A 121,896-nucleotide genomic window follows, 5' to 3' on the forward strand; every position below is an offset into this window, starting at 1 on the left:
CTATGGGAGATAAAAGGATATAGGCAAGATATATTTCCTGCCTTCAAGGAACTTACCATCTTTTAGGGGAGTTAAAATAATCACACAAATATTAATAAAATAAAACTGAAAGTTGTAAGTGCTGTTATGGACTGAATTGTGTCCACCCCAAAATCCAAATGTTGAAGTCTGAACCCCCGGCACCTCAGAATGTAACCTTACTTGGAGATAGGGCATTTTAAAGAGGTAAAGGTTCAATGAGTTCATACGGGTGGCCCCTAAACCACATAACCATATCTGGAGATGGGCTTCAAAGAATGATTAAGTTAGAATGAGGCCATTTCACATATATACAATGGAATATTACTCAACCATAAAAAGAAATGAAATTGAGTTATTTGTAGTGAGGTGGATGTACCTAGAGTGTGTCATACAGAGTGAAGTAAGTCAGAAAGAGAAAAACAAATACCATATGCTAACACATATATATGGGATTTTAAAAAGCGGTACTGATGAACCTAGTGGCAGGGCAGGAATAAAGACACAGATGTAGAAGAGAACAGACTTGAGGGCAAGGGAGATAAGGGGAAGCTGGGATGAAGTGAGAGAGTAGCACTGACATATATACACTACCAAATGTAAAATAGATGGCTAGTGGGAAGCTGCTGCATAGCACAGGGAGATCAGCTCAGTGCTTTGTGACGATCTAGAGGGGTGGGATAGGGAGGGTGGGAGAGAGACGCAAGAGGGAGGGGATATGGGGATATATGTATACATATAGCTGATTCACTTTGTTGTACAGCAGAAACTAACACAGTATTGTAAAGCATTTATACTCCAATAAAGATGTGAAAAAAAAATGAGGCCATTAGGGTAGAGCTCTAATCCAATAGGACTACTGTCCTTGTAAGAAAAGGAAGAGACACCAGGGAAGCTAAGGAGAGAGGCCTCAGGAGAAACCAAACCTGCCTACACCTTGATCTTGGACTTTTAGCTTCCAGAACTGTGAGAAAATTAATTTCTGTGTTTAAGCTACTTAATTTGTGTCTCTCTCTCCCCTTCTTATAAGGACATCAGTCACACTGGATTACTAGCCCACCCTGTTCCCGTATAACCTCATTATAACTTAACTAATTATATCTACAACAAAGCTATTTCCAAATAACATTACATTCTGGAGGTCAGGACTTCAACGTATCTTTTGAGGGGAGGGGGGAGATACAATTCAATCCATAACAATTGGCTGGTTCAATCTTAGTCAAAAAGACTCTTTCTAAAACTTTTTCTGGAATTAATGGAAAAGATAAACCCCACAAGGCTTGGGGCTTCCCTGATGGCGCAGTGGTTGAGAATCCGCCTGCCAATGCAGGGGACAAGTGTTCGATCCCTGGTCCGGGAAGATCCCACATGCCACGGAGCAACTAAGCCCGTGCGCCACAACTACTGAGCCTGCGTTATAGAGCCCATGAGCCACAACTACTGAGCCTGCGTGACACAGCTACTGAAGCCCACGCGCCTAGAACCCGTGCTCCACAACAAAAGAAGCCACTGCAATGAGAAACCCGTGCACCACAACGAAGAGTAGCCCCTGCTCACTGCAACTAAAGAAAGCCCACGTGCAGCAACAAAGACCCAATGCAGCCAAAAATAAATAATTTTTTTTATTAAAAAAAATAAACCCCACAAGGCTTGATGTAAAGATTATGTTAACACAGAGTGGTCAGGGCCTCACCAGCCCACCAGTGGAAAGAGACTGGCAGAAAGCAGAGCCTGAAGAGGGAGAGATAGAACAAGTCCTGATGGCTTTCTCTGAGCCCCTGGATCCACCCAAACCTGATGCTGGTTTTCCTCAACAGAAAAAAAAAAAAAAAAAGAAGAACGGAGCAGGCTGGAGCTGCTGCCACCGCCATGACCCGTGGTAACCCGCACGAGCTCACCTGCCAGAAGAACATGAAAAAGCAGAGCGACTTGGTTAAGGGAAAGCGCTGAGCTGACGGGCTTTCTGCTGCCGCCCGCAAGCAGAGGGACTCAGAGATCATGTAGCAGAAACAGAAAAAGGCAAATGAGAAGGAGGAACCCAAGTAGCTTCGTGGCTTCGTGTCCAACCCTCTTGCCCTTCACCTGTGTGCCTGGAGCCAGTCCCACCACGCTCGCGTTTTCTCCTGTAGTGCTCACAGGTCCCAGCACCAATGGCATTCCCTTTGCCCTCAGTCCACAGCGAGTCCCTTTTGTGCTTCCTTCCCCTCAGGTAGCCTCTCTCCCCCTGGACCACTCCTGGGGGTGAGGGGTTACCCCTTCCCAGTGTTTTTTTATTCCTGTGGGACTCACCCCAAAGTATTAAAAGTAGCTTTATAATTCAAAAAAAAAAAAGAACCTTTTTTTTTTTTTTTTGGTGAAAAAAAGAACCATCCAAAATTTATTCTCCAACAGACAGCATCAGCAGGTAAAAACTACAGCGGTTTCTCCATAGATCATACATTCACAAGGAATTATTACCTTTACAAGTGAGAAAGCCTCTGGTGTATTCTCTGTAACAATATCCACTTCACAGTGTAAACGGGTACTATTATTGTGTTCACTTACAATTCCAGAAGGAAAGGCACAACTTGGCAAAACAAATTTTTTTTGGATCCTAAAGTCAGGTACAATTACCGAAAGACAGACTTGAGAACAGTCGCAATCCACTTCTCCACACAGAAGGGCAGACTTCACCCAGAAATGTGGGTCTTTCTTTCTCCTTCCTTGTTAAATCCTCAAAAGTAACGTTTCATCATCTGCTTAGTATCACATATACAAAAGAGGGATTAAGAAAAAAAGAATCACAACAACATCTTGAACTTCCAGCTGCTCCCATCAATACATCAACTCTTAGGTTTACAACTGGGCCTAGGAACACTTCAGTGGTCATCAAATAAGAAAATAGAGACTATAGCTACAAAAATAACACGTGAGTGAGGTAGATAATTAAAGCTTTCACATCCAGTACTTGCCTGTTCCAACTTGGTAGCCTTCATGCAATACTCAGAAGAAAAAAAAATATTCATAATTACTTGGCATAAGTCACAATCAAGGAACTTCTGGTACAAATTAGTATAAGATGTTATTAGTTATTAGACTTAACTGAAGTAGGGGTTAAGTCTGTAGAAGTGAAAAAGAAACATCATTCCAGGTAGGAATGCTTGGCATATAGTGAAGTGCTCAATCATGATTTTTTAATGAATCGTTAAGGAAATTGAATGATAGAAGATCATGTATGTTTGGGGAGAACCAAGAGACCAATTTGACTACAGGGATCTCACTGAGACTCTGTACACTTTATTTTTTCTAATTTTATTGAAGTATAGTTGATTTACAATGTTGTGTTAATTTCTGCTGTACAGCAAAGTGCCTCAGTTATACATATATATATTCTTTTTCATATTCTTTTCCATTACGGTTTATCATAGGATATGAATATAGTTCCCCATGCTATACAGTAGGACCTTGTTGTTTATCCATTCTATACATAATAGCTTACATCTGCTAACCCCAAACTCCCAATCCATCCCTCCCCCAGACCCCCTCCCCTCTGGCAACCACACCTCTGTCTGTTCTCTATATCTGAGTCCATTTTGTAGATATGTTCATCTGTACACTTAAAATGGGGAAGTTGTATGTTATGTGAATTGTATCTTAATAAAGCTGTTTAAAAAACTGTCAAAAAAACAGTTATTCAGGTTATTACATTCTCTCTGTTCATTAATCCAATATAATTGGATAACTTAAAACCAACCGTCCCAACTAATAAAGAAAATAGAATCAATAAGATTTGACAAGTACACGACAGCAGGAAAAGGAAAGACAAAGCTACCTCCAAATCCAAGTTATTGGGGGGAAGTAGGGACGAGAATGGACAAAGGGAAGTCTATAAGAAGAGTAAGTTTGGGAGGGAAAGTAATGAGGTTGGTTTTGGATTTCTTGAGCTTAAGATTCTAGGATGACATGAATGGAGCTATATTCTATAGGACATAGGAAACATAAGATCAGGATCCATGGGAGAAAGATTTACCTCCCATAAGTGTGATTTGTGCTAACACAGAGGGGTGTGTCAGAGTTCAGTGCAGGAAACCGAAGTCACTCTACGTGTCAAGCAGAAGGAGATTTAATACAGGGAATTAATTACTCAAAAAGAAAAAAAAAGAGCACTGAAAGGCTAGAAAGGGTAGAAGTCAGGGGGTCTCCAAGGGACTGGGGAGATCAATGACATGCTACCATAGCTGCAATCCCACCTGCTGCCACCCCTGCCCCTAAAGCCCCTGGAGGCTGGTGGCTAGGCAATGGGATGCTGAGTGAGTCACCACAGCGGCCTCTTAACACATTTCCACCACCTTGACTCTCAATGGCCATGGCTGCAGAGAGATCTCACACAAGGGAAATGAATTGGGGGAACTTACCTTGCATCTGGAATCCTAGCTGCAAGAAAGATGAGTTACCTTTCCAATCTCTCCAGGTAGAAGGAAGAGGAAATGGCAATTGAGAATGCCAAGGCATGACTTCTACTACAAGGGATATATGAATTCGATGACAAACTAGGTAAAAGAGCAACTAATTGTCAGTGAGATCACTGTACAGCTTTCAACAAGTGCTTTCACACACTGAGTTTGTTTCCCCATATCTAAAATGAGGCAACTGAACTAACCAATTTGTAAGGTCCTCTTCAGCCTGGCTCTTTTAGATAGATGTCTGTGAAAGCCACTCAAATCCTGACCTAGAGTTAAACAATTTTCTTCCTGGGAGTATTAACTTCCCAGCCAACAGACCAGCCCTACACATTTGAACATAATCATTAAACACCTGGCAAGAAGCGCCACCCCACAGTTTAATAACTCACATTCCAATCCAATTACTGTGCGTTTCATAAGCAAGTACTTATTAGAATACAGTTGTTTCTCTGAGCAAGCAGCATTTTTAGAAGGGAAATTACAATGATTATCTTCCAGATATAGGCATGAATAATATAATTATTCCTCCTCTCTCCTCACTGTTAACGTTTCCCTTCCAGGCTGTCTTAGATGGGAGGCTTCTAGCCAGTGGCTCAGTGCAGTCACCTTTCCCACTCTGGACCCTTTTGCCCCTTCAACTTAGGGTCCTCCCTATCTCTTTATCAAAACACATCTGTCCTGGGTCCTAGAGGAGCTTAGGGATTTGACAAGGGTCCTACTTATTCCCTCTTCTTCTCTGACTTATGACTGCATGTGAAGTTGGAGGGAATTTGGTGGGGAGACAAGCAGCACACTGACAGTGAGGCAACTGTATGGTTTGGAGCATCTGTGACCTCTTTCTGGGTCTCTGAATCCCCACCTGTATATTAAGAGGATTGAATTAGACCAGGAATTCTTAACCTGGGATACATGGGCAAGCTTTGGGGGATTTAAGGATAAGCCTAAATTATATGAAGTTAGGTCATGTGTGTAAGGAACATTCATGTCCCCCGTTTCTATTTGGGGGAATAATGTGGTCATATCAGCACCACAGCAGAGCAAGTGATCTAGCTAAAGCAATCAGTGCTCTCTATTTCCTGGCAAAGGTACTGGTTTGGAGATGAGCATGTGCCTAAAACTTACAACCAGATCAAATCTTGTGACTTTTATTGGAAATGCTAAAACAGAGACATTCTTTCCTGCTAGACATATACTATTAAGAATGAAGTGCCAGGAGCTTCTACCAGCCATCTTGGAACCCACAGGGGAGCCAGCCTTGGGATAAAGCTGACATTGTAGGAGGCAGAGCAGAGAGACAGAAGAAATGAGTCTTGGCGAAATTGTTGAAGTGCTGGATCAAGGTTCACCTGATACCCCTAAAGTTTTTAATTACATAAACCAGTAAATTTCCTCCACTGTTTAAGCTGCTCTGAATAGGGCTTCTTCTGTAACTTGAAATTAAAAGCAACTTAAATGATAGTATTATGTTTATCTGTGAAATGCTCTAAGGAGAGAAGCCAGAGTTTTCAGGAGATCTTCAAAGGAATCTGTGACCCCCAAAAATATTTTAAATCCTTAAACTACGAAAATCTTTAAGGTCTCTTTGCAGCATTAGCATTCTGAAATCTTATGACTCTATGAAATTCTAAATTGTTGGTTTGACTGATAATGTGTAACCCGCACCATTCTAAAAATAGCTTTTTAAAAAATAAAGTTGATTTTTTCCATTACAAAAGAAAAAGATGCTTATTACAGAAACTTGTAAACTATAGGGAAAAAAACTGAACAGAAAGACAACCACTGTTAATATTTCTGAAGTTTCCACGCAATATTTTTATTTTTCTATGCATAATCTTAGGGAGATTTTCATACAGCTGAGTTCACACTATATGTGCAATTTTGTATCACACTTTTTTCACTTGACATTATCATATCATTCCCACATCATTATAAACCCTTTGTAAACAGCCTTTTTTAACGACTTCTTAACATTCTGATGAATGAATATTCTATAATTTACTTTATCATTCCCCAAATGTTGGGCAAAATGAGGTTGTGTCCAGGTTTTGTTTTTGGTTGTTTATTTTCTTGGGTTTTTTGTTCTGTTTTGTTTTGGCTATTCTATTTCCTTTTATAACAGAAGCCTCCTTGCTGAACGTAAAGGAAGGAGGCACTGGTCCTGGAGTGCCTATCACGATGTCAGACCTTGTGGGGAAAGAGGTGGAGCGCCATCTGGACACGGGGCAGCCTCCGCCTTGACATGGAGACAACTCCATCAATCCAATGTTAAGCCACCTCTGTCCCTCTCGTACTTCTTCCATTTGGATGGGGCGCCACAGGCAGCATTCCTGGCCTCTCTCCACCTTGAGATGGAGTGTCTGCCCTGATCGGTGAGCTTGGGAAGGAGCCCTTTTCACTGAGGACCAGCACAGCCCTCTGTGCCTTCCTGCTTGTTTTTAGCAGGTCAGGCCCCAGTTTGGGCAGCTCTGCAGTGATCCAGCTTTGTAACAGGGTGAGCAGTCTCATTCTGTTGTCCAGCAATAAAAATTCCCTTTAATCTCCAAAATCTGTCTGATTGGGATAAAGGTGCTATTTTGGTCACCTATCTCCTTAGGTTTTGTCTAATTTTTCCATTGGTTCAAGCAAAGAAGAAGGATGCTATTTATCCAACTCCTTCAAAACTACAACTAAGACAACAATATCCTCCACTGTTGCTGAATTTCTTCTGTCCTCATCCCGCAAGCAGGCTGTTGGGATTTGGGATTCTGTTTAGAGGACTTAGCTGAAGGTAAAACTTCTTGCTACCTGTGGATCTTGGCAGTCAGTACTATGCTCAGACAGATACCACAGATAATAGAATGTACTATTATTTATAACAGCCACTCCTGTTTCTTGAGTGGTAATCATGCACCCTGCATTGTGTTAGATGCTTTACACACTTAGTTCAGGCTAACAAAAACCCTATGAGGCAGGTAGTCACCTCCATTTTACAAGTGAGGAAGCCACAGCTCAGAGAGGTCCCATAACACCCAGATTCACACCGGCAGCAGTGGCCAGGCTAGGATCCACACTTAGATTAAAGCCCATGCTGAAAGCCCATGCTCTTAACCTCTTGGCAGCCCAATGGGTTCCTCTGAGGAGGGGTCAGGACAGGGGCAGGCAAAGGAGGAAGGACCCCCATACTCCCTCAACACTCAGGCCAGGGAACTGCACCAGGCTCAGAGCCCCAGCAGAGCCGTTATCTTTCCCGAGGCCACCTCCACAGGGTCGGTGTGGTTTAAAGGGAACTGCGGGGGTGTGTGTGGGGGTGCTATTTATTTTGGGCTTCTGTTTTATGCGGTAAAATTCACATAACATAAAACTCACCATTTTAACTTGTACAATTCAGTGGCATTTAGTACATCCACAATGTGTGCAATCACCACCTCTATCTAGTTCCAGAACATTTTTATCACCCCGGAAGCATACCTTATTACGCAGTCATTCCCCATCCCCTCCTCCCTCAGCGTCTGGCAAGCACTCATCTGCTTTCTGTCTCTATGGGTTTACCTTTTCTGAATATTTCATAAGAATGCAATTACCTGTAGATTTCTCATGGGTGATAATAGCTCACAACTCATTCATTCTGTAGATAGGGAAGCAGTCCTCAAAGCACAGGGTAGAAAGAATTCTGCTCTCGCTGCCTACCCTGACTTCCTACTTTGCCACTGGGCTGAGCACCCACCCCCTCTCCCTACCTCCCTTATACATTCACTCTAAAAAAAAAAAACTTTCCCAACCAATGAGCCGATGACTAGGAAATCTAATGACTCAACCCTTCTTCTCCTGGCTCAAGAAGGTCAAGGCCAAAATGACAGAGTTTTAATCACAGTTTCAATTTCATTACTTGTGATTGGTCCGTTCATATTTTCTATTTCTTCCTGGTTCAGTCTTGGAAGGTTATACCTTTCTACGAATTTGTCCATTTCTTCCAGGTTGTCCATTTTATTGGCACAGAGTTGTGTGTACTAGTCTCTTAGGACGCTTTGTATTTCTGCGGTATCTGTTGTAACTTCTTTTTCATTTCTAATTTTATTGATTTGAGTCCTCTCCCTCTTTCTCTTGATGGAGAAACAGTATGGAGGTTCCTTAAAAAACTAAAAGTAGGGGCTTCCCTGGTGGCACAGTGGTTGAGGGTCCACCTGCCGATGCAGGGGACACAGGTTCGTGCCCTGGTCTGGGAGGATCCCACATGCCACGGAGCGGCTGGGCCCGTGAGCCATGGCTGCTGAGCCTGCGCATCCGGAGCCTGTGCTCCACAACGGGAGGGGCCGCGATTGTGCGAGGCCCACGTACCGCAAAAAGAAAGAAAAAAAAAAAACTAAAAGTAGAATTACCATATGACCCAGCAATCCCACTACTGGGCATATACCCAAAGAAAACCATAATTCAAAAAGACACATGCACCCCAATGTTCATTGCAGCACTATTTACAATAGCCAGGTCATGGAAGCAACATAAATGCCCATCGACAGACGAATGGATAAACAAGATGTGGTACATATATACAATGGAATATTACTCAGCCATAAAAAGGAACGAAATTGGGTCATTTGTAGAGACGTGGATGGATCTAGAGACTGTCATACAGAGTGAAGTAAGTCAGAAAGAGAAAAAAAATATCATATATTAATGCATATATGTGGAACTTAGAAAAATGGTACAGATGAACAGTTTGCAGGGCAGAAAATAGAGACACAGATGTAGAGAACAAATGTATGGACACCAAGGGGGGAAAGTGGAGGTGGGGCAGTGGTGGTGGTGGTGGTAGGATGAATTGGGAGACTGGGATTGACATGTATACACTGACGTGCATAAAATGGATGACTAATAAGAACCTGCTGTATAAAAAAATAAATTAAATAAAATTCAAAAGTTAAAAAAAAAAAGAAAAAAGACCAAAATGGCACTGATTATGTCAGAAGTTCAGGAGTCCAAATAGCCTGGGCTCCTACAGGAGTCCTCAGTCAATGAGCACACAATTCCACTGTCATGTCCACCTCCACCCATGTTAGCCTTCACCCTTGGCATGGGAGCTCTGAACACTGTATACATTCTTAGAATGTGTTATCTCTTCTTTCAAGACGCATTCAAGTCTTCCTGCAGTAGCTATGGCAGTGAGCAGTGAGCCTGGTTCATCATTCCTGTCTGTGAATGGAGGAGGTTGGAGAAGGCAGAGGAGAACTTCAGAGTTACTCAAAGTGAGACTGCCAGAGTACCGAGTAGGAGAGGCAGAGAAGGACTGACTGATGGGAAGGCAGGACCAATGAGGCCAACAGGGATGGAGGGATTCTGTGCTGGAAAAGGACTTCTACATCTTTCAGGACCACCCTGTGGAAGTATGAATTGAGACAGAGACCACCTGGCTGTCTCTGGGAAATTATACAGGCACACAGCATTTCCCTGGAATTTCTCTCCTGGTCCGCACCTGACATGAAGAAGAAGGTATTCACCAAGGACTTATAAATTCCAACAAGTTCCTAGGTCGGTTCCAAATTCTCTGCATCTCAGCCCAACAAGAGAACTACCTATATTCACATGACAGAGAAGGGGAAGGAGGGAGATGTAACAGGAGAACTGGGACAGATGAGACACAGCAGCCCTTGTCCTTGGTCCTACTGTGTCCCCCCCTGCCTTTTCTGAGTGGCATTCTGTGAACCTGAATGTCCAGTCAGGATCATGAAGGCTTCTCGCTCTCATTATCGTAGAACTCATGTCACGCCCACCACCATCACCCACCCCCAACACACACACACACATACACCCCTCCAGTATCACTAAGTCAGTAGGCAAACACCCAGGATCTCTTTGGGAAGTTACCATTCAATGGATTGAAAATACAGAAATGAGTGTTCTGTAGCTAACAATCCTAACCCTAGAGGCTTAACTGGAAGCACAGAACACTCCCCGCTCCACTGACACCCTGTTTCCTAGGGCTGCCACAACAAATTACCACAAACTGGGAGGCTTAAAATGACACAAGCTTATTGTCTCATAGTTCTAGAGGCTAGAAGTCCAAAATCAAGGTATTGACAGGGCCATGCTCCCTCCAAAATCTCTAGGGAAGAATCCTTCTTGGCCTCTTCTGGTTTCTGGTGGTTATTAGTAACCCTTGCCGTTCCTTGGTTTGTGGCAGCATCGCTGCAATCTCTGCCTCTGTCTTCACATGGTGTTCTCCCTGTGTGCCTGTGTACACATTTCCCTCTTCTTATAAAGACACTAGTCATTGGATGAGGGCCCACCATAATCCAGCATGAGCTCATCTTAACTTGCAAAGACCCTATTTCCAAATAAGGTCACATTCACAGGTTCAGGGAGTTAATACTTGAAGACATCTTTTGGGGTAACATAATTCAACCCCCCACACCCTCTAATAAGGACCAAACCAGAGGCCTGTGGCATGTTAACAACAGCAAGAGTTCCTATTATCAGTTCCTTGGACCTCAAAAATATATCATCATCGACACTAAAAAACAGAAGTATTTATTTAGCACTTACCAAGTGCCAAGCGTTGTGCTATTTTACGTGGATTTTCTTGTTAATCCTCAAATTGATTCTGTGAAGTAGGAACTATTATTAGTCCCATCTAAAAAGTGAAGAAATTGGAGCTTTAGAAAATTAAGTAACTTACCCAAGGAATATAGTGATCAATCCAGGATTTGAACCCAACTCTCTCTGACCCCAAAGCCCACCAAATTTCTTCCATGCTTTATTTTTCACGCCAAGCTGTGCGATTTGGGGCAAGTAAGTACCCCTCTCTGGGGCTTCAGTAGCCCTATCTGTAAAAAAGATCAGTTCCCCTAGTTTTCTAAGGGCTCTTCCCGCTGTAAGTCCAGAGCTCTTTGAGTCTTTTCACCCAGGGTGAACAACCACTCTGGCCAGCTGCTCCACGTTTAAAATCCACTGCAGAAAGGTCTGCTCCCGGACCCCCTCCCCTCCACTCCCTTCCCTTCCCCTCCCCAGCAGTCAGACATCTTGCAGAGTGTGTTTATGCATGATTCAAATAAACAGGACTGCAAATAACTTTTCCAAACTCCAATACCGGGTTCTGACAGCCTCATCAGAAGCAGGAATCATTTCTATCTGCACATACACTTCAGAGAGAGCCTAACTGACCCACAGGGAAAGACCAGCTCCACCAGCAACACATATCTTTACAGCACTTGGGGAAAAAAACAACAACTTGGATTTCTAATTTGTTTCTCATCAGCTGTGTGCTTCTGGAGCTAAGCAAGAACCATCAAGTACGCAAAGTCTTTCACTTGACTTAAATGAAAGTTCAGGTTCCAATTCCACATTTCCTGACCCCCTCCTCCTGGCATTTTTCCTGTGCTTTTCATTCCACTTTCCAACTAGGCCACATATGTGGGGCTCTAAATATCACCACAGGAGAGAAGCAAGCAAGGGAAGGGGATGGGGAATAACTACAAGATTAGGGGCAGTAAAGGAGCTGGTGGAAACATAAAGAACATCACTAAGAGGAGCTGGACCCAAAATGATCACAAAATCATAAGATGAATCACATTTATTGGATGCTACTGGTTTCAGGCATATTTTCTCTTGTAAAGCTCTCAGCAATTGAGAGGCTGTTGTGTATGGTCCCACTTTACAGATGAAAAAACCAAGGCTCAGCTAGTAAATAAGATTCAGGACCATGTGTGGCTGATTCCAAAGCCTCTTTCTTCTACAATCCTGGAGCCCCCAGGGACCACAAAGAATAAAACAGTCCCTGTTTTGCAGTTTACGCTCTATTGGTGTCACAGCTGCCAACTTCCAAGAGTATATTCTCTACTTTTTCTCATGTAGGAAGAGACAAGATTTTGTTTTAATGAAGCGATTAACAGATAAGATTACCTCAGATCCAGAGTCTCAGACAGAATCAACGCTTGTCAAGAAAGTGGTCATCTTCATTCTCTGTTCTCCTCCCTCTGCCTCCTGCGGCAATGTCAAAATCAAGGACTAAAGGATTGCTGAAACCTCTCGAAGCGACAAGATTTTATTCCCCTAAGCTACACTCCCCATCCCCTCCCAGCAAAGTCACACGTTGTGCAAACCTACGCTCATGTCCTGGCTCCGAGCCTCCCTCATCTGTACGGTGAGGGTGACAATGCTGTATACATCCTGAATCCCACAGCTTCTCACTCCACCAATCCCTAAGGCCCTATCCAACCCCAATCTCCTGCAATAGCCACCTAATTTATCTCTTGCCTTTCACCCTTGCTCCCTATAGCCATGCTGTCTACCCAGCAGACACAGTGATCTTTTTAAAATGTAAATTAAGTCACGTAACTGTCTTGATCCAAACCCTCCAGTGGCATCTCATCATGCCTAGAATTTTTTTTTTTTTTTTTTTTTTTTTTTTTTTTTTTTTTTTTTTTTTTTGCGGTACACGGGCCTCTCACCGTTGTGGCCTCTCCCGTTGCGGAGCACAGGCTCCTGACGCGCAGGCTCAGTGGCCATGGGCCCAGGCTCACGGGCCCAGCCGCTCCATGGCACGTGGGATCCTCCCGGACCGGGGCACGAACCCGCGTCCCCTGCATCGGCAGGCGGACTCTCAACCACTGCGCCACCAGGGAAGCCCCATGCCTAGAATTTAAAAAACGCATTGTCGTGGGGGAATTCCCTGGCGGTCCTGTGGTTAGGGCTCCGCGCTTCCACCGCAGGAGAGCAGAGAATGAAGATGACCACTCTTTACAAGCATTGATTCTGTCTGAGACTCCGGATCTGAGGTAGTCTTATTCGTTAATCGCTTCATTAGAACAAAGTCTTGTCTCCTCCTCCATGAGAAAAAGTAGAGAATATATGGTTCCGTGGTTAGGGCTCCGTGCTTCCACTGCAGCAGGTACAGGTGACCAGGGAACTAGGATCCTGCATGCCACGTGTCTCAGCCAAATAAAATAAAAAAATAAGATAAAATAAAATAATAAAATAAAACAAAATACTCTATGTCGTGGTCTCCAAAGCCCACTCCTGCCTGCTTCCCTTACACTCTCCACCTTGATCCCTCCACGCCAGCCACGTGGGCGCCTTCTATGGATAGTTCCTGAAACTGCCAAGTCATAGCTGTCTGCACTAGCTGCTCCTTCCGGCCGGCATTCTCTTCCCCAGAGTTTCACACACTTCCTTCCTCACTTCATCTGGGTGTCTACTCAAATGTCCCTTCTCCAGAGAAGCTTTCCCTCACCTCCCCAATTGCAGCTTCCCTAGCAAACTCTAAAAACTTCTTTGTCTCATTTTTTTCACAACATTTATCACTACTTAAAATTTTACATGAGTATAAATTGTTATGATTGGTCACTTCCACTAAAATATAAGCTCCATGACAAAAGAAGTCTTGTCTATGTCATTTATCCAATACTTGTCAAACAGTAGGTGCTTAATAAATATTAGTATAATGAATGAATGAGACCACATAAGTTTTGGCAAAGACTGCTAGCTGTCTCCAATATCCATTCTGCCCCCTTCCTTTAAGTAATAAAAACCCCAAGCTGTAGTTCAACATATTACCACCCACCTAAAGACTGTGTTTCCCAGACTCCCTTGCAGCTAAATGTGTCTATGTCACTAAGTTCTAGCCAATTAGGGTTGCCAGATAAAATACAGGATGTCCAGTTATATTTGAATGTCAGATTAACAACCAGTAATTTTTTACTAAAGCATGTCCCAAATTAAAATTCCAATAATTGTTTTAGTATAAGTATGCCCCATTAGGACAAAAAAAAGTATTGGTTGTTTATCTGACATTCAAATTTAACTGGGTGTCCTATATTTTTGTTTCCTAAATCTGGCAACTCTATGGCCAACAGAATATAAGAGAAAATAATGTCCACAACTCCGAGGTCACACCCTTAAAACTAGGGGACGTGTCCTCACTTTCTTTTCCCCTCCTTGTTGGCTGAAACACAATCGTAGAGGAGGTGTGAGTCATCTTTGACCCTGTAGACCAGGAGTCCAGGCCCCAGGCTGATAGGATAGAACAGTGCTGCTCTGCTCTCCAGATCCACCTGCTAGCTCAGGCTTGTACATGAGAGAAAAACTACCTTCTGCTTCATTAAAGCCTCTGTTATTTTGTTCTCCATTAAAGCTGCTAAATCAATATCAGAACAAATGCAAAATTATGAATGAATTATGGTAATTCGTGTGCCTGCTGGATCATCAGAAAGCCTCAATAAATGTTTATTTCCTATTCTTCTCACTAACAGCGTTGTCCCCTCTTTACCAAATTTCACAGCCCTGTTTTGAAGGAATTTGGCATCTTCATGCTTTATCAGCAGCTCTTGCAAGCGCAGACTGTTTCAAAGCGGGGCTGCAGGAATTCAGCAGCCAGCAGAGGCTGTGCACCCTCTTGGCCTCTGAGGAGAGGGGCTCAAGGTGAAGCTTATTCATAGGTTAAAATTAGGTAAAATTAGGACCAATAAGATTTTCAGTTCTCCCAGCACTGATTGCCAGCTGCCTGGAGAAGCTCCGGAGTTCCCTGACACACAGCTCTGAGTCCTGGAAATACTCTCATCTATGGAAACCCAGGGAAAAGAGAAGCAGCTGAGAGTTCTTCTGCACGGGTGTCACCATCAGCTCAGCCACAGTCACAGATGCCCAGACCAGGGAGGAACCTCCGGGTCTCCGTGGCAAGTTCTCTCCTCCACGCCCATCCACTGCTCCCCACACCCATCCACTGCTCCCCACACCTTCAGATGGCTGGTCTCTGCTCCAATGTCACCTCTTTAGAGATACCTCCCCTGGCCACTCCATCTAAAGAAGCCCCTGTCACCCTTCATTCCTGCCTTGAACTTTACAGCATCTATCTCTTCCTATTGATATTATATATCTACTGGGTTATCGTCTGCCTTCCCCACAAATTCCCTGAGGGCAGGGAATTTGTCTCTCTTATCCACTGCTTTACACCCAGCACCTCAGACAGTGCCCAGGTGATGAGGAGGTACTGGATAAATATTTTTGAATAAACAAACAAATAGAAGATAGATATGGATACAGATATAGATGTAGATATAGATCTAGATATAAATATAGACATATTGGGGTCACCAACAAGCCAAGCAGATTTTACCAATGGCTTCCAGCATAGGGTGACAAGTGACAAAACCTCCATGTGCATGATAATACTGATGTTTTGTTAAAGAAAACTCAGCTTTTAGTGTAAGCTTTGACTCCCTATTGACATAGCAACCTCTGCTGGGTAGAGGTAATGTTTGCACAGAATGTTAGAGCCAAAGGCATCTGAAGTTCAAGTCCCCGATGGAGAAACAGAGCCCAGAGAGATGATGGCGTCACACTAACAATAGCAAGTAATATCTGCAAAGCACTTTTTAGTTTTGGAAGCATCTTTACTTCCTTATTTCTCACTTGATCCTCACAACAATTCTACTGGGCAAGTGGTGGTAATATTAATAGCATTATATTATTTACAATTGCCAAAGTATGGAAGCAACCTAAGTGTCCATCAACAGATGAATCAATAAAGAAAATGTGGTATATAGATACAATGGAATATTGCTCAGCCATAAAAAAGAATTTAAATTTTGCCATTTGCAGCAACATGGTTGGACTTGGAGGGCATTATGCTAACTAAGTGAAATACATGAGACAAATATTGCATGATATCACTTTGATGTGGAATCTAAAAAAATACAACAAACAAGTGAATAAAGCAAAAAAGAAGCAGACTCACAGATATAGAAAACAAACTAGTGGTTACCAGTGGGAGAGGGAAGGGGGGAGGGGCCATTTAGGGGTGGGGGAAGAAAAAGGGTTATTATGGGACTACATGAAATCGTGTGTTTGAAACTTGAAAACTGTAATGCAGTATAGAATTTAAAGAATCTTTCATTCAGTAAAAAATAATACAATGCAATAAAATTAAATTAAAATGTTGGTAGCATTATAATTATATTGAAATACAATAATTAACCTCCTGAACTGTGCACTTAAAAATGGCTAAGATGGTAAATTGTGTGTTATGTGTATTTCATCACTACCAGAAATTAAAATTATATATGGGTATATATATAAAACTATTAGCCACAACTCTATTTTGTACATAAGGCCAATAAAGCTCAGGGAGGCTGTGATTTGTAAAAGTCACACAGTAAGGGATGTGTGGGGAAGCCAGCCTCACATCAGGACTTGCTCTGGACCTTTTCTACAGGGAGAAGGAAACTTCACTCCACAAACATGCCAAGAACCAACCTCAAGCTAGAAGATCAGTGCCCTGAGTTTTCTAAGGAAGCTTCTAATACACTTAATCCAGCACAGCTGTTCATGCAACTCTGCTGGAGAGGCCTGCCTCTTGTGTGATACTGTGCCGAGGGGTAGCTGATCTAACAGACAACAGCTCAGTACAGACTTACGTGTCATTTACTCTCATTTCATGACAATTAATTTGCTTGGGGACCAAGGGTGTTCAGTGGTTACATTAAGATGCAAAGACAAAGTAAACATTCATGCATCCTTTATGTCCTCATTTCAAGACAGATAAGTCCCATCAGTGTCTGCAGAAGATATTCTCATTGACATTGTTTATCTGTTCCACTTGACTCCAAATTACACTTGAGAAACAAGAACTATCATACCACAGTGTTTTTATACAGCAGTGGTGACTATAGGGGGCCAGATATTAAAGAGAAAACATCTAGCCTGAGATTCTACTGCAGCATAAACTCAGTGAGATATGACACAAAGAATCAGGCCCAAACATGCAGGAGAGCAAGAAAGCCTTCCTGGAAAAACCCATCTGTACTTGAGTCCCTGCTTAATATGCAGCACTGTGCATGCTGGGTTTCATTTCATGTGCCAACTTTGCTCCAACATCTAAATCACTGTGTTACGAAAGAGTGTGAAGCCTAATCAGAAGTTACAGTCATAGCATGGAGCACAGTACATCATAAGTACCTGTGTTCTGATCCTCCTCCAGCTCTCCCACCTCACTTAGATCATGCATCTCTCTTTCGTACTGGCTGTCTGGTCTTGATTCAATATCAGGCTTCTCAAGATAGGGTGGCAAAATGGTTAACTTTGGAACCAAAGAGAGCTACATTGGAATCTCAGCTCCATACTTAGCACTTACATGACCTTGGGAAGTTACCTAACCTCACTGATCTTGTTTTCTCATCTCACAAAAGGGGAATAATATTACCTACCCCATAAGATTGTTGTGTGAATTAAACGAGATATTTGGTGCAAAGCACTGGGTACAGTGCCTGGTGGCAGCAAGGGTTCAATAACTGGGCTATTCATGATGCCCTATTATGCCTTGCACTGTTAACCCCAGAGCACATTTTCAATAAGCATTTATTAGCGGTTATCTCAGGGTCATGAGAATGAATGATCTCTTGGTTGGTTTTTACTGTACTTCATTCAACACGAATTATGCTTTATTGAGCACATATTATGTGCTAGACCCTGCTGCACGTGGTTTGTGTCTCAACTCATCTAATCCTCACACAGTCCAATCATTCTGTGGGCGGGGGGAGCAGGAACACGCACCCGGGCAATCTGGCTCCGGCACCTGCCCTCTTAACCACTGCTACCTCTGCCCAGGAGCAGCTGCTACTTGTTTTGTAACCAGAAAAGCAAAATATTTTAAAAACAATTTAAGACAGTAAATACACACTTGTTGAATGACTGTCAGCTCTCATCTGAATTTGCAAGAAACTGATGACTGAGAGATTGACACTTCTTTTTAATTCAGTCGAAAATTACTGAGAGCAGAGTGTCAGGTACAAAGCAAGATGCTGTGGGAAATATAATAGAAGAAATGATGCCTTCCCTTCAGGGCCTTTAGATGTGGGCCTTTAGATGTGGAAGGTGAAATATTATTGCTAGTAGCTGACTTTCATTTACTGTGTGCCGTGTGCCCAGTCACTGTGCTAAACACTTTGTCTACATTATCTCATTCAATCCTCATGACAAATCGATGAAATAGGTATGATTAACGCCCGCATTGTGCAAATGAGGAAACCAAAGCTTTTAAATCTTAATAACTTGCTGGGGGTTCCAGGAAGAAAAACCTGCACAGGTTAAGTGCCACGTGGCTGCCACAGGCAATGATTCACATCCATCTTTCTCTTCCCCACTGTCTTAAAAAGCAGGCCACCTGGTGGGTGCTTGAAACATTCCTGGCAAAGTGAATACCCACTTTTCAATACACTCTCATTGCTAAACATCCGTGCATTTACCAGACATTAAAGTTTACATGCACATGATTACAGAGTTAGTGAGTTCTAAAGAATTCCACCTTCAGAGTTTATGGGCCTCTTCTTACATCCTCCCCACCAGCATCTCCTCTTCCACCTTCAGCATTTGGAGATGGGCCTGAAAAGGAAAAAACATTGCCATCTCCCTGCTCTCACCTGTTAATTCTCAATTTCAAGATGTTCTATTACACCTGATTTATGGTCTGACACAGCTCATTCTAGCCCACGACCTTGAGCTTGTCAAATGCATGGGGGAAAATTTACTAACGACTGTGTTCATCTTAATGCACTGTAGGGAATTTTTTAAGTGAAAAAGCCTCAAGAAGCAGGGACATTTCAAACAGCCAATTATGAATAACAATCGTTTGATGGCTGAGCACTGTAGATCTTCCAGCTCATTCGGTTTTCATCTAATTAAATCTTTCATTTCCACGCAGCGTGCAGTACAAACTTGTGTCTCCTTTTGTTGGCAGGAGATAATCAATAGGAGACATGTGGATGCATTTCAGCATTTATTAGCAGCTCAATCGGAAGTTGTTTTATTTTAATAACATCCTTGCCTTCGTTCTGTTCAGGATAAATCGACAGCTTTGATGAATAACAGACAGAAAACTGGTTTATATTATCCCATTAAGAGTAAAGAAATCAGAGAATGAAAGGGAGCTGAGAAATTGAAAAACACTTTAAAGCTGTATTTTCCTTGTTATCAAGAAAAGGGAGAAACAAAAATGCCTTCCATTCACTGTAAAGTATCATCAAACCTATTTGACTTCAGTTAGATATCCCTTCCAAGACCAAAACAATAAAATCCCTCATTCTGAAGCTTTCTACCACTTTTATTTGCTGATCATAGTTAGTAATTCTTGGTTAATTTCCACTGGAGCTGCAATATGGATCAGAAAGGGGAGAACCAGGTACAAAATGTCATTCATTCACCAGAAATGAACCCAAATGCCCAAAAGCTCACATCCTGAAATAGCAGGTGCAGTGGCAGGGGTCGGATGCCTTAGAACAAATACACAAGGTTCACCATAGTGAGGCATTTACAAGAGCCTGCTGCACTCCTTAGTCAGTGGAATTTAAACTGATCTGTGGGCCAGAAGATCTCTCTTTGAAATCTCGCTTGGTATAGCCAACCATTTACTTGACAGTGCCATGTAAATATCTCTCAGGCATTTCAAATATAACATCTAAAAATCTGAATGTTTTGCCACAATACCCATTAGGATGGAGGTTATCCAAAAAATTAATAAATAACAAGTGTTGGCAAGGAAGTGGAGAAACTGGAACCCTTGTGTACTTTGAGTGTGAATGTGAAATGGTGGAGCCACCGTGGAAAACAGTTTGGTGGTTCCTCAAGAAACTTACAATAGAACTACCATACAATCCAGCAATTCCACTTCCAGGTATAAACCCAAAAGAAGTGAAAGCAGGGGCTTGAACAGATATTTGTACACCCATGTTCATAACAGCATTAAATAACAAGCAATAAGAGCTGAAAGGTGGAAGCAACCCAAATGCCCATCAATAAGCAGATGAATAAATAAAATGTGGCATATACATACAATGGAATATTATTCAGCCTTAAAAGGGAAGTTCTGACATAGCCTGCAGCACGGATGAACCTGGAAGACATTGTCCGAGTGGAATAAGCCAGTAACCAAAGGACAAATACTATACGATTATATGAGGTACCTAGAGCAGTCAAATTCATGGTGACAGAAAGTAGAATGATGGTTGCCAATACTCGGATTTTTCTTATTGTGGTAAGACATATATTACCACAATAAGAAAAATCTGAGTATTACAACGCCCAGATATAGTTACCCTCTGATATTTTCCACCTGAGCATACAGTGCATCCATTCACTCAGGGGCTCCAGCCAGAGAGCCGGGAGCCAGTCCTGGTACCTCCACACTCAAGCCCCGAGCCCTCCAGGCATTTCTCCACTAGCAGCCAGACTGGGCTTTTACAGACCTAAACCGGGTCCTACTACCCTTCAGCTTCAAGCTTCCCCTTGCACTCAGAATCCAATGTGGACTCCTCACTCTGAAGCCAGGTGACCTTGCCAAATTCTTGTGCCACATCCTCCCTCACTCTGTACTTCTGTGCTTCTCCTCACACTCTGTACTTCCATTAGTTCCTCAAACTAACCAGGTTCCATCCTCATGCAGGGCCTTTGCCTGGAACATTCTCCCCTCATCCTTTGCAGGCCAAACACTCCTTAGACTTTAGGCCTTAGCATAAATGGAACTTCCTCAAGGGTGCTTCACAGTTGCCACATTGCAAAAAGAATGCCTCTTCTCTCCTGTCAAGTGCTCTCTTAGCCCCCTGGCACTTTCTGCATGCCTCTATTTGTATATCCCTCACTACCCACGAGACGGTCAGATGCCTGAGGTCAGCGCCCAAGTCTGCCTTGATCCACAGTCCCAGCACTTATTGCAATGTCTGGCACATAGTAGGTATGCACTTGTTGATGAGTGAATAAACAAAGGAATGCATGTTCTTTTAAATCACCCAAACAACGGGAAGCAGAAACCCTGCCTTTAACCCAAACAGCCCCCACCTTTTACTTTCTTAGACACCCAGACAGGCCTTTGTACAGTAACGTGAAACACGTCCCACCTCCACTATCCCACATACCTGCTCATAACCATTGGGACGTTCACACCCAACGGCACCCTTACAAAGGGGCCTTGCTTTTCCTGAGATGGGGCTGAGAGTGACACCTGTCGAAGACAAGGTAATTGCTTGAGTTGTTTCCTGCAGTGATACAAATCCACTGACAAGTGCCATACAGCTGTTCCCATACTCAGTTTTCAATGGCACACTGCCTGCTGTATTAGTGGGCAAATTCCTTGAAACAACATGAGATCAGCAATATTGATGGAATATAAAATTAGGTATGTAGCTGCCAAGCACCCCAGAAAGATCCCGATTCCTTACCTCAGCAGTAATGATGAAGCTGGAGGCTCCCCGGCCATTCTTCCTCCCTTTGGCAAGCATCTTCCCCTAGGTAATGCTCCAACAAACAGTAACTTGGGTTACAGTGATGATTATTATTATTATGGACTCTATTTTATTCTCATTTAATTAGTAATTATTTTAAATTACATGGCTGAAGAGCTGCTACAATGGGTGTTTCTGGCAGTCAGGGGTTAATTCTCCAAAAATGCAGAAATATGGGCTATTTTCAGTTCAGCCGTTAGACGCTGTAGTGATGAACGCCTCTCACTGCCATGTGGTGTAGTCTAAACCTAGTGTCTTTTCACAACAATAGTTTCACTTCTATTACCATTAGAGGGAAATATGTAAAAACAGTTTTCTCTCTAAACAGAGCTCCCATGCCAGCAGGCCGTAGAGTATCCTAGAGAAGGAAAGCAAACAATCCTGCAGCAGAGATCAGTGCCAGTTGTTTTCTGCGCCCCCCTCAGGGATGCTCAAGTTTACAGCTGATATTTAATTGGCCATAAAATGCACATGTCTTCTTTTGGACTCACGAATCCGGTAACAAACCAGGGGTGAAATCCCAAACCCATGGGGCTCGCTGGTGGTGGATGCATGTGAAGCTACCTGGTAACACCCTGTTTTTGCATTTTTGACATTTAGGGGTGGCTTTATTTCTACAGATGAATATGCTCTCCTCAAATCACTGAATCCAGGGAAATAATAAGATGAGCCTGGAACATCTTTTTGTGTCATAAAGTAAGAAAGTCCTCAAACGATGAAGAAATGTCAAAAGGACACAGGAAGCAACTTGCAATGGCTCCCACTGGCCAAATCTGGGACATCTTGAGCATGAAAAGAAATACTGATAGCAACAGATTAGTATACAGTGAATAAAGTAAGTACTCATGAAGCTATACTGATAGAAATAAATGAATAAATAAATTAGAAAAGAAAGCTATTCTTTATAGTAAACAACTAATAAATGCAAAAGAAATAATGGTTATTAGAAAATCACCATTTACTAACCATCATAGTAACGTTTAATTCAATCAAGAAACATTAAAGGATGCTAAACTCTAGTGGGTGAGAGATTGATGAGGAAAGAGATACTTACATAGTCTCAAAGTATCTCCTCACAAGATACTTATTAATTACAAAGAGACTTTACAATAATTTTACAGTAGAGACACCTGGCAGACAGCAGCACAATAAGTGAATCAAAGTTAAAAATACCAATAACCAGGGACTCCTCTGGTGGTCCAGTGGTTAAGAATCTGCCTTCCAATGTGGGGGATGCAGGTTTGATCCCTGGTCGGGGAACTAAGATCCCACATGCCGGGGGGCAATTAAGCCCGTGCGCTGCAACTATTGAGCCCGTGTGCCACAACTAGACAGCCCAAGCACTCTGGAGCCTGTGCACCACAACTAGAGAGAAGCCCACGCACTGCAACAAAGGAGCCTGCATGCTGCAACGAAAGATCCCATGTGCTGCAACTAAGACCCAACGCAGCCAAAAATAAATAATTTTTTTAAAAAAGAGAGTAACTTAACAAAAAAAATGCCAATAACCAAATAGACATCATGTGCCACCCTGTGGGGTGTGATTAAAAGAAAAAAAAAGCATCTGTGACATTCCAGTCAAAACACATAACCTGAGTCTAACCATGAAGAAACTGGTCAAGACCAAACTGAAGGAGATTCTAAAAAATGACTGGTCTACAATCTTCAACCATGTCCGCGTCACAAAACATAGGACTACCATATGATCCAGCAATTCCATATAAATATATAAATATGTATAAATACTCAAGAGACGTGAAAGCAGGAACTTGAACAGATATTTGCACACTCGTGTTCACAGCACCAATATTCACAGTAGCCAAAAGGTAGAAGCAACACAAGCCTCCACTGAAGGGTGAATGAATAAACAAAATACGATATATTCATACAATGGAATATTGTTCAGCCTGGAAAAGGAAAGAAATTCTGAAACATGCTATAGCATGGATGAACCTTGAAGACATTACGCTACATTAAATAAGTCAGTCACAAAAGGACAAATAATGTATGATTCCCCATATATGAGGTGCTTATTAGAGTGGGAAGATTCACAGAGACAGAAAGTAGCATAGTGGTTGCCAGGGGCTGGGAGGAGGGAGAAATGGGGAGTTCGTGTTTACCGGATACAGAGTTTCAGTTGGAGAAGATAAAAAGTTCTGGAGATGGATGGTGGTGTTGGTTGCACAACAATGTAAGTGCACCTAATGCCATAAAAATGTACACTTAAAATAGTTAAAATGGTAAGTTTTGTGTTGCATATATTATACGTCAATTAAAAAAAGTATTCAAGCTTTCGAGTCAAACCTGGGTTCAAGGGCTGGGAGGAGGAGATGGGTAAGTTTATGGCTCTGACAGTAATGATAGTTTCACAGGTGTATACTTATCTCCAAACACTTCAAGTTATATACATTAAATACCTATAGCTTTTTGTATGTCAATCATACCTCAATAAAGTGGCGAAGAAAAAAAAAAACCTGGGTTCAAATTCTGACTGTGCTACTAACTCACTGGGTGACCCTTAGGAAAGTTATTTAATTTCTTTGAACCTCAGGCTTCTCATTTAGAAAATGGAGACGATATTCAAGCCTACAAGATAGGATTGTTATGAGGCAGAAGATAATACATTTAGCACAATGCCTGGCACACAGTAGGCAGTGGATAATATTAGCAAGATGATAAATGTCCCCACACATGAGATAACATGCCACATGTTTTTAGAGGACGAAGCTACTTTGGTGTGGTTGGAGTATGTGGTGCTGAGCGAAGGTACTAGAATGAAAAGCAGATCCTTGGGCTTCCCTGGTGGCTCAGTGGTTGAGAGTCCGCCTGCCGATGCAGGGGACACGGGTTTGTGCCCCGGTCCGGGAAGATCCCACATGCCGCAGAGCGGCTGGGCCCGTGAGCCATGGCTGCTGAGCCTGTGCGTCCGGAGCCTGTGCTCCGCAACGGGAGAGGCCACAACAGTGAGAGGCCTGCGTAACGCAAAAAAAAAAAAAAAAAAGAAAAGCAGATCCTTTATGCCAAGATGAAGAGTTTACACTTTGTCCTGAAGCCTGTGAGGAATCACTGGAGGGTTGTAAGCAGTGGAGGGAAATATTAGAGAAGAAGAGAGAGAGGGCAAAGACATCTGTATATTTCACTCCGTCATGGGCTTTCTCCTCTCAATCAACACAGATAATTAACACCACTGGTTTCAGGGAAAACAAACCATTAACGGAAATGCCACATTTAACACTCTCACTTTGCAGCAAACACCTTATCAGAACAGGGAACTCTGATATAAAGAAGTAACTAGCCACGTAATAAAGTTAGGCTTAAGCACAAACTCCAAAAAGACCGCTCTGCCTTTATCTCCTGCTTGAATCACTGGGTGGAGGGTAGAGGAGCTTCCCATGCTTCTATGACTTAACCAAGGCTTCCCACTGCCTTCTCCATCTGTCCCTTAACCCGTGCCAAGCTTCCTTTGGCCCCTTAACATCTGTGATGAGCAGGGCTGGGTCAGAAGCATTTTGCTCGGGTTCAACCTGCACATCAAGAATGGCCTGTGTCACATAAGCTCATCTCGTTTCAATGTTCTAATGTGGTCACATTTTCACAACTGTCACTGAATGTCATTTTAAATAGCCGCTCTCTACTGATTTTTCTCTCCATCTATAATGCTTAAGCATTTAGGTGAAACTCAAGGTAATGAAAGTAGCCAAAAGCACACATTTCTCCTGGCTAAGCTGCATTTTTCACCTGGTTCTGCTCAGTACTCTAAATGACATTTTTGATTTTACTGGGTTTTTTCCTAATTACCTAAGTAATATACATTCTACCTAGAAAATGTCAAAAATATAGAAAAGCAAAAAGGAAAAATAAAAATTACCTATAATCTTATCAACCAGATATAATACGCTTAAAAATATTGGTATACATCCTTCTAGGTTTGTTTTTTTTCCCTAGTTTTCTATGCATATTACTACTTGCTCTTTTTAAAATTGGACTCATGTTGTACACACTGAAAAACTTATGTTTTAAATAATAACTAGTAATTAGTTTTAACACTTCACATTTTATGTCATTGATAGCATAGTGAACCTATCCCTATGTCATTCAAAAATGTGCTTTAATGACTCCATAGCACACCATCACATTGTGTGTATCAGAGCCATAATCTCTGCTGTCCAAGTTGTTGCCTGCACAAGCTGGTAGGCCTGGTGTGGGGTGGGGTCCCCGTGGAATAAGAGGAGCCTTTTTTCTAAGTCACACAATGGTGCGCATTTTAGCTAGAAAACGCCCAGGTACACAAAGGGAACATAACCTAGCCAGTTCCCCATCATTGGAATGTTTTAGGTCATTTCCAGTTATCTTCATTATGAATATCTTTGTACATATCTTGTTAAATCAAAGAATAGACAATTTTTGAGGCTCTTGTTAAGGTTGCTGGACTGCTTTCCTACCAAGTGTTTCAGAGTGTTCTTTTCTCTACAACTTTCCAATTCTGGACGTTTCCCTTCTTTTTAATCCTGGACAATTATATATGTGACAGGTACACACTTTTAATGTGTAACTACTTGATTACTAGGGAGAATGAATATTTTTAAATGTTTATTAGTAATATGTATTTCTTCCCTTAAAAATGCTCTATCCATATTTCTTGCCTGTTTTTCTACTGCAGTATTGGTCTCATCGATTGTAGGGCTCTTTGCATTTCAAGAATGTTAACCCTGTAATAAATACATTTATTTATTTTTGGCTGCGTTGGGTCTTCGTTGCTGCGGGCAGGCTTTCTCTAGTTGCGGTGAGTGAGGGCTACTCTTCGTCGTGGTGCGCGGGCTTCTCATTACGGTGGCTTCTCACAGGTTCTAGGCATGCGGGCTTCAGTAGTTGTGGCACATGGGCTCAGTAGTTGTGGCTTGCGGGCTCTAGAGCACAGGCTCAGTAGTTGTGGTGCACAGGCTTAGTTGCTCTGCAGTATGTGGGGGATCTTCCCAGACCAGGGATCAAACCCACGTCCCCTGCATTGGCAGGCGGATTAACCACTGCGCCACCAGGGAAGTGCCCTGCCATATATTTTTAAAACATTTTCCCCAACTGTATGTTGTCTTTCAATTTTTGCTTTGATGTTTTAAAATTTGTACATTAAAAAAAATTTTTATCTACCATTTTTTTTATTAGTTTCTGCTTTATAACAAAGTGAATCAGTCATACATATACATCTGTTCCCACATCCCTTCCCTCTTGCGTCTCCCTCCCTCCCACCCTCCCTATCCCACCCCTCCAGGCGGTCACAAAGCACCGAGCTGATCTCCCTGTGCTATGTGGCCACTTCCCACTATCTATCTACCTTACGTTTGGTACTGTATATATGTCCATGCCTCTCCTTCGTTTTGTCACAGCTTACCCTTCCCCCTCCCCATATCCTCAAGTCCATTCTCAGTAGGTCTGTGTCTTTATTCCTGTTTTACCCCTAGGTTCTTCATGACATTTTTTTTAAATTCCATATATATGTGTTAGCATACGGTATTTGTCTTTCTCTTTCTGACTTACTTCACTCTGTATGACAGACTCTAGGTCTATCCACCTCATTACAAATAGCTCAGTTTCGTTTCTTTTTATGGCTGAGTAATATTCCATTGTATATATGTGCCACATCTTCTTTATCCATTCATCCGATGATGGACACTTAGGTTGTTTCCAGCTCCAGGCTATTGTGAATAGAGCTGCAATGAACATTTTGGTACATGTCTCTTTTTGAATTATGGTTTTCTCAGGGTATATGCCTAGCAGTGGGATTGCTGGGTCATATGGTAGTTCTATTTTTAGTTTTTTAAGGAACCTCCATACTGTTCTCCATAGTGGCTGTACCAATTCACATTCCCACCAGCAGTGCAAGAGTGTTCCCTTTTCTCCACACCCTCTCCAGCTTTTATTGTTTCTAGATTTCTTGATGATGGCCATTCTGACTGGTGTGAGATGATATCTCATTGTAGTTTTGATTTGCATTTCTCTAATGATTAATGATGTTGAGCATTCTTTCATGTGTTTGTTGGCAGTCTGTATATCTTCTTTGGAGAAATGCCTATTTAAGTCTTCTGCCCATTTTTGGATTGGGTTGTTTGTTTTTTTGCTATTGAGCTGCATGAGCTGCTTATAAATTTTGGAGATTAATCCTTTGTCAGTTGCTTCATTTGCAAATATTTTCTCCCATTCTGAGGGTTGTCTTTTGGTCTTGTTTATGGTTTCCTTTGCTGTGCAAAAGCTTTGAAGTTTCATTAGGTCCCATTTGTTTATCTTTGTTTTTATTTCCATTTCTCTAGGAGGTGAGTCCAAAAGGATCTTGCTGTGATTTATGTCATAGAGTGTTCTGCCTATGTTTTCCTCTAAGAGTTTGATACTTTCTGGCCTTACATTTAGGTCTTTAATCCATTTTGAGCTTATTTTTGTGTATGGTGTTAGGGAATGATCTAATCTCATACTTTTACATGTTCCTGTCCAGTTTTCCCAGCACCACTTATTGAAGAGGCTGTCCTTTCTCCACTGTACATTCCTGCCTCCTTTATCAAAGATAAGTTGACCATATGTGCGTGGGTTTATCTCTGGGCTTTCTATCCTGTTCCATTGATCTATCTTTCTGTTTTTGTGCCAGTACCATATTGTCTTGATTACTGTAGCTTTGTAGTATAGTCTGAAGTCAGGGAGCCTGATTCCTCCAGCTCTGTTTTTCTTTCTCAAGATTGCTTTGGCTATTCGGGGTCTTTTGTTTTTCCAAACAAATTTTGAAATTTTTTGTTCTAGTTCTGTGAAAAATGCCAGTGGTAGTTTGATAGGGATTGCATTGAATCTGTAGATTGCTTTGGGCAGTAGAGTCATTTTCACAATATTGATTCTTCCAATCCAGGAGCATGGTATATCTCTCCATCTATTTGTATCATCTTTAATTTCTTTCATCAGTGTCTTATAATTTTCTGCATACAGGTCTTTTGTCTCCTTAGGTAGGTTTATTCCTAGATATTTTATTCTTTTTGTTGCAATGGTAAATGGGAGTGTTTTCTTGATTTCATTTTCAGATTTTTCATCATTAGTGTACAGGAATGCCAGAGATTTCTGTGCATTAATTTTGTATCCTTCTACTTTACCAAATTCATTGATTAGCTCTAGTAGTTTTCTGGTAGCATCTTTAGGATTCTCTATGTATAGTATGATGTCATCTGCAAACAGTGACAGCTTTACTTCTTCTTTTCCAGTTTGGATTCCTTTTATTTCCTTTTCTTCTCTGATTGCTGTGGCTAAAACTTCCAAAACTAAGTTGAATAAGAGTGGTGAGAGTGGGCAGCCTTGTCTTGTTCCTGATCTTATGTACATCATTTTTAACTTGGGAGTAATCAAACCTATCCATCTTTTCCTTATGTCTTCTGCCTTTACTTTGATATTTAAAAAGGCTTTCTCCATTCCAAGCCAGATTGATTTCACCCATATTTGTTTAATTTTTTATTATACACCTCATAACTGCAACCTAGGTTCTTTTAAACTGGGTTTGGTTTATAAGGTTCACAGTCTTTTAACCTGTGCTGAACCATGTGGTTGCTTTGGCTGGCAGAGCATTGGATAGGGAATGGGGAATTGGATGAGGAAATGGATTATCTTCACCAATGGACTTGGATCCTCTGTGCCTAAATCCTCTGTGTGTAAAATATAGGAAATTACATTTGGAACCCAAGTTTTACCTTTTTAAAAATTATAAAATATGGTACCTATACAGAGGGCTGCACAGTGTGATGAACAATCGTAAAACAAATGTTCACATAATTGCTATCCATATTACTGGGATGGAGAGTGAGGGAGAGGAGGGAGAGAGAGGAAACGAGGGAGGGAAGAGGAGGAGGAAGGGAGAGTGGAGGGAGGGAAGGAGGGACGGAGGGAGAGAGAGAGAAGCCAGAAATTCCTACAATGGGTTCTTTCTCAAGGACTCACTCCTTTTATCTCTTGATAATCACTATCCTGACTGTTTCAGTCTTCACTTCCTTGTTTTACTTTATTCTTTGCTCTCATATGTATTCATCACCTATCTTTTCTGCATGTTTTTAAGTTTCTAATGGTTTGATTTTTATTCACTCTTATTTATAATCCATTTGGAATTTATCTTATCATACGATGTGAGGAATCAAAAGTTAATTTTCCACAAATGGTTTATCTATTTTTTCAGCACTGTTTAGCATAATACTTTCTTCCTGAATCAGTTTTTTTTTTTTTTTTTTGCGGTATGTGGGCCTCTCACTGTTGTGGCCTCTCCTGTTGCGGAGCACAGGCTCCGGACGCGCAGACTCAGCGGCCATAGCTCACGGGCCCAGCCGCTCCGCGGCATGTGGGATCTTCCCAGACCGGGGCACGAACCCGTTTCCCCTGCATCGGCAGGCGGACTCTCAACCACTGCACCACCAGGGAAGCCCCTGAATCAGTTTTTTAAAGTCAGATCTCTCAAGATGTAATTCATCCTCTTTAAGATTATAATGCCATGAATTTTGACAAATACATAATGCGTAGTCACAACAATCAAGACATATAGATGGAGTATTTCCATCATCCCAAAAAGTTTGCTTGTGCCCTTTTGTAGTCAATCCCCCATCCCCACCTGCCAGCTCCTGGAAACCACCGATCTGTTCTCTGTCCATACAGTTTTGCCTTTTCCCAAATGTCAACCTAATATAATTATACAATGTATAGCCTTTTTTTTCCCCAATGTTTTTTCCAGCCTTCTGAGTCTGGCTTTTTCACTTACCGTAATGCTTTTGAGATTCATCCATGCTGCTGCTTGTATCAGTAGTTCATCCATCTTATTGATGAGAAGTATTCCATTGTAGGGACGTACCACAATTTATAGATTCAATCTTCCAGCATTAAGTATAATGGTAGCCATAGGGTTTTTGTAGATGTCCTTTATCAGATTGAGGAAGTTCTAGTTTGCTGAGTTTTTATCATAAATGGATGTTCAATGTTATCAAGTGCTTTTCATGCAGATACTAAGCAACACATCTTGGTCCATCTGCCCTGGGAGTAATAGACTCTGCCACTCCAGAGACTTGAGGTTGTAGTCTACTGTCCAGGGAAAATTGTCCAGGTTAGTAGGCAGGGCCTTGGGCCTCACATCCACTGATCACTGTGAACCCTGTGGGTAACTGAGTTTGCTGCCCTACCCCCAGTAGCTTAGAGCTTTTGATACCTAAAGGAGGAAAATCCAGGGAAGCCAATGGCATTTTGTGTCCCCAACATCCATTGATCGCCTCCCTCTGCCTGGACCTCAGAGGTGGGCTCAAGAGGGCCAGCTTCCTGCCCTGCACCCAATATTTCTTGTGAGCACCTGGTGGAAGTCTGTGGAAGAGAGTTTGTAGCTGAGTGGGAACTCCTCTTCTACCTCAGCTTTCCCAGATTTACACACTCACCCACACATGGATTTTGTGTTACAATTTAGCTGATTTCTTCTCCCCACATGGATAGTGGCTGTGCCTCTCCTCACCATGCTCTGCCAGAATGAAGACAGTTGTGAAACCCATTTCTCCTCAGAGGGCCTTGTCTCTCTTATGAGTGAGGTTACTTGGTTGCCTCACAACCTCATCTTTCTCATGAGCTCAACAAAAGTAACGATTTTGTAGTTTATCTGTCATTTTCTCATTATTAGGACAGAAGCGATGTGCTTAGCAGCTTTCTGTATCTTAAGCAGAAATATAAGAACATTTCAATTCCACCTTTATCCTAAATCATATGTATATACTTGAGCCTGTTTGGCGGGCTATTTTTATTCTTACACAAGAATCATGCTACTTTTATAATAAATATTTCTTTCTAGCAGTGTAAGTCACCTCTCAATCTTCTAAAAATTCTTCAGCCTTTTATTAAGCTTCCCAGGTGACCTTAGGATTATATTGTCTAATTAAAAAGAAAAATACTTTTGACACTTTTATTAGAATTGAAATGGCTGAATTATTGAGTTATGCCATCCAAGAATGTGGTATGCCCTACCATTTATTTAAGTCTTCAAGTCTCCCAGGAAAGTTTTACAGTTTTATTTATATGGGTCCTGATTACTTTTCTTATGTCAAGTTTATTCCTAGATAATTTCTATTTTATTCTCTATTTTAATGCCTTTTTAAAATTGTATATTCTGATGATTGTTGATTTAAAGCATAAGCATTGACTTTTATATACTAATTTTGTAACCAGCTGCCTTACTGAACTCTCCTTACTTCTAATAATTCTTCAGTTGGTTTTCTTCGGTTCCTAGGGAGGTAATTATACGCAAGTAATAATTTGTCTCTTCCTTTCCAAAGATTTTTCTCTTATTTCATTTTATCTTACTGCTTTGACTAAACTTTTGGGAAATATTAAATAACCATGGATAGTGGGCATACTTGACTTGTATCTGACTTTGGTGGGAAACTCCAGAGCTTCATCATTAAGTATGATGAAACCTGAGGCAGATACAACAAATTCGCTTACTGAGCAGTCAGTCAAATTCCCCTCCAGGCTGTACTTGAAAAAGAAGAGAAAGGAACAGCCCCTGACATTCAGAAGCTAGCCAGGCACTCAATGCCATTATTCTCCTTTTGGACGTAAACCAGGTATCTCACAGAATACCAACTCAGACAAGGTCATTCTGAGAACATGATTAAATCAGATAGAGCAAGTCCACAACATAATTTTGTCTAAACACAGACAAAAATAAGGTTGCTGTGCCATCCACATAATACCAAACATCACCCTCTTTTTGCTAAAATGAGTGACTGTTAATTCTTTATCAATTAATGACACCTGTTTCCTCACCCTAGTCTACCCTCCCTATGTATAAAATTTGAGATAATCATAGAATTCCCCCCCACACACTTTCTGATGGCATCCAATCCAGAGCAAACCTTAGCTTCCTTAGTCTCTCCACAACTCAATCAACCAAAGCCCAAATCCTATAAAGTCACTCAACCAAAGCCCAAATCCTAATATCCTCTTGCTGAGGATTCCCCATGGTTCCCCACAGTGTGTGTTCTACCTTGCTGCAACAAGTAATAAACCTGACTTGTTCAACTATAATTGGCTGTAGGACATTGACATGTTTTAAGAGGCTAGAAAACTAGAAAGTACATTTCTATACTCCTTTATAGCTAAGGTTCAGTCCTATGACATTTCTGCCAGTCACTGATACCCATGCTTAAATTAGTCTAACAAGATGTTGGAATGGGACACTTGCTACCTTAGTGTGGTGTCTTAGACTGAGGCACCACTGTGATAGGTATCAAGATGCCAAAATGATTGTGAGAGAATCACTTCTAACTCCCAATTATGACTCAAGTTCATCTTTTGATCAATTCTAATCCAGAACTGTACAGAGAAATAGAATGATCCAGCTCATTCCTACAAAGAATTTTAAATTTTTTCTGTATGTTTTATGCCCTTGTCTCATACGTATTTTTTCATTTGTATTTTTTTAAATTGAAGTATAGTTGATTTACAAGGTTATGTTAGTTTCTGGTATACAGCAAAGTGATTCAGATATGTATATATATATACACACACACATATACTTTTTCTTATTTTTTCCATTATAATTACAAGATATTGAATATAGTTCCCTGTGCTATACAGTAAGACCTTATTATTTACCTATTTTATATATAGTAGTTTGTATATGCTAATCCCAAACTCCTAATTTATCCCTCCCCCACCCCCTTTCCCCTTTGGTAACCCTAAGTTTGTTTTCTACATCTGTGAGTCTGTTTCTGTTTTGTAAATCATTTGTGTCATATATTAGATTCCACATAAAAGTGATATCATATGGTATTTGTCTTTCTTTCTGACTTACTTTACTATGATAATCTCTAGGTCCATCCATATTGCTGCAAATGACATTATTTCATTATTTTTTATGGCTGAGTAGTATTCCATTGTATATATATACCACATCTTCTTTATCCATTCACCAACTAACAGATATTTAGGTCACTTCTGTGTCTTGGCTATTTGTATCATTTGTATTTCTTACTGGACTTACAAGATCTGTCCATTTCAATGATTCTTCCCCCCAAAGAACCAAGAATTAGGAGTGTTTTATTATCAAGTAGATTATGCTTAAACTTTCTTTTTAAGAAGAAATTTCTGGTTTTAGGGCAGTATGATTTTAAAAAGTGACCTAGGGCTTCCCTGGTGGTGCAGTGGTTAAGAATCCACCTGCCAATGCAGGGTACATGGGTTCGAGCCCTGGCCAAGGAAGGTCCCACATGCCACGGAGCAACTAAGCCCATGCACCACAACTACTGAGCCTGTGCTCTAGAGCCCACGAGCCACAACTACTGCACTCATATGTCACAACTACTGAGCTCACATGCCATAACTACTGAAGCCCGTGCACCTAGAGCCCGTGCTTTGCAACAAAAGAAGCCACTGCGATAAGAAGCCCGCACATCGCAACAAAGAGTAGCCCCTGCTCATCACTAGAGAAAGCCCACGCACAGCAACAAAGGCCCAATGCAGCCAAAAATAAACAAAAATAATTTTTTTAAAAGTGGTCTATATAATTCTTATTTGAGAGAATGTGAGGTCTTCTTTGTAAATCAATTTTACAATTGTAGAATCAATTTAGAGTCTACAACTGTAGAATCTAAAATTTGTAGAGTCAATTATACAAATTGTTATGGACATTTGAAAAGGATAGGTATCCTCCTTAAGAGTACAAAGTTTGAAATACTTATCACAGCTGCTACTATGTAGCAAACTACCTCAAATTTCAGTGGCTTAAACAATAAGAACTTACTAATTTCTTCATGAGTCTGTAGGTCAGTTTGTGGTGGTTTACCTATTCTCACCTGGGCTCATTCATGCTTCTGTCATCAGTTTTTGCTGCATCTGCAGCTGTGCTGTTGTCTGCTGGGCTCTCTGGTGTTTTGTGGTTGGCTGGCTGTAAGCTGGGGCCCACATCTCTCTTCCACGTGGTCTCTCGTCCTTCAGCAGATCAGCCTGGGCTTGTTTACATGGAGAAGCAGAGGTCCAAGAAAGAAAGAGGAAGTAAACAGGGCCAAGGCTGAAAACCTGCAAACTGTCACTTCTGCCACATTCTATTACAAAGTAAGCCCAAATTCAAGAGGTCAGAACAGACTCCACTTCATAATAAGAGGCGCTGCAAAGTCACACTGCAAAGATCATGGATATAGGAAGAGGCAAGAACTGTGGCCAGAGAAAATGAACTTAAATCATTTCTTATGCTGGGGTCCACTATGGAAACTTGGAACTTTTCGATGACCTTCAGGAGGTTTAGAAATGGTTTCACATTGACCGCAGAATGTATTCCTCCATATGTGCATTAAACAACGCTTTTAGGTTCATTTATGCCTTTTCCTTAAATTCCACTTTGTGATATTAATATTGCCATCCCTTACTTTCCAGAGTGGAATTTTTATGAGTCTCCTCAGGCCATAAGTGAAAATAAAAATTCATTCAAGTCCCTATTGGACAAACATAAAAAATATTTTACTTGACTGCACAAATATGATTCATTTCCCAATATTTTCTCTTTGACCCAATGTATTTGTGATTCCATACAGATAAATCCTAAGTTATGTACTAACATAACTCAGAGTAGGCTGGTTTGCTTAAGAATAAAGGCTAGAACCTGTCTTATACAGAGGTCTGACCCTAGACAGTTATATCAGAGACAGTGGGTTAAGAAGAGGTGCCTATTCCTAGAAGTGTTAATAATGTCATCTACATAGACAAAACTACATAGTTTTGTCCTGCTTTAAAATCTTTCTGGAAGCTCACCTACGCCAAAACATTTCCTGTTTTAAACCCACACATGTGACTGAGTTCTTCTTAATCAACTAAAATTGTAATTACAACCTCTGTACTAAAATGAAATGCATGGAAAAAAATCTAATCGTTTTCATCACATAGAAAAACATATCCCTTTTATTTTGCAATGTTTGCAGTATACTCACTTCGCATGCCTTTCCACTGAGTGTTAGCTGGAGCCTCATAAAGTTTGGTAACTCTGAGTCAGCTCCAAAGACAGTATATTCCCCATCAGCATCACACATCCCACATCTTATTTCTGGAAGGATGAAGTGGTCCTAACATTTACAGAGTTGAAAACAAAACCCAAGTTGGCATTCTGACAACATAACCCTTTACTGATCCATATGACATTTGTCATTTTACCCTTTCCCCTCATTGTATCTTTAAGAAAATAAACTTTCCCAAAAATCCAATGACTGTTTTCCAGGGCACCCTGATGTCTGCTCCCATAGGCCCATGTCCCTCTGCTTTCGTAACACTCAGCACAGTGAAGACTTGTAATTAGTGATTTACTGAATTACTCTGCCTTTCCCAGCAGAGTGTGAGCTCCAGGAGCAAGGGCTGATTCCTCTTTCACTATCTGTATCCTCAGCACCAGGCATATAACAGTTGCCCAATAAATTATGTTGAGTTAAAGAAAACAAAAGTTAACTTAAAAAAAAAATCTATCATGGTAGCAGTCGGGGTGATGGTTACCTTTGGATAGGTGGGTAGTGACTGGGAGGGGGTATGAAGGGGACTCAGGGTTGCTATCACATTCTATTTCTTCACCTGTTTACCTGGGCACGTTCACCACTTGATCAATTATTGAGCTAAACTTATGATCAGTGCACTTCCTGAATGTGCTACACACCAACTAAAAAAGTTTAAATCTATCATAATTCTCTGACAAAGAAGGAAGGAAATCACAAACATTCAGATATTGCCATTAAAGAATAATTAAGACATTAGTTTCTGAACCATGTAAAGTTCATTTTAAGTGGGGACCAAAATGTTAATTTATGTTAGAAAGTGCACTCTCAGCCACGGAAACTAACCAGATGTACTTAGCAACAGTCACAATGGGAAAGATTCATTGAGAAAATGTATATATACAGTGCTTAAAACAGTGTTAGGTACCTAGTGCTGCATGTTAGCAATTAGTACACTTTAACAAACCAGAAGCAGTTCCAAATAAAGGCTGAATCTTAGATCACAAGCAAACTTTCTTCATTAGAATCTAAGATCTGTTTTGTCCTTAACTCTTTCAAAACAGCTTTAACAGCCTGATGAAGCAGCAACCTCATTTATGTAATTTATAGTTACGGAGTCCACATCACCACCTGGCGTGTTTTAGTCACGCCCGAGGAAGTCAAAACTCAAGGCTAGGGCTTCCCTGGTGGCACAGTGGTTGAGAGTCCACCTGCCGATGCAGGGGATGCGGGTTCGTGCCCCGGTCCAGGAGGATCCCACGTGCCGTGGAGCGGCTGGGCCCGTGAGCCATGGCCACTGAGCCTGCGCGTCCAGAGCCTGTGCTCCGCAACGGGAGAGGCCACAGGAGTGAGAGGCCCGCGTACCGCAAACAAAACAAAACAAACAAAAAAAACCTCAAGGCTAAAACTCATGGAGCATCTGCACTGAAAGAGAGCCCAGAGACCCTCTGGCCCACTGATTCTCTAGCCACACTTCACTGGGGCATTCATTACAAGTGCAAACCCCCTGGTCTCCCACACCAGATCCTGACTCACTAATTCTGAGATAGGGCCCAGGGATTTGGATCTTTTAACAAGACCTTCAAGTGATTCTGAAGAAGGTGGTCTACAGACAACACTGAGCCTCTTATCTTCTAGATGAATGAAATGGAGGCCAGGGAGGGAGGAGACCTGCCCAAAGTCTCCTTCTGGTTAATGAGTATGCCAGGACTAGAATGAAGTTCGCTTTCCACCACTCCCGTGTTATTTCCATGATTCCATGCTATAATAGTTTAGGACCCAGAGTGAATCTGCCCTAAACCTCAGTGGCTTACCCCACTGAGCTCTTTGCCTTTTTACCCACACATTAAGGTAACTGCAGAGGCCCAGAAACATACCTGTATATTCATTAGGTATGCAGAACCAGGTACTTAAACCTAGAGTTTAAATCATAGCTCCAATACCCACAAACTGTGTGACCCTGAGACAGTTATTTGTAAAATATAGCAGGGAGCATGTCAAATAATGAGGTCCCAGTAAATGGTATCTATAATTAATGCCATCTTAAAACATGGCACTAAAGCTACATTCTTCATGTGACTAGAGGAATAGTCTCAAAGTACAGTACCCTACAACAGAATCACCTGCAAGTGCTTGTTTAAAACAGATTTCTAGTGAATCAGAATCTCTTGGGCGAAACCCAGAAGTCTGCATTAATAAGCAAGCACCCCAAGTTCTTCCTCTACATACAAACGTTTGAGAAACACCGGACTAGGGCTGTGGACAGAGGGCCTATTGTCAATGAAAACACGTGTATCAACGAGAACCAGGTAGTGCTGAACACTCTTAACAATTTTCTGCTAACAAGAGGGAAGTGAGTGCCACCTACTGCCTTATTTTTATTTATTATTTGTTTATTTATTATCATTATTTATTTTTGGCTGCACTGGGTCTTCATTGCTGCACGTGGGCTTTCTCTAGTTGCAGTGAGCAGGGGCTACTCTTCGTTGCAGCACGCGGGCTTCTCACTGTGGTGGCTTCTCTTGTTGCAGAGCACAGGCTCCAGGCACATGAGCTTCTGTAGTTGTGGCATGCGGGCTCAGTAGTTGTGGCTCACGGAATCTAGAGCACAGGCTCAGTAGTCATGGTGGTGCATGGTCTTAGTTGCTCCGCGGCCTATGGGATCTTCCCGGACCAGGGCTCAAACCCGTGTCCCCTGCACTGGCAGGCTGATTCTTAACCACTGTGCCACCAGGGAAGTCCTGTGCATTAATTTTGTATCCTGCAACCTTACCAATTCACTGATTAGTTCTAGTAGTTTTCTGGTGGCATCTTTAGGATTTTCTACGTATAGTATCATGTCATGGGCAAACAGTGACAGTTTTACTACTTCTTCTCCAATTTGTATTCCTTTTGTTTCTTTTTCTTCTCTGACTGCTGTGGCTAGGACTTCCAATACTACGTTGAATAATAGTGGCAAGAGTGGACATCCTTGTCTTGATCCTGATCTTAGAGGAAATGCTTTCAGTTTTTCACCATTGAGAATGATGTTTGCTGTGGGTTTGTCATATATGGCCTTTATTATGTTGAGGTAGGTTCCCTCTATGCCCACTTTCTGGAGTGTTTTATCATAAATGGGTGTTGAATTTTGTCAAAAGCTTTTTCTGCATCAATTGAGATGACCACATGGTTTTTATCCTTTAATTTGTTAATATGGTGTATCACATTGATTGTTTTGCATATACTGAAGAATCCTTGCATCCCTGGGATAAATCCCACTTGATCATGGTGTATGATCGTTTTAATGTGTTGTTGGATTCTGTTTGCTAGTATTTTGTTGACGATTTCTGCAGCTATGTTCATCAGTGATATTGGTCTATAATTTTCTTTTTTGTGATATCTTTGTCTGGTTTGGGTATCAGGGTGATGGTGGCCTTGTAAAACAAGTTTGGGAGTGTTCCTCCCTCTGCAAATTTTTGGAAGAGTTTGAGAAGGACAGGTGTTAACTCTTCTCTAAATATTTGATAGAACTCGCCTGTGAAGCCATCTGGTCCTAGACTTTTTTGGTTGTTGTTGTTGTTTTGTTTTTGCGGTACGCGGGCCTCTCACTGTTGTGGCCTCTCCCCGTTGCGGAGCACAGGCTCCAGATGCGCAGGCTCAACGGCCATGGCTCACGGGCCCAGCCGCTCCGCGGCATGTGGGATCTTCCCAGACCGGGGCACGAACCTGTGTCCTCTGCATCGGCAGGCAGACTCTCAACCACTGCGCCACCAGGGAAGCCCTGGTCCTAGACTTTTGTTTGTTGGAAGATTTTTAATTGAAGTTTCAATTTCATCACCTGTGATTGGTTTGTTTATATTTTCTAATTCTTCCTCATTCAGTCTTGGAAGGTTGTACTTTTCCAAGAATTTGTCCATTTCTTCCAGGTTGTCCATTTTATTGGCATAGAGTTGCTTGTAGTAGTCTCTTAGGATGCTTTGTATTTCTGCGGTGTCTGTTGTAACTTCTCCCTTTTCATTTCTAATTCTATTGATTTGCATCCTCTCCCTTTTTTTCTTCATGAGCCTGGCTAAAGGTTTATTCATTTTGTTTATCTTCTCAAAGAACCAGCTTTTAGTTTTATTGATCTTTGCTGCTGTTTTCTTTGTTTCTATTTCATTTATTTCTGCTCTGATCTTTATGATTTCTTTCCTCCTACTAACTTTGGGTTTTCTTTGTTCTTCTTCTTCTAGTTGCTTTAGTTGTAAGGTTACATTGTTTATTTGAGATCTTTCTTGTTTCTTGAGTTGAGCTTGAATTGCTATGAACTTCCCTCTTAGAACTGCTTTTGCTGCATCCCATAGGTTTTGGATCGTTGTGTTTTTGTTGTCATTTGTTTCTAGGTATTTTTTTATTTCCTCTTTGATTTCTTCAGTGATCTCTTGGTTATTTAGCAGTGCACTGTTTAGCCTCCATGTATTTGTGTTTTTTACTTTTTTTTTCCTGTACCTGATTTCTAATCTCACAGTGTTGTGGTCGGAAAAGATGCTTGATACGATTTCAATTTTCTTAAATTTTCCAAGGCTTGATCTGTGACCCAAGATGTGATCTATTCTGGAGAATGTTCCATGTGCACTTGAAAAAGAAAGTGTACTCTTCCGCTTTCAGGTGGAATGTCCTAAAAATATCAATTATTTTAGAATGCAAGGCTGAGACTGGTTCAATTCCTCTCTCCATAATTGAATGCACTCTGAAAAATGAATCAATCCTAAACGAGACAACCAAGCAATAGAAAGCATTGTTGGTAGGAGACATAAAAATAGTCATTATTTAAGTAAATAAAACTTTCTAAGTTAAATGGCTTTTGGAGTTTTAGATTAATATATCTAATAAACTCCTGTAATTTCAAGTTACTGCTAAAACAGTAAAGGAAAATATAATCCCTCATCCACTGGCCTATGCCAACAGTGAAAGGAAAAACTGAACTATAGAATGCCCTAAAATACTTCACTGAAACAATGTGCAGGGATGCTCCCGTCCACCACCCCCTCCCCCAGTTCCAGGAGAAAAATCAAGTGAAGTAATAAGGACAAGTTTTCTTATCCTATAACTTTCTACTCAAGTCCAGTATCAAAAGTACCACCTGCAGGGCACAAGCTAGAAAGCTAACATTGCCTTCAAACATCACTCAAAAAAGCCTTCTGAATTACATAGTCTGTCACTATGTTTAAAGCTGATTTCTCATTGCTAGTTGCAAATACATAAAATATACCCAGAGGCTCAAGAGAGATGGGGAGAGCTTTATAAATATCCATATAAAACTAGCAGTTGTACTTCATATTTCAATAATTCAATGACAAATCATAAAAAGCATCTGTCTTTAATTTTTGTTGGTTTTAGGAAATAAATGGTAAAATATATACACTGTGGAGTCTTAATACCCCCATCATAGAGTGTGAATGATGGTCCGGTTGCGAAGCTCCTGGATATACTCTTTGGCGTGGGTGACTGCTGTCTTTGGTGCCTCAGGTGGAGGTGGAGGGCCTTCCACCAACTTCACAAAATAGTGGCAAAAAACCTTCTCCATAATCCCAAAGCGACCTCTGCCATGGTATCGGATGCGTTTCAGGCACTGGCCTCGCCCTGAGGTGGACTGAGCTAGACAGAGAAGAAAAAGAAAATTATAGGAAACAACTATATCCACAAGATTACAGCTTGATCAGCTGAGCAATTTCTGCCCTTTCCTCAATTGGATTCTAAGACTACATGAGCTCACAGGCTGGCTAGAGCAGGTTTGTCTCAAGACAAGTATCTCCTGAGTCCTTCCTTACTAAGGACCAGGCTCTACTACAGGTGCTGGAGAAATAGGAGTGAACAAGAATAGCAAGGGCCCTGGCTCTGTGCAGTGCACACTCTAGAGGAGAAAGAGAGAAAATAAACATGATCATTTTAGTTAGTGACAAGTGCTACGAATAAAAGAAAACAGTGAGGTGAAAGAGACTGATGGGGTGTTGGGAGGCAACTTCAGACTGGGGGGTGTCAAGAGGCATCCTTGAGGAAGAGACATTTGATCCAAGACCAGAATGAATCATTCATGCAAATATCTAGGGGCAAGGTGTTCCAAGAAGAGGGAACAGCAAGTGCAAAGGCCCAATGGTAGGAACATGCTTGGCTTGGTTCAGGAACAGAACCTGATGAAGCATAGTAAGCAAGGGAAAGAGTGATACAAACAAGGGGACAGGATCAGAGATGAAGGCAAGATTACACAGAGCCCTAGAGGCTGAGGGAAGACGTTCTGATTTTATTCTAACTGTATTATATTCTAACTGTTCCTTTGGAACCAATGATTCCCAAATGCTGTCCTCAGGCTACTACATCAAACTAACTTAGGGAACATATTTAAAATGCTGATGCTGAGATCCCATCTCTAGATACTCTATATTTGGGGTGGGCTTTGAAAATTAAATCCTGAGCAAACAACACTACGCCCCACCCCAAGCAATTCTGATTCACAGCCAGGCTTAGGAACTCCTGTATCACATCTGTCCCCTCATCTCCCCTCCCCGATTCAACATGTCAAAGTTTGACCCTGCAAAATTTGAAGAAACATTTTAAACAGTACAAGAAGAAATCTGTTCACCCACAGTAAATCAGGGTAGTAATTACCTTCTACTACCTTCTGAATTTACTTAGTCTTATGTTTTTAGTTAATTTAATAAGCCTTTTAAAAAGGCAAAATCTATAGCATATGTAGCAAATTAATTCACTTCAATACTCACCATTCTTTTACTGTGACAGAACTTTATATTACAGGGACCATATCAAAGTATGTGCTCCACAACCCTCTAACTACAAACCTCTCATGAAATAGTTTCAACAGAAGCACCCTAGCTTTGCCAAAGAGAAAGCTAAGGATGAAAGTGATTAAGAAAACTGCCTAGGGTCTCAGTGAGATAAGGAGAGAACTACTACCCTTTTATCAACTTCATCTACTGGCATTAAAGAAATGAATATAAGAAATTCCAAAGATGGGGGTGGGGGGCAGGTGGGTGAAATGGGTGAAGGGAGTCAAAAGGTACAAACTTCCAGTGATAAAATAAATAAGCCATGGGAATGTAATGTACAGCATGGTGACTATAGTCAATAATACCATATTGCATATTTAAAAGTTGTTAAGAGAATAGATCTTAAAAGTTCTCATCACAAGAAAAAAAATTCTGTAACCATGTATGGTGACAGATGTTAACTAGACTTGTAATCACTTTGCAATACTGAATCATTCAGTTGTACACCTGAAATTAATATAATGTTATACATCAATTACACCTCAATAAAAATTTTTTTAAATTTTTCCAAAGAAAAAGCAGCATTACACAAATCACTTTATAATAAAGTACTACCAGGTGCCCTGAATCCACTTGTCAGGAGGAATCCTACAAACAAAAACAGTGACACTGGGAAGAGTGTAGAAACTTCTAAAAAGATTTTACAAACATGATAGCTAATTTTATCCAAAACTGCTACTCTACCCAATTTGAGCACCAATTTCCAAATACCCTGAGAATAAGGAAGTATCAAAACTAGCTAACTGTGCAGGACTACATAATCTATCAAAACACAATGATCAACCCTATCAGAGTCTACGTTAACTACCATTTTCCTTCCATCTCTCCCAAAACACATAAGAGAAGACACTCAATACCTGCTAAATGCCAGTTATGATTTCCTCCTTAATCCACAAAATATCATCTGCTTACCTTTATGCATATAATGCTATCCCTTTTTTATGTCAAAACAAAAACATTAATTCTTCTGGAACACCAGGATTCTTTAACACTCTGGAATGGGAATACCCAACACAGCCACTCGGACATCTGAATGAAATCAGGGCTTAGAATATAAATTCCAAATTGGTTCTTTTTTTTTTTTTTTTGGTCGCACTGCATGGCATGCGGGATCTTAGTTCCCTGACCAGGGATCAAACCCGTGGCCCCTGAATTGGAAGCGTGGAGTCGTTTCAGACTGCTTTAGTATGCAACCATTTCAATTAAATGAAACAATACATAGACGCCTACTTTCAGGTGAATCTGTTAAGAATGAAACATGGGTGAGGGTAGATCTAAAACTGCTGCCATTCATTCACCCAACATATAGAAATTCCAAGTTCCTGCTGGGTGTGAAGCTCCATCCTGGGCTCTAAGGATACAGCAGTGACCAAGATATCAAGAAGCCTTTCTGCTTGTCCCAGGCCCCACCCCTGGAGGCCTCGGAGCACAATTTCAAAACCAATGCTTAGAGTTAACAGTCTTAAAACACTGCCTTAATAACATAAATCTCTTACCCAAAAACTTCCTGTGGTTCCTCTTCAATCCTGTTTTAACCAAATGCCACAGCTTGCCATGTTCAGCCCTCTGGAATCTAGGCCATGTTCACCTTTTCAATTTCATCTCCTCTAGGTCAAGCCTCTACTTCCTCTGCACTGTTCTACTCACTGTACCACATACTTACTGCTCATCCCAACCTATGTGCCTTTGGCTTAACTGGTTACCTCACTTTGAAAATTTTTCCTCTTGTACACTCCTTCAGATCCCAAAAGTGTATCTTTAAAAGCCAAAATTTTCTAGAAAATCTCCATGACTATTTTAACCTATACTGACCTCCTCTTCTCTATTCCAACAATACCATTTACCTGTTACTCTTTCTGGTCCCAAACCATATGCTACCTTGTGTAAGTGTTCATGTTTCACCTGTAAAAGTTACTTCCTCAACAAAACTTACACTCCTCTTGTATTGTCCCCAAAGTTCATGCCCCATAAGGAACAGAAATGATTTTGAAATACAACTTCTGCTAATTAATATCATTTTTTCAATACAGATGTCTGGTAAATTTGCTCAAATTCTAAAATAAATTTCAAAGTTTTCCAAGTACATACAATACTAATAGTGTACATGGTTTTGTTCCAACTAGGGAGAACAATTTATGTATTCTTCCAAAGGGCTATTACTGTCAAAGAACAAAACTACTTGTGCTAAATGTTTTAAATTGCTATAAAAGATATACCATCACCTAATTGTGTGCGTGGTATACTCACTGAAGGCACTCAAATACTTTTTGAATGAAAGAAAAAACATAAAGACATCCCCAAAGTGGAAACGACCTTCTAAAGATAATGCCCAAGATAATGCTCTTCTAAAGATAATGCCCAGCAGGTACCATGTATTTAAAATATTGTCAATATTTCCCATTACTTGTATTTAGGTAAATACGAATCTTGACATTTTAACTTTAGAAACTCTCCCCCTTCCCCCTTCATCATTCTTAGCCCAGAAAAATGATTTACAAAGTCAGTCGTTCACTTTCCCTGAAGTGAAGTACTATAGATGCCATGAATCATGAAGCAGTGACATTTTATTAGTCCATGTCCAGTTGTTAAGGCCTGTTCACAGTGTCATTAGTCATCACTGTAAGTTTGAAAAGGAAATGAACTTTCAAAGTCTGTGGTCATGCAACACCAGGTATTAGCTTTAGACTGATGACAAGCATTTGAGGGAATTACCACATAATGAGAACATATGCTACCAAAAAAGCAAGTCCCTTAAAATGCCTGTACTTACTTATTTTAGGGGACTGAAAGAGCTATTGCTGAGCCGAAACAGTAGCCAACAAGTAACTAGTCTTTCAAATCTCTAAAAGAAGTCTATGGAATAAAATGTCTAGGCCTTTTCAAAGACTGTAAGAAGATAAATCCATTTCCCACATTTTATAGGTAAGAATGAATAGAACTTACCCAGGCCTCTCCCCTGGGGTTTCAGATTCAGTAAGTCTGTGGTGAGGCCTGGGAATCTGTATCTTTAATAAGAACCTCAGACGATTCTTACCAGGGAAGTTTAGCAAATACAGGGATAAAATGCCTGATGTGTCATGGTCAGATACTTCATCTTCCTGGGGGTACTCATCTCTTTTTCCTTCATAATGGAATTAGGCAACAAAATACTTAGCAAGTGAGTTTTTAAAATCATAAGACAAATCCAAACTTATTAACCCTACTTAAGAAAAGAGATTTTGACCCAGAACTATATGAAAGGGAGGTGTAGGAGGGGCAGAGGTTTTTCAGCAGAAATGTGCATAAAGAGACCAGTGCATTAAAGGACCATTCGCAGGGACTGGTTAAGTTGATTTTTGCTTAAAGGCAACATTGGACTTTGCTCCTTCATTTGGGAAGACAGGATTAAGCTCCTCACCCTCTCTCTCAACAGTACTACAACTGTTGAAACAGATTTAACACAAATTCCATTTCACTTGCATCTGATTTCCATTATGAAATGTTGCCTATCAGCTAAGAAGCCAATATTCCTATAAAATTGAACAAAATTAAATAAATTTGATTTCATATTCAGTCATGGAGCAGGAAAGGTCACCAAGAGGTTTAAACAAACGGTCTTGCTCTTCATTTCATCTCTTCCAATGATTCTGGGTCCTTTTAGCATTATTTATTCATGCTGGTCCCAGAAGAAAATGCTTATGATTAATTACTGTGGACTGCATCTTCTGAGTTGCCATTTGATTCCCTTCTGTATAAGAGTATAACTAGTTATACAAGATTCAGCTTTAGGGTTTCCCTGGTGGCGCAGTGGTTGAGAGTCCGCCTGCCAATGCAGGGGACATGGGTTCGTGCCCAGGTCCGGGAGGATCCCACATGCCGCGGTGCGGCTGGGTCCGTGGGCCATGGCCGCTGAGCCTCCGCGTCCGGAGCCTGTGCTCCACAACGGGAGAGGCCACGACAGTGAGAGGCCCACATAACACGAAAAGAAAAAAAAGAGAAAAGATTCATCTTTAAAGTAAGATATTTCAGTTGAAAATCATAACTCATTTGAATTTCAGAAGTAGGTGTGGTTGCCAGCATCAATTCCAGGTGAGTTGAGGTAAGATATTAACTAAATCAGAATAAATATCTCCTGTAGAGCAGAAGTTATATGACAAAGTGCAACTTAGATGTTTTCTTAAAATTCTAATTTTTGAAAAACTATAAGGCACAGCTACCTTCCCCCAGAATGATTCAGCCTTTTACCCTCCATTTGGAGAGTAGCAGTTCCCATATCTTGAGTTTAAAATATCTTTAGGTAAAACAGTCCTTCTTATATGCAGGTTTGGCAGATGGAGAAAATTTTGCTTTGACAACAACATCTGTTTGATTACAAAACTGCTGAGGTTAGCAGTAACTGCAGTAACTCCAGCCACTGCTCTACTTTACTGTGGTGTTAGGGGAGCGGGGGGAGAGCTTTGTAATAACCATTGACCTCTTTCTAAAAGAAGAGCAGTATGAAGGTATGCTACCAAAAAATCCCTTACATTTGTACAGTGTACCAGGCTTCCCAAAACATTTTCACATACATTAATTTAATTTGATGTGGAACAAGCATACAAAGCTGAGATAATGCTTCCGGATGTAATAACAAAGGGGAACCAACACATCTGGGTCATCTGAGCCTTTGAAGGCCCCTTGGCTTTTATAATTCAACATATTTTCCATTCTGGTAATTGGGAGACTAACTTATAGGATACCTTTAAGGATTAGGCACCTGGCTTGACACATTATAAATAAAGATTTTTTTAAGTCCACCTGTGATCCTTTATATATCTCCTTAGGGTTGACAAAGAACTCATTTTTTTAAAAATCAGTTACATTCTTCCACAGTTTCATTATGATTAAAGGACCACTCTATATATCATCTTGATATCCATTATTTAATAATTATCAGCAATAGGTTTCATGATCTCAGTCTCATTACAGAACAGGTAACAATAAAGCAGTAAAGTTAGGACCATTTACAACTGACTAACATTAGCATGCTGAAGGCTGAAGAATAAGCTATTACCAGCAATTTTCACTGGCAAACACAGTCCAAAGTATTTAGATATCAAAGACTGTTATTAGATGAAGAACTTGGCATCACTGTTGGAAGCCATTTTCCAAAGCTAAGAATATTAAAGATCTTACCTATATATAAATTGGATCTGAATTCCACATTGTGGTCTCTCACTGCCATATCTTGTGCTTCTAAGAGAACCTTAAATAAGGAAAAGAAAGGCATTCATATGGCTGACCTGAACTAAAACAGAATTAAATTTCTCATTTCTTATTGTTATCTCTATGACTGCTAATCACATGCCTTCCTATTGCAGTCAATTTTAAAAAGAGAATATCAAATTATAACAGTACTAAGGAAAAGGGATACAACAAGCTTTCCTTCCTCAGACAAGAATTGCAAATGCAAAGAACACAGTCCATCCTGCTAAGTTTTAAATGGAATGTGTAAGCTGTAAAGGAGGAGATAACAACACTTGCAACAGTACCCTTGGTAATGGGCATTATGACTTTGAGTCATAGAGTTGTCAAAAAGTTCAAGAAGCTCAAGGGCTAAATCTTATTGAAAATTCTTAAACTTTAGATCCAGAATAACCATTAACAACATCAGACAAGTAGAGAAAATCATACTTGAAAATTTCCTTTAAGAATTATTAAATTTGGGACTTCCCTGGTGGCGCAGTGGTTGGTAATCTGCCTGCCAATGCAGGGGACGTGGGTTCAAGCCCTGGTCTGGGAAGATCCCACATGTCGCGAAGCAACGAAGCCCGTGGGCCACAACTACTGAGCCTGAGCTCTAGAGCCCACGAGCCACAACTACTGAGCCCGTGTGCCACAACTCCTGAAGTCCACACACCCAGAGCCCATGCTCCGCAACAAGAGAAGCCACCGCAATGAGAAGCCTGTGCACCGCAACGAAGAGTAGCCCCTGCTCACTGCAACTAGAGAAAGCCAGTGCACAGCAAGGAAGACCCAATGCAGCCAAAGATAAATAAATAAATTTATTTTTAAAAAAAGAATTATTAAATTTATACTCAAAGGATATTTTGAATTAACTTCCTCCAGAACACATTCTTTAAAATAGGACAATTGTTGTCAGAAATAACAGAAATCAGATCTTGTCCTCCTTTAAAGATGAAGAATTTAGTACAAAGCTGGGTACACAACAGATACTTAGTAACTGCATTCTGAATGGAAATAAATACACGCATTACAATAGAGCCTCTTAGAAGTCTGAATCCAACCACCTCAAATATTCACCCACTAAAAGATCTGACTTTATATGAAAATTAACTGAACTATAGGAAATAATGCTAATATCCCCACATGTCCTCAACTCAGCTTTTTGAAACAAAAACACTCATGTGCCTAGAATGAGTCAGTACAAATATCAACAGTCATGTGCACCTAGTGAATCAGCTACATTTAGAGCTAGAAGTGTCTTTAGAGATCATCCAATCCAACCCCACCTCATTTACAAATGAGAAAAATGGAACCAGACAAGTGTCTTGCCCAAAATCAGGACAGAAACTGTCAGAGAAAAGATAAGACTCCAAACTCCCCTCAGTCCCAGTCCAGTGCTCTTTCCACTCAACTAGTTATAAAATCCCAACCTCTCAGTTGTGGAACTGACAAAAAAAAAATCTTTTAAAAAATTGATCAAGGCCCCAATCATTAAAAATAAGATGTATCACTTCACTTCACAGACAGACCATAAAATATAAATCACTATCTGGTGCAAATAAAAGCATCTCAGGAAAAAAAAAATACTTAAAGCACAGAACATTCCTAAGGTATAAGGACATTAATAAAACTGAGTCCCCTAAATCTGTATTATATAAACTATGCATTTACACTAGCGAATTCAGGATTTAGGCAAAGCTTACTCACACCTGCAAGCCAACTATTCGCTCCCTCCCCACCAATCTTAGTTTACCTCTTTAATTATCTGGGCCCCTTTTTTGTCACTGAATTCCAACTGAGCCAGAGCCTGGTCAATGGACATTCCTTGTATCTAGAATTAAAGGGTAACAGACAAGAGAAAATAAACAAATTAGTTTACAAAGTCAGCATTCCCTTTTCAGTGAAAAGTAAGTCTTACATAATCCAAATAACTTCTAAAATTAGCTAACTACTTACATGTTAATTACATCTCAATAAAAGTGGGGGAAAACTTTTTTCATTAATAAAAATAGCTAAGTAAACGCAGGCAAAAGAGAAGAAAACAAGTTTGAGAAGGGATGCCACCACCCTCTGTAGGTCAAAATCAAACTTAAAAATTTTAACCACTAAACCTGGATTATAATGGTTTCAATAATAATAAAAGAGAGCAGACATGACAGAGAAAGATAACAGGTTGGCAAGGATCACAGTAGGCACTAAAGGCATCCCCTTCTACAGAAGAAATGTATTACATGTGTATTTGCTGCTTTTGTCTTCTCTCGTATATAAATTTCATTTTCAAGGTAAAAAACTTAAAAATGCAACAGTTTTGAAATAGGTTGAATCAACTTTTACAGATACGTAAGTTTACTTCCTGGATTCTCTAACTATAGCCAGGTTCTTGATGCCTTTCTTCTAAAGTATCTATGTATCCAACATGATTTAGTTTGTCAGGAGGTAAAAATTAAGCAAAATCACCAATCTCTGAACTATCACTTTTGGATTACCGATGAAATGTCTAAAAATGTAATTATATTCCTCACTTTTTGGAAAAAACAGGGCAAGTTTTTTGCTTTTTTCAAATCCCAGGGTAAAATTTGTAGCTCCTTTCCCTATGTATTATATGGTAATAGTCATTTTAGCTTACCAATTTTGCCAAATACCACATCTTGTCTTTGCTGTACTTTATTTGTCTTCGACAATGGTAGATTTCCTTACAAACAGGAAAAAAAATTAAGCAAGTTTATCAAAATGACAGTAAAACACTGTTAATAAAGTTTTTACTTTCTGTGCTTAATGAAAACGCTGCCATAAGAAATAAAAACATTATTAAGAATTTGGAAGTCTTCCCTGTGGCGCAGTGGTTAAGAATCCGCCTGCCAATACAGGGGACACGGGTTCGAGCCCCGGTCCAGGAAGATCCCACATGCCGCGGAGCAACTAAGCCCGCGAGCCACAACTACTGAGCCCGTGTGCCACAACTACTGAAGCCCGTGCACCTAGAGCCTGTGCTCCACAACAAGAGAAGCCACTGCAATGAGAAGCCCACGCGCCTAGAGCCCATGCCCCGCAACAAGAGAAGCCATTGCAATGAGAAGCCTGCGCACTACATCAAAAAGTAGCCCCCGTTCACTGCAACTAGAGAAAGCCCATGTGCAGCAACGAAGACCCAAGGTAGCCAAAAACAAATAAATAAATTTATTTATTAAAAAAAAAAAAGAATTTGGGGACCCTTTTTCCCTATACAAAGTTATATTTTTCCAAATTCTCACTATGTTATAAAGATTACTAAGGGAAAAACAAACTGTAAAATGGCTAGTTTGTGACAAAATTTGCAACGCTTCTATACAGAGGAATAGTAAAAGACTTAAACTAAAGTATTTTGAAAACATTTAGCTGGTTAAAAGAACAAAAGAAAAGGTACAAAAAGGTTTCTTGTTAGTGAGGAGAACAATGGCAAAATGGATAAAGTAACTATTTTCATAAGAAAACCAATATTGTAAGTGTTTGTTCGGTCAAGAGCACAGGTTCTAGAATCCGACTACCTGGTTTGAATCCCAGCTCTACCATTTACCAGCTACAGAACCCAAGCTACTTAACTTCTCTCTGCTTAAGTTTCTTTTTCTTTAAAATGAAGATAATAGTACCTAACACATAAAACTATAATAAGGATTAAATAAAGTTACCTATATAAAGTAAGTACTTTACAGTGTCTAGCACATGGTAAGATCTTAGTAAATGTTAGCTTTTATTATCTTGTATTTATAGTGGTAGGTATCTCCTACTGAATTTTTTAATCAATCATCCATTAAACAATTTATAGTTCACAAAGCACTTTTCAAGCCCATTATTTTATATGATCTAACTCTATGAGTTGGGAGAAAAAACATTTTATAAACCTTTTACAAAATGAAAATCAGAGAAATCAAGTGACTTGTCCAAGATAGCAAAGTTTGTAAGCTAGTGCCACCCAGGAAAGTATGTGAAGGGCTTAATACAGTGTCTGGCAGGTGTATCTTTAAAGTTCCCCTCATTACTCTAAAACCCACATTCTTCCTACTATTATACCATAATGCCACTTAAAAAAAATTAGAAAACATTTTTCAAGGCAAATAAAAGCAGAGAAACCTCAAAACTTTCTAACATTCTGACTCCTGCTAGAAGTTTACAAATGCCTTAGGATTTACTCATTGCCCCATCTACTATTATTTAACTACATATTCCAAATGCTGAAGATCAGAATGAGATAGAATAGTAAATATTATCTGGCCTTCTTCTAAATAAGAGATAAAACTAATTTTTAAAATGTTTGCAGGTAGCGGATTGGAAAGCCTAAGGGACACTGCAAATAATGGCACAGTGTATCAACTATGTGGCTAGGTGAGCAAATTATTCCCTGTTAATAAGCAAGGTGTTTATAGACAGCATTAATAATTTAGTCATAACAGGTATAACTGTTACACCAAAATCAATTTACCAAATACTATTTAAAATCAGAAAATGTTAAGGTATTTTCCAAAAGTCTTAATTTGTCCCAGAAAAGGATTACTCCCTCAAACAAAATCTGTGCAAAATAGAGAATTAAATTAGGTTTCTCCAAAGTGCCTATATAAAATCTAACCAAATGTCTTCACACAGGCACTTATAGAAGTATATATGATGCAAAAGTTAATCAAAATAGTTTCAGTAAATTACAATATATAACAAATGATTTAATTGACACTGTTCTTCATTTGCTAGAGTTAGGTAGATGATCTACTGTTAACTATTTGAATTTTGCTATTTAGGATGTATCCTGAAGTGTGTTTAACATCCAAAAAGACTGGTACTTACAAAATACAAAATTTTGCTTTAGATTCTGGACCTGACAAATACTATTATGATTTCTTTATTTCCAGTTAAAGCCAAGTCCAAAGAGCTCAAGTAAGAAGTAAAGAAAGCTCATTAATTATAGAAAGTATATATATTTTCTGGGGCTTCCCTGGTGGCGCAGTGGTTTAGAGTCTGCCTGCCGATACAGGCGACACGGGTTCGTGCCCCGGTCTGGGAGGATCCCACGTGCCGCGGAGTGGCTGGGCCTGTGAGCCATGGCCGCTGGGCCTGCATGGCCGGAGCCTGTGCTCCGCAGCGGGAGAGGCCACAACAGTGAGAGGCCCGCATATCACAAAAAAAAAAAAAAAAAGAAAGTATATATATTTTTAAATTTTTACTTTATTTTTGGTTGCATTGGGTCTTTGTTGCTGTGCGTGGGCTTTCTCTAGTTGCGGCGAGAGGGGGCTACTCTTCGTTGTGGTGTGCAGGCTTCTCATTGCGGTGGCTTCTCTTGTTGCAGAGCACAGGCTCTAGGCATGCGGGCTCAGTAGTTGTGGCGCATTGGATTAGTTCCTCCACGGCATGGGGGATCTTCCCAGACCAGGGCTTGAACCCATCTCCCCTGCATTGGCAGGTGGATTCTTAACCACTGTGCCACCAGGGAAGTCCCTAGAAAATATTTTATTTATGATATTTGTACAAATGTGTAAATTTTTGTAAATTTTGGTTAATTACAAAATGGAGTCAATGCTTAATAGCACAGATTCTATGACAAATCAAACTTTTAAGCTCTGATGGCATAATAAAATATGAAAGTTAACAACTCATTTGTTTAAGCTATTAAGATCTCTTTTTCTTCTTAGTTCCCAATCAGGTAGGAGGTCTTTAAATCAATAAATTAACTCCCCTAAATGAGAAAAAAAAACCCCATAAAACTGTGCTAATTCAGATTAATATCTAGATAGCAACTGAATTTTAATGAAATGCATGCCGTCAAGTTCATATAAAAACTAAGCAAGTGACATTACTTAGATTATATTGATTATCCAGTAGCCTTAAATCCCAAAGGACCTTAAAAGATGTTTGCTAAACTGAATGATTTATAATTAACACAGTAATTCTATTTCTAAAGTACTTATCACAGTTCATTTTCTTAAGGATTCAAATGTTCCCACCTTGTTTATGCTATTATTACTTACTTAAACTTTTTAACAGATGTGTATGTAACCCACAGAAAATTCATATTAAGCTAGAAATTTGTCTTTTATTTCAGACTAGAGCAATGTCTAGCAATTTGGAGAGGGCAAAGGGATTCTGAGCAACTAAAGATAAGTTAAAGTCTGGAAGGAATAAGGTATCTCTGGAAGGAATCCAATGATTAAATTCAAACCTTAGGTTCAAAGGTTTGTAAATTACAAAAAAAAAAAAAAGGAAGAAAAACCTCACAACCAAGTGTGTCTATACTCAAGTATAAAACATTGGAAAATCATACATATGATTTAAATATTGGCCAATGGCTTAAGCCATTCTTGCCAACCCCTCATGCTCCATTATCAAGCCTCTTGGAATCAAAAATCAGTCGAAATGTCTCAAGCTATTAGCTCAGTTTTAGAGTTAAGGTTCCTATCCAGGAGGTTAAGTCAAGGCAAATAAGTAAAACAAAGACAATCATTTTAACTACAAAAAAGATAAATCTAGAACATTTTCTGTACCAATTAAAGGATCAAGCAAATTCCTGTATAATTTTTTTCTTTTCTTAACATGGAATAATAAATCACTGCTAGCCACATAAGAGCAAGAATGCTTTATCAAAATCAAGAGATTAGTTCTACCCACAAACTTACAGCTGGTCTCCGAGGTTCTCCAGGCAGTTGTGGAGGATAAACAATTTTATTCTTCTTCTCCCATTTTCGAGATATTTCAAGAGAAGCACTTGTGTGAATGTGTGATTGGGGTAAAACGCTGTGAGATGAAAAAAGCCTGTAAAGCAACAGACATTTAGAATCTTTTCCAAAGCTTATCTATCTTCTGAACCACATCAGCTCCATTTTGATGGAAACTATTTAAGGATCACGAGTGGAGACATTCTAGACATGTTTGTTAACAAAGAATTGAGATTACATAAAATACCACAAAGAGCTAGTAGTTTACTGAAGGCTAAGAAGAGTGAAAAGTCAGTAACTCATGTAAGTCAAACAATAAACAGATATTAAGCCAAGATTTTAATTGAGGTATAGCTGGTGTACAACATTATGTAAGTTTCAGGTATACAGCATAGCAAGTCACAGTTTTTAGAGGTTACATTCATTCACAGTTATTATAAAAGTTTGGCCATGTTCCCTGTGTTGTACAGTATATCCTTGGAGCTTATGTATTTTATACATAGTAGCTTGTACCTCTTAACCTCCTACTCCTGTTTTGCCCCTCACCCCTTCCCTCTTCCCACTGGTAACCATCAGCTTATTCTCTACATTTCTGTTTCTTTTTTGTTATATACACCAGTTTATTTTATACTTTAGATTCTACATATAAGTGATATCATACAGTATTTGTCTTTCTCCGTCTGACTTATTTCACTAAGCAGAATACCAACCCAAGTCCATCCACGATGTTGCGAATGGCAGAATTTCATTCCTTTCTATGGTGGTCAATGACTATTGATTCTCTACTGTGAGTCATCTCAGTCCTAAAATAGATTTAAAGACACAGAGGATCTCTGACATGATCTGTGGAATTCCTCAACTTTGTTGAATAATCAAGACAAATAACATCACTTTCTAATCCCTAAGAAATTAATGCATAAAGGTGGCTTCATTCGCCTCCTGATGTAAAGACACCACCCACCATCCATGAAGTAGTCTTTCTGCAAAAACAAACTCGAATTAATCAAGCCTCTAGATTCAATGCAGAAAATACAGAGACAGGGAAATCTGTTAAACAACATGAAGGGGATGCACTCAGCAAAATCCAAGCTGTACAAAACTCTACAAGAAGAACAGCCCATTTTCTTCAACAAATAAATTACGAGAAAAAAAAAGAGCTGAATAAAAAACCTACAGATTATGAGAAATAAGAAGAAAGTCAGTTAATGGGTGGACTTTAAAAAAAAATTTTATTCAATGTATTTAAACTAAAAAACAAACAAAACAAACAAACAAAAAACCCCAATTCACCCATTTCTCTCACCCCCAACCCGCTGCCTCTTGCAATCACCAATCTGTTCTCCGTACCTATGAGCCTGGTTTGGTTTTTGTTTTGTTTTGATTTTTAGATTCCACATATAAGAAATATCAAATGGTATTAGTGTTTCTCTGCCTGACTTATTTCACTTAACATAATACCCTCAAGGTCCATCCTTATTGTCACAAATGGCAAGATTTCATTCTTTTTTACGGCTGATTAATATTCCTCTGTGTTTGTGTGTGTGGCGAGTGTGTGTGTGTGTTTATATATTTACATATATTTACAATTTCTTTAACTACTCATCCACTGATGGAAGCTTAGGTTGTTTCCATACCTTGGCTATTGTAATGTAGCAATGGACGTCAGTGTGCATATATCTCTCCAGATTCGTGTTTTTGTTCTTTTCAGAAGTGGAATTGCTAGATCACATGGTAGTTCATTTTTAGTTTTTTGAGGAACCTCCATACTGTCTTCCACAGTGGCTGCACCAATTTACATTCCCACCAACAGTGCACAACAGTCCCTTTTCTGCACATCCCTGCCAACACTTCTTATTTCCTATTTTTTTGATAACAGCCATTCTAACAGGTGTGAGGTGGTATCTCATTGTGGTCTGGATTTGCATTTCTCTGATGATTAATGATATGGAGTATCTTTTCATGTACCTATTGGTCAATGGCATGTCTTCTTGGCAAAATAGCTATTCAGACCTTCTCATTTTTTAATTTGATTGTTCGGGGGTTTTTTGCTATTTACTTGTATGACTTTGTTGTATATTTTGGACATTAGCCCTTTATCAGATATATGACTTACAATTATTTTCTCCCATTCAGTAGGCTGCCTTTTCATTTTGTTGATGGTTTCCTGTGCTATGCAGAAGATTTTTGGTTTAATTAGGTCCTACTTGTTTACTTTTGCTTTTGCTTTTGGTGTCAGATTCAAAAAATCATTGCCGAGACCTATGTCAAGGAGCTTACTGCCTGCTTTCTTCTAGGAGTTTTATGGTTTCAGGTCTTACATTCAAGTCTTTAACCTATTTTGCGTTAATTTTGGAGTATGGGGTAGGATAGGATCAAATTTCATTCTTTGGCATGTGGCTGTCCAATTTTCCAAATACCATCTGTTAAAGAGACTGCCCTTTCCCCAATGTGTATTCTTGCTCTACTGTCATAAGTTAATTGACAACATATGTGTGGGATTATTTCTGGGCTCTATATTCTGTTCCACTGATCTATGTGTCTGATTTTATACCAATATCATACTGTTTTAATTACTATACCTTTGTAATAATAGTTTGAAATCAGGTAGCATGATGCCTCCAGCTTTGTTTTTCTTTAAGATTGCTTTGGCTATTGAGGTCTTTGGAGGTTCCACACAACTTTTAAGCCTGTTTGTTCAGGCTTCCCTGTTGGCACAGTGGTTATGAATCCGCCTGCCAATGCAGAGGACATGGGTTCAAGCCCTGGTCTGGTAAGATCCCACATGCTGCAGGGCAACTAAGCCTGTGTGCCACAACTACTGAGCCGGTGTGCAACAAATACTGAAGCCCATGCACCTAGAGCCTGTGCTCCGCAACGAGAAGCCACTGTAATGAGAAGCCCGCACACTGCAATGAAGACCCAACACAGCCAATAAATAAATAAATAAATAAAAATTAAAAAAAAACAAAACACTTTGTTCCATTTCTGTGAAAAATGCCATTGAAATTTTGATAGGAATTGCACTGAATCTGTAGATTGCTTTGAGGGGTATGGTCATTTTAACAATACTAATTCTTCCAATCCATGAACACAAAATATCTTTGCATTTATTTCTATCTTCTTCAATTTCTTTCATTAATGTCTTGTAGTTTTTAATATACAAGTCTTTCATCTCCTTGGTTAAATTTATTCCTAGGTATTCTATTCTTTTTGATGCAATTGTAAATGGGTTGTTTGATTAATTTACCTCTCTGATAGTTCATTATTAGTATAAAGAAACAAAAGATTTTTGTTTGATTTTGTATCTTGCAACTTTACTGAATTTGTTTATTAGTTTTAATAGTTTTTTGGAGTCTTTAGGGTTTTCTTATCATGTCATCTGTAAATAGTGATAGTTTTACTTCTTCCTTTCCAATCTGGATACCTTTTATCTCTTTTTCTTGTCTAATTTCTGCAGCTAGAACTTCCAATACCATGTTGAATAAAAGTGGCGAGAGTGTACATCGTCGTCTTTGTTCCTGACCTTAGAGGAAATGTTTTCAGCCTTTCACCATTGAGTATGATGTTAGCTGTGGACTTGTCATATATGGCCTTTATTATGTTGAGGTATGTTCACTCAATACCTGCTTTGTTGAGAGTTTTAATCAAAAATGGATGTTGAATTTTGTGAAATGCTTTTCCTGCATGTCAATATTGAGACGATCATATGATTTTTATCCTTCATTGTGTTAGCATGGTGAATTGCACTGACTGGTTTGCAGATGTTGAACCATCCTTACATTTTTGGAATACAGCCCACTTGATCACGATGTATGATCCTTTTAATGTATTGGTGAATTCAGTCTGCTAAGAATTTGTTGAGGATTTTGCATACGTGCTCATCAGGGATACTGCCTGTAACTTTTTGTGTGTGGCACCCTTGTCTGGTTTTGGTATCACGAAAATGCTGGCCTCATAAAGTATGTTTGGAAGAATTCTATCCTCTTCTATCTTTTGGGAGAGTTTGAGAAAGACTGATTTTAATTCTTCTTTTAATGTTTGGTAGAATTCACCAGGGAAGCCATCTGGTCCTGGACTTTTGTTTGTTAGATGGCTTTTGATTATTCATTCAATCTCCTTGCTAGTGATCAGTCTGCTCAGATTTTCTATTTCATCATGATTCAGTCTTAGTAGATTATATGTTTCTAGGAATTTCTCCATTTCTTCTAGGTTGTCCAATCTGTTGGCATATAATTATTTGTAGTAGTCTCTTAAGATCCTTTGTATTTCTGTGGTATCACTGTCACACTCCTCTTTCATTTCTGATTTTATTTATTAGAGTCCTCTCTCTTTTTTCTTGTTGAGTCTAGCCAAAGGTTTGTCAGGTTTGGGGTTTCTTTTCTTTTTTTAATCTTTTCAAAGAATCAGCTCTTAGTTTTATTGATCCTTTCTATTGTGTTTTTAGTTCTAGTTCATTTATTTCTGCTCTAACCTTTGTTATTTCCTTCCTTCTACTAACCTTGGACTTCATTTCTTCTTCTAGTTCCTTGAGGTGTAGAGTTAGGCTGTTTCTTCAGACCTTTCTTATTTCTTGAGGTAGACATTTATTGCTGTGAACTTCCCTCTTAGAACTGCTTTTGCTGCACTGCATAAATTCTGCTGTTACATTTCCATTTTCATTTTCCTCAAAGTATTTTTTTATTTCTTATTTGACCCACTGGTTATTCCGTAGCATACTGTTTAATCTCCTGAACTCACATCCTCCTACAGACACACTGAGTCTACAGCTACATGTGGAACAACTTCCTCTTAAAAAAAACTAAAGGTTGGCTGGGTGACAACTACGTATCAGGCAAACAAGAATAAAATGACATCAAAGCAGGTAGGAAAGGTTGGCTCACAATCCTGTCATAAACCCCACCCCCAGTATGGCAACCCACACCTGGGAGGGAACTCAAAACCCAGAGTTTCTCCCTGAGAAACAAACGGTTCAAACCCCACATCAGGAACTAAAACTTTTAAGACACGCACTTGAGATTAACCCCCAAAACACCTAATTTTGAAAACCAATTGAGCTCATGGCCTGAGACCCACAAGATGGAGACAATCAGAGAAACACCTCTTAAAGAGTCACGCTCAGAAACTCATCTGCCCCAATGCCCAGCTCAGGGGCAGCTAATTGCACCCATACGTAAAGTAAAGGAGGCTTACCTGCTTACAGTAAAACCTCAGGCTAGGGGGACTTCCCTGGTGGCACAGTGGGTAAGACTCCGTGCTCCCAATGCAGGGGGCCTGGGTTCTATACCTAGTCAGGGAACTAGATCCCACATGTGTGCCGCAACTAAGAGTTCACATGCCATAACTAAGGAACCCGTGCGCCACAACTAAGGAGCTGGCAAGCCGCAACTAAGGAGCCCTGGAGCCGCAATTAAGGAGCCCACCAGCTGCAACTAAGGAGCCCACGTGCTGCAACTAAGGAGCTGGTGAGCCACAACTAAGGAGCCCACAAGGAGCAACTAAAGAGCCCGCCTGCCACAACTAAGACCCTGTGCAACCAAATAAATAATAATAAAAAATAAAAAATAAACCCTCAGCCTGGGGACTTTCCTGGCAGTCCAGTGGTTAGGACTCCACACTCTCACTGCTGAGGGCCCAGGTTCAATCCCTGGTCGGGGAACTAAGATCCCACAAGCCATGTGGCATGGCCCAAAGCAAACAAACAAACAAAAAACACCTCAGCCTGTGGATCAGGTATCCAAGTTAACACACACATTTAGGAGCCTGCTGGAACACTCACTGTATGGGGATGGAGACTAGTGGACGCCATCTTTGCCCTCTCCCTTTGCCGTGTCCCCTGCATTGGCAGGCAGATTCTTAACCACTGTGCCACCAGGGAAGAAGTCCCTAGGCGATAACTCTTTATTGCCTGGCTCTGGAGGTCAGGTGAGCTTGCGCTCCTCGTCACATGGGACTATAATAGTAGGTGTCACCCAGAAAGGAGTTCATAACCCTGTTTGGCACCATGATTTTTATGACTGCTGCTAGGGGACATGTCTACATCGCCTGACTCTGGTGACCAGTAGGGCTTATGCTTCTGGGCCCCCCAGGACTGTAACCAACAGAGAAAGAGTTCCTAAACAGCTGCCACCCCCAGGGCACAGCAAGAGGCAATAGACCTTTGAGGTCTGTCTTTCTGTGAAGGAGGCCTATTAGCTAATCATCACACTGTGGCCTGGGGGTAGGCTTCTAATTAAACAACATATGGAGGGGCTGACTGTAATCCTTTACACACAGCTGGTGCAGTTTCTGCAGCTGACATTCAGAGGATGCCCACCACCTGGCCCTGATGGCCAAAGGGGCTTGTGTTCTGGGGTCTCATGGGACTGTGGCAATTGGGGAGGGATGGTTCTTGGCAGGCTACCATCCTCAGGAGACTGTGCAGACAGCAGACCAAGGCACACTCCCTATTCTTTCTGTGAAGGAGGCCACTCTGCCTGTCCTGGAGCTTTTGACTGAGTGGCAGGCCTCAAGTCTGGCACACGTTTGGTGGCCTATGGAGCTGCTCTCAACAATGCAGGCTGTAGACACCATCTTGGTGCTCTTTCTCTGCCTTGCTCCAGCTCACCAGTATCTCCCAAAAAAGAAGCTTATACACTCATCTGGACAATGTATCCTGATTTTTGCAACTGCTGCCCAGGGGACAGATCATGTGGCTCTGGGGGCCAGCAGGGCTTACATTTGTGGCCCCCCAGAACTGAATTTATCTGCATACTTATAAAGCTGCTGCCTGAGGGTCTAGCTTCCAGTCCGACTGAATCTAGGTGCTGAAATCCTCCTCTTTGGGACACTGTCTATTCTTGGCACATCCTCAACTACTGGGAGCTACTAATAACATAACAGGATGCTTGGACAAGCACAAAAGTTTGAGAGATGACCAAAAGCTGGGGCAGGGCTGAATAAAAAGTTTTATCTCTTACATGAGGCCACTCCTTCAAGACTGGGAGAAGTGGTTGTTTCTTCTACTGTATAGAAACCAACACAGAGAGTCAAGCAAAATAAAGAAACAGAGGAATATGTTCCAAGTCAGTTAACAAGATAAAACCTCAGAAAAATATCTTAATGAAACAGAGATAAGTAATTTACCTGATAAAGAGTTCAAAGTAATGGTCATAAAGATGCTCACCGAACTGGGAAGACAAATGGATGAACACAGCAAAATCTTCAACAAAGAGATGAAAAATATAAGAAAATACCAAAGAGAAGTCACAGAGCTTAAGAATATAATAACTGAACTGAAAAATATACTAGAAGTGTTCAACAGCAGACTGGATAAAGCAGAAGAAAGAATCAGTCAACTTGAAGAAAAGGCAGTGGAACTTACCCAAGCAGAGCAGCAAAAAGAAAAAGAATGAAAAAATTTGACTATAGCTTAAGAGACTTATGGGGCAATATCAAACAGACTAACATTTGCATTACAGGGCTTCCAGAAAGAGAAAGAAAAGGGCAGAAATCTTACTTGAAGAAATAATGGCTGGGGAATTCCCTGGTGGTCCAGTGGTTGGGACTCCGGGTTATCACTGCCAAGGGCCAGAGTTCGATCCCTGGTCAGGGAATTAAGATCCCACATGGCCAAAATAAATAAATAAGTAAATAAATAAATTACTATCCCTCTACTCTACCATTAAAACTCCTCTTAAGAATGGACTTGGGCTTCCCTGGTGGTGCAGTGGTTGAGAGTCCGCCTGCCGATGCAGGGGACATGGGTTTGTGCCCCAGTCCGGGAAGATCCCACATGCCGCGGAGCAGCTGGGCCCGTGAGCCATGGCCGCTGAGCCTGCGGGTCCGGAGCCTGTGCTCCGCAACGGGAGAGGCCACAACAGTGAGAGGCCCACATACCGCAAAAAAAAAAAAAAAAAAAAGAATGGACTTGAGGACATGGGGTGGGAGGGGGAAGCTGGGGTGAAGTGAGAGTAGCATGGACATATATACACTACCAAATGTAAAATAGTTAGCTAGTGGGAAGCAGCAGCAAAGCACAGTGAGATCAGCTCAGTGCTCTGCGGATGACCTAGAGGGGTGGGACAGGGAGGATGGGAGGGAGGCTCAAGAGGGAGGGGATATGGGGACATATGTATGCATATGGCTGATTCACTTTGATGTACAACAGAAACTAACACAGTATTGTGAAGCAATTATACTCTAACAAAGACCTATTTAAAAAAAAAAAAAACTCCTCTTAAAAAAAAAAAAAAAGAGAGAAAAAGAAATAATGGCCGAAAACTTCCCTAACTTGGGGAAGGAAACAGACATTCAGATCTAGGAAGCCCAGAAAGTTCCAAGTAAGATGAACCCAAAGAGACCCACATCAAGACACATTATAATTAAAATGTCAAAAGTTAGATAAAGAATATAAAAAGCAGCAAAAAAAAAAACCAAACAGAAAGTCTTGTTACATACAAGGGAACCCCCATAAGCCTATCCACAGATTTTTCTGCACAAATTTTGCAGGGAGTGGCATAAAACATTCAAAGTGCTGAAAGAAAAAAAACTTCCAACCAAGAATACTCTACCTGGCAAAGTTATTCAGAATTGAAGGAGAAAGAGTCTTCCAGACAAGCAAAAGCTTAAAAGCATTCCTCACCACTAAACTGACCTTACAAGAAATGAGAAATGTTAAAAAGACTTCTTTAAGTGTGGACTATTATAATCTTAAAAGTACAAAAGTTAGGGCCTCCCTGGTGGCGCAGTGGTTGAGAGTCCGCCTGCCGATGCAGGGGATACGGGTTCGTGCCCCGGTCCGGGAGGATCCCATATGCCGCGGAGCGGCTGGGCCCGTGAGCCATGGCCGCTGAGCCTGCACATCCGGAGCCTGTGCTCCGCAACGGGAGAGGCCACAACAGTGAGAGGCCCGCGTACCGCAAAAAAAAAAAAAGTACAAAAGTTATTTAACCATTGGAAATTTGAACATTAACTAGATATTTGATATTTTTCAATAAGATACATGGTGAAATATTTATGGATGAAATAATATACTATCTGGGATTTGTTTCAAAATATGATGGGGAAGAGCAGGAGCTCTAGATAAAACAAGAAAACAAGATAAGCCATGAGTTAATAATTGTTGGAGTTGGGTGATGCGTTCATGAGGGTTCATCATATTGTCTACATTTGTTTACATCTGGATATAGCCAAATAACAACAAACTTTGGTGTTTCCCTACTGCTCAGAATATAGTCTAAACTCCTTAACAAGACACAGAAGGCCTTCCACAATCTAACACCAGCCTGGCTCGGCTTATTCACCTTAAAGCCTAACCACACAAACATTCATTGTTCCCTGAACAAGCCACATTCTTTCATATCTTTACACTTTTGCTCGTGTTGTTTTCTCCTCCCTTATTATCTCCTAAATGAAATGCTTGTCCTGTTTTAAGTCCCAGCTCAAGTGTCACCTCAATGTGAACCTGATCCCTTCTCCAAGACAACCAATCCCCCATTGCCTTAGTGCTTTGTTCTTGCCAGCCGTAGAGCAATGAGCTGTACTACTCCTGAACTGTAAGGTGGCTGCAGAAGAATGAGTTCCTGTAGTAAGTGTATTGATTTGAGCATCTGGAGGGCAAGCATGACATCCTTTGTATTTTAGCACCAAAGACCATATCTGGCACATACATACTGAGTAAATATTTAACCCAGACTTAAATATTCAAAGTTGTTGTATATTGGCAGATTCTCACACAATATATGCAATTAGATTATATACTTGGCAGTCTTTTTTTTTTAGTCCTCAAACCATTCAGGCTAAAGAATTTTAAAAATCTATTCTTCTAGTGGCTCACTTCTCCTACTCTACCTCAAGTTCACTGATCAGTGCCATCAAAATACCTAACAGAATCTGTACTTTTGCCATCCACATTTAGCTTGCACTATTTTAACTGAAAAGCACAAAACCAGAACATATGATGTAAGAGGACAGAATTTTCTAATAAAACTATAAGCCAGGTGATGAGGGCAGAGACTACAGAGTCAACTGGACCTGGGTCTAAATCCTAACTCTAATACTAGATGAGTGGCCTTGGGAAAGTCACATAACTTTCTAGACCTCAGTTTTCTCATCAGTAAATGGAGTAATAATTGTAATTACCCCATAGGCTTCTTTTTTCTTTTTGGCCACACTGCGAGGTATGCGGTATCTTAGTTCCCCAACCAGGGATAGAACCCACGCCCCTGCAGTAGAAGCACAGTCTTAACCACTGGACTACCAGGGAAGCCCCCACATAGGCTTCTTAAGGAGCTCAAATGAGATACTTTAAGTAAAATACTTAACCTGACACATAATAGGGCTCAATAAGTTTGAGATTATTACTTTTAGAATGAGAAGAATACCTACTTCATTCTGTTGGTGGTATATAAATAATTAACATACAACACCCTACAAAGTCTAGCACAAGATAAACACTGGTAGCTAGTATTAACTTTAAATTAGGCCCTCTGAACAGTTCCTGTCTCCTGTTCTCAAAAAAAATAAACAGTTTGAACTGTTTGAGTTGTGTAAACTTCGTATTACACAATTTCAAACCTTCTTCTCATGTTTATAATCATGATCATTTGTTTCTATGAAGTTGTAATTCGTGGGTGCACTAAGTCTGTCAATTTCTTTATCTATGAGAAGAGGAATTGGCGTACTTCATCTCCAGGGTCTCTCCAAACCTTAATTCTTCTTTCATCTCATGGATGACAGCAGGATTACAGAAATATGAATGCCTTGGCTTCTCTTTAACTCTTCAGTGAAACCACTACTATACTAAACAGTCTGAAAGACTGCTTGAGGGTGAGGCCCATGCCTTCTATATCCCCCATATCTAGCATAGTGTTTGATACTCCTCAAATCCTCAATACACATTCAAGTGAATTAAATACAATGGCTAATAAATTAAACACATTATGAATTAATAATGACAAAGCCTTCTGAATGCCTACAATACTTTCAGGGCTCAAATGCTTCATAAAATGAATTATCAACCAAATACTAAACAACTGTAATCAAATCAAAGTAAAATATGATTACAAACGGGGTCTTTAATTCAGAAGTGCACTAAATCAAAAAGTTTTATGCGCCCTCTCCTGGCCAACTATGGGAATAACACTAAGTTAAAGCAGGAAACGAAGAGCTCATAAAGTACAATTGAAAATAAAATTAATTCAAAATTTAAGGCTTTTTTTTTTTTTTTGCCATGCCACTAGTCTTGCAGGATCTTAGCTCCCCGACCAGGGATTGAACCCAGGCCACGGCAGTGAAATCACTGAGTCCTAACCACTGGACCGCCCGGGAATTCCCAAAACTTAAGGCTTTTATGAGACCACTTTATGTAAGAAAGCCTGTGAAGAGTCACTAAAGAAAACAAATTCAAGAAAAGGAAGTTGGGGGACTTCCCTGGTGACACAGTGGTTAAGAATCCGCCTGCTCCATCATCAAAAAATCTACAAACAATAAATGCTGGAGAGAGTGTGGAGAAAAGGGAACCCTCTCACACTGTTGGTGGGAATGTAAATTGATACAGCCACTATGAAGAACAGTATGGAGGTTCCTTAAAAAACTAAAAATAGCACTACTATGTGACCCAGCAATACCACTACTGGGCATACACCCTGAGAAAACCATAATTCAAAAAGAGTCATGTGGGCTTCCCTGGTGGCGCAGTGGTTGAGAGTCCACCTGCCGATGCAGGGGACACGGGTTCGTGCCCTGGTCCGGGAGGATCCCACATGCCGCAGAGCAGCTGGGCCCGTGAGCCATGGCTGCTGAGCCTGCGTGTCCGGAGCCTGTGCTCCGCAACGGGACAGGCCGCAACAGTGAGAGGCCCACGTACCGCAAAAAAGAAAAAAAAAAGGTTCTGAAGAACCTAGGGTCAGGACAGGAATAAAGACGCAGACATAGAGAATGGACATGAGGACATGACGATGGGGAAGGGTAAGCTGGGACGAAGTGAGAGAGTGGCATGGACATATATACACTACCAAATGTAAAACAGATAGCTAGTGGGAAGCAGCCACATAGCACAGGGAGATCATCAGCTCGGTGCTTTGTGATCACCTAGAGGGGTGGGATAGGGAGGGTGGGAGGGAGACGCAAGAGGGAGGAGAAATGGGGATATATGTATATGTATAGCTGATTCACTTTGTTATAAAGCAGAAACTAACATACCACTGTAAAGCAATTATACTCCAATAAAGATGTTAAAATAATTAATTAATTATTTTTTTAAAAAAAAAAAGAATCCTCCTGCCAATGCAGGGGACACGAGTTCGAGCTCTGGTCCAGGAAGATCCCACATGCCATGGAGCTCGTGCACCACAACTACTAGAGAATGCGCTCTAGAGCCTGCGAGCCACAACTACTCAGCCCATGTGCCACAGCTACTGAAGCCCACACACCTAGAGCCCATGCTCCACAAGAGAAGCCACCGCAATGAGAAGCCTGCGCACCACAACGAAGAGTAGCCCCTGCTCACCACAACTAGAGAAAGCTGTGGGCAGCAATGAAGACCCAATGCGGCCATAAATAAATAAATAAATTTATAAAGAAAAGGAAGTTGGAATTAACAAATGATAGCATGGGTTACTGCTAGAATCCATTTCCTTCTATAAAATTTCTTCCAACAAATATTAGATTTTAACTCTGCCTAGAGCTCTAGCTAGCTTACTGTTAGCATTCTAAAGAATGAAAATAAATTAAAATCTTAAAAAAACAAAAACAAAAACAAAAAAAACCCCAAAAGTCAACCAGGATCAACTTTTATCATTTTGAAACTCAAATATCACTACTGGTATTTACTATACCCTTTCATTTACTAGGAAACCCAAATCCCTTTAGCTTCACTGTATCTCCGTAAACTGGGTGAAGGAAGGTAGGCATGAACCACCACTCCAGAGCGCTTGTACACAAAACACACACAGGTTCCCACAGTACGGTGAGATTGCCTGAGCTCAAGCAGAAAGTGAATGGTATGCTGGAACTAGCGTATGAATTTCCCTTCTCTCATGATTCTGGTGTTTTCTATCTACCAATACTTGAGGATTAAGTTTAAGTACCACGTTTCAAATCCTGCCCATAGTCATTAGGCATTGAAGAGTAGCAGATACAAGCCAAATTTTAGGATTAAGAGTTAACTCGGATAAGACAGAGTATCTGAAACTTTCTCAAGTCACAATTTGACAGAATACTTCCTCTTTGTTACTCAAAGTTTACTTTGAAATTTAGTACAAGGTATACTCAAGTCCCAAGTGAAGATAATACTGGCCTCTGGCTCAATCTTAAGAAACTCATGTTATTAGATGCATCAAGGAAGAAGTTCTTTGTTCCAAATTTACTTCAGATAACATTAATCCCACACTTGAGGCTGAATAAAAGAACATCCTCCCTCTTGCCTCCATTAAAATCTAAAATAAAAAGCTAAAGTGATATGTATATTCTCATAACTCAGTATAATTTTAGTACTTTGTGAAAGTCAAGGACAATCAAACAAGGAAACAAGAATTTAGCAAACAAAAAAAGTGAAATCCCAGCAACTATGGACCATGGTAAGTTCAGAGTTTTTCGATCTCGGCATTACTGACATTTTAAGCAGGTCACTCTTTGTTGTGAGGGCTCTCCTGTGCCTTTGTCATAAGGATGCTTAGTGGCATCCCTCACCTCTACCTACTAGATGCCAGCAGCACCCCCTGCCTTGTGACAATCTTGCAGCGCCTCCAAATATTGCCAAATGTCTCCTGGAGGGAGGTGAGAGGCAAAACTGCTCCCAATTGGAAGCCACTATTAGCTAAAGCAGTATTAAAACAAACAAACAAACAAAAACAAAACGACAGTGCTAGTTTTTGCAGACTAGGGAGCATGACCTCTCTGTTCCAAAAGGTTCCAGTTATCATGCCATACACATGTGGATGGTTAGTAAGTCAGATTTTCTCACTCTGTAAAGCAATAATGACTGAATGCCTAAAGTTTACATTCTTATTCATAAGAATAAGTGGGCCCTTAAGGCTGCCTGGCATTCCTACTGTATTTCTCTAGTCCATTTACTCTCCTAGCCCCTGTAGACAAACTTCATACCTCTTCCTTGCTAGTTAAACCTCCCATATCTCCTCCCTCATCCTCAGTCTCAGCTGAAAATTGTGCTTATTCGCTGAGAAAATTGAACAATCAAAAGAGAACTTCTAGGGAACTTCCCTCAGTTAAGACTCTGAGCTCCCAGTGCAGGGGGCCGGGGTTCAATTCCTGGTCAGGGAACTAGATCCCACATGCATGCCACAACTAAGGAGCTGGCAAGCTGCTACTAAGGAGCCCACGAGCTGCAACTAAGGAGCCTGCCGGCCACAACTAAGAAGCAGGTGAGCCACAACTAAGAAGCCTGCCTGCCGCAACTAAGACCCAGAGCAACTAAATAAATTTAATTAATTAATTAATTAATTGTTGCTTTAAAAAAAAGAAGAAGAGAACTTCCACAAGCTCCCACCACCTAACCTATATACCCACCGGCATCCATAGCCATACATACTTACTATCTTCACTTGTTACTATGAATGCAAGTCTATGCCCTAATCAGGACCAATCTCATCCCTTGCTCCCTAGATCCCATTTCTTCCCATCTACTCAAGGGTACTGCTTCAGCAATTCTTTCTTCCCCCTTTAAATCATCAATTTTTCTTCTCTATTGGAACACTACCATCAGCAAACAAATATACTCTAATATCTCCCAACTTAACTGTTCCCTGACCAACTCCCTCTAGCTACTGCTGCAAAATTCCTTGATTGAGTTACCTAAACTCCCTGTCTCTAATTCCAGCCCTCCCGTTCATCCTTAACCCTCTCCCATCATTCCATCAAAACTGCTTTATCAAGGTCATCGAAGATATCTGTGTTGTAAAATCCAGTGGACAATTCTCAGTCCTCATCTGAGAATGATCTAAGTATCCCTGGTAAAAGGGCTCTCTGACTACCCAACAATTCCAGTGTTGGAGGGTGGTTCCTCACACCACCACTAAGCAACGCTCTGACACCAGCTGGGTGTCCTACAATTAAATTCAATTCTGACACTCTCTACCTAGGGACAGCATCACATTAAGGGCTCTGTCCCACAAGACCACCCTCCACTTCAGATGCCAATTACAAGCTCAGGTTGTTACCTGTGCTTCTGACCAACTGGCTATAAATCAAGAGGTTCTCATGATGCCCTTCTTGGGTTTGATTAATTTGCTTCACCAGCTCACAAAATTCAGGAAACCCATTTACTCACTAGATTACTTTTATGAAAAACAGTAAAAGATATGAATCAAAAGCCAAATGAGGAGATACATAGGGCAAAGTCCCAAACAAAGGAGCTTCTGTCTTCGTGAAACTTGGGGCCCAGCACAGTGACATAGAAACATTCTGGTTCCCCACTCAGAAGCTCTCTGAACCCCCTCCTTTTGGCTTTTTATGGAGGCTGCATTACATAGGCAGGATTAACTAACCCATTGGCCTTTGGTAACTGATTCATCCTCCAGTCCTTCTCCCCTCCCTGGAAACCAGGAGGTGGTGGGACTAAAAGTTCCACCCCTCTGTTCATGGTTGGTTCCCCTAGGAACCAACCCCCATCCTTAGGTGCTTCCCCAAATTCACCTCATTAGCATAAACCCAGTTGTGGTGGAAAGGGGCCATGTCAGGAATAACAAGACACCCATTTCACTTTATGGCTCTGAAGCCATAAACTGAGGACAAGAGAACAAATATGATGACAAAAGAAGCTCCCATAACCCTATGGCTCAGGAAGTTCCAAGGGTTTTGGGAGCTGTGAGCCAGAACCATGGACAAAGACAAAATATACATGAGAAATATATTTTGGCCTATTTGTCATAAATCATAATATCACATCTCTCTTTTTTTTTTTTTTTTTTTTTTTTGCGGTACGGGGGCCTCTCACCGTTGCGGCCCCTCCCGTTGCGGAGCACAGGCTCCGGACGCGCAGGCCCAGCAGCCATGGCTCACGGGCCCAGCCGCTCCGCGGCATGTGGGATCCTCCCGGACCGGGGCACAAACCCGCGTCCCCTGCATCGGCAGGCGGACTCTCAACCACTGCGCCACCAGGGAAGCCCCCAATATCACATCTCTTAATATCACCTGCTCTTCCTTGAGGCACTTTCTTTACCTGAGTTCCAGGACACTACACACTCTGTGTTTTCCTCTCACCTCTCTAGACACTTCTCTAGTCTCCTTTGTTTTGTGCTCCTCAACCTGATCTGTAAATGTTGCCTGCCTCAGGTAGGAATCAATCCTTGGACTCTTGTGCTTTCTATCTACTCTCATAGTGAAGTCAACCAGACTCATGGCTTTAAATACTGTTCATACACCGATGGCTCCCAAACCCACAGGCCTTCTATGAACTCCAAACTCATATATCCAATTGCGTCCTCACATCTCTACCTGTATGCTTACCGGCTACCTCACACTTCACAAGCCCCAAATCGAGCTCTTGATGGTCTCCCCAACTTGCTCCTCTGGAAGTCTTCCTATCTCAGCAAATGGTGACTCCACGCTTCCATCTGCTCAGGTCATAAACCCTGGTGTCACCCTTCTTTCTCACACCCCACATCCAATTCAACAGGTCCTGTCAGCTGCTGTTAATGCACTGCCAGAATCCAACAATTCACCCACCTTCACAGCCACCCTAATCCAAGCCACCATAATCTCAAACTTGAAATATCCAATGGTCTCTACTTCTATCCTTGCTCCTCATTCCCACTCTGGTCTGTTCTGAACACACAAAGAGCCACCACCCATAAACATAAGTCCGATCATATCACTCTTATACTGAAAACCCACCAATGGTTTCCCATCTCACTAAGAATAAAAACCAAAGTACTTACAATGATCCATAAGGCTCTACATGATCTCCTATTCCTTCTTCTGACCTCATCTCCTACTATGATCTTCCCTCCTCACTCACTGCTTTTGACCATACTAGGTATGTTCCCTCCTCAGGGCCTTTGCACTTATGTTCCCTCTCTCTAGAATGGTGTTCACCCAGATGCTGGCATGCCTTGACAGCCTGCTCCCTGGTTTCTTTCAGATCTTTACGCAAATGCTATCTTTTTTTTTTTTTGCGGTACGCGGGCCTCTCACTGCTGTGGCCTCCCCGTTGCGGAGCACAGGCTCCAGACGCACAGGCTCAGCGGCCATGGCTCACGGGCCTAGCCACTCCCCGGCATGTGGGATCTTCCCGGACCGGGGCACAAACCCGTGTCCCCTGCATCGGCAGGCAGACTCTCAACCACTGCACCACCAGGGAAGCCCTACGCAAATGCTATCTTAATGAGGCCTTTCCTATTTAAACTGCAACCTCCCTCTTGTATATACACACTTCCTATTCCCATTCTCTGCTCTCATTTTCTCCTAAGCAGTTGTCACTATCTAATATACTCTGTATTTTACTTATTATTTGCCTCCCTCACTAGACTGTACACTCCATGAGAGCAATGATTATGTTCTTTGTTCACTACAAAATTCCTAGTGCTAGAATAGCCTGGCACACAGCAGGCACTACATACATATTTGTAGAATGAATTAGAGAATACAGGGGACAGCCAGGTAATATAAATAAGAGGGCTGGGTATAGGTACCTATGTAAAAATTTCACACCTGGTTGGAAAATGAGGAAAACTGAAGAATATACATCCCATCTAAAGAGTGGTACACTCTTCTGCTCTAGAAAATTGTTGCCATGCTTTGCAATGCAAAATAGAATCTAGAAACCTAGATTTTCATGAGCAAGCTACTACTTTTTAAACACTGATTGAAAAAGAAGGTTTTAAACACAATATAACATACAGACAAAACATATCTGTAGGCTTGACTCATCAGACAGATCTCCAATCTGTAACCTCTCTGGGTAAGCTAGCACAGCCCCAAAGCGGCTAGCCACATAGCACAGGGAGATCAGCTCGGTGCTTTGTGACCGCCTGGAGGGGTGGGATAGGGAGGGTGGGAGGGAGGGAGATCCAAGAGGGAAGAGGTATGGGAACATATGTATATGTATAACTGATTCACTTTGTTATAAAGCAGAAAGTAACACACCATTGTGGGGCAATTATACTCCAATAAATATGTAAAAAAGTAAAAAATAAAAAATAAAATAATGTCAAGAAAAAAAAAGTTTTATTCTTCCCTGCCCCCACGTTACTCTTCTTTTTCATGATATTGCACATATTTATTCATTTTTTTTTTTTTTTTTTTTTTTTTTTTTTTTTTTTTTTTTTTGCGGTATGTGGGCCTCTCACTGTTGTGGCCTCTCCCGTTGCGGAGCACAGGCTCCGGACACGCAGGCTCAATGGCCATGGCTCATGGGCCAAGCCGCTCCGCGGCATGTGGGATCCTCCCAGACCGGGGCACGAACCCGTGTCCCCTGCATCGGCAGGCGGACTCTCAACCACTGCGCCACCAGGGAAGCCCTATTCATTTGTTTTTATTTTTATTTATACTTATATACTTTGGGGAGTTTGGCCCACTATAGAGGGGATGAGAACAAATTTAAAAAGTCACAATTCTCAGTAGAACAATTTTTAAAAAGAATCTGAGAATAAATTAGAAAGTTTATAAATATATTCTTGTTCAACTTCCTAGTTCACAGATCTAACACCTTCCCTCAGAAAAGCTAGTGGAAGCCTCTGGTGTCAATAATCATGTGAAAATAAGGCATTAAATCTTTCAGATCACTACTGTATCATTCAGAGCAATAACAGTCATATTCTAGTGAGTAACTAACTGCATAGGTATATAGAGCTTCTAAAGCCCTCATTTTGTCCTAAGGAATACTTAAAAGAATTTGTATAATCAGCATATAAACTATTCTATTACATAAAGCTGGAAATCTGTACCTATACTTAATTTGCCATAAGGGTTCCTTCTTGGCACTGGAGTGGAAAAACCTGAATCTCATTTCTGGCAATCTCTCAGACTACAACTTGCATCTGTTCAGGCTGACTGATGGTTCAACTTACACTTACTGACCAAGTAATAAGGATAGGGTACTATTCTAGGTGATGGGAATGCAAAGAGACATAAAACCTATTTCCAGCCCTCAAGTGACTTAAAATTCAGTTAGAGAGATAAAGGATTAACCATAATGTGCAACAGGCTTAAAATGTCAGAAGAAGTCACAGGAGGGCTGGGGTAATCAGGATGGCTTTAAGGAGTTGGGACTTGAGCTGAGTGTTGAACAAAGTATGGACTTCCACATTCAGAAACCTGGTAAAAGAGCACTCCAGGTTAAAGGCATAGCAAAAGTAAAGGTGTGATTTACAGGGCATCTTTCTGAAAAAAAAGACCTGAAGATGATACAATAGACCTCTTTTGAAAGAGAATATAGTGGGCTGGATGGTGGCCCCAAAGATATGTGCACATCCTTACTCCCAGAATCTGTGAATACATTCTATAGAAAAGGAGGTAATTAAGTTAGGGATCTTGAGAGGAGGAGCTTATCCTGGATTATCTTGTTTGGCCCTAAATGTAATTTTGTTTTTCTTAATGAGAAAGATGCAGAAAAAGTTTTGAAGCAGAAAAAAGGAGGGAAAGGTGAGGTAAAGACAGAGAGAAGGGCTTCCCTGGTGGCGCAGTGGTTGAGAGTCCGTCTGCCGATGCAGGGGACACGAGTTCGTGCCCTGGTCCAGGAAGATCCCACATGCCGCGGAGCAGCTGGGCCCGTGAGCCATGGCTGCTGAGCCTGCGCGTCCGGAGCCTGTGCTCCGCAACGGGAGAGGCCACAACAGTGAGAGGCCCGCGTACAGCAAAAAAAAAAAAAAAAAAAAAAAAAAAAAAAAAGACAGAGAGAAGCCAGAAGAGGCAAGGAATGGATTCTCCCCTATAGCCTCCAGAGGGAGTACAGCCCTACTGACACCTTGATTTTGGATTTCTGGCCTCCAGAACTGTGGGAGAATAAATTTCATTTGTTTTAAGTCACCCAGTTTGGGGTGATTTCTTACAGCAGCCCTAAGAAACTAATACAGAAACCTTTCATATCCGTTAGACTTGAAGGAGATACAAACTCTAACTGAAAGAAGAGTCTTGAGAGTGCTTTCAAAGGAATAAAGTGTCACATAAACAAGAGACTCACTAAACAAACAAATATTATGGAATTGAAAATGTCCATCTATAAGGTCTCCTTGTTTTAGCGCATGGCCATTTTAGGGCTTATTGTCAAGCCTCAATAATGGTCAATTTTTCTTTTTTCAAAAGTAAATGTCAGGGAACTTGCCTGGTGGTGCAGTGGTTAAAAATCTGCCTGCCAATGCAGGGGACACAGGTTCGATCCCTGGTCCAGGAAGATCCCACAAGCCACAGAGCAACTAAGCCCATGTGCCACAACTACTGAGGCCGTGCTCTAGAGCCCACAAGCCACAACTACTGAGCCCACATGCCACAACTACTGAAGCCCGCGCGCCTAGAGCCTGTGCTCCACAACAAGAGAAGCCACCGCAATGAGAAGCCTGCGCATCGCAACAAAGAGTAGCCCCTGCTCGCCACAACTAGAGAAAGCCCGGGCACAGCAACGAAGACCCAGTGCAGCCAAAAATAAACTAAAAAAAAAAAAAGTAAATGTCAGGGAATTCCTTGGCGGTACAGTGCTTAGGACTCTATGCTTCCACTGCAGGGAGCACAGGTTCAGTTTCTGGTCGGGGATCTAAGATCCCGCAAGCCACACAGCACAGTCCACCCCCCTCAAAAAAAAAAAAAAAAAAAGTAAATGTCAGCATACACTTGATTTCTATTTGAATCCTTTTAACTAAAACATAAAAATAAAAGATCATTAAATCATACCATTTTGATCATGGTTTGTAGTTCTTGGGGACTGTTGTCACTTTTAGGAAATACAACCTGAAGTGATTAGGAGTAAAGTACCATAACGTGTACAATTCACTTTCAAATGATTCAGGGAAAAAAGCATGTATATTTATAGAGTTATGTTTACAACTGATGACATTGTAATCTTTCAACTTTCCTGCAGGACTGAAATTTTTCAAAATATATTGAGGAAAATATTTCACCCATTAACACAAGGGTCACTGCCTGACACATTTTCCAACATACTTTACACCACTAATCATTATTGTGTAGTTACGTTTATTATTGTGTATCATTATTGTCCTTTTGTTTAGTTATGATGTCCCAGTGCAAAGATTCCTATACTAAGGATTATGAAATTACAAGCCAAACTATGAATGCGATATGCATTTTTCTGGGAACATTTCTTGTGGCTTTCGTCATACTCTCAAAGAGGTCTGTGACTCAAATTTAAGAACCACTGTCCTAAAGGGCAAGGAATCACAAGCCCTCAGATCATAGGGTAAGATCTATTTAAGAGAGCACAAATCAGCGGGGCTGTCAAATCTGCTGGCCATAGCAATCAGAACACTGAAAGCATGGATGCATAAAAACAAGAGATAATTACTACCCCTTACACTGGAAAAGTCTCTTAAGAGTGACTCAACTGAATAGGCTAATGTATATTTCAGTTTCTTATCTTCCTGCCAATTGCTCTACAAAAGTAGGGCTGATAGATGAAATATGTAATTTCATCTAAGAGTGTTGAGTAACTACTGATTGGTTCCAGCATTAAATCTGATTCCTCTCAAACAACTTCACAGCAATATCATCCCCAGTCAAAACACCTCCACAGTGCCAGGCGCTAAAATAGACATTTTACGTATTAGTCTCTTAGTTCTCACAACCACCCTTGAAGTTAAATATTATCCTCATTTTTTGATATGAGGAAACTGAGCCTCACAGAAGTTAAACAAATGGCCCAAGACCACAATACTTGTCCCTGACAGAGACCTGAAATCCAGCTCTATCACCTGAAGCCCAGTATTTATTCAAATAGATCACACTGTTCTCATCATTTATCCACCAAACTGCTGATTCATGACATTTCCAACTTGGTTTTTCTTGTGGAGAATTTTAACCTATGTACAGCTTAGTAACCAGTGCCTTCAAACTTTTAAACCACCAAAATATACTCTTCACTCTTTAAACTCAAACTCACCTCTTCCAGAAAGACTCCTCCGACAAACCCCTTCAGGGCTCATGACTCAGTCTCTCCCAGGATCTGATACAGCACTATTTTAAGCCAGAGAATTTTTTGTTTAGATCCTAGGTTTGCCATGTAACCTTCAGCAAGTCACAAAAATTCCCAAATGCATGCATCAGTAAAATGGGAGACTTGAAATTCAAAGGTTGGAAATTGTCAGTCTGCTACCAAATATAGCCTGCAGAAAAGTTTTATTTGGTCAGCAGCATTTTTTAAATCTAATTCAATGCCTTTACAGGAGGAATGCACTCTATGGCTGCCACAGGCCCTACCATTCTCTTTTTACAAAGACCACTTCTGCTAGTTCATTCATTTCTATTACCTGTCTGGCAATTGGTATGTAATTAAGTTTCCAACCACTGACTTAGATATCTCTAAAATTTTACACGGTCATCATAAGCATTAGTTATGCCTTTTCTACTTAGTTTTCATGTGGTCATTTCCCCACTAGAAAGTTCAGAATGGGGACTTGTAAAATTATATAACTTCAAAACTAGAAAGAGCCTCCAAGACTACCTAGTAAAATCCAACCCTCTTGTATTACACAGATGACAAGACTTGAAGCCAAGGTGCTTTAGTTACTTGCTCAGAGCTTCCCAATATAAGTCAGTGTGGGACAATTTAAATCAACAAAAATCAACAAAATATTCACTTTGTGCAAGACCCTATACTGGAGCTACAAAAAGAAACAAGAAGTGTCCCTAACTGTCCAGGATACATAAGGTAGCAAAGGACACAGACACATATACATGAAGCCATTATTTAAGGAACACATACTAAAGGAAAGGAGAAATTGATTTCTTTCATTTTTAGTGAGATCATGAAGGGGAAACAGTTAAAGAGGGGTCTGAATAATGAGGACTGCTGTTACTGACAGAAAGTGAGAGAAAAGTATGAAAAACCAAGAAACAAGTAAAGGCACAGCATACTCAGAAAAAGTAAGTAAATCAGCATGGCTGGGGGTAGAGTGATAGAAGATAATCTACGAAAGCAGTGAAGACAAATCCTAAGTGCCAGTACTTCCTACTTTCTTCTTTAGCCCACCTCTTCCTCCCTCGAGCCGAGAATCTAGATATAATGGGAACTCAATAGTAGTTCATAATGATAAAAACACTAATGGCAGCTAAGATTTTGGGCGGGATTATTATACACCATGCACTGTACAAAACACTTCATAAGCATTATCTCATTTAATCCTGATTAAAAATCTATGAGGTAGTACTAATTTTCCTCTCATATCATAGAAGATAACTGAAACTTAGAAAGAATAAGTAACTTTTCCAAAATCGCAGTTAAAATGTGGACTCACACTCAACTTATCTGTCTCCAAAGTCTATGGACTAAACCAAAATTAATGTTAACAAATACATCGATCAGAAAATTTACAATCAGATTGTCAACCTCCAAAGAGCCACAGCTGTACTACAGAAGAGCAATGAGAAGGGAGCAGAGAAAGCCTTTTGCCAGTACTGACTTCAGCTGCATTCCCTAACCTTAAAGAACGCTTTGTCCTGAGGTCAAAGAATGCTCTAAAAATATAGTATATAGCTTCAAAATTCCTGTAACTGAGGGACCTTGGGCAACTTACTTTACTTTGAGGGCTTCAATTTCCTTGTCTGAAAAAATGGGTAGAGCAGTACCTACACTACGTAGGATGCTGTGAGAAAGAGATAAGGCGTACAAAGATTTTAACACAATGTCAGGCACGATGTAAACCGCACCTGGCTACAATACAGTCCTTGCCCACATAAGCAAATAATTACAGAGATAACTAGAAAAGTACGCTCCCAGTTTGGGTGGGAGAATCTAACCATATCCAAAAAGATTAGGAAAGAGTGTTCAAAAAAGACATTTACTACGTCCCTTCGGTCATAGATAATCCTGATACCCGCAGGGCTATGCAGTACGGCGGTGAAAACACAGGGTGGCAAAGCAGAGACTCTGGCTGTCTCGTTCGCTAGCCTCAGAGGCTAAAGCAGAGCCTGGCACGTAGGCTCTAAGTAACTGAGACTAGTAAGACTAAGGCTTGGACCCTTCCCCAACTCCGAGGCGAAAGACTTACCCCAAGGCCAGCTTCCCCCTCAGATTCTGCATCCATAACGCACCTGCAATATCAACACACGCCGTCAATTCAGACTCCCACCTCACTCCCTTCCTCCACCCACCAAGAAATCCTTACCCAAACGATCCAGTATTGCCGCCGCCATCTTTCTCCCGCCCTCTACGGAAGCCTCCGAGTTCAGAGGCCGTGTGGGCAAAACGCATGCGCAATTCTCCGGCTTTAACCCCCTCTTATCGCGAGACCGAGCCGCAACTGACACGCGAGGTGTTGTCATGGAGACCCGTGAACACGCGGCCGGCGCTTAAGGTGTGGTCAGATCAGCCTTGCTTGGGAATGAATTAATCAAAAAATCAAAGGCCAAAGACTAGAGAGTTTCCGAAAATTCGTCGGGATCCAGAAAAACTGCGAAGCCTCACCTCACAAATGGTCTGAAAGGATTAGGAAAACAGAGACCGTGAACCAAGCCAACTAACCTGGGAGGGCTTCAGTTTTCTCAAAAGAACTAAGTATCCCTACGGCACAGGCTTGTGAAGATCACTAGAGATTGTGTGAAAGCTCTTTTAAAGAACAAACATACAAACTACTATGTATAAAATGAATAAGCTACAAGGATATTTTGTACAACACAGGAAATATAGCCAATATTTTATAATAACTTTAAATGGAGTATAATCTTTAAATATTGTGAATCACTATGTTATACACCTGAAACTAATATTGCAAATCAACTATACTTCAATAAATAAAAATAAAGAACAAACAGTTCAAATACAAAGTATGATGCTAATCTCCAGGTTGACCTCCAAGAGATAAGAGTTAATAATCAGCAGGCACTTGCTACCATATATGGCCAGCAGGCATTTCACGAAATCTCATGTATTCCTCACAGCAATACAACTAGACCTGTATTATCAGGTCTTCAATTGAGAAAAAAGATTTAGGATAGGTTAACCTGGCAAATACAGTGGTCAATCTAGGGTTGGGTGCCTCCAAAGTTAGTGCTCCTACCCACATCCGAATAAGTAAATATATATATCTATATCTATATATCTATCTATATATATATCTTTTCATTAGCATAGATAGCTCAGGTTTCGTTTGCTACATATGCAAGAGTTCCTGGTATCCAATGCAAACAAGCAATACGGAGTAGAAGAGTGTAAGCGCAGAAACTGAGCATTTTAGGACGTTTGAGTTGGAAGGAAATTTTGGCTCTTTTTCCTCCACAGCACTTAACACATACAACCCCTTCATAGAGTTGGCACTTAATCAGATCAAAAGAGAGTCACTCTATTCTGCTGCTTCTTGGGTATCAAAAACCAGAGCCAGAATTTCCACCCAGTTGCAGAAATTTCTGATTCGAACTTTTATCTTTTTGTTAATTGGCTTCTTGTAGATACGTTTAAAGCATCTCCAGAGCTACCAAGGCGCCCCGGCACATAGCTTTTAAAATATATTTGATGGGATAGAGTTGAACAGGTCCAGAGAATAAACCAGCAGTGCCGGGAGGTGACTCCATCATTCTAACCTATTAATTAAACTTCCTTGCTGTAGCAAGTGAGAATACCTAACCAGCAGCACCAGACCCTCCCGCCGCAGGCGGCATTGGTGGGGCAAAGAGCCGCCCGCGGGGCCCAGCCTTTCCCAGCCCCGAGGCCGCAGGAGCGGCGCGCGCAGTGAGACCTGGACCTCCGCGCGCGCCGTAGCGGCGGGCCCAGGAGGCGGGGCTCTAAATTAACCCCGCCCCCTTCCCGTCTCCGGCGTAGGGCTACGAACTGTCTGCCTCAGAGCTTGCTTCCCTTATCCCCGGTTGCTCGTGATCATGGGACAGGAACCGCGCACGCTGCCGCCCTCCCCTAACTGGTACTGCTCCCGATGCAGCGATGCCGTGCCCGGGGGCCTCTTCGGCTTCGCGGCGCGGACCTCTGTCTTCCTTGTCCGCGTGGGCCCGGGAGCGGACGTGATCCCAGGGACGTCCCCATTTCGAGGTAATTCCCCACCTCTTGGCCCCAGCCTTCCTGCACTAATTGCGTTCCCCGGGGGCGCCGAGTGGGCGTGTCCAATCACCCCCCTCTCTATAGATGGGGAAACTGAGACTCGGGCAGGGAGGAGGGTCCGCTCACAGTCATCTAAACTGAGTCGTGTCCGGGTCTCCAAGGTTGGCTGTACACCACGCTGCGGCTGAGTGGTCCCGCCTCCTGGCGCTCTCACGTGGATCCGCTGGCTTACTGAAGAGTTATCCATGTGTCTCGCCAGGCATTTATAACACCTAGCCCTTCCTCCCCAACCCAGTGCGTGCGGGCCCCCTGAGAGCCTTCCTGGGGTTGGGGGCTGCCTACAGCTCCAGGTCCTAAGAGAGATCCTGCAAATATATGATACTCATTTCTGTAAGATGAATGACTTGAGCCGGATGCTTTCAGGCTCCAAACTAGGTTTTGATTATGCCTTGGGATATGGCATGCCAGATATTTATTCTTTTCCAAATGACTTCTGGCCAGATCTAAATAGGAATCCCTTTTACATTCTCCACTTGAGCTGCTCCTCAGCCTAAGAACTAGGCACATCAAGTGATATGAATGGTATTTTATAGTTGAGAAGACTGAGACCCAAGGAGATAAAAAGACTTGTCTGAAGTCAGGTGGCAGAGCCAATACCAGCACTTGGGGTTTCTGATTGTGAGTCCCTGGAAATTTTTGTTATTCCATGGGATAAGTGAGGCCCCAATCACCATCTAACAACAGAAGGATTCTGCCAGGAATCCTAGGTAGCATTTTAATCTGGAGTCTGGTTTTGCTTGAAGTCATAGGGGAGTTGGTGGGACACACCGAAAGGGTGTCTGGCTTCACGTTTTGTCATCACCCGGGTCAATACAACCTGTGCGCCACCAGCTCCGATGACGGGACTGTGAAAATCTGGGATGTAGAGACAAAAACAGTTGTGACGGAACATGCGCTCCATCAGGTACCATGACTTGCTGGTTTCTCAGACCATTATTATGTATCTGTACCAGAGTTCTCTTTCTTCAAGTATAGTTTTGCTAGCTCATCTGTGCAAGGTAACTTTTATAATTGTGTTTGTTCATTAGATTAGAAGCTCTATATTGTAAGGTACCTCAAAACTTTTTTGGAAGGAGATGCATATAAATCAGAGGTCAGCAAACTGCACTGCTGCCTGCTTTTGCGAATTCTTTCATTGGAATACAATCACAGTCATTCATTTAAGTACTGTCTACAATTTTAAGTATTGGCTGCTTGCACACTACCGTGGCAGAGTTGAGTAGTTACAACAGAGACAGTATGGCCCACACAATCTGAAATATTTACTCTCTGGCACTTTACCATGAAAAAGACTCCTGATATAAACTGTAAGTGAAAGAAACTTCTTTCCAAACTAGATGATTAATTGATATACCTGCCTAGAGAATGTAGGAAAGGACTCAGTTAATCTTAGTAAGAACTTTGCATTAATCTATCGAAGGAAGAAATTTTTTAAATGGCTCTTTGATCCCCAGTAGCCTAAATTCTCCTATCATTTGGTTATAATGTAGTCTTGCTCTACAAGTGGTCCTAACAGTATTTATTAAGTACCTATAATGTGCCTAGCATTATACAGGTTAAAAACTAAGTAAAAAAAGTTCAGCATTGACAAATGAAAAGCAAAGATATCTTTGTTTTGTTTTAAAGCATACAATATCAGCACTGCATTGGTCTCCTCTAGTAAAGGATTTACTAGTATCTGGAGATGAAAAAGGAGTAGTTTTCTGTTACTGGCTTAATAGAAATGACAGCCAGCACCTCTTTATAGAACCCAGGACAATTTTCTGTCTTACTTGCTCACCTCATCATGAAGATTTAGTAGCCATTGGGTAAGTACTGTGCCATCTGCATTGATGATCTATTTTTGTTTATGATCTTACTTTGCATTTTCTTTACCTTCTCCTGTCCCTTTATTCCTCAGAGGAAACCATTTACAGGTATTAACCACTCTCCCTTCACCCCTGGTATCATTTATTCTTGTGACCTCTGGATCCTCACTGTCTCTCCCATTCTATTTTTGTTTCCTTGGTTTCCATGATACTGTACTTTACTCATTCTTCATATCTTATTTCTTCAGTCAACCTCCAAATGTCAGAAATGTCCTCTTTCATCTTTTTTTCCTCCATACTTACCCTTGGTTATAACATATACTCCCAAAGTGTCAAATGACTCAGCTCTATCTCTGGTTCTTAGCTCTCCCACTCAACTGGGAAAGCAATCTGGCATTAGGATCTGTCTCCCCAGTGATCACCAAGGTTGTTTCACATGAGCTGCCTGAGAGCACAATCCCCTCTCCTTCACCACTCCATTTACTTCTCTCCCAAAGATGTTCATTCTCTCTAGTTTGAAGACTAGACATAAGCACAAGAATGTAGGAGGAGAAAGTTCAACTGGAGTGGATTCAAGAGACTGGGAGGTGAGGTAAATACATATGGAGACAACGTTTCCACAGTTGGTTGTGACAACGTGCATATAGACATGAAGCCAGAGGAGATGTATGGGGGTCAAGGGAGTATTAAATGGAAGATAACAAAGGCATGTTTTTTTGCTGATGCTGAGGCAGAAAAGGGGGAGCCTGTGGCAGGGGTGAACAGTGAAGAATACATGAGTGATAATGGGAGGTCAAGAGGAAACTGGATCCAGACCACAAGTAGAAAGAACAGCTGAGAATGTGGAAATAGGTGCAAGTAGGTTCACAGATCTTGTTGGAAGAGGAGGGTGTTTCATTCTGATGGCTGCTGATATTCTTAGTGAGGCAGAAAGAGGTGGAGAAGAAGTCAGAGAAGTGGAGTCAAGTTCAGGGTGGGGAAGGAGCTGGATGCAGGAAGAGGGTATGAAAACAGTCATCTCAGAGAAGAGGAAAATGAACTTACTGAGAGAAACTGCAGGTCCTGTGGTCCTGGTTGAGTGCCAAGCCAAGGATCGTGGTCATGAATTTTAAGTAAACTACTCAAACTGGTTGAGAAAGGAAATGGTTGGATTCAACCAGGTTTGGAGTTTTGTGGAGTAAATACCCCTGAGAGAAAGGAGATAAGGGTGTTTTTTAAGGAGTGAATATAATGATGGATCATGAAATCTGCACTGCATGGGGAGAAGGACAGGAAGACAGGTGTGGGTGAGTTAACAGTGAAAATGGAAAGGGTCTGTGATCGGAGGTCTCCATGAAATGGGAGCATTGTCTTGGTAGGAGTATAAGAGAGGGAGCAGAAAGGGTGGTAGGCAGGGGTCAGAGAAGCGTGAATCAAACTGACCTTGAAAGATAAGCAGGAATTCACAAGAAGAGTCTTTCAGGTGGAAGACAATCAAACAGGATTGAATCAGAATTTGTTTTTAGAGGTTCTTCAAAACAGTCCCTGAAGTCTTGACTGAAATTGCAAAACAGGTTGATCACATGACTATTAGGTTATATATCTTGATGGTTTTCAAAGTCTGTGTCTTCAAAGATTTGATATATTCTATGATTTCATGTTTTTTAAATAAAGCTGTAATGGGGAAAATTTTTTTTAATAAAAGGAGAAAAATAAATAAAGCTGTAATGGTATTTTTCCCTGTAGGACTGTCTAGTGTATAGGAAATGTAAACAGGTATGTCCACTTTGGAGAGCAATTTTGCACTTTCTAGTAAAGCAAAAATGTGTATATCTTAACATCCTATTACTAGGCATCAAACCTGAAACTTGCTTAAGTGTGTATAAAATTATTAATAGCATTTTTTGTTTGTAATAGTAGAAAAAAATGGAAGCCCTTCAAAAGGAAAATGAGTAACTAAACTTGTGGTATATTCACACGGTGGAGAACTATGCAATAGTATAAACGACTGACCAGGAACTAGAGTTAACACGTGTCAACATGAATGACTCACAAAAAGAATGAGTGAAAAAAGCAAGCTACAGAAAAACAGACAACATGATACCATTTATATGAGTTTCTAAATGTACAAAGTAATTCCGTATCTTATTTAGGAATATATACAAAGAAAGGCTAGGACTAATGTAACACAAAATTTAGGAATAGCAGTTTACCTCTGGGAAAGAAAGGGAGAGAGGTTTGATTGGGGTGGGATGTACAGAGGACTTCAACTGTATAGGTAATATTTTTTTTCTTAAGCTAGAGAGTAGATATTTCTTGTGTCTGAAATACTTCATCATTAAAAAAAAAAAACTATTACAATTTCTAAGTTTCTTCTGAATTCAAAAACTGACAGCCTTGGAATATCCAGATCTATAAGTTAGAATTCTGCAGCTTTTGTTAGAAAAGTAAGATCATTTGTAAAAGGAAGGAGATATTTTTAGTTTATTAGGACAAATTCATTTCCAATTAGGGAAATTGCTGGACCCCTGTCAGAGCTATTCTTCTGTAAGTTCCCCTTGAGCACAGGCATGGTCCACTGTTTGAGCTTCGTGCCAGGCAATGTATATAGTATAACTTAATGCCAGCAGTTTGGCATGGGGGAGGGTTTTTTTAAAAACTGGAAAACATGAAATAAGTACTTTGGAATAAGGACAGAACATGATTATTTCTTGCTCTTTTTCCTTCCCCCTACCCCAAATGCACTTAACTTTTAGAAATGCACAATAACTCCTAAGCCTAAATGTTTCCTAGAAAGACAGTCTGTCTTCATTTTTCAGTAATATTTCTAACTCTTGTTTTTTAGCTACAAGGATGGCATAGTGGTTATAATTGACATCAGCAAGAAAGGAGAAGTTATACACAGGCTTCGAGGCCACGATGATGAGATCCACTCCATAGCCTGGTGCCCCCTGCCTGGTGAAGATTGTTTATTCATAAATCAAGAGGAAAATTCAGGTAGAGATGATTTAAGAGGGTTCAGTACTCTTTAGACCTAAAGAACAAAGTGGGTAGAATAGTATAATTTGAATTATGTTTAAAACTAGATTTTACAGATCAAATCTATGAAAACAGTAACTAAGTTTCAGGACCCCTTGCAAACTAATTTTTCTTTGATAAGTGCATGTTTAATGCAAATTAAAAACAAAATTACCATCTCTACCCTAGAAGAACTTGAAATCCCCAATGGGAAAGTTATAGCACAAACTCCAGTAAAAAAAGGCTGCTACTTAGCCACTGGAAGCAAAGATCAGACCATTCGTATCTGGAGCTGCTCTAGAGGCCGAGGTAAGACTGACATTTAACATTTCCGTTGTGGTATAACCTATTATAAATCCAGTAGAAGTAGAAGCTTATTATTTCTTGTTATCCTCAGTGTGTGTCATCTGTCAGAAAGCAGTTCTTTACTTTTTTATCCAGAAAGTTTTAGCCTGGGCTAGAGCTCTCTGCACTCTGAACATCTGGCTTTGGTGTTGACAATGAGGTTTTCTACTGCATTCACAGAAAGATCACTGTTTGGCCTGGAGGGCAAGATGTTTGTTATGAGAATGGGAATATCTGAACTTGGCAAGGCCTGGATCAAAGGAATGGAAAAGATCTCTAGAGCTAGAGCTTTTAATGCACAAATGCAGAATTAATAATATATACCTAATATAGAAGTACCTGTTTAAATGTAAAAGCTCACTTTACCCAAATTACAGAGACCCTCAGTCATATAGCTTTCCCAAGCTTCTCTTCGAACAGAACTTTTACCTTAAGTTTATATTGAACAGATTGAGAGGAACTCCAGGCAGAATGAATTCTACCTTTACAGTAAAAATCTAGCTTTTCTCTTTACAGCAGTCTTCTTTCTCCAATTTATGTAAAACCATGGAAGTTTTTTCATCTTTGTCCAAATGCTTTAGTACACGTAAAGCAAGTAGCACAGTGCTTGGCACATAGTTAGGGTTCAGTCAGTGGTAACTAGTCGTATAATTTTGGAAAGCAGAATTTTTTAAGGTTTGTGGACTGCTTTTGGACACACTTTGGCTGATACTCCCTAGTGGGGACAACATCGGGCTAGGAATCCCTCCAAAAGGGTAATCTCTGAACTTACAGAAGTCTAATACAATGGTATTCAATTCTGGGCATGCAGCAGAATCAGCTGGAGGTGCCTAGACCCCACCTCGAATCTGCTGAATCAGAATCTCTAGGGGTAGAGCCCTGGCATATGTATTTTTAGAAGCGCCAGTGGTACTTCTCATACACAGTAGGGACTAAGAACATCTGGTCAGTAGCATGTCAGGAGTGGAGAACTTACCACCACAGCTGTCAAATTTGTCCCCTTTGTTGGATTTCTTGCCAACTAGAAGATGGAGTCCTACTCTCTGTGCTTCCTACTCTCTGTCCTTCCAACTTTGAAGAATCTTGGGTTGTGTTACCACCTGGGTTCTCCATCCCAGTTGGAACCTCATTTTCCCAGACACACCATATTCTTAATGTTTAAGTTGCCAAGACAGCCTGTAAGAGCTTGTTTGACCAAAATTTGCTAGACTAGTATTAACCACTATATGCGTAAATTTCCATGAGAAAATGAGGTCTGAATTCTAAGCAACCAAACTAACAAACTTTGAAACATGAACTGTATTGTGAACTGCTGGTGGCTTCATGCATGTATTTTCATTGTCTTGACTGTCCATGGACCTTCTTTTAATCTGCAGTGGTGATGACTTTGAAATTGCCCTTTCTGAAGAGAAGAGGAGGGGGTATAGACCCAACTGTTAAAGAGCGCCTTTGGTTGACACTCCATTGGCCCAAGGGTCAGCCAACACAGCTGGTATCCAGCTGTTTTGGGTAAGTCTTTTTGGTCATGCTCTCTGACATATTTTGTTCTCTCTAGCCTCAGGAATTCCTAGGCCTTTCTTTCTAGACACAGAAGATGGAGAAAGCAGTGACTAAGGTTTATATTATAATGGGCCATTTGTAATGGAAAAATCATGGAACTAATACCTGTGCTGTCTAATAAGAGTTGTGGTGGTTAAGTGTGGACTCTGAAGTCAGGCGGAACTGAATTTCAGAATCAGTCTGTTACTTACTGGCTGTTCATAAGCAAGACCCTTCACTTTTCTGAGCTTCAGTGACTTCACAGGAAAAAAGGGGAGGATATAAGTGTTTCCTCTCTCTTAGGATGAATATGGCCATTCACTAAGCAAAATTTATTGAGCACCAGATTCTAGTTGCTTGAGATGATAAGTGAATTTAACAGACAAGTTCCCTGCTTTTAAATGAGGTAATACAGGCAAAGCATATAGAAATACCCCAAAGTGTTAGTCACAACCCAACTACCGCCACTGCTCCAAAAGAGACATACTATGTCTTAAAGCCTTTGTGGCTCTGCAAATTATGGTGGCATTTTATAATTAAAGCTTTTAGGAAAAATCTGTTCAAAAGGTAGTCCAGTACAATTGTATGATTCAAAAAGAATTAAAGGATACAGTAAAGCTCCCTTTTTTTTTTTTTTAATATTTCGGCCACACCACACAGCTTGCGGGATCTCAGTTTCCCAACCAGGGACTGAACCTGGACCGCTGCAGTGAAAGCACCAAGTCCTAACGACTAGACCACCAGGGAACTCCAAAGCTCCCTCTCCACCTCTGTCTTCGCTACTTGGTTCCCCTCCCCATAGGCAGTGACTTTTTTTGTTTTTGTGTGTGTTTTTCCAGAGGTATTTTGTGCCTATTTCAGAATATGTAATTTTTATCTCCTTTAAGGAACAATGAACAGAAATTATTTTGCAGCTGAGGGCCCACACTCTCTGGCCCAAAATCACTTGTTTTCAGATTGCTCATGAAAGAGAATACTTGTTTTTCCTTCACAGAGGCGAACTGCTACTATGGGATCTCACTCAGTCTTGGAGACGGAAATATACCCTCTTTAGTGCTTCATCAGAAGGGCAGAATCATTCAAGGATTGTGTTTAATTTATGTCCTCTACAAACTGAAGATGACAAACAGCTGCTGCTTTCCACATCAATGGACAGAGATGTAAGAACAGCTTATTTTGCATTCAGCACTGTACAGCAGTGATTGAGGACTTGCATGGGATTAGAGGGCTTTTTCAAACCATACATCATTTCTCACACCTCACCTTGCCCCCGCGTTCCAATTTCAGAGTTACTGTTACTGATTGGCATTAAATACATTAGCAGCAGAAAAGTAGGGGAAAGCTGAGAAACCACCAAATGCCTTTTTGTTAAAGCAGGTACAACAAGGAAGAGTAGATGTGTCCATGGAAGGCTGTGCGAGATCATCAAGCCTTAGCTTTCAAATACCCTCGTCTATAGTTTAGGTAGCAGAGCCATCTCCTCTTGGCACAGTCTCTGTAAGAGACAATTGGCTTTACTTGAGACACCTTTCTGTTTTACAATAAGCTAGGCTTGTTTGACCATTCTCTTCCAAGTCACTGTTAAACAAGTGACGATTAAGAACTCAGCACTCCTCTTCCACTGGCTATGATAAAATATTTTGCTTTTGAAGATAATGATTCTGATTCTTCCACTGTCCTGAGGCCACCTGTATCTTTTTTTTTTTTGAGTTTGACAAATGAGAAAATTACCAATGCTGTAATACAGTGATACAGTAGAGTGGAAAAGCTGCTGAACTCTGGGAAATAGGAAGCCTGGGTTCTAGTTTATTGTGCTTTCGATTCACTTGGCATCTTAGGGAATAAATGTATTCTAAGATCCCTCTGAGCTCTACAATTTATAACTGATTTATTTTTCTCATTCCTACTGGAATAGTTAAGTTACATTATCCTGATGTACTCTGAGCCCATCCTATTTGAAGTGTTGATTCTTTTTCCTGTTTCTCTGACCTTCTTTATAAAGACCCTAACCCTTAATCTTTTCAGGTAAAATGTTGGGACATGGCCACCCTGGAGTGCTGCTGGACCCTGCCTTCCCTTGGTGGGTTTGCCTACAGTCTGGCTTTCTCTCCTGTAGACACAGGCTGTTTGGCGATAGGCGCTGGTGATGGCATGATCCGTATATGGAATACATTCTCCATAAAGAACAACTATGATGTGAAAATTTTTTGGCAGGGTGTCAAGTCCAAGGTTACAGCGGTAAGGAAGCTTTCTTTGAGCTTGCCACGAACTTTTTTCAAATAACTAATTCTCTTTTAGAGAGTACCTATTCATAAAAATGAACTCTATTGGGAATTCAGACTTCTTCAAGGGTATTTTCGATGCAATTTGAAAGTGGAACAGCAGAAGGACTCTCTCTGACCAAACCCATTACATACCTCCTAATTCCGAAATTTGGCTTTGTTTGTAAAATTAAGGTTTTGTTCAAGTCACACTATTTTCTAATAGTAAGAAATTAGAAATAACCTGGATGTACATTCATAGGAGATACATTAAATTATAACCACATGGGGAATAGTATTAAACTATTAAAAGTGATAATGTAGATGTTTCTTTGATATGGGAAAATGTTAATGATTCATGAAAAATGCAAATTACAAAACATGGAATGCAGATTACAAAACAGTATGTATAATTTTTTTGTTTTTCTTCAAAGTGATATCTTTGTTGTGGCTATTTAGTCTAAAAGCAATAAAGGTTTGTGGTTCAAAACGAAAACCACAGTACAGAAGTGTAGGAAGCAAAAAATGTTTCCTACCCACCCTTGACTCCATTCTCCCACTTCCATCATCCAGAGAACCACTGTTGACAGTTTGTGACGTATCTTTCCAAGCTTTGTTAATGATGAATAGAATCATATTTTCTAAATTGTTCTGGAATCTTTTATTCCCCACTCAACAATGTATCACGCATATCATTTAAATGTTTGAACCTATTTTTGTTTTTTCAAGTATATATAAAGTTCATCCACAAAAAATGTCTAGAAAGATACAGAATTGGCAATGGGGTGTTTTGGATGGTGAGATTACAGGTGACTTTTACTTTGTTTTTAATACTTCTTTGTTTCTCTCTTTTAAATAATGAGAATTTGTTACTTTTAAAATTAGAAGACAGAAAGAACAAGAAAGTTTTCCAACTGAACACTTGAAGTATAACCTAAGGATTCCCTTAACACTGCCCCTTTCCTCATTTTTTTGTAGCTGTGCTGGCACCCAACCAAGGAAGGCTGCTTAGCTTTTGGAACTGATGATGGAAAAGTGGGATTGTATGACACCTACTCCAACAAGTAAGAAATAGATGATTCCTATTTAGCCCATTGACCAAATTGTCAGTGAGTTAATTTTGAGTTCATAAACCTGGATGTATATCATAATAGGGCTGGGAAGCATCTTTAAGATTCTGACTCTGAGATTAGGCTTAGAAGTCAGAATTTTATTTAAAAAATTTTTTTCAGGTGATGGTGGTTCAGCCCATCTGACCTGTGGGAACCACTAAAATAAACCATTTGCTTTTGTTTTCCCTCAACATTTTTTTACAAAAGTTTTCAGACATGAAAGAATGTTAAAAGCCGAGAACAAAGAACATCTCTGTACCTTCCATCTTGATTTACCAGTTGTTAACATTTTGCCATACTTGCTTTATTTGTCTACACTTAACAAAAATTAACAGTAATCTATAATATGAGCTAATATCCAGTGCATATACAAATTTCCTCATTTGAGCCAAAAACATTTTCCCTAGTGGTTTTTTTTTCAAACTTTTTTCAATCAGGGATCACACGTTGTATTTTGTTATGTCTCTTTAGTCTCTTATTCTAGAATAATCCCCCACTTCTTTCCATAACATTGCCTTTTCAATTTGAAGATTCCAGATAAGTTGTTTTGTAGCATATTCTGCATTTTGGACTTGTTAAATCTTTGTGGTGACTTGTAACTCATTTCACTATTCCCTGTATTTCCTATGAACTGTCTAGAGCTGCAATGTCCATTACAGTAGTCTTTAGTCACAGGTGGCTACTGAGATGTGCTGAGTGTAAAACATACTCGAGAGTTCAAAGGCTTAGTCCCCAGAAAAGAATGTAAAATGCCTCAGCAATTATTTATTTTCATTATATTTTAAAAGATAATACTTTTTATATACTGAGCTAAATAAAATACATTCTTAAAATTGAATTTCACTTGTTTCTTTTACTTCTGTTAACTTGGCTACTAGAAAGCTTTGATTTGCAGATGTGGCTCACAGTATAAATCTACTGGGCACAGCTACTCTAGATGCTTGATTAGATTCCAGACTTGCACTGTTCAGTTTGGTAGCCACTGGTCATGTGTGACTATTTATAGTTAAACTAATTAAAAATAAATAAAATTAGAACTTGAGTTCTTAGTTGCACGAGCCACACTTCCAGTGCTCAAGGGCCATATTTGGCTAAGGGCTACTTTATTGGACAAGCACTGTTCTAAGCCAGGGATTAGAGAATTATGGCCCATGAGTTAAGAATAGTTTTATCTTTTGAAATAAATGAAAAAGAATCAAAAGAATATTTCACAATGTATGAAAAGTAAATAAAATTCAGATTTCTCTGTCCATAAGTAAAGTTTTATTAGAGCCCAACCACGCTCTTTTTTTTTCTTTTCTTGGCCGCATTGGGTCTTTGTTGCTGCGCATGGGGTTTCTCTAGTTGCGGCAAGCGGGGGCTACTCTTCATTGCGGTGCGTGGGCTTCTCTTGTTGCGGAGCACGGGCTCTAGGCACGCAGGCTTCAGTAGTTGTGGCACGCGGACTCAGTAGTTGTGGCTCGCGGGCTCTAGAGTGCAGGTTCAGTAGTTGTGGCGCACGGGCTTAGTTGCTCTGCAGCATGTGGGATCTTCCTGGACCAGGGCTCAAACCCATGTCCCCTGCCTTGGCAGGAGAATTCTTAACCACTGCGCCACCTGGGAAGCCACACACTCATTTTTTTTACCTCTTGTCTGAGGCTGCTTTCATGCTACCACAGCAGAATGGACGAGTTGTGACAGAAATTGCATGTTTCACAAAGCCTGAAGCACTGACTATCTGGCCCTTTACAGAAAAAGTTTGCCAAAAGATCATTTGCATCTAAGTGAGAATCATTCATTATACTGTGCAGCTAACCTTTTTATATGCCAGTTTTTTTGGTACTTATGTATAACTGAATACACATTAACTATTTTTCTTCATTTCTAACTTTTTTTTAAACAGGCTACACTATTTCAAAGAAGTATTTAATAAAATAAAACTATATATCAATTTAAATAGGTTTGTGTCATCACAAAACTGCTGACTAATTCTGGTAAATTACTATCATTTGGTTATTATAAGCTGAATATCCAAACTGATACCAGCAAAGGTATGTAGTAGGAGGAAGGATGTTGCTGTAGATACATTGTTAATATTGAGCCAGAAATGCTTATTGTACTTCTTTCAGCCAAAGAAAAATTGGTTCATTGTCTAGAGTGATAATGATAAATGTGTCAGATACATGGAAATAAAGAAGTCAACAGCTAAGTTAGTTCAGTCATAGGTTCTAGAATCCTGGAATTCTAAAATCATACAAAGAATACAGTATATGTTAAAGGTAATAACCGCACTGCCCTGTCCTGACACATCACATATCATTAATCACCATAGCAACCTTCAAAAATATCCTGAAGAGCAACATTTCTTTAAAAAAAAAAAAATCAAAACCTCAAAAAGAACTACCATATGATCCAGCAGTTCCACTCCTGGGTATATATCCAAAAAAAACAAAAACACTAATTCGAAAAGATACATGCACCCCAGTGTTCATAGCAGCATTATTTACAACTGCCTAGATAGGGAAGCAACCTGAGTGTCTATCAACAGATGAAAGGACAAAAATGTTATGTGTATACACACACACACACACACACACACACACACTGGAATAACTATGCAGCCATAAAAAATAATGAAATTTTGCCATTTGAAGCAACATGGATGGGTGTGGAGGGCATTATGTGAAGTGAAGTAAGTCAGACAGAGAAAGACAAATACTGTATGCTATCACTTATATGTGGAATCTAAAAAATACAACAAACTAGTGAATATAACAAAAAGAAGCAGACTCACAGATATGGAGAACAAACTAGTGGTTGGGGTGGGGTGGACTATAGGGTGGGGGAGTGGGAGGTACAAACTATTGGGTATAAGACAGGCTCAAGGATGTACTGTACAACATGGGGAATAGAGCCAGTATTTTGTAATAATTAAATGGAAAGTAACCTTTAAAAACTGTAAAACAAATTTAAAATTTTTTAATTAAATAAATAAATGCATTATTAGGTAGAAAAGATGGAAGAAATGAATGTTTGTGAAGAATAAAAGTATTAATCCAAGAAAAAAAAACCTTTAAAATCTATCTACTCTAAAATCTTGGGAATTCCCTGGCAGTCCAGTGGTTAGGACTCCGAGCTTCCACCACAGGGGGCACGGGTTCAATCCCTGGTTCAGAACCAAGATCCCGAAAGCCAAAAGGCACGGCCAAAAAAATAAAATGAAATAAAATCTTGTCTTAGTTTAAGAATGTGATGTTAACGACAGGGTAAGCCAAAAATGACTTCCAGTCTTTTACTTGAGTATAAGGTGGATACATTTGAATGGTGATAATATATGCTTAGCAGTAACCTTAGTTCTGGGCTTAACAGTTTGCATTTTCTGTCTTGTCCTGTTTTTCTCTAGCTGTGATAGCCTTTACACTGGTATATAACTACAGTAACATTAGAATATTTGACAGAGAAGGGGAGAATGACCCCAAACTGGCCGGTTGGGGAGGTTAATAACATTTTTTTATTGGGTGAAGTATGTTCGGGACTTAATTATTTTGTTAGTAGCTATCATTACATGGTATATTATTTAAGTGTTTGCTTGTTTACAGTCAGTTATTTGGAGAAGGGTACTGTTAAATTATTTTTCTTTAATATCAGCAACTAAGTTTATATAACAGGCAACTTTTTGAAAAAGATGGTCTGTTTTCCACTATATCTTTTTGTTTTAAGTCTTTCTGTTTGTAATCCCCCTTCCCCCCAGGCCTCCACAGATTTCTAGCACATATCACAAGAAGACTGTATACTCATTAGCCTGGGGGCCACCAGTACCCTCCATGGCACCCGGTAAGTGTGACTCATTCTGTAACAAACGTGAGAGTATTCTCTTTCTTTCAACTTAATCCTAGGATGTGCAACCTGGAAAGAGTCATAAATATTCTAGTGCAGTGATTACTTAAGCAAGCTGCTATGTCCCCAGGGGTCCATGAAGGCAGTTTTAACAGGTGAGAAATTAGAAAGCATTCACCCAGAATAAGCCTCTCCAAACTCCAAACTAAAGCATATTTGGTCTCTCTGAGCTGAATTTTTTCATTGTGAATATAGTTATCTCATGCTGGGTCCTGATACCTAGTCTAATGATTTTCACCAAAATTTGCTATCACCTTTTAATTTTATCAGAATTATAATGTTGGGAATTCCCTGGCGGTCCAGTGGTTAGGATTCCGTGCTCTTACTGCCAAGGGCCCAGGTTCAATCCCTGGTCCAAGAACTAAGATACCACAGGCCATGCAGTGTGGCCAAAAAATAAATAAAGTAAGATAAGCAATTTATTAAAAAAAAACAAAATTTTTAAAAAAAAGAATTATAATGTTAATGATCATCTGTTTTCACCTACAGTTAAAGCAAACTTAGAATTTCTCAAATGATCTCTTGTTGCCTTTGACTGTATTCTGACCCTTTTCCTTTTCTAACCCCTCAGCCTTATCTTTCTCTTTCGTATGCCTAAAGTGGTAGGTCTTGCAGAATTTTAAAAATGAGTGTGTTCAGCAAAAGTCTTTGGTAATCTTTTCTTCACCATATATAATGGAACATCTGTAAATTTCCATAATAATGTAAACGTTTACAGTATAAATCATCAGAACTCAAGCAGCATTGCAATGGTAGTTCATTCATTCATTCATTCAACAAATGTTGATCCTTGATTTGTGCCAAGCATAGTTCTAACAGTGGTGAAAATAAAACTTGCCCTTACAGAAACCCACCAGAACCACTGTTTGCTTCTTAAAAATCAACAGGATGATTGCTGTAACACCAAAGAAATCTTTGCTTTGAGTACAGCTTCTTACAGTTAGTCATAGCAAGTCCTGCAGCTCCATATATTTAAATGCCCAAAGAGTACTTGTTTCAGTAAGAGAAGGTAGATTCCCCAAAACTTTGAAAACATGTTTTCTGATCCCAGCTTTGGCACCCCTACTATTTTGAGTGGCAGAAGAATGTTTAAAGCAAAGATGTTGTATTATAAATATTAATGTAGAATTAATATACCCTGTTTACTTCTGCCCCCAACAACTGTGTTCAGATGCAAAGAACAATGACTTTATTCCAATAAATTAATGTAATTCTTTTAAAACATCTCATAGTATGATATGGTCATACTATAGCAACAAATAGTTAAGCTGGTGAAGTACAAAACTGATAAGCTTTCTTTTCTTATCTCATATAGGAGGAGAAGGGGACAGACCTTCCCTCACTTTATACAGCTGTGGAGGGGAAGGGATTGTCTTACAACACAACCCCTGGAAGCTTAGTGGAGAGGCCTTTGACATCAACAAACTCATCAGGGACACCAATTCAATCAAAGTGAGTTCTTGTGGTCTAAAGTCTTCTCATGATCTCTCCATCTTCTTGGCTTCTCATCTTGCATGATAAATGCCATTATAAGAGGTATCCATTATGCTCAGGCAGATTTCAAGCTTCTCTCAGTTGCAATGGTGATTTATTGTAAACTTTCCGATCTTGAATATAAAGCAGCCTTTTCACACCAGCCACTTTCTCCGGAGTGAGGTGTTCATAAAAATAATTTTTTAAGATGGTATTCAAGTGCGGCTATAAGGTATTTTGCTCAAGACAGAATTGTCATTTTGTTTTTAATTTTTTTAGTGAAATAATTACAGATTTATACAAAAGTTTCAAAAATAATACAAATAAGTTCCTTATATCCTTGACTGAGATTTCCACATTTAGCCACATTTTCTTTACCATCCTATCAATGTATCTGTATGCCAGAACTGTCTTTTTAAATGAAACCATAAATGTTGAGATTTCCTTACTCTTTCAAATGAGCCTCTTTTACTGTTGCTCATTATTTTGTATTGCTAGCATAAAAATAACATTTAATCATAAACTGAATTATTTTTGTTGACTGTATTCCTTCATGTCTTAAATGTTATCTGAACATTAACATTCAACAATGAATAAAAGAGACAAAATTCCTATTCTTAACAAACTTAGTTTTGTGACAGTTAAATGTATGGATCAGAGGCTCATATAAGGAGTTTGGGCTGGAAATAGAAATTTGGAGTCCCTTCACATGAATGGTAGCTAAAGAAGCTGCAGGTATGTATGAGGTGATCTAAAGAGACAAGAAAGAAAAGAAGAGGGCCCAGGCAGCTTTGGGGAACACCAAAAAAAAGTTAGGAAAAAAAAAAGATTCTGGAAAAGAAACAGAAGAGATAGGAAGAAAAAAGGGTAGTGTGTATGACTTCTATTAAAAAGGCGATGACCCCCATGTTATCAAAGCCAATGGATATGTTTCATGTCTTACTGTGGGATAAAAATCATTTTAATTAAGTTCATTTCACAAGGTTATACACTGCAGACATGTAGTATTTACTGGCCTCTCTTTTTTATCCCATTTAGGAAATCGTATTTCAAATACTTGCTCTTAGTAACTCTTTGGTGAATTATGTAGGTTACTTATAAGAATGGCTGTTGTACAATTAGAACATTTTTAAACTAGGGATTTTCTTTTTTTTCCCACACTGTCATCACTGATTTGTAAGAAGAACAATGTTTTCAGTCAAGATTGGTTTGTTTTGCTTTCTAGTACAAATTGCCTGTACACACAGAGATCAGCTGGAAAGCAGATGGCAAAATCATGGCTCTTGGCAATGAAGATGGGTATGTGTTTTGTTTCTTTAAAAAAAAAAAAAAAAAAAAAAAAACTACTTCCCGCGCACCGCGATGAGGAGTGGCCCCCACTTATCACAACTAGAGAAAGCCCTCGCACAGAAACGAAGACCCAACACAGCCATAAATAAATAAATAAATAAATGAAATTTAAAAAAAAAAAAAACTTTGTAATTGCACATATATTTGATCACAAGCTAATGCCATCTGTAATGTTAGTTGGGAAAACCTAGTTGTATTTGATATTCTGACTTATCCTTGACATCCTTAAATGACTCAGCTCTCTGCATCTTTTTTTTTTTTTTTTTTTTTTTTTGTGGTATGTGGGCCTCTCACTGTTGTGGCCTCTCCCGTTGCGGAGCACAGGCTCCGGACGCACAGGCTCCGGACGCACAGGCCCAGCGGCCATGGCTCACGGGCCCAGCCGCTCCGCGGCATGTGGGATCTTCCCAGACCGGGGCACGAACCCGTTTCCCCTGCATCGGCAGGCGGACTCTCAACCACTGCGCCACCAGGGAAGCCCCTCTCTGCATCTTTGAGAACTGCAAAATAAGTTAAATATTTTCAGCCCAAAGAGAATGTTTGCCTACTCTGTGTTTTGGCTGTTGTGTGCTTCACAGAATCCTCATCTCCAGAATTAAACTGCTTAAATCTCCCTTCATTTTTTTAAAAGTAAACCTAGGCAGAAATGCTTTTTAGGCCTCACCATGCCCTTTCCAACATCTTTTTGTTTTTGTTTTTTTTAGGTTTTTTTTTTTCCCTTTCCAATGTTGATCATAATAACATAGTCCTATTTCAGCCATTTGTTTATTAATTCTTCTTTTTAGCTTCTCCCTTGCACCATTTATTATAAGAGCCTGATAAACACAACTTTCCAGAGATTGTTGAGATTTGTGAAAACTGTTTGAAAGAACTACTTTTTGTATCTGGTTCTTTGTGAGAGAGTAACCTCTGCAGTTTATATAGGGTTATCCTATTCCATTTCACCTTTCTTTGACTGATGGGATGAGGGAGATACCTGTGTGCACTGGACTGTAATTTGAGCATCCATCTTTCTTGTCTTGGTGTGTTTCTTATTGCAGATCAATAGAAATATTCAAGGTTCCTAACTTGAAACTGATCTGCACCATCCAGCAGCATCACAAGCTTGTGAATACTATTAGCTGGCATCATGAGTATGGCAGCCAGCCAGAGCTGAGCTATCTGATGGCCTCTGGGTCCAACAATGCAGTCATTTATGTGCACAACCTGCAGACCGTCATAGGTAACTTTGGTTTCTTTCCATATTGGGGGTGGTATATGTGTTCTGCTACTTCTTGTTCCAATTTCTGTGCCTTTTCCTCTCTTTTTGGTATTAAAGTAAATACTACTTTTATTATTTTTCTGCTTTCAAAAGTAGTATATTCACCTTATTTAAAATACAACAAAAGTTTCAAACATGACAAAATTCCCTAATCCCATCCCTCAGTAAAAACCAGTGTTATTAGTTTGCTGCATGTTTTCTCCAGATTTTCTAAAGTATAGTTATTGCTATAGTTATTCCAGGCCAGGGGTAGGGATATGACTTTGCATCTTGTGTGAAACTGTCACTCTCCAAAAAGATTTTGCCAGTTTATATCCCCTTCCCTCAGTGTTTCCATGTGTGACTGCATCTAATTCTCACAGTCCTGGGAGGTAGGTTTTGTTATCTTCATTTTCCTGATTAAATTGAGGCTCAGAGAGGTTAGCTCACTTCCTTAAGTCCCACAGCTAGTATATGATAGAGCCTAGATTCAAACCCAAATTGTCTAATTGCAGAGTCTGCATGTGTCCTAGTAACTACTAGTCCCTGCCTGGCACATTGATCTTTTTCATATTTTCATATGATGTATTCCTTAATGAATCGTAAACTTCTCTGAATTTCTTCAGCACCCAGAAGAACCATAATAAGTGGTCAGAGGCACCTGTTCTTTTAATGTGAAGGAGATGTAATTACTTTTTTTTCTAATATGAAGAAATTATAATGTGACACTAATCTGTTTCCAAAGTGCTGGAGAGTATGTACTGTCAACCATAGTGAAAATTTCAAGTTGACATTTTAAATTTCTCTAGAACTAACTTCCAGTGATTTCCTGAGAATCTTTATTTGTAATAACAAAAAAAATTTTATTCTAGCAGTGACTCTCTCAAGTTAAAAGGAATATAGGAAAACTAATAAAGTGTACATAGATTTTTCTAATAATAAATAGTAGACAGTTTGTAACTAATAAGCATGATATGTTAGAAAGCTTATCCTAGTCTTCTGATTCCAAATTAAATATCTACTTTGGCAAAGGACATAAACTTATTTTTTTTAAACTGAAGTATAGTTGATTTACAATATCGTATTAGTTTTGGGTAGACAACATAGCTATTCAGTATTTTTATAGATTATATCCATTTAAAGTTATTATAAAATAATGGTTATATTTCCCTGTGCTATACAATATATCCTTATTGCTTATTTATTTTATATACAAGTCTGTACCTCTTAATCCCACACTCCCATCTTGTCCCTCCCCTCTGCCCTCTCCCCACTGATAACCACTAGTTTGCTCTCTATATCTGTGAATCTGTTTCTGTTTTGTTATATTTATTCATTTTATTTTTTAGATTCCACATGTAAGTGAAAACATACAGTATTTGTCTTTCTCAGTCTGACTTATTTCACTTAGCATAATACCCTCTAGGTCTCTTCTGTTGCAAACAGCAGAACTTCCTTCTTATGACTGAGTAATATTCCATTGTACATATATACCACATCTTTATCCATTCATCTGTTGATGGACATTTAGGTTGCTTCCATATCTTGGCAGTTGTAAATAATGTTGCTAAGAACATTGGAGTACATGTATCTTTTAGAATTAGTGTTTTCATTTTTTTCGGATACATGCCCAGGAGTGGAATTGCTGGGTCATATGGTACTTCTATTTTTAGTTTTTTGAGGCACCTCCATACTGTTTTCCATAGTGGCTGCACCAGTTACATTCCCACCAGTAATGTACTAGAGTTCTCTTTTCTCCACATTCTCACCAACATTTGTTATTTGTGTTTGTGTTTTTTGTTTTTTTTTTTTCTTTGGCTGTGTTGGGTCTTCGTTGCTGCACGCGGGCTTTCTCTAGTTGCAGCAAGCAGGGGCTACTCTTTGTTGCGGTGTATGGGCTTCTTATTGCAGTGGCTTCTCTGTTGCAGAGCACAGGCTCTAGGCGTGCGTGCTTCAGTAGTTGTGGCACACGGGCTCAGTGGTTGTGGCTCGCGGGCTCTAGAGCACAGGCTCAGTAGTTGTGGCACACAGCCTTAGTCACTCTGCGGCATGTGGGATCTTCCCGGACCAGGGCTCGAACCCGTGTCCCCTGCATCGGCAGGTGGATTCTTAACCACTGTGCCACCAGGAAAGTCCCTATTTGTGTTCTTTTTGATGATAGCCATTCTGACAGGTGTGAAATGATATGATTGTGGTTTTGATTTGCATTTCTCTGATGATTAGCGATGCTGAGCATCTTTTCATGTGCCTGTTGGCCATGTCTTCTTTGGAAAAATGTCTATTCAGGTGTTCTGCCCATTTTTTAATTGGGTTGTTTATTTTTTTGACACTGACTTCTATGAGCTGTTTAGGTATTTTGGAAATAATCCTTTATCAGTCATTTGCAAATATTTTCTCCCATTCAGTAGGTTGTCTTTTCGTTTTGTCGATGGTTTCCTTTGCTGTGCAAAAGTTTTTAAGTTTAAGTAGGTTCCATTTGTTTATTTTTGCTTTTGTTCCTTTTGCCTTAGGAGACTGAGCCAAAAAAAATACTGCTATGATTTATGTCAAAGAGTTCTCTTCTAGGAGTTCTAAGGTTTCAGGTCTTACATTTAGGTCTTTAATCCATTTTGAGTTTATTTTTATATACAGTGTGAGAAAATGTTGTAATTTCATTCTTTTACAGGTAGCTGTCCAGTTTTCTCAGCATCACTTATTGAAGAGCATTAACTTAATACTTAAGAGCAGTGCAGATCTTTTTCTACTGTAATACTATCACCCTAGTTTGTTTTTTGTTTTTTTGTTTTTTTTTGCGGTACGCGGGCCTCTCACTGCTGTGGCCTCTCCCCTTGCGGAGCACAGTCTCCGGACGCGCAGGCCCAGCGGCCATGGCTCACGGGCCCAGCCGCTCCGCGGCATGTGGGATCCTCCCAGACTGGGGCACGAACCCGTGTCCCCTGCATCGGCAGGCGGACTCTCAACCACTGCGCCACCAGGGAAGCCCCCTAGTTTGTTTTTTATTTCATATCTACTGAATAATAGAAAAAGGAAAAAAATGGCCAGAATCCATTTCATTTTATTTTTACCTTCTTATATTTAAATAATTGAGACTTAGAGGAAAGTTGCAAGAATAGTACAAAGGACTCTCGTATACCCTTTCACAGATTCAACAACTTGTATTTTGTCATATTTGCTTTGTTCTGTGTGTATGTATGTATTTTTCCAAACTGTTTGTGTTGCATGTGTCATGCCCCATATCCCTTAATATTTGTGTATTTTGTAAGAATAAGGCTATTCCCTTACATAACCATAATTCCATTATAAACTTCAGTTAATTTAATACAATAGTTTGATCTACCATGCTTATTCTAGTGTTGACAGTTGATCCAATATTGTCCTTTATATCTAGAACAGTCCCTCAGCCTTTTTTTTTTTTTTTTTTTTTTTTTGCCACACCACGCGGCCTGCGGGATCCTTGTTCCCCAACCAGGGATCGAACCCGTGCCCCCTGCATTGGAAGTGTGGGGTCTTAACCACGGGACCACCAGGGAAGTCCCTCATCTTGATTTTTTTGAAGAATGCCAGCCTGTTATTTTGTAGATGTCCCCTCAATTTGGTTTGGTCTCCTATTTTCTCATGACTAGATTCACGTCACACATTTTTAGCTAGAGTGCCATATACGTGATATGTTCTTGGTATCACATCCAAAATGTATTACTTTCATTTTGATGACTTTTAGAAAGAAAGAATGATAGCTAACACTTCTTGCAGTAAGCCCATATGCCAGACACTGTGGATATGCCTACACACTTAACTACTAAACAACACTGCCCACATAGAAACAATATTGAAAATCACACAGAAAGCACGTGGCAAAATCTTGACTCTTGCCATGTTAATACCCTCCTTTATGTCTTTCTGTTGTTGTTGCTGGTAGAAATGACATCATCCCCTTGTCTTACAGAGAGCAATCCTGAATCTCCAATGACCATTACAGAGCCCTACCGGACCCTCTCAGGGCACACAGCCAAGATTACCAGTCTGGCATGGAGCCCACATCATGACGGAAGGCTGATATCTGCTTCCTATGATGGTACAGCTCAGGTACTATTGCGTCCTTGATTCAGTGGGTTCTTCACTATGTACTCTAACTTAAACTCTTCCCTCTTTTCCCCCAGTTTTGTACAGACTCCTTCCCTCACCATTATCTTCTATAGAAAGGGATTTTTCTGAGCTCTAGAGGGCATTTTAGTTTATTAAACATATCTGGGCCCTTGGCAGGCTAAGTTTGGGGTGTATTTTACTTGGATGAAAGGGGAAATATTAATAGGAACTAGCTAAATTCTGATGTTTTTAAAGATTTCATTCTGACCTACTGTCAGTTTAATGGACTAAAGTTGATGTGAAAAGTACTCCTCCCATTCTGTTCTATCAAAGAATGGTGACTATAAATAATGAAAAAATATTTCTAATAATAAATTGGTAAGTCAGACCTCCAAGTTCTCAAAAATAAAGATGAGATGCCAAACCGGAGGTATGGGGTGAGTTTCGGATATCAGAACCAGAAGAGACCTTAGGATCTATCATCTGTGATGGATGTCTGTCTCAGTATTGAGTGGTAAATAAGCTATCTGCACAGAGCTGAGAGCCATGACGGGCTACCCTTTGTGCAGTGCAGACTTGAGTAATTCAAGAAACAGCAAGGAAATTGATCATTTGCCCACAGACAGAAGAATCACCTGTGAGAAGTTAGAACCCTAAGCATCCATCACATGTGCAGGTGTGGGCTCTGAATTAGAATTCTCTTCATGGTATGTGAATCCCCAGCCCAAAAATAACATATGATCCTGGTTCAGGACAGTGAAATCCATAGGGCACCATTAAAGCTTACTCAAAATCATCCACATGGGAATGCCTCTATATCCCAGAATACATAAACCTCCCACAGGAAATAGCACTTTCTGAAACTGAACTCCTAAAAGTACAAATCACAAGAGGAAATAAGAGTACACAGATTTATAAGATTTTTTTTAAAATGTATACCCCCCAAAAAACAATAGAATAACCAGAAATTATTCTCTGTGTGACTTTTGGTTTTAGGTGTGGGATACTCTCCAGGAAGAGCCTCTATGCAATTTCCGAGGACATCGAGGTCGACTGCTTTGCATCGCATGGTCCCCGTTGGATCCAGACTGCATCTACTCAGGGGCAGATGACTTCTGTGTGTACAAATGGCTCACTTCCATGCAAGAACATTCCCGACCTCCTCAAGGTCAGTCAAAACCTGGAGCCCATAAAGGCTTGCCCAATTCCCTTTCTCCTTTCCTCAGTAAATAAGTTGACTGGAGTCAAGCAAGGAAGACATTCCTGCAGGGCAGCAGCAACAGGATGGTAGGGTTGGAAGCCCAAGCAAGGATAGCAGCCATGAGGGGCCTGAGGACAACACCCAAATAGTAACAAGTATACCTAGCACCCAGATCTTGTTTTCTAAATATCATTCTCCATTAAAAGGGACCGACCAGGGCTTCTGGAGAAATGGCTAATTCCAGATTAGGACAGGAAAAATACAAGATGAGCCTGCAACATCATATGCCACAAAGGAAGGAAGTGCTCAAAGAATAGAGATCATCAAAAGGACAAAGAAGCCAGCTTGAAGGGGCTGGCTACCCAAATCTGGGACAATCTGAACTTGAAATAATTAACAGAATTCCATTTCTGGCTGTAAAAGAATAACTGGTACCAGATTTGCCCACTCACCAGAAATAGCTAGAAAACTAGACAGAGTATATAAACAACTAGAAATATACCCGAAGAAATGAAATAATACATCCATATAAAGACCTATAAAAGAATGCTTATAGCTTTATCTATAATTGCCACAAACCAGAAACAACAACCCAAATGTACATCAGCTGGTAGATAAACTATGGTATATCCTGTAGTGGAATTCTACTCAGCAATAAAAAGTAACTACTTTTAAACACAACAAAATGGATGAATCTCAAAAAGGATTATGCCTAGCAAAAGAATCCGGGCACAAAGATTAAATACTGTATAGCTAATACAGAGTATGAAATGTAGTTATAGGGCTTCCCTGGCGGTGCAGTGGTTAAGAATCCGCCTGCCAATGCAGGGGCCACGGGTTCGAGCCCTGGTCCGGGAAGATCCCACATGCCGCGGAGCAACTAAACCCATACGCCACAACTACTGAGCCTGTGCTCTAGAGCCTGCGAGCCACAACTTCTGAGCCTACATGCCACAACTACTGAACCCCAGCACCTAGAGCCCGTGCTCCGCAACAAGAGAAGCCACTGCAGTGAAGAGCCCGTTTACTGCAACAAAGAGTAGCCCCTGCTCGCCGCAACTAGAGAAAGCCTGTGCACAGCAACAAAGACCCAATGCAGCCAAAAATAAATAAATAAATAAAATTTTTAAAAAAAGAAATGTAGTTATAAATCATATGAATTTCTAAAACAGACAAAACTAAGCTACAGTGACAGCAAATCAGTGATTGCCTGAGGCAATGAAATGAATAACCCAAATCTGATCGTGAAAAACATAAGGCAGACCCAATTTGAAGGAAATCTGACAAAATAACTATCCTGTAATCTTCATGAGTTTCCAGTCATGAAAGTCAAAATAAAATCTGAGCCTGTTCAGGCTGAAAGAAAGTAGAGACATAACAAGCCAGTGTGACATGTAGTCCTAAATTGATTCTTTTTGCTATAAAGGACATTCTTGGTACAACTGGCAGAACTTAAGTGAGGTGGGAGTAGACAGGAGTAATGTATCATCGTTAATTTCCTGATTTTAATGGTTGTGCTCTGATGATGTAGGAGAATATCCTTGTTTGTAGGATACACACTCAAGTATTCAGGGGTAAATGGGCATTGTGTTTATGATTTAATGAAATCCCAAAAGGGTTTGGTTTGGTTAACATTTTGATAATATAACTAAGAATTCATTGGGAAGGAAGGGAAAGGGCCAGAATGTTATCAAAAAGAAGAGTAATAGGGTTTTGGAGATTATCTCCTAGAGTGCTTTTAACCAAGAATATATACTTTAATCTATTCTTTTCTGAATTGTGATTTCTATAGGCAAGAAAAGTATTGAATTAGAGAAAAAAAGGCTCTCTCAACCTAAGCCAAAGCCCAAAAAGAAGAAAAAGCCCACCTTGAGAGGGCCTGTAAAGCAGGAATTGTGTAACGGGAATGAAGAAGAGAGTGTAAAGGAGAGCTCGGGCCCTGTTGAGAATGGAGTGTCAGACCAGGAGACTGAGGAGGAAGCCCGGGAGCCAGAGCTACCCTGTGGTGTCACCTCGGCAGGTATGTGGCCAAATCCTGTGTTTCACTAACTCTCTAGGACTTAGTAGTCATGACCAGGAAACTAAGCCAGGTCTACCTTTGAACTGTTAAGGGGATCTAATGGATGATTGGGATGGAAATATTGAAGTTCTGTAGAGAAAACTTCTTATCAACTTGAGCAGGGTAAGACTGTGGGACAAAGTGAAACTAGGGCAATGTATACATAGAAAATTACATGGGGAAAGTTTGAACAATATGATGTCATCAGCCATGTTTACTGAAAGAAACCATTGTCCCTTACAAATATCTGACCTAGAAACTATCACCACTCTGGGAACTTGCAGGCAAACAATATAAATAGGACTGACTCATGTTTAATTCCACAGCAGAATATTTTGATGTGACAGAATTTAAAATGGCCAAAATATATGGTACAGAGTCCTCCCTGACCCTCTCCATCCCAAGGGATGGCCACTGGGACCCACAGTTTGGGTAAATAAAGATCTAAAAAGTTTAATGGATTTATTTTTTAGATTCATCAGAATACTTCTTTATCATAAAATGTTCTTTTACCCCTGTAGATCAACAACTTAGTTTGGGTTTTTTGTTTTTTGTGGGGTTTTTTGAGTTCATGGTGTGTACACTCAGGATTGTGACTCTGTATCCCATACACTTTAAATTTCTATTGGTAAAGTTGTTCCTTGTTTGTGGAATTAAATATGCAACTAGTACTTTGTCACCCAAGCCAAGTTTGGAACTCCTAGACCTATGGTATAAAGCTGTGGAGGCTAGAACCTTTATAACTTTTCCTTAGATCAATTAGTCAAGAGTTCTAAGTAATAAACCTACAGATTCCTGGAAGGCAGTTTGTGAGATGGGGAAAGGGAGACTACCCATGCTTCCTATCTGAAATATTTCATCTTATATTTGGGGTAATAGATAAAATCACACCATTAAGACTGGTATACTCTTAATTTTTAAAAAGAACTAGATTCTACATTGTTCTTATCCACATTTTTTTTCTTTTTCCCCATGATGTACTTTCTAAAGAACCAGTTATCTGCACTCCAGCATCCTTAGGTTTTGAAAAGTCAAAAGTCACCATTAATAACAAAGTCACTTTACTGAAAAAGGAGGCACCTAAAGAAAAGCCAGGTTGGTATTTAATAATTAAAATATTTGGGGGGACTTCCCTAGTGATGCAGTGGTTAAGAATCCGCCTGCCAATGCAAGGGACACGGGTTCAATCCCTGGTCCAGGAAGATCCCATATGCTGCGGAGCAACTAAGTCCGTGCACCACAACTACTGAGCCTGCACTCTAGAGCCCGCGAGCCACAACTACTGAGCCCGCGTGCTGTAACTACTGAAGCCTGCGCTCCTAGAGCCCGTGCTCTGCAACAAGAGAAGCTGCCACAATGAGATGCCTGCACACCACAACAAAGAGTAGCCCCCTCTCACCACAACTAGAGAAAGCCTGTGTGCAGCAATGAAGACCCAACGCAGCCAGAAATTTTTTAACAAAAGAATAAAAAACAAATTTATTTATTTGGCTATTACAAATAAATAAATAAAATATTTTGTTAAAGTATCCTCAAATATTACATGCAACTGAAAACTCAAAAGTTTTCAGTTTTTCGTTTTGTTTTAGATTTTAAATATTTGTAAGTGTTTTGATTGTTTCGATTTGGGGTCATTTTTTTAGTACTTGAGGAACTGTCATTTTGCAGTTGTTGATGTTGCTTCACAAGTTTTCACAGGGACACGTTTGTGTGTGTTGTGAACATTGCCCCCAGCTAATTTAATTTGAAAGCTTCCTTATAAGAGTGGGAACTTTCTCTGCCCAGCAGTATCCCTCCAGTAGGTTACATATACAATGGGCATGCATTCAGTTTTGTGTTTTTGATCAACTCTTCCTCAGACAGTCTGTACTTTTATTACATTTCAGAAGCCTTAATCAAGAAGCGAAAAGCTCGTTCCATGCTTCCACTGAGTACAAGTCTGGACCACCGATCCAAAGAGGAGCTTCATCAGGACTGTTTGGTATTAGCCACTGCAAAACACTCCAGAGGTACAGAAATACACTTCCTTGGCCCATCCGTAGTCTTCTGGGAACTGACACATAAGAAGTGCTTGTTTATATGTTATTATGAATGAGCCAACAAATGTCCAAAATTGTTGTTTTTCTGCATCATCCCTCCCCCACACCCCGCTGCCAGGTTCTGTCTGCACTCTGACCGCTGTCAGCACTCTCCAGTGCCTTGGAGACATAATGCTCTGCTTTTCTATTACAAATCAAGTTGTTGCCAGCCATATGGGTGCTGGAATTGGTATGATGGCTTAAATATCTCAGCATGAATCAGTTCCATCTACTGTTTTTCCCCAGTAAACAGCGTGTATATGTAGAAAAAAAATCATTTGCTCGTTGGAAAGAACCCTTAATACGGCAGTTCCTTTAAAATATTTTGATGGAAGTTTTTGTTTATAGAAGGTTTTTTTGGTTTCAGTTTTTCAAAGCCCTCACCTAATGTGTGTTATTTTGACATTTGAGCAATTTTCTTTTTAATTTTGAATTTTATGTGTTGAAAAGGGATGCACATGATAAAATGAAATTCAAACAGTATAAAATCTGAGCCTGACAAACAAACCTAACAAACCTAACAAAGTATTTTCATATTTTGCTATCTTTGTAACCAGCACGGGTCTCTGTTAGGGTAAATGGGTGTTACATACATTCGGAAGTAACTGGACAGAAAACGGTAACCTATTAAATGACTTCATCTGAATTTTTGTCTTTTTGAATTAGCAGAGCCCAAGGAGGATGTGTCTGCTGATCTTGAGGAAAGATTTCACCTGGGGCTTTTCACAGACAGGACTTCCCTGTATAGAATGATTGAGGTTGAAGGTGAGACTAGTCCAATCAACACAATCCTGTCCATCTTTACGCTTCCCTAGTGCTTTATACATACCTCTTTTATGGCTGCCATCCTGTGGTATGGTAATGGTTAGTTTTACATGTCAGCTAACTAGGTTTTGAGTTCCCCTATTTGCATGTTCACAAACACCCCTCACTCGCATCTGTCACAGGACCCTAAACATACAGTGTTCATTCTGAGTGTCTGAGTGCAAGTGAAAGTGGGTGGGTGGGTGGTCAAGTGACTGAGTGGGCTTCAATCCCCATTATGAACACTCTGGGAAGTGACTTACCCATTAGCCAGTGACTACATATTATAGGAATTTATTCCTGTCGTTCATCCTGCCTTTCTTTTTCTAGAAGACAGTGCAGACAGATATTTCCGAAACATCTTCCAAATATTTCTCCTCCAAACAGGAAAAGGTCACTTGGAAAATGGCCACCCTGAATTATTTCACCAGCTCATGCTTTGGAAAGGAGATCTAAAAGGTGTACTGCAGACTGCAGCAGAAAGAGGGGAGCTGACAGACAATCTTGTGGCTATGGCACCAGTCGGTATGTTCTTTTCAACAAAAGCCCTAGCATCTCTAGGATACATCCACTAAAGATAGACATTGTCTTGAAGGACAATTTGGCCATGTCTAATAATTAAATTTAAAATCCACATCCCTTTGACCCAGCAGTTCTAACTGTAGGAATTTAACTGCACCTACACATGCAAAATGGCAGATATATACGGACTATGATTGCAGTGGTATTTGTCATAGCAAAAGATCGCAAGAACCTCTATGTCCATCAGTATAAGACGTTAAATCTTGTATATCTATACAGTAGAAACTCCTATAGATACCCAAAAAATGAGGCAGCTCTGTACATTCTGATACAGAACGGAGCTCCAAAATTTAGTAAGTGAAAAGAGTCAAGGTATAGATGCACAACAGAATATTTAATACTCTGTCACTGATACTTATACATGTGTGGTTATATATTCATAGATTATTGCCAAAAGTTTCAAAAGAAACTAAGAATAACGGTTGTCTCCAGGGAAAGGAATTTGGACAAGTTTGGGTAGTAGGATGCCAGGATAACAAGGAAATTTTTTATGCCATGCCTCATTTTTTAGCTTTTTATTGAACTATGCCAGAGAGATGGAAGTACACAGGTCATGAGTGTACTTGAATTTCACTAACTGAATACACCCTTGTAACTAGCACCCATATCAAGAAACATAACATTACCAGCACCCTAGAAGCTTCTCTCATGCTCCCTTTCAGTCAGTCTACATGCACCCCAACAAGGGTAAGCACTGTCTGACTTCCATACTCATGTACATTTGAATTTTGTACTATTTTTTATGTATTACATAATCAGAGAAACAGTTTACATTTCAAAACGTAGGGATGGGGAGAGGTAGATGAAACAGATGATCAGATGAAACAGCAACTGAATTACTATCTAAATGTTCTGCTTAATGCAGTGACTAACAACAAGCATTTTCAACCCAAATGTACATGCTTTTTTTCCTTAAATCTGCTGTTTTTTGTTTGTTTGTTTGCTTTAAGCTGGTTACCACGTGTGGGTATGGGCCGTGGAAGCTTTTGCCAAACAACTGTGTTTTCAGGACCAGTATGTCAAGGCTGCCTCTCACCTACTTTCTATCCACAAAGTGTATGAAGCTGTGGAGCTGCTCAAGTCAAACCATTTCTACAGGTCTGTATGACGCAACAGTTGAACCAGCAGTTGGATGTAATGTGAAATTAATCTACGTAACAGTTCTGTTTCATTATAACCACCATAAAACCTTTATTGTAATTAAACATCTCAAATGTACACAAATGTATGTTCACTAGCTTAAACATCAGTGCACCCACCACCTATACTTAACGAATGTTCACTTTCAGCAATAGTTGCTATTGATATTTTTTAAAATTTCTTTATTGTTAATACAAATAAAGAAAAGAGCATGATACAAATGAACAGCTTAATGAATTACTAAGAGAGGAACTTTTTTAAGCCCCACCTGTGAAGTGAGAAGTATAACATTCCAGGCTTAGTTGAATTGCCTTTCCCCAATTCTGTCCTCATCCCTTCTCTAGCAGTAACCGCTCTTCCGAGACTGGTGTGAATCCTTTCTGTTCAAGTTATTATTCTTCCACTACAGTACATATATAAGTACAGAAAACAAAAGCAACAAAATATTTCTTGTAGACAAGAAATATTTGGGTCTTGTTTTTTATCCAGTCTGATAGTCTCTGCCTTTTAATTGGAGTGTTTTAACGTAAATATTAGTGCGACTGATTTAAATCTACCATCTTGCTATTTCATTTCTTCTTTTCCTGCTTTCTTTCAGATTAGTTAAATATTTTTTTATCTCCAGTACTGGCATGTGAGCTATAATCCTTTATTTTTTTTAATGGTTACTTTAGGGTTTATGATGAGCATCTTTAACTTATCAGTTTACCTTCAGATAATATTGTACCACTTCTTGCATACATCATACTTCTTTCTTTCTTCATGTCCCTTCCACTATTGCTGTCATATATTTCACATACTATATACATGTTATAACCCCACATTACAATATTAGAATTCTTGCTTTAAACAATTACCTTTAAGTTTTTAAACATTTTCTTATATTTGCCCATATATTTATTTCCAGCACTTTCCATTCTCTTACATAGATCCAAGTTTCCAATTGCTGTCAATTCCTTCTTTCCCGTGAAGAACTTTAACATTTTTTTTGTAGTGTGGTCCCACTGGTGACATATTCCATCAACTTTTGTTTGTCTATAAAAGCTTTAATTTTGCCTCTATTTTAAAGGATCTTTCAGTGGGTGTAGACTTCTAGATTGGAAGGTTCTGTCATTTTGTGCTTCATAGATATCATTCCATTTTTTCTTGGCTTGCATTGTTGACATGACTACTGCATTTATTCTTATATTTGTTACACAGGAACTATGTCTTTTTTCTCTGACTGTTTTTAGGACTTTCTCCACCACTGATTTTCAGCTATTTCATATGATGTCTTTGGTGAGACTTTCTTTTAATCCTATTTTGGTGTGTTGTCTTCCTTTAGAGAATGCCGGACTCTGTTCTGGCAAGCCGTAAAGTTACCTGCAGATCAACTTGATCTTTTCCTGGCTGTTTTAAGCTTTCTTAGGGCAAGTTCAGAGAAATCCATACTCTAGAATTAGTTTGCCCTCCTGCCTTCTAGTGTCTTTACCGAATGCCTTGTGTAAGTCAACAAATCAGAACTCAAATGTCTGGGTGGTCAAAACTCGTATGTCTCCACACCCTGAGTGAGCCCTGGGAATTATTCAGCTTATCGTTCCCTGATTATTCTTTGTACAGCATTAAGGACTTTCCTACGTATGCACAGCTTTGTGTTTAAACCAGAGACTCAACAGGATCCCTAAGCACCGTTGTGGAGCTCTTTCTCTGGAAAGCTTCTTCCTTCCTACTATCCTGCCCCACAAATTCCAATTGCTTTGTCTCCCCTCAGCCCTGACTGCTGAAGCTCTGCTGGGATTCCTTCTGGGAAAATGGTTTTAGGCAGAAAGCCAGGGCCATGATTGGGCTCACAACATTTGTTTCCTTCTCTCGGGATGACAGTCCTGTGCTGCCTGGTGTCCAATGGCTGAAAACAGTTGCTTCATACCTATTTTCTCCAATGTTTTAATTTTGCAACAGGAGGATACGTCTGGTCCTAGTTGTCACTCCATCATGGCTGGAAGTAGAGGTCTCAAATTATGTACTTCTTAAATATTGCTGTGTCTAAATCACCTTAGTCTAAAACACTTTTATTCCAGCTACAACTTTATGTTGGCTGCAACTCAGAAGTTGTATGTCATTTGGCAAATAGTAGTTCCGTCAGTTAACACATATCCTCCAAATGTTAACACATCTCACTATAAAATATCAAAAAAAAATCACATTCCGTACTTCATCAGAAAAGTCTTTAATTTTGGGGAAGCCGTCAAGCTCACAGTGGCAGGCACAGGTTTCCTAAAACTCTAATTTTCACCTGAAAGCTGAAATTTTATCATTGGCAACAGTACTGTTGGTTGTTTTCCATGAAATGACAGGCTTACTTTGTTCATTTTTGAGAAAACATCTGCCAGATACTCAACACTATAGTTTGTTAGTCATTCTTTCAAGAAGTAATGAGATTCCATCTAAAAAAAAAAGCAACTAGTTCAGCTTGCAATTCGTTCATACAAGTTTTTCATAAAGAGAACCATTGTACTTTGGAATTCAGCAAAGAATACAAAATGTTCTTCCCATTTTGTCACACAGAATATTAACAGGATGTGCAAGATTTACTGAAATTAATCATTTCTCCTTTTCAAGGAAATTTACCTTTTTTTTTTTTTTTTTTAACGACAAGGGCCACTAACTGGATTCTTGCTCCAGATGCCAGCAGTTTACCCACCATTGCTTTTGCATAATCAGTACAAATGTCAACACACTGAGAAAAGGCAAATAACCTCTTGACATTATTGTGAAAATAGTCTTGACCTCATGAACCCCCTGAAAGAGCCTTTGGAACTCCGGGAATCCACAAACCACACTTTAAGAACTGCTGACATAGGTGAAGAATTGAGCACAGCACGCAGTTCTAACTTGCCCTGTAATGCAGGGATACAGTTTTTTTATGGGAAGTTGGAACAAGACAGACAACACAAAGGGAATGGCTTATCCTACCTTGCAGCCCCTCCTAGGGCCTCTTTCAGATTGGCTAATTACCTATTCTTGCCTCTAGGGAGGCTATTGCAATTGCCAAGGCCCGGCTGCGCCCAGAGGACCCGATCCTGAAAGACCTGTACCTCAGCTGGGGAGCCATCCTAGAAAAAGACGGCCATTATGCCTTAGCAGCCAAATGGTAAGTCTGAGGGAAACAGGAGTGCACCCAAACAAAGAAGAGCTTCTGAAAGAGCTAGACAAGGATGGAAGAAAGAAGTTTAGAGGTGGGGGTGAAATAACTAGCAAATTAAAAAGCGTATATGTATTAAAGCCAGCTTCATAAGATTCATCAGGATCTACCTACTTGGTATTTATGTAAGTCACCATAACTTCAAGAAATCCAAGTCGTGGACTTGGAAATCACTCCTTTCTTTAGGGATGTCTTGTATCATTAAATATGGGAAATGGGAGGGAATGACTCCTTTGCTTGGGTTCAACTCAGCAACTGAAGTTCCTTTATTTCCTTAATCTGTATAATGCTGCCTCTTCAGCTTCTGCTGCACTGGCCTCAGCCTTCACAGAGACAGCCACAGGTAATGACACACCTGGGACCACAGGAAGGCACGCAAGGCAAAGTGGACAGAAAGAAATGATTCAACTCTCTGGGGAGCAGGTGTAGGCAATCAGCTTATGACACTCTGCTTTAGTTTTCTTTTGTATCTTAGCTATTTAGGAGGCACTTCAGCTTATGATGCAGCCAAAGTTTTGGCCAAAAAGGGGGATGTGGCATCACTTAGAACGGCTGCAGAGTTGGCTTCCATCGTAGGAGAGAATGAGTTGTCTGCTACCCTGGCTCTCAGATGTGCCCAAGAACTGCTTTTGGCCAGGAACTGGGTGGGAGCCCAGGAAGCCCTGCAGCTCCACGAAAGTCTAAAGGTTAGTCTGTTACTGCCTCTCCTGCTTTTAAGAGGGATGAGCCCCAAACCCTTTTCTAGTCAAATTCCAAGTGAATTACCCAGTTGCACAAGCTGTACCAATTTGGTAAGTATCCTTAGAAGTGTCCAGCAAGCCCTGGCCATACTATCCCATTTAAGTACTGTGGCTTGTCAGTTGCCACATTCAGAGTAAAAGATAATGTGGTTATTGACAGTAATTCCCACTGCTTAGCAGTCGAATAGCCTTTAGTCAGTTCAGCCCCTGTGTTTCTTCATTGATGTCATCAGCACAAAAATGAACAGGAAGAGGGTGTGCTTTGAAGAAAATGGATTGGCTTTAACAGAAATCATGTTGCTCTACCTGTAGCAGCCCTCTTCAGCTGTTAGCGTAATTCTGACTATATGAAACAGAGACCTTCCCAAGCTTAAGTGAGAAAATATTATAGGGATATACAAGGAATCTCATGGCAACTGAAAACCCAGCAGAAGGAAGGATTTTTTTAGGCCTTTTCTCTGTGCTCTCTCCTCTTCCAGCTGATTCCCTCTGTTAAACCTACTTGGATACAGCCCCTAACCACTCCCCCAGCTCTCAGATCTACACAGCTTGTCTGCTCCAGCACCTTCTGCCTATGATGCTTTAACTTCTGTATGCCTTAATCTGAAGTTTGGGCAGAGAAAAAAACTAGATGAGTCCAGCCCATCTTTTCTCAAACTGGGCCACAAGTCTTAAGTGGCTGGCCTGCATGTGGCTTTAATTTCAGTGAGTAGGGCTATAGCTGGGGTGTCATATTATAAATATGGTTGCTAAAAAAAAAAATGTAATAAATATGGTTGCTTGAGCTCCAAGAGCTGTGGGTAGGAATCCCCCCAAAAGGCATTTGGAAAAACTGTCTGTTAGATCACCTCTTTTCCCCATCCCACAAGACTCACTGGGCTGGCAGCACACTGGCTGCTGCAAATGCAAAGGGGGAGAATCTGAGAGACTGGGGAGAGCTCTAGATAATGGAGCACTTCCCTGCATAACAGCTCCTCTCCTTTGTTATCGGGTTCCAGGGTCAGAGATTGGTGTTTTGCCTTCTTGAGCTACTGTCCAAGCACCTGGAGGAAAAGCAGCTTTCAGAGGGCAAAAGCTCCTCCTCTTCTTACAATGCGTGGCCCGCAGGCAGCGAAAGGCCCTTTGTGGAAAGGGTGACTGCAGTATGGAAAAGCGCCTTCAGCCTCGACTCCCCAGAGCAGTCCCAGGCAGCATTTCAGCAGCTGCAAGATATCAAGTACCCATCTGCTACAAGTAACACTCCCTCCAAACAGGTACCCCTTCTGCATGAGCTTTTGATATTAATCACTCAGTAGTCTAAGACTTCTCTAATCCATGTCTAGTATAATAAGGAAACATGCAGAATGCCAGTTTGTATTTCAGAAAAGATTAAGCCAGGCCTAGGAAACCTGGAAAGATCCCTTCAGATTAATTAGAGCCCTTTATCTTTAAAGTTAGTCTTCGATCAGAATTCCCTTCTAAAAGAAAAAGAAAAAAGTCTAAAAACAAAGAAAAGCACAGAAACTAATATAATAATAGGTACCCATCAATTAGAATTAATTAACAGATGTTCACATTTTGTCATTTTTGCTTCATGGAGTCTTTTGGTTTTGTTTTGTATATTCTTTTGCTTTTGGTGAAAGAATCAAGTTGAAGTCCCTCATGTTCCCGTCCCCGGTGCCATTTCCCTGCCCTAGCTCACAAAAATTTCAGCCCCTGCATCAGACCACATGTGTTATTTTGTGGCTTCCTTATGTGATCATTGTTTATAAAATCTTAAACATACCTGTGCACAATGACACCCAGCAACCCCACTGCTTAGGTATTTCACTAAAAGAAGTGAACCCAGGTGTCTACACAGTCTTGTACAGAAATGTTCATAGCATCTTAGTTCATAATAGCCAAATAGAAACAACACAAATGTCCATCAGCTGGTGAATGGATATACAAACTGCAGTATATCCATATAGTGGAAAACTACACTATGCAACAATAAAAAGGAACAAATTACTAATGCAAAAAGAGTATCAGTGAATCTTGAAAGCATTATGGTAAGTCAAAAAATCAAGTCACAAAAGACTACATACTCTACTGTTCCATTCATATGAATTATAGAAAAGCCAAAATTATACTGGCAAAAACTAGATCACTGGTTGCCAAGGGATGAGGAGAGGGGAGTTGAATGCAAAGGGGCACAAAGGAGTATCTTACAATGAAAATGTTCTGTGTCTTGATTTTGGTGGTAGTTATGCCATATGTATGTGTGTGTATATATATATATGTATACATATATATATATACACACACACATATATATATTTGTCAAAACTCATCAAATTGCACACTTATAATTGATAAATCTTAATTACACTCCAGATTTTTTTTAATTACAGCTTTTAGTTCAAGAAACTCACTTTTTGTTTTAATTTTTGTTTACTTTTTTAAATTTTGTTTTAATTTTAATTTTTTGTTTTAATTTGCATTTAGCAAATGTCAAGGCATTTTCTTAGCATGAACAGACTTTAACACCAGACAGTGTATGTTGCGGTACAACTAAATATGAAAGTTTCCAGTGAGGAAGAAAAAATGGGTGGTGGAGATAGGAGGACCTTTCTTAATTGTGGACTGTGTGTACTTCCCAAGTGCAGTTAACAGGAACATTTCTGGTGTCATTCCCAGTGCCTGATGTGAGAGGATGTTTAACTGAGATTCTGGCTCCTCTCTCCAGCTCCTGCTTCACATTTGCCATGACCTGACCTTGGCAGTGCTAAGCCAGCAGGTGGCCTCCTGGGACGCAGCTGTGGAAGGACTGCTTCGGGCTGTGATCCGGAGCTACAACTCAGGAAACTTCACCATCATGCAGGAAGTGCACTCAGCCTTTCTTCCGGAGGGTAAAAGACCCCCAGCTCTGCTTCAGCACACCCACTAAAGGATGATATAACCACCGCCAGTGTTGTGGCACCAGGAGTACATAGGTTATTGAAAGACAGACATGGGCCAGTGTGTCATATAGTAGACAGTTTGAATTCTCTTACCCAACCTCCTTAAGAGGTAGCCAGAATGACTAAGCTGTTTTCCTTTACCTGGTCCTACCTACCTACCTCACTGCCTCCTATGTACTTTCCTACACACAGCTCTAGAAAAATAGCAATGTGCTCACAAGTTATTAAGAATGGAGAAGACATTCCTTGAGCTGCACAATTAGTCACTAACCTAAAACACTGTGGTTTTTCAGAGACACAGTGGGATCTTACCCCAGAGCCTTCAGTGGGACAGATGAAATACTTTTTCTATCATGCTTTAAATGGCCTGTAGCAATGAGGACACTGCCTTAGGCCAAGAAATGTTTAGCTCTGGTTGGCTTCTGGTGGAAAGCATGTGGTCCCATGGATCACTGCTTTTCTGTTTCTTGGGATCTGATCTGCCTCTTGGGTGATAGGAAACAACATGTGGGCAGGAAGCCAGATTTCTGACAGATAAAGAAATGAACAACCCTAAATCCTCTTCTTCTCTCCTAGGCTGTGACCACCTAAGAGACAAACTGGGTGACCATCAGTCCCCCACCACACCAGCTTTCAAAAGTTTGGAGGCCTTTTTTATTTATGGACGTCTGTATGAATTCTGGTGGTCTCTCTCCGGGCCTTGCCCCGAATCCAGCATCTGGGTAAGGGCTGCTCACAGAAGGACAACCTCTGTTGAGCAGAGCCAACAGCTTGACAATGTCAGCCCTGAAGAAACTGACCCCAAAGCTTCCCAGCCAGAGCCAAGCAGAACTCTAGAACTAGACGTGACACTCACAGAAGAAGGTGAGCAAATGCTGAACGCTTGTAAGGAGCTCTTTTCAGAAAAGCATGCTGGTTTCCAAAATGCACAGAGAACCATTGCTGAAGTCCAAGAGACCTTGGCAGAAATGATCCGCCAACACCAGAAGAGTCAACTTTGTAAATCCACAGCAAATGGCCCTGATAAGAATGAACCTGAACAGAAAGCAGAACAGTCCCTCTCTAGTCCTCAGAACCAGTGGTAAGTACTGATTCAATACAACATGGAACTAAAATACCCTGCTGGATTCTCACATAGTACTTGATGAGATTGATCAGGTCACTTGGAAGCACCACATGCAGTCATTAAGGCACAGGCTTTGAAGTCAGATGTGGGGTTCCAATCCTGGCCCTGTTCAGTGACCTCAGGCAGGAGTCTTAATGTCTCTGAGCTTTAGTTCCCTCATCCATCAATGGAGTACCAACTCCATCCTCGCTTGTTTTGAGAATTAAACAGAATCACAAATATTGTTAATAACAACAGTACAATAAAACCCTACTTTTGTGCAACAGATTCCTAAATAATCAATCATGTAAAATAGGGAGTTGCATTATTGCATCATTAATGAAAACCATTGTTCTTTTTTTTTTTTTCCACCGTGCCACACGGCTTATGGGATCTCAGTTCCCCAACCAGGGATTGAACCCACACCCTCGGCAGTGAAAGCAGAGAGTCCTAACCACTGGACCACCAGGGAATTCCCAAAAACATTGTTTTTCAATTGTTCAGTACTATCCCAAAAAATACACAAAAAGGGTAGTGTACAGAATTACACACTAAACTGTAAAAAATCCCAAATAATCAGATTGCTGCAGCATCCTAATCATTTCCATTGAAAATAAGGGCCAGGTAGATATAGATGATTATTAATCACTTTAGAGCCCTTTTGCATTATCACAGGGCACTTCGCTATGGGCATTTGCAGTGAATAACAGTTACTGATTAGTTGTTATGACGAGTGCCTTTAACCTTGATTATGTCCCCCCCAGCACAGGGCCTAAAATATAGTAACTAGCACAGTCAATAAACTTACAGCTATTATTACTAAACTTTTAAAAATTAAACTTACATTTGTTGCTCTAAAAATACTACGAGTGAAATCTTGGGTCAGAGTTTTGAGTTACTTCTCTAGTGAGCTACCACACTCTAGGCAGTGCTTTATGTTTGGTTTTAGTAACAAGAAAAACACAAAAAAGTTCTCTAACCCAGCGGCTCTTAACCTTTGGATCAGAGGGCCCCTTTGAGAAGCTTAAGACACTCTTCCCAGAAAAATGTGCATCCATACACCCTGAGGGTAGGAACGCCGGCTCTGTCTAACCCATTCCCCAGAGAAATACAGGCCCTTTGCATTTGGCTGCATATTGAATCCCCTAAAGGTCCTTAATTTTCACTGGGGCTCTATGTCTAAGAAGTGGGGATTTGGAAAGTGGTGAGGAACAATACTGCATTTTGAAAATTTTGTATCACATCACATTAAATTCCCTTCTCTTAGCCTTTGTATTTAAAGATAAGAGATGAAGACCCAGGTGACAAAGTAATTTTATTTACAGGATAGTAGATTTAAAAGTTATGTGGGGCAAGACATATAACTTATACTTTTTTTATTATTATTATCACTAGTAAAGAAGAAAAAAATGAACCAGTTTCTCTGCCTGAATTAACCAAAAGGATTACAGAGGCCAATGAGAGAATAGCTAAGTTTCCTGAGAGTATTAAGGTAAGATTTATATAGCAGTTCATTTGATAAAACATTACTTTTTATATTATCAATTGACTACACCAGATTCTTTAATGTCATCTGAAATCTGTACACATTTGTATGTGCTTAAAAATTGAAGATCCAGTTGCCTTTGATGAGCTAAAATGTTTTGTGAAAGCAGAATTATTGACACCACAAGCAATTTTATACCTTAGCCTTCAGAGAAATCTAACAGATTTTCTAATTACGAGGTAAAGTAAAATTACAGGTGGTACCATGTATTTGATCGCTTACAAATGGATAGGTATATTTGGATGTGGCCCTAGTAGTAACAGAAGCATCATGTTTTAAATTCATTTGAGTAGGGCTCTAGGAAAAGACTGTATCATTTGAGAGGGACATCTCAGTTTTGAGTATCATCTCTCCTTAGAGTAACTGATGAAGTCTTAGGAGAGAAATGGCTCAACTGTGCCAGAGAAGTGTCATGAGATAAGACTTGAGACACTCATGCCTTCTGTGCAGGTGTTTGTGGCTTTTTTTTTGCAAATGCTTCCTTGTTTATCCCCGTGTCATCTTTCAGACCTGGCCCTTCCCAGATGTGCTGGAGTGCTGCCTCATCCTGCTTCACATCGGGTCCCAATATTCTGGCTTCGTGACCCAGGAAATGCAGCAACAGGCTCAAGAACTCCTTCAGAAATACGGCAGCACTAAAGTTTACAAACGACACTACCAGACCCTCTGCACGTGAACTTTCAAGGACCTCTAAGAAACTGTGCCAAATTCAAAACATCCAACACCTTTCACCTCTGCATTTACACCTCTCCAGACATTCACTTTGATCCCTGTATGTTTCTGCAGTGAGCCAGATAATACATATGAGAGTCAAGTTTCAATCAACTCTACACTTAAACACAATGAAATCTGACTTTGGACTCAATTGTGGTTTCCTACTGGAGGAAAGTTCATGAAAAGCCAGCAGTAGTTACTCAGAACTAACACCTGCAAAGTGATTGTTGATAATCTCTAAAGCCTTGCCTTATGCAGGTTTCGCCCAAAGAGGAGAAACTTTTTTAATCACCCAAAGTGTTACATTCTTAAGCACAAGCTACCTTTATAAATGCTTTGCCTGATCATAAACATGTACACTCTTGTTTGAGGGTAGAGATTATGTCTTCCCTTTACTATTTTACCCCTAGCACTCATTTAAGAGTGTCTAGTATCTAATAGGTACATAATGGAAACTTTCAACTGAATAAGTTGGGAAACTGAAAGAATGCTCATTAATAGCTTAGACTTAAAGGACTCTAAACTGAGCTCATTGATAGCAGCACTGGCTGACAACTAAGGCTTGTGATTGGTAGTTGACCTTACTGCGTTAGCAGAACACAGGAATTCAAGAACATCTGGCAGTACAATAGCACCCCCGTCAGCCACGATTTCACTTTCCACAGTTTCAGTTACCCCCAGTCAATAGCAGTCCAAAAATATTAAATGGGCAATTCCAGAAATAGACAACTCGTAAGTTTTAAGCTGTGGCCATTCTGAGTAGCATGATGAAATCTCACGGCAGTCTCACTCCGTCCTACCCAGCACATGACTCATCCCTTTGTCCAACATACCCATGCTGTATATACTACCTGCCCATTAGTATAGGAAAAACACAAAGCATACATTATAGGGCTTAGTACTACCCATGGTTTCAGGCCTCTACTGTGGGTCTTGAAACATAACCCCCACAGATAAGGGGAGACTACTGTATATGCAGAGGCTGAATTACACCCATAGTTAGTATTCTCTTGGTTACTCTTCAGGACCATCCCTTTCTGAGGATGACCACTAACACAGCCCCACACACACATATATATACAAGGCAACGTTCTTTACAGTTCTACTACACTTGGGCCCCTTTCTTTAGCACCACTTTATTTATTTA

At 40.3% G+C, this 121,896-nt stretch overlaps 2 protein-coding genes and 1 pseudogene across 6 annotated transcripts; 2 read left to right on the forward strand and 1 right to left on the reverse strand.

Annotated features, from left to right (window-relative positions):
- The first annotated feature begins 1,887 nt into the window (after window positions 1-1,887).
- LOC307052956 lies at window positions 1,888-2,263 on the forward strand (annotated as a pseudogene). Its single transcript has one exon. The product of its transcript is annotated as an uncharacterized misc_RNA (transcript).
- Window positions 2,264-41,022: 38,759 nt separating this feature from the next.
- MRPL22 (mitochondrial ribosomal protein L22) lies at window positions 41,023-78,682 on the reverse strand (the record flags this gene model as incomplete). 4 transcript variants are annotated; one of them, XM_079703615.1, is made up of 7 exons in its annotated part: window positions 41,023-41,314; window positions 47,661-47,730; window positions 49,465-49,542; window positions 50,338-50,403; window positions 54,347-54,482; window positions 78,538-78,580; window positions 78,655-78,682. In XM_079703615.1, 7 exons carry the CDS (start codon window positions 78,680-78,682, stop codon window positions 41,187-41,189), a joined length of 549 nt encoding a protein of 182 aa, XP_079559741.1. In that variant the 3' UTR covers window positions 41,023-41,186. The 4 variants fall into 4 exon arrangements, with proteins under 4 accessions (XP_079559741.1, XP_079559739.1, XP_079559740.1 ...); XM_079703613.1 differs by having other exon boundaries at window positions 41,023-41,319; XM_079703614.1 differs by lacking the exon at window positions 50,338-50,403 and having other exon boundaries at window positions 41,023-41,319.
- Window positions 78,683-80,359: 1,677 nt separating this feature from the next.
- GEMIN5 (gem nuclear organelle associated protein 5) lies at window positions 80,360-120,711 on the forward strand (the record flags this gene model as incomplete). The annotated part of the gene is made up of 28 exons (XM_079703758.1): window positions 80,360-80,525; window positions 81,338-81,498; window positions 82,221-82,402; window positions 85,227-85,378; window positions 85,589-85,708; window positions 87,121-87,253; window positions 88,278-88,443; window positions 89,309-89,521; window positions 90,523-90,608; window positions 94,387-94,469; window positions 95,848-95,984; window positions 97,231-97,304; window positions 98,396-98,577; window positions 102,539-102,678; window positions 103,675-103,846; window positions 105,672-105,899; window positions 106,920-107,033; window positions 107,825-107,947; window positions 108,686-108,781; window positions 109,208-109,345; window positions 110,353-110,500; window positions 113,553-113,672; window positions 114,199-114,409; window positions 115,462-115,716; window positions 117,171-117,333; window positions 117,961-118,465; window positions 119,885-119,981; window positions 120,544-120,711. The coding sequence occupies 28 exons, from the start codon at window positions 80,360-80,362 to the stop codon at window positions 120,709-120,711; spliced, it is 4,533 nt and encodes a 1,510-aa protein (XP_079559884.1).
- Window positions 120,712-121,896: the final 1,185 nt, after the last annotated feature.

The sequence above is a fragment of the Hyperoodon ampullatus genome, assembly GCF_949752795.1.
Source record: "Hyperoodon ampullatus genome assembly, chromosome: 4".
NCBI classification, from domain to species: domain Eukaryota; kingdom Metazoa; phylum Chordata; class Mammalia; order Artiodactyla; family Ziphiidae; genus Hyperoodon; species Hyperoodon ampullatus.